The sequence below is a fragment of the Salvelinus namaycush genome, chromosome 32 (assembly GCF_016432855.1).
Source record: "Salvelinus namaycush isolate Seneca chromosome 32, SaNama_1.0, whole genome shotgun sequence".
NCBI lineage: Eukaryota > Metazoa > Chordata > Actinopteri > Salmoniformes > Salmonidae > Salvelinus > Salvelinus namaycush.
The window spans coordinates 11,152,122-11,285,545 of NC_052338.1; the positions used below are offsets into that span (position 1 = coordinate 11,152,122).

The 133,424-nt window shown below is 44.1% G+C and overlaps 4 protein-coding genes across 4 annotated transcripts; 3 read left to right on the forward strand and 1 right to left on the reverse strand.

The window, feature by feature from the left end:
- Positions 1 to 1,029: 1,029 nt before the first annotated feature.
- LOC120026818 (synaptotagmin-11-like) lies at positions 1,030 to 38,237 on the forward strand. The gene is made up of 8 exons (XM_038971532.1): positions 1,030 to 1,131; positions 1,762 to 1,904; positions 2,085 to 2,645; positions 3,045 to 3,328; positions 27,913 to 28,646; positions 28,969 to 29,196; positions 37,719 to 37,839; positions 37,927 to 38,237. Exons 1-8 carry the CDS (start codon positions 1,030 to 1,032, stop codon positions 38,235 to 38,237), a joined length of 2,484 nt encoding a protein of 827 aa, XP_038827460.1.
- Positions 38,238 to 47,918: 9,681 nt separating this feature from the next.
- Positions 47,919 to 58,447, forward strand: LOC120027461 (GTP-binding protein Rit1-like). The gene is made up of 6 exons (XM_038972403.1): positions 47,919 to 48,027; positions 50,007 to 50,093; positions 50,939 to 50,995; positions 54,893 to 54,966; positions 55,988 to 56,179; positions 56,973 to 58,447. The coding sequence occupies exons 2-6, from the start codon at positions 50,012 to 50,014 to the stop codon at positions 57,201 to 57,203; spliced, it is 636 nt and encodes a 211-aa protein (XP_038828331.1). The 5' UTR covers positions 47,919 to 48,027; positions 50,007 to 50,011; the 3' UTR covers positions 57,204 to 58,447.
- A 210-nt stretch (positions 58,448 to 58,657) lies between these two features.
- LOC120027228 (peroxisomal membrane protein 11B-like) lies at positions 58,658 to 63,219 on the forward strand. The gene is made up of 4 exons (XM_038972125.1): positions 58,658 to 59,051; positions 59,620 to 59,735; positions 59,861 to 60,062; positions 61,464 to 63,219. Exons 1-4 carry the CDS (start codon positions 58,996 to 58,998, stop codon positions 61,888 to 61,890), a joined length of 801 nt encoding a protein of 266 aa, XP_038828053.1. The 5' UTR covers positions 58,658 to 58,995; the 3' UTR covers positions 61,891 to 63,219.
- Positions 63,220 to 114,665: 51,446 nt separating this feature from the next.
- On the reverse strand, positions 114,666 to 117,744 carry LOC120026900 (ras-related and estrogen-regulated growth inhibitor-like protein). Its single transcript, XM_038971633.1, has 5 exons — positions 117,716 to 117,744; positions 115,720 to 115,805; positions 115,447 to 115,500; positions 115,255 to 115,331; positions 114,666 to 115,082 (listed from the first exon to the last, which is right to left on the reverse strand). The coding sequence occupies exons 1-5, from the start codon at positions 117,742 to 117,744 to the stop codon at positions 114,666 to 114,668; spliced, it is 663 nt and encodes a 220-aa protein (XP_038827561.1).
- Positions 117,745 to 133,424: the final 15,680 nt, after the last annotated feature.

The following is a 133,424-nucleotide window of genomic DNA, read 5'->3' on the forward strand; positions in this document are numbered from 1 at the left end:
GCTGTCCCCAGTCCACCTGGCCGTGCTGCTGCTCCAGTTTCAACTGTTCTGCCTGCGGCTATGGAACCCTGACCTGTTCACCGGACGTGCTACCTGTTCCAGACCTGCTGTGTTCAACTCTCTAGAGACAGCAGGAGCGGTAGAGATACTCTTAATGATCGGCTATGAAAAGCCAACTGACATTTACTCCTGAGATGCTGACTTGCTGCACCCTCGACAACTACTGTGATTACTATTATTTGACCATGCTGGTCATTTATGAACATTTGAACATCTTGGCCATGTTCTGTTATAATCTCCACCCGGCACAGCCAGAAGAGGACTGGCCACCCCTCATAGCCTGGTTCCTCTCTAGGTTTATTCCTAGGTTTTGGCCTTTCTAGGGAGTTTTTCCTAGCCACCGTGCTTCTACACCTGCATTACTTGCTGTTTGGGGTTTAAGCTGGGTTTCTGTACAGCACTTTGAGATATCAGCTGATGTAAGAAGGGCTATATAAATACATTTGATTTGATTTTGATTTGAACCAGCGAGCCAGCACAACAGCCCATTCAGCAACCTGCTTAGGTCTGCGATGCCCATTTATCCATCCCAGATAAATATGACGCTACGCCATCCAAATGCTGTGTCTTCCTACTTCAGTGCTCCCTCTGCTTTAAACAAGATGGGAGCTCCCACCACGAGAGGTCCAAGGTTGCCATAGTTATTTCTCTGCTGACTGGGCGGGCGTTGGAATGGGCTACGGCCGTCTGGGAGAGAGGAGAGGAGGAGCTAGATTCCAATGAAGGGTTTTTGGCTCTGTTTTAAAGGTATCTTCAATCATCCCCCGGAGGGCAAAGAGGGAGGGGGTCTGCTTCAATTACAGCAGGGGACCAGATGGATGTCGAGTACGCGCTCACCTTCCAGACAGTAGCAGCATCCAGTGGATGGAATGAGCCGGCGCATCGTATGCTTTTCAGAAGAGGTCCTCGCGAGGAGGTCCAGATGGAACTGGCCGAGACAACAACCTCACCTTGGATGCACTCATTGCGATGGCCATCCGTCTGGATAACCTACTTCTGGAGCATCGGTACTCTCATCGCTTCTCTTCCTCCCTCAGCAAACACTCAGGATCAGAGCCTGAACCCATGGGGGTAGGGGTCACATGCCTCCCCGTGGCGGAGCGCCGCAGAAGGATACAGCTGGGGCTCTGTCTGTACTGTGGGCAAGGAGGGCACAAGCTCCAGCGGTGTCCGGCACTTCCAAATCCGCGATCCACAAGAGCAGAGGGATGGTCACGTGATCTTCCACCCCCTGGTGCAGGAGTGAGTATTCCACCTTCATCCCTTTCTGCTTGGCTCTTTTTGGTGTCCATCACACTAGTTGACTGTCACTCATGTACTGTGTCTACAGCATTAGCAGGGAACTTTATTGACCAGACCCTTGCCTCCTCTCTTAACATAATTTCATACCCGCTCTCCTCTCCTTTTCCAGTTCTAGTCCTCGATAGTCGGCCTTTAGGATCCGGAACCATCACACACATCACCCAACCACTCAACCTCACGTGGAGTCCATTCATCAGAAGAACATCCTCTTCTTCATTACCAGTGCCTCCCAGGGCCTCTCTTGGCTTCAATGCCGTAACCCTACCATCTCATGGTCGAGGATGAGAATCACAGACTGGTCACCCGACTGCTGGAGGACCTGCTTCCCTGTACCCTGTGGTTCCACATTGGTTGAGTCCTGTGGTTGCCCTTCAGCCCAACATCCCGGAGGTATAACAGGACCTGCGGAATGTATTCTCCAAGATCCGCGCCACCTGTCTTCCTCCTCATCGCCCCTGGGACTGTGCCATCAACCTGCTTGCAGGTGCAGCACCTCCGCGCAAACGCATCTGCCCTCTGTCGGTGGCTGAGACCCAGACCATGTAGGATTACATCCAAGAGGCGCTCCAACAAGGTTTCCTCTGCACATCCACTTCTCCTGCGTCGGCTGGTTTCTTCTTCATGGCCAAGAAGGATAGAGGGTTACATTGACTACATTGACTACAGAGGACTCAATGAGATTACCACAAAGTATCGGTACCATCTCCCGTTGGTGCCGGCAGCCATCGAACAGGGCTGCGGGGCTGGTTCTTTACCAAACTGGACCTGCGGAGTGCTTACAATCTCATCTGCATCCGGGAGGGGGATGAGTGGAAGATTGCGTTTAGCATGATGTCTGGTCACTACGAGTACTTGGTGGTGCCATTTGGCTTAGCCAATGCTCCGTCAGTGTTCCAGGCATTCGTTAATGAGGTGTTCAGGGACATGCTAGGATGCCAGGTGGTCGTGTATACCGATGACATCTTGATCTTCTCGGCTGCCCCGGAGAATCACATCACTCACGTTCGAGCAGTCCTGGAACGCCTCCCGGCTAACCATCTGTTCGTCAAGGCTGAGAAGTGCCAATTTCATCAGAGGGCTGTCTCCTTAGGCTACCAAATCAGTCCGCAGGGAGTGAGGATGGATGACAAGAAGGTAGATGCAGTCAGGTCATGGCCAGTCCCAACCACCATAAAGGGGTTGCAACGGTTTTTGGGGTTTGCCAACTTCTACCGCCGTTTCATCAGGAACTTCAGCTCTGTCGCCGCTCCTCTCACCTCTCTCCTTAAGGGAGGCCCCCGTAGGTTGGTGTGGAGCCCAGCAGCCGACAAGGCCCTTTGACTACTCAAGGGACGTTTCACCTCCGCCCCATTGCTCAAACATCCAGATCCCACTAAATATTTTGTGATGGAGGTGAATGCTTCAGAGGTAGGCGTGGGGGCAGTTCTGTCTCAACAACAGGGTAACCCACAGAAGTTGTACCCATGTGCTTTTTACTCTAATAAATTATTCCCTGCAAAGAGGAATTACGACGTCGGTGTATGTGAGCTCCTGGCGGTGAATTTGGCATTAGGGCGTGGAGACACTAGCTGGAGGGCGCCAAGGAACAATTCGTCATTCTCACCGACCATCGGAACCTGGAGTACATACGGACAGCGAGGAGGCTGAATCTGCGCCAAGCAAGGTTGGCATGGTTCTTCAAGGTTTGACTTCACGCTGAGCTACCACCCAGGTTCCAAGAACACCAAGGCTGATGCCCTGTCCCGCATCTACGATTCCAGAGAGGGTCCTGTCCAGAATGTGCCTATAATCCCATCCTCCCGAGTCGTAGCTTCTTTGGTCTGGGACATAGATGTGGACATCCGCCAGGCTCTGGAGAGGGAGCCCGCACCCACTAACTGTCCTTCCGAGCGCATTTACGTTCCTACAGGGATAAGGGACCGGCTGCTGACCTGGGAACACCCAGCTGTCGCCACTGGACATCCAGGTATTTTTCGCACTTCCCAATCCATCCCTGGGAAATACTGGTGGCCCACCTTAGTGCAGGATGTCACTTGCTATGTCAACTCCTGTTCCGTATGTGCCCAAACCAAATCCCCCCGGAACACTCCAGCAGGGAAGCTCCTTCCCCTTCCTGTGCCTCAGCATCCCTGGTCCCATCTATCCTTTGACTTTGTTACTGATCTCCCCTCCTCTGACAGTTTCATCATCATTTTGGTGTTTGGGGGTAGATTTTCCAAATCCAATCGTTTAATCTCTCTTTTTTTTCTTCTTTTTTTTACCCCCTTTAATCCCCAATTTTCGTGGTATCCAATCGCTAGTAATTACTATCTTGTCTCATCGCTACAACTCCCGTACGGGCTTGGGAGAGACGAAGGTCGAAAGCCATGCGTCCTCCGAAGCACAACCCAACCAAGCCGCACTGCTTCTTAACACAGCGCGCCTCCAACCCGGAAGCCAGCCGCACCAATGTGTCGGAGGAAACACCGTGCACCTGGCCCCCTTGGTTAGCGCGCACTGTGCCCGGCCTGCCACAGGAGTCGCTGGAGCGCGATGAGACAAGGATATCCCTACCGGCCAAACCCTCCCTAACCCGGACGACGCTAGGCCAATTGTGCGTCGCCCCACGGACCTCCCGGTCGCGGCCGGCTGCGACAGAGCCTGGGCGCGAACCCAGAGACTCTGGTGGCGCAGCTAGCGCTGCGATGCAGTGCCCTAGACCACTGCGCCACCCGGGAGGCCCTTAATCTCTCTTTTTAATCTCTCTTTCTCTCTTTCTGGTCTCCCTACTCCCTACCTGCACTTCTTCAGCAGGTCTTCTGGCATTATGGCTTTCCGGAGGACATTGTCTCCGACCGTGGTCCCCAATTCACATCATGGGTATGGAAAGTGATAAATGAGGTAAAAAAGCATGTGAAATTACTATTGTTTACTTTTGCACTTTTCACAACCAGGACAGGACGATAGAGGGGGGGGGGGGGGGGGGGTAAAAAAGAGACAGCAACAAAGAAGACTAAGAGACAGCAACAGACTATGAAGAGAAAGCAATGGAGAAAGGCAGAGGAGGGGTCAGCACACAGTAGACTGTATCACTTAAAGCTGCTCTATGGATTCTAATTACTGCACATTGTGTGGTGTGTGTGTGTGTGTGTGTGTGTGTGTGTGTGTGTGTGTGTGTGTGTGTGTGTGTGTGTGTGTGTGTGTGTGTGTGTGTGTGTGTGTGTGTGTGTGTGTGTGTGTGTGTGTGTGTGTGTGTGTGTGTGTGAAAGAGAGAGGGTGTTTGGATACTGTTGGATTCCTTAATCCCACAGTAACTCCTGTAATTGGGTACTGGCAGTGTCTGCTTTAGCAGGAAGGTGCAACTTAACTGAAAAATATATCATATCTCAATGTTGTGTAATCTCAATGTTCAACTAAAAGTGCACCAAATTTATGGATTTAGCTGTTGAAATTCCTTATTTTTTGTCCAGGGAAGGAGCCCCTCAGACACCCCTACTGGCTTTGGGCTAAGCCCTGAATGTCTTCAAATCCTGGAAACGCTTTGGTCTTTTGACCAATCACATCAGATCTTTTCACATTAGATCTTTTTCAGAACTGATCTGATTGTCAAAAGACCAATTAGTGAAAAAAATATCAGAATTGGGCTGCCTGTCTAAACACAGCCATGGTGGCGTAGCCGGAAGATCAGAACGCCGTGAACCAAGAGGATGTGGGTGGTACCGGAAGAAAAGATGGCGGAAATGGATGCTGAGTTCGAATCAAGCAGCGCGTCGAGTGAAGTTGGTGAAGACGAATGTTCTGAATGGACAACAGTAGTAGCGAAAGCTGGAACAAAAAGGAATTTGGAGTGGAGGATACGTGTATGAATGATAATGAATCTCTTCTTGTTGGGGTGCGTTTGTTGAGTAAGGATACATATATGGGAAACCCGTTTGAGGTGTCGAAATGGTGAAGTATGCGCTGGGGAAATTGGAGTCTGTCAGAGTGACCAGGAGTGGTCTTATTTAGATTAATTTATATTTCTGAAGAACAGAGGAAGATTGCAGTGAGCCTCAAAAGTATCAGAACAAAATAAGTTTGGTGTTTTGAACTTCGGAGTAGAGCACCCGTCAAAGTAGTCATCTCAGGGGCGACGACGGATTTTCAGGTTGAATACCTGAAGAGATTTCCTGGTGTGGTTGGTGCCCGGTGTCTGACCCGATTGGTGAATGGAGAAAAATAATAAAGTCTGTCAGTCCTGTTGTTTTTTGACAAAGAGCAAATACCTACACAAGAGCTTTCGTCCCCAAACTACTGCAGTGTAAGAACTGTAAAGGATTTGGCCATGTTTCTAATGTGTGCAGACAGACAGAGTATATTGAAGAACGGTGTGTAGAAGGACGACCGTGTTGCAATTATGGTGGGGATCATGATCCCGAGGTCCTGGAGTGCCCTGTAAAGGTGAAGGAGATTGAGGTGGCAAAAATTAGAGCAGTCAATCGAATCTCCTATGCGGAGGCGATTTAAAATAATTTAGGAAACAAGTGATGCTAGTGAAGATATGGTAGTGGACGCACCACAGCCTGTAGTAAATGTTTGCTGCCAGTCAAAAGATACCATGTGTCAAAAAGGTGGGTTTTGTGGCTTTCATTGCCACAGTTATAAACTGTACGGCACAAGTCTCATAGAAGTCTAAGAAACTGAACATTATTGTGGTTGCGGCAGAAAAGTTTTGGGGATTTAAGGATTTTACATCTAAAGACAAGGGGTACTGGCATTGGAAGACCTGCCCTCCAAGGTTCCCCTTGAGCCTGCGTAGGGATCAGATCTTATTTTATATTTAAAAATAGTTGTTTGATTTAGTTTAGTATTGTATTTTGGGGTGGTTTGGTAAATCCTGTTTTCATCTCGCACAGTAGGTGAATAATAATTACTGTATAAATGAACATGCACAATGTAATCATGTATGTCAAAGTGTGTCAACTATGTAAGTTGAAAACACTAATGTTAAAAGCACTGTGTGTCACGCCCTGACCTTAGAGATCCTTTTTATGTCTCTATTTTGGTTTGGTCAGGGTGTGAGTTGGGGTGGGCATTCTATGTTTTGTTTTTCTACGATTTTCTATTTCTATGTTTTGGCCAGGTATGGTTCTCAATCAGGGTCAGCTGTCTATCGTTGTCTCTGATTGGGAACCATACTTAGGTAGCCTTTTTTCCCACCTGTCTTTGTGGGAAGTTGACTTTGTTTAGGGCACATAGCCTTTTGAGCTTCACGTTTTGTATTGTTTATTGTTTTGTGGGCGTCATTTCGAATAAAAGAGAAAATGTATGCTCACCACGCTGCACCTTGGTCCGCTCCTTGACAACAGGCAAAGAGCTGTGAATGGATCAGTGGTTCACCAATTAGGGCCTTGATGGGCTCTGTAACAGTAACAAGGCGTGATGTGTAATGAAACAACAAAAAATTGCGGGAGCGACATTTCTTTGGGACCATCAAATGACGTCCTGACAACTGATACACAGAAATGTTTTGTGTCTAAAGAACATTAATATCTTATGTTCTGAGAACATGGTAACCATGTTCTGTGTATGTTTGGTGTAACATTGATGGAATATTGTCACAGTCGTGTGTATAGGTGGCAGGGAAGTCAGGCGCAGGAGAATCAAAACTTGGTGGAATGGAGTAGTTTAATAACTAAAACACATAACTCCAAAACCATGAAATACAAATGAAACAAAGTGGGTACGAGGACCCGTCGCGCACCAAAATACAAAACACGAAAACTGAACATAAAACAATCTCTGACAAAGACATGAGGGGAAACAAAGGGTTTAAAGACACAACAGGTAATGAATGAGATTGAAACCAGGTGTGTAGGAAGACAAGACAAAACCAATGAAAAATGGATCAATGATGGCTAGAAGACCGGTGACGTCGACCGCCGAGCACCGCCTGAACAAGGAGAGGCTTCGACTTCGGTAGAAGTCGTGACAAATATTCTCCTAACCCTCAGTACCAGTCATAAGTTTGGACACATCTACTCATTCAAGGGTTTTTCTTTATTTTTACAATTTTCTACATTGTAGAATAATAGTAAAGACATCAAAACTATGAAATAACACATATGGAATCATGTCGTAACCAAAAAACAAGTAAAAAGAAAATATATTTTATATTTGAGATTCTTCAAAGTAGCCACCCTTTGCCTTGATGACAGCTTTGCACATTCTTGGCACTCTCTCAACCAGCTTCATGAGGTGTCACGCCCTGACCATAGAGAGCCCTTGGTTCTCTATGGTGTAGTAGGTCAGGGCGTGACTAGGGGGTGATCTAGTATATCTATTTCTATGTTGGTGCTAATGTGGTTCCCAATTAGAGGCAGCTGTCTATCGTTGCCTCTGATTGGGGATCATATTTAGGTAGCTATTTCCCCACCTGTGTTTTGTGGGATATTGATTGTTTGTTAGTGTGTTTGGGCACTATGTCCTCACGGTCTTTGTAAGTTTTGTTATTATGGTGTTGTTAGTTTCACTTAAATAAATATTTGGAACTATACTCACGCTGCGCCTTGGTCCGCTCATTTCCAAGATCGTGACATGAGGAATGCTTTAACAACAGTTTAGAAGGAGTTCCCACATGCTGAGCACTTGTTGGCTGCTTTTCCTTCACTCTGTGGTCCAACCCATCCCAAACCATCTCAATTGGGTTGAGTTCAGGTGATTGTGGAGGCCAGGTCATCTGATGCAGCACTCCATCACTCTCCTTCTTAGTCAAATAGCCCTTACACAGTCTGGAGGTGTGTTGGGTCATTGTCCTGTTGAAAAACAAATGATAGTCCCACTCAGCTGGATGGGGTATCGCTGCAGAATGCTGTGGTAGCCATGTTGGTTAAGTGTGCCTTCAATTCTAAATAAATCACCGTCATCAGCAATGCACCCCAACACCTCCTCCTCCATGCTTCACGGTGGGAACCACACATGCGGAGATCATCCGTTCACCTACTCTGCGTCTCACAAAGACACGGCGGTTGGAACCAAAAATCTCAAATTTCGACTCAGACCAGAAGGAAAGATTTCCACCAGTCTAATGTCCGTTGCTCGTGTTCATGGCCCAAGCAAATCTCTTATTATTGGTGTCCTTTAGTAGGGGTTTCTTTGCAGAAATTCGACCATGAAGGCCTGATTCACACATTTTCCTCTGAACATTTGATGTTGAGATGTGTCTGTTACTTGAACTCTATGAGTTGCAATCTGAGGTGAAGTTATTTGTCGATTTCTGAGGCTGGTAACTCTAATTAACTTTCCTCTGCAGCAGAGGTAACTCTGGGTCTTCCTTTCCTGTGGTGGTCCTCATGAGAGCCAGTTTCATCATAGCACGTTTTTGCGATTGGACTTGAAGAAACTTTCTTGGAAGTTCTTGAAATGTTCTGGATTGACTGACCTTCATGTCTTAAAGTAATGATGAACTGTCTTTTCTCTTTGCTTATTTGAGCTGTTCTTGCCATAATAATGACTTTGAATTTTACCAAATGGGGCTATATTCTGTATACCAGCCTACCTTGTCACAACACAACTGATTGGCTCAAATGCATTAAGAAGGAAATAAATTCTACAAATTAATTGAAATGCATTCCAGGTGACTACCTCATGAAGCTGGTTGAGAGAATGCCAAGAGTGTGCAAAGCTGTCATCAAGGCAAAGGGTGGCTACTTTGAAGAATCTCAAATATAAAATATATTTTTATTTGTTTAACACTTTTTTGGTTACGACATGATTCCATATGTGTTATTTCATAGTTTTGATGTCTTCACTATTATTCTACAATGTAGAAAATAGTAAAAATAAAGAAAAACTCTTGAATGGGTAGGTGTGTCCAAACTTTTAACTGGTACTGTACATACAATGTTCACCTAACTAACAGAAAACTGGACACTCAAACAGGAGAACATTACAGGTAGAATTGTTAGCTGGGAAGATCTCAATTGCATACTCTCTACAGAGAGAGGACGCATGGAGTATGCAATTGAGATCTTCCCCATGTGCCTCTCCCACACCTTTAACCACCTGTACATAATTAACACATGAAAACACACACTACATGATTAAATTGACTTTTTGGGTTGAAACACACATGCACAGCAATACAAACGTGCCTTTGGTGTTGGTAGTAGTCTATGAGGGTAATAGGCAAGAGAGTTCTGGAGAGCAGAATGAATAGAACCAGGTAACGTATTTTTACAGACTTAATGACAACTACACTATCTGTCCATTGAGTCAATAAGTCTTTTTGTTTAAGTATTTGTGACCAACAGATGCATATCTGTATTCCCAGTCATGTGAAATCCATAGATTAGGACCTAATTTATTTATTTAAATTGACTGATTTCCTTATATGAACTCTAACTCAGAAAAATCTTTGAAATTGTTGCGTTTATATTTTTGTTCAGTGTACATCATAAGCGAGAATCGAACCGACAGAGTAGTCCTATATATGCACTTTGAAGGTAGCATCCCTAACTGCTAGACCACCCCAGGCCATGATTGAATTCAATTTTGACTGTTCATAACCTTAGGATACACTCCACACTTGTATGTCGTAGCCTAGTGGAGACAAATATCTATCTTGTGTTATTAAACTATATAAAACGAGGTTGTTGATGTGTATGGCATTTCAGATCCATTTTTGTACATTTGAATGTTGCAGGAATAGGACCTAGGCCTAGCGTTTTGAGCGAGTGAGAGAATATTATTTTGATAGCAGGCCTGATCCCAATGACTCCACTGCCTCCGCATGGAGAAAGAGAACTGCTCATTGTCAGGGAATCAAATCAAATCTAACTTTATTTGTCACATGTGCCGAATACAACAAGTTCAGACCTTACCGTGAAATGCTTACTTACAAGCCCTTAACCAACAGTGCAGTTGAAGAAGAGTAAATAAATAAACGAATGTAAAAAAAATAATAAAAAGTAACACAATAACATGACAATAACGAGGCTATATACAGGGGGTACCGGTACCGAGTCAGTGTGCGGGGGTACATGTTAGAGGTAATATGTACATGTAGGTAGGGGTGAAGTGACTATGCATAGATAATAAACAGCGAGTAGCAGCAGTGTACAAAACAAATGGAGGGGGGTCAATGTAATAGTAGTCCGGGGGTAGAAGCTGTTAAGGAGCCTTTTGGTCCTAGACTTGGCGCTCTGGTACCGCTTGCCGTGCGGTAGCAGAGAAAAGGCTATGACTTAGGTGACTGGAGTCTCTGACAATTTTATGGGCTTTCCTCTGGCACCGCCTATTATATAGGTCCTGGATTGCAGGAAGCTTGGCCACAGTGATGTACTGGGCCGTACGCACTACCCTCCGTAGCGCCTTACTGTACGGTCAGATGCCGAGCAGTTGTCATACCAGGCAGTGATGCAACCGGTAAGGATGCTCTCGATGGTGTAGCTGTTGAACTTTTTGAGGATCTGGGGACATATGCCAAATCTTTTCAGTCTCCTGGGGGGGAAAAGGTTTTGTTGTGCCCTCTTCACAACTGTCTTGGTGTGTTTGGACCATGATAGACCGTTGATGATGTGGACACCAAGGAACTCGAAACTCTCGACCCGCTCCACTACAGCCCCGTTGATGTTAATGGGAGCCTGTTCGACCCGCCTTTTTCTGTAGTCCATGATCAGCTCCTTTGTCTTACTCACATTGAGGGAGAGGTTGTTGTCCTGGCACCACACTGCCAGTTCTCTGACCTCCTTCCTATAGGCTGTCTCATCGTTGTCGGTGATCAGGCCTACCACTGTTGTGTCGTCAGCAAACTTAATGATGGTGTTGGAGTCGTGTTTGGCCACGCAGTCGTGGGTGAACAGGGAGTACAGGAGGGGACTAAGTACACATCCCTGAAGGGCCCCAGGGTTGAGGATCAGCGTGGCAGATGTGTTGTTGCCAACACTTACCACCTGGGGGTGGCCTGTTAGGAAGTCCAGGATCCAGTTGCAGAGGGAGTTGTTTAGTCCCAGGGTCCTTAGCTTAGTGATGAGCTTCGTGGGCACTATGGTGTTGAACGCTGAGCTGTAGTCAACTAATCATGAGGCTCATTTGAATTTCCTGACGCAACAGGACAATTCTCAGTGGCAAAAGAGTAATCAAGTTAAGATCCGACATCTGTAGGGGTTAAAAATAAAAGTACATCAACTTATCAATTAATTTTTTCCAAGTTGGTTACTATGCTGTGAAAAAGTTGTATTTCACTAGTCCAAAAAAAAGTTATAGGACAGATGCTCCTTTTCTGTGTCCTGCCCTAGCCCTATCCCTATCCCCATTGGCCAATACCACTGCTTTGTTCTCATTCGCAAATTCTTGGTAGGGTTGCTGTCTCTGGTTGGTTGGTGAGGGGCAATTATCGGTAACTTAGTGGTAGCGAAGGTTGATATGATTGGATCTCACTACCAGACATTTCCAAGGGAGAATCTCATTTGAGTTTCCTTGATTCCTTAAATCCTATATTTTCGCCTCTTCAACAAAACCCATTGGATAAGAAGGTCAGAGGTCCCGCCCCTCTGACCTTCTCATCCAATGGGTTTTGTTAAAGAGGCGAGAAGAGAGCATGCGAGGAATCAATAAAATTCTCCCTTAAACTCACCGTTGTCAGGGGGGTCCTCAAGGCTGGTTGTTGCGTCTTGCTCAGCAACCGCACCCGACTTGAGCTCGAGACAGGAGTGTGCTGAAGGAAGCGCAATAGCGAGAGCATCCTTGAGAAGCCACTGAATCACAACAATAATTTCGGACTGAGGAAAATACGACGGTCAAACTTCGTCGCCTCCTCGCCCGGCTGATATAGCCTACTGACCAAAAGAAAAAGCGCAGGGACAATATCATTCATGGAAATAAATTAGAAGCCTGCGAGTTTAATTTGTTGTTATTTTTTATTTTTGGGGGACAACAGCCTTTTGAACCACAAAATGGCTGAGATAACCAATTTAAGACCAGCATATGGTAAGACATATTATTAAATGTTTTTCCTCATGATAAATAACATGCCAGACAGCTGTTTTAGGCTAACCGAAAAAAAATGAGTGTTTCTCAGGTGCTCAGATTCTAAGTGGTGTCTCGTTGGCCTAACAAGGCTGGCCAGGGGCTACATTCGTTGTTTAGTCTCGTTTTTTTGTACTATATTCAATTCATTTCATGTTTGAAATTAAATAGCACACGTCGATTTAACATTTAATACGACACGAGTGACGTGTAGCCTACATTGTTGAGTCCCCCTTGTGAGTCTTATCTCCTACAGTGGATGTTATTCTGATAATTAAATACAGTAGCTTTAAACCAATAGCAGGAAGACATCAAAAAGCACCCTAGAATATGGGAAGCCTCTTTAAACTATGTGGATTTAGGGTGCATGTATTTTTTTTATCAACAATGTTCAGAGGGGAGAACACAGACCTATCAAGGCCTCGACAGTGTCAACGATTCTAATCATTTTAAAACTGAGCATAGGCCTGTTGTCTATGTTTAATTTGTTGGGATTACAAATAGGCCTATACATGAAAATGTATGGTCATGCGTGCGTTAGTTTCCGGCAGTAGCCACTATTGCTTCGTCATATTTTGTATTGTAGGAGGAATGTTGGCAGGGGATATGGACTGAATGAAAATGTGCCTTTTGACATTTATATATAAACAAATATATATTGACTTCTGGTTAATGTCGTGCGCGGTACAGGTTTATTGTTAAGGGTGAGACCCGTTTGGACGGCACTTCTCCATCCTTCTCGAATGGCTTTTGACTGTGCGTGTGGGTTAGAGAGGATGATGACGTTCAATCTATTCTTGAGGCTTGGCATCAACTGTGCACGACTGCCCGCTCTTCTATTATTTTAAAGAACATCTATCCGAATTGCTGAACTGGACCCTTTGTCCATAGCGTAACAGAACATTTGGGCAGGGTGGATGGTGGTCTCTCACGTCTGCCCAAAAACCTCACTCGCTGGGCAATCAATTTGCGTGCTCATTGTAATCTAGTTAAGTCACCATGGGATGGTGGGAAGCATTGATGGATGTTTTGCCAATAGCCTAGTGCACCATGCTCCCGTGTCAGAGTTAAAGCATAAACGATGGGGCTTAACTCTGGGCAGAATGTCATTATTTAGAGAATGAGTGGACAAAGATTTCAAAACTAGCTACACCCAGTCACATGCATATATTTAGCTTACTGTATAAATATATGGTTTACACCTGCAATTACTCAACAATCGATTACACAACAACCAGCGCAGACAACTAACAGGACAGGATGAGACATCACATTGACAAAATCAGTAAGAAACATTCAAACTCTCCTCCTCTTTTCCAAACCGAATAGTCTTTGAAAATAAATGACCTCCTGTAGAGATTGTTTTGTGTGTGCAGTGAAGGGTAGAGGTGCTAATGTTGTTTGTTTGTGTCTGGAGTGTTGGAGCAGCTCCTCAGTGAGAGGGCGTGGGGTCTAATTACACCAACAAAAGGACTCTCTGTTATATCTTCTCGTCATTATCAATTTATCTGCATTGTTAAATTCATATTAGCATAATTCCTCTCCTTAACAGATAGCTACACACACACACACACACACACACAGAGAGTACCAGTCAAAAGTTTGGACACACCTACTCATTCAAGTTTTTTTCTATATTTTTACTATTTTCTACATTGTAGAATAATAGTGAAGAAATCAAAACTATGAAATAACACATATGGAATCATGTATTATCCAAAAAAGTGTAAAACAAATCAAAATATATTTTATATTTGAGATTATTCAAAGTAGCCAGCCTTTGTGTTGATGACAGCTTTGTACACTCTTGGTACTCTCTCAACCAGCTTCACCTGGAATGCTTTTCCAACAGCAGTCTTGAAGGAGTTCCCACATATACTGAGCACTTGTTGGCTGCTTTTCCTTCACTCTGCGGGCCAACTCATCCCAAACCATCTCAATTGGGTTGAGGTCGGGTGATTGTGGAGGCCAGGTCATCTGATGCAGCACTCATCACTCTCCTTCTTGGTGAAATAGCTCTTACACAGCCTGGAGGTGTGTTGGGTCATTGCCGTGTTGAAAAACAATTATAGTCCCACTAAGCGAAAACCAGATGGGATGGCATATCACTGCAGAAGGCTGTGGTAGCCATGCTGGTTAAGTGTGCCTTAAATTCTAAATAAATCACTGGCAGTGTCACCAGCAAAGCACCCACACACCATCCCACCTCTTCCTCCATGCTTCACGATGGGAACCACACAGGCGGAGATCATCCGTTCACCTACTCTGCGTCTTACAAAGACACGGCGGTTGGAACCAAAAATATCAATTTGGACTCATCGGACCGAAGGACAGATTTCCACCAGGGTAATGTCCATTGCTTGTATTTATTGGCCCAAGCAAGTCTCTTCTTCTTATTGGTTTCCTTTAGTAGTGGTTTCTTTGCAGCAATTCGACCATGAAGGCCCGATTCACGCAGTCTCTGAACATTTGATGTTGAGATGTGTCTGTTACTTGAACTCTTTGAGTTGCAATCTGAGGTGCAGTTAATTGCCGGTTACTGAGGCTGGTAACTCTAATGAACTTATCCTCTGCAGTAGAGGTAACTATGGGTCTTCCTTTCCTGTGGCGGTCCTCGTGAGAGCCAGTTTCACCATAGCTCTTGATGGTTTTTTCAACTGCACGGATTGACTGACCTTCTTGTCTTAAAGTAATGATGGGCTGTCATTTCTCTTTGCTTGTTTGTGCTGTTCTTGCCATAATATGGACTTGGTATTTTACCAAATAGGTCTATCTTCTGTATACCACCCCTACCTTGTCACAACACAACTGATTGGCTCAAATGCATTAAGAAGGAAATAAATTCCACAAAATGATCTTTTAATAAGGCACACATGATAATTAAAATGCATTCCAGGTGACTACCTCATTAAGCTGGTTGAGAGAATGCCAAGAGTGTGCAAAGCTGTCATCAAAGCAAAGGGTGGCTACTTTGAAGAATCTCAAATTCTTATTGGTGTACTTATTTGGCATTACATTTTTTAAATTTTAACCATTATTTAACTAGGCAAGTCAGTTAAGAACAAATTCGTATTTACAATGACGGCCTACCCCGGCCAAACCCTCCCCTTACACGGACGATGCTGGGCCAATTGTGCCCTATAGGACTCCCGATCACGGCCGGTTGTGATATAGCCCGAGATCGAACCAGGGTCTCTAGTGACGCCTCTGGCACTGAGATGCAGTGCCTTACATGCTGACCAAACCGGATACGTGCATGCGCCATCGTGTGCATGTTGATTTTGTAACCCCACACCAGACACGATCATGACATGCAGGTTGAAATATCAAAACAAACTCTGAACCAATTCTATTAATTTGGGGACTGGTCGAACGAACAGCATTAAACATTTATGGCAATTTAGCTAGCTCGCTTGGTTTTGTCCTGGGATATAAACATTGGGTTGTTATTTTACCTGAAATGCACAAGGTCCTCTACACCGACAATTAATCCACAGATAAAACGGTAAACTGAATTCCTTTCTCTTGTCATCTCTCCTCCTTCCTCAGGCTTCTTTTTCTTTTTTGGACTTTATATGGCGGTTAGCAACCAACTTTACGGTGCATTACTACAACCGACTGGAGTGTAGACGTCAGTTCATCTTTCAATCACCCACGTGGATATATGCTCCTAAACACCAATGAGGAGATGGCACATGCTCTTAAAAACCAATAAGGAGATGGGAGAGGACGGACTTGCAGCGCATTGAGCGTCACAAATAGAACCAATTTCTATTGTGGCGCCTGCCCACGCAGACGCTCCCTAAGGCGAGCGAGCAGTGTGGGTGCAATGATTGACTAGCACGTATGTGTAAAGTTGCGAGCGGTGTGGTCAGCATGTTAGACCGCTGCGCCACTCGGGAGCACAGTTCCCTTATGTTATTGCCTTTCTTTGTCTCTTCGGGGGTACATGTCTTACTGAGGCAGACTAGCCTGGATGAAGGGGTGAGCTGACAGTGACACACAGTCCTACCCTACCCTCCTCACCTCTCTTCCTCTCCCTCCCTCCATCTCTCTCTGTACCTTCTCTCTGCAGTGTGTCCGGCCTAGCCGGAACAGCGCTTGTGATTTAATGCCATAGTGACAAGCCCCTTTCTCACCCAGTGGTGAAATACAGCACAATCCACCTCGGGACAAGATGTCTGTCTGTATTACTCATGTTCACCGAGATTTCAAGATGAAGAAACACACACCGAGAAAGCTAACGTTGTGTGAAAGGTGGTTTAGATAGTCTTTTAGCTTAGTCCTGTGAAGCTGAGCAGCAGTGATTTACCTCAGCGTGTTGATGGCAGTAGGGGAGATGGATGTTTACAGATGTTTCGTCTTTGTTAATGTCTTACTGTGTGACATATGTTGTACATGTAAGAGGGAAAATAGATTGCTTACAAGAACATTTATATGAGTGTTTGGGTTATTTGAAAAATTCTTGAGACACATGACTCTGTGTAGCGGAGGTACTTCAGAATGTAATGTTTCCATGCACCTTGACGTCACCTTTCAGGAAGTTAGCGGTCACTCCTGAACGGGATGGTTTGCCACTTAAAGGGTAGGAAACATGAGTTTTTACTCACCAATGTAACAACACAGTGTGGTCAAAGACTTAGTAACTTAGTTGTAGTCACGACCTGGTTACCTATAAGTACAAACATAGTAATGTTTTTGGGTTATTACTAGAGTTGCAAAATTCGGGGAACTTTCAATAAATTCCCTGGTTTTCCCGAAATCGCGGTTGGAGATTTCTAGAAGAATCAGGAGAGAATAAGCAGAAAATCCCGGAATCCCCCAACCACGAATCCTGGAAAACAAGGGAATTTATTGAAGGTTCCAGGAATTTAACAACCCTAGTAGTTACATATTTATTGACTTACTTCCGGATAACTTCTAAAGTACCCTGAACGTCATATGGAGGATCTACTTTTGTGCTAGCTAGCTCAAGCTGGCTAACGTTAGCCACACCTCATGCTAGTCAGTCTTTGTGGCTGTGTTATCTAGTGGGAACCCTTTAGCACGGCAGGCTCTGGTGCTTTATTTCTGTGGGCTCAACGAAAGCTAAAATCATACCTGCTTGCACTAATGGTGTAGTACCTCGTCTGTTCTCCTTTTTGTTTTGTCAACTTTTGGCATGTTCTCTGTTAAGTAGACTACGGGAGTTTTGTAACTTTTCCCACCTCAGAATCCAGATAGCACACAAGCACTAAGCTATCTATTTTGCAGGTAGCCTAGCGGTTAAGAGCGTTTAAGAGCACTTAACCCTAATTGCTTCTGTAAGTCGCTCTGGATAAGAGCGTCCGCTAAATGACTAAAATTTTAAAATGGCTGACTGATTCAGTGCTAAGGTATCTTTAGCAGGCTGGTAAAGCTAATATTAGCAGGCTAGTTGGCTAGCAACCTTGCAAGTTGATTTGTGACAATGCATTCATAAAGTAAACTCAGCAAAAAAATAAATGTCCTCTCACTTTCAACTGCGTTTATTTTCAGCAAACTAAACATGTGTAAATATTTGTATGAACATAACAAGATTCAACAACTGAGACATGAACTGAATAAATTCCACAGACATGTGACTAACAGAAATTGAATAATGTGTCCCTGAACAAAGGGGGGGTCAAAATCAAAAGTAGCAGTCAGTATCTGGTGTGGCCACCAGCTGCATTAAGTACTGCAGTGCATCTCCTCCTCATGGACTGCACCATATTTGCCAGTTCTTGCTGTGAGATGTTACCCCACTCTTCCACCAAGGCACCTGCAAGTTCCCAGACATTTCTGTGGGGAATGGCCCTAGCCCTCACCCTCCGATCTAACAGGTCCCAGATGTGCTCAATGGGATTGAGATCCGGGCTCTTCGCTGGCCATGGCAGAACACTGACATTCCTGTCTTACAGGAAATCACACACAGAACGAGCAGTATGGCTGGTGGCATTGTCATGCTGGAGGGTCATATCAGGATGAGCCTGCAGGAAGGGTACCACATGAGGGAGGAGGATGTCTTCCCTGTAACGCACAGCATTGAGATTGCCTGCAATGACAACAAGCTCAGTCCGAGGATGCTGTGACACACCGCCCCAGACCATGACGGACCCTCCACCTCCAAATGGATCCCGCTCCAGAGTACAGGCCTCGGTGTAACGCTAATTCCTTCGACGATAAACGCAAATCCGACCATCACCCCCGATGAGACAAAACCGCGACTCGTCAGTGAAGAGCACTTTTTGCCAGTCCTGTCTGGTCCAGCGACGGTGGGTTTGTGCCCATAGGCGACATTGTTGCCGGTGATGTCTGGTGAGGACCTGCCTTACAACAGGCCTACAAGCCCTCAGTCCAGCCTCTCTCAGCCTCTTGCGGACAGTCTGAGCACTGATGGAGGGATTGTGCGTTCCTGGTGTAACTCGGGCAGTTGTTGTTGCCATTCTGTACCTGTCCCGCAGGTGTGATGTTCGGATGTACCGATCCTGTGCAGGTGTTGTTACATGTGGTCTGCACGTCCTGTCTCCCTGTAGCGCTGTCTTAGGCGTCTCACAGTACGGACATTGCAATTTATTCCCCTGGCCACATCTGCAGTCCTTATGCCTCTTTGCAGCATGCCTAAGGCACATTCAAACAGATGAGCAGGGACCCTGGGCATCTTTCTTTTGGTGTTTTGGAGTCAGTAGAAAGGCCTTTTTAGTCTCCTAAGTTTTCATAACTGTGACCTTAATTGCCTACCGTCTGTAAGCTGTTAGTGTCCTAATGACCGTTCCACAGGTGCATGTTCAATAATTGTTTATGGTTCATTGAACAAGCAGGGGAATAGTGTTTAAACCCTTTGCTATCAATATCTGTGAAGTTATTTGGATTTTTACGAATTATCTCTGAAAGACAGGGTCCTGAAAAAGGGACGTTTCTTTTTCTGCTGAGTTTATTTGCTTGTAAATTGGCTGAAAATGTATTTGAAACCAGTAGTCATGAGTGCAAACGATTTGGATTAATTTGAAGTTATACATTTGAGGTTATTTCTGTTTAAGTTTACATTATAGGGAGTAGGCTGGTTTACCGGGTCCTCCATATTACATCGCACCCCTTAATAAAAACGTTTTCCTACATGACTTCAGCATTCTTCGGAATTCTGATCGGTAATACAGTATGTAATAACTCCAACAAGTGAAAAGTGAGTTGTAACTTTTGCATTGGGGCTCTTGATGCGTATACTAATTCAAACCCATATGTTACATGTGGTTATGTTTATGCTACGTATCCTTTAATTTAGGGGTTAGAATGAGTGAATTCAGAGTATAGACTGCTGGTTACATTTACTACTCTTCTGGTAATCTAGGCCCAGACGTCACACACATCCTTAATAATACACTCCTCATTTCCTCCTCTCTTCTGTAACTCCCCAACGCTCCTCTCTCCATCATACCCTCATCCTCCTCTTTCTGCCTTACCGTATTCCTCCACAGTCCCACACTTCCCCGCTTGCCTCCTCGCGTATGAATCAGACAATAGAATCATTGCTCGTGATTAACAATTTACTGCAGTCTATGAATAATGGACGCCTCTTGCGTATGCACAGACACGTGTACACACACTTGTTCATTCACGCATTGTGTTCCTTTTGAAATCCTGTATTTCGCCTTCAGTATTGCTATCGAGATATGAACTCACTCAAGGTTTTATTTAATTTAGACCTTGACCTTTTTGGTCTCTCTCTCCTACTCTGTGTCTGTCTCTCAGCGGATGTCTCTAGGCAACGAGAGCTTCTCAGCTGTGCTTTAAAGACTCTCCAAAAAATGCCCCACTGGGGTCACAATGATCAATGGAGTAGGGGGGGTGGTCGAGTCTTTGTCTAGAGGGGGAGTGAGTGGGTGTGGGCAGCTACTGTAGACACTATGGAGATACAGTGAGTGGATGAGAGGAAGAGAGAGATGAAGAAATTGAGGGTGGGAAAAGGTAAAACATTGCCTCGGGGGGGGGAAAAGGAGAAAGAGAAAAGGAAAGCAGATCTAGATGCCAGTAACTGATTTTAATGACGATAACAAAATGACTAAATGGTGTAGCCGTGAGGTATGCCCTGCGGTACGCAGACAAGTGTCTGCTGTTCTGAATTCCCAAGGAAGTGGAAGTGATGGAAGTGACTGTCACTCTTCAGAAATGTCCCAAAAAGTCTGTTTGTCTGGCACGCTTGCTCTCGACTCTCCGTCTGGGCCCTAGCTATGGATCCTTTGTCTCACTGGTTGTCTCTTCGTTGGCAGCCAACGTCACCACTCATTCATACCGCATTTCCTAACTCTCTCTCTTTCATTCACCATTTCTTCTCCCCTTTCTCTCCTGCCCATTTCCCTCTCTCTTCCTGTTACCTTTGAATTCTACCCCGATTCTCTTTGCAACCTTCATTTCATGGCCATTTTAGTTTTTCTGTCTGGCTTGTCAAGCTGTTAAAATCCTCCTGTCTGTCACACAGCTGGACAAGTGCCTGCTAACCCTGACCCAATTTTTGCCTCCAGCACTGTTGCTAAGCCCCTCCAGCTGACTTCACTGCTGGATATGAATATTGGCCGCTAACACGAAAGCTAAATCCCTGCACATGCAGTTTACTGGTGGCCCGGGGTGTGGCTGGCTGCAACTTCAAGCATCTGGGGTCATCCAGTCCAGTTCTAGCCTGGTCAAACCAGACTGAATGCTGCACTCACTGTTTCCAATGGTAAGAGCTGTGTTCAGTCTGGTTTTACCAGGCTACTAATTTCAGCCAAGGTGCATGAAGGCTAATGAAGGCTGCTATGCTGAAACCTGTTGGTTTTTGATAGTAAAGGAAGAGGACTTAAAATGGTACTATCATTTTCTTCCAAGAGAAAATCTCTCGCAGAATTATTGTAGTTGATAGCTGGGGCCTCTGTCATCTTTGCTCTATAACAGAGTTAGGTAACCTTAAGCAAATGTGACTATGCGTAGTTATTCCTGACCACTGAGGTTGATTTTGGGCCTCGGTCACAGATTTTAACCAAAGAAGGTGGCTTTGCAGACTGCAGTTGTGAATCTGAATCATTAGGATGTCCATTGGTGGGTGTGGCTTCTGGTTTCAGTTTCAGGCCTATACCGCCGCCTTTTACATGACACAGGGTTCGTGTTCAGTAGGGAGAAAACGTCCTGAAACATTTTGAAACTGGGAGATGCTGCCAGAACTTCAAATCAAATCAAATCTTGCCCAACATGAACAACTTTCCCAACATGAACACAGATTTTTGTTTTCCGTGTGTCCTATTGAACACAACTCTGGTGGGCAGAATCTCTTCAGTTGGCAGACATCCCCATATGACACGCATAAATCTGAGCTGCACTTCACTTGAATTTCCAAGTTTGTTGATACCATTGTTAGGAAGACACATCATGTTGAATGAGACATTGACATTCATCTGTATTCATCAGTATCTGTATTCATTCATAGACTCAAGGAGAGGTCAGTGAGATATAGAGGCTGACTTGACTCCATACAGAAGTCAGAATGGCGCTTACCATATAAAATGATTGCCCTTACAGTAAACAAGTGAACAGTCACAAACAACTATTACAAACACTAATATAGTCCCTTTAAACCTATTAGTGAGCAAATTGGTCCGTTTACACAAAAAAAACTAAATTAACTTCCATGACAATTCCCATGACAACGGCATGCATAATTCAGGGATTTTATTTATTTAGTTTATGCATTTGCATCGGTGGCTTTTTGTGAATGCAGCATGTGAGTGTTTTTGTTGTAAGCGCATGAACATTCACTATGTTAAGTGTGTATAGTGTAGTTCACCTACCAATTTTCCTTGCTGCTGAGTTGTTTTACATAGAACTCGCAGGAGAAAAGGAGAAATAATGAGGCTCTTGAGGCCTCATTATAGCTGTGATCAGTGCAGCCATACAGCAGTGTCTGTCAACCGCACACAAGCACGCAATGCACACGCAATCCACACATTCATGATCTCTACAGTCTGGACAATGATTGGCTAAATCAGGTGTGTTATTGCAGGACTGGAGTGATAGCCTGCAGAGTCAGTAGTGCTGGAGATCCCTGCTCTATAGAATGCTCTGATGGTTTGTATGCAGAACCTTACATACGCCCCGGGTCCCTGTCCCACCCCTAATGGAGCAAGACAGCATGATGCATGCTGAATACTACACTCTTCACACCCCTGACCACACACACACACACACACAAGCTTTCTCAGAGGCTTCCATCCCTCACCACATTACCGTACATGACAGTAACAGGTGTCCATTAACTGGAAAACACTCACACTGTATACCAGGCTCCGTGTTTCTTAGTGTGTGTGTGTGTGTGTGTGTGTGTGCCAGCTCTCCCCAACTCTCTCGGTGGCTTCTGGAGTCTGATTATGTGTGGAGACGGTGGAACACACATCCTGTTCTCATCCGCTCCGGGGTGAACTCGGAATTCCAAACAGCTCCGACCGACCAGCTCGACGGGAGAGGGGCCCCCGCTGTTGCCAGGGCCACCCATATGAGAGAGAGAAAGAGGGAGAGGACAGTGAAGGAAAGACAGAATATTATTGGGGAAAATGGCTTAATTTGAATAAAATGGTTTAAATTGAAGGAGAGGGCGAAGGAAACCCAAGTTTTCATGGTAGTAAACATACATACAAAGGTAACATTACATACATAGTTTAAACATTAGCAACAAGACAGAGAACCCACTGCTTTACTCAAAGATAGACATTGTGCCTCTGTCAATCAGTCCCTGAGAAAATGTGACCAGCAACACCAAACCTTAATCTACCTACACCATCAGCAGATGGCTGACAGCACTTACTGTCACGTTCCTGACCTGTTTTCTGTTGTTTTGTATGTGTTTAGTTGGTCAGGGCGTGAGTTGGGGTGGGTAGTCTATGTTATGTGTTTTCTATGTTGGGTTAATGTGTTGCCTGGTATGGTTCTCAATTAGAGGCAGGTGTTTGACGTTTCCTCTGATTGAGAACCATATTAAGGTAGGTTGTTCTCACTGTTTGTTTGTGGGTGATTGTTCCTGTGTCTGTGTTTTCCACATGGGACTGTTTCGTTTGTTCGTTCGTTTTAGGTAGTCTGTTCCTGTTCGTGCGTTCGTCGTCTATATGTAAGTTCGTTTGTTTCAGGTCTGTTGACTTCGTTTATTGTTTTGTAGTTTGTTCTAGTGTTTTGTCAGTGTTTCGTCTTTCATTAAATAAATTAGTATGTATTCATCACCCGCTGCGCCTTGGTCCGTTCATTCACCACAAGACGAAAGTTACAGAATCACCCACCAGTGTGGTTCTGTGGGGGGGGGGGGGGGGGGGGGGGGGGGGGGGCTAAAGGGGAGTGTGGCGAAGTCAGGTAGGAGACCTGCGCCAACTTCCCGGGCTTACCGTGGAGAGCGAGAGTACGGGCAGACACCGTGTTACGCAGTAGAGCGCATGGTGTCTCCTGTACGTGTTCATAGCCCGGTGCGGGTTATTCCACCTCCCCGCACTAGCCGGGCTAGATTGAGCATTGAGCCAAGTGCCATGAAGCCGGCTCTACATATCTGGCCTCCAGTACGTCTCCTCGGGCCGGTGTACATGGCACCAGCCTTACGCATGGTGTCCCCGGTTCGCCAACACAGCCCAGTGCGGGTTATTCCACCTCCCCGCACTGGACGGGCTACGGGGAGCATTCAACCAGGTAAGGTTGGGCAGGCTCAGTGCTCAAGGGAGCCAGTACGCCTGCACGGTCCGGTATATCCGGCGCCACCTTCCCGCCCCAGCCCAGTACCTCCAGTTCCGGCACCACGCACCAAGCTTCCTGTGCGTCTCCAGAGCCCTGTTCCTCCTCCACGCACTAGCCCTATGGTGCGTGTCTCCAGCCCGGTACCACCAGTTCCGGCACCACGCATCAAGCCTCCTGTGCGTCTCCAGAGCCCTGTACGCACTGTTCCTTCTCCCCGCACTCGCCCTGAGGTGCGTGCCCTCAGCGCGGTACCACCAGTGCCGGTACCACGCACCAGGCCTATAGTGCGCATCGAGAGTCCAGTGTGCCCTGTGCCTGCTCCCCGCACTAGCCTTGAGGTGCGTGTCTCCAGTCCGGTACCACCTGTTCCGGCACCACGCACCAGGCCTACTGTGCGCCTCAGCAGGTCAGAGTCGGCCATCTGCCCAACGCCACCTGCACTGCTCGTCTGCCCAGCATCGTCTGAGCCATCCGTCTGCCCAGCGCCGTCTGAGCCATCCGTCTGCCACAAGCCATTAGAGCCGCCCGTCTGTCCCGAGCCATTAGAGCCGTCCGTCAGTCAGGAGCCGCCAGAGCCGTCCGTCAGTCAGGAGCCGCCCGTCAGTCAGGAGCCGCCAGAGCCGCCAGCCAGTCAGGAGCTGCCAGAGCCGCCCTCCAGTCAGGAGCTGCCAGAGCCGCCCTCCAGTCAGGAGCTGCCAGAGCCGCCCTCCAGTCAGGAGCTGCCAGAGCCGCCCTCCAGTCAGGAGCTGCCCTACAGTCATGAGCTGCCCTACAGTCATGAGCTGCCCTACAGTCATGAGCTGCCCTACAGTCCGGAGCTGCCCTACAGTCCGGAGCTGCCACCTCAGTCCGGAGCTGCCACCTCAGTCCGGAGCTGCCACCTCAGTCCGGAGCTGCCACCTCAGTCCGGAGCTGCCACCTCAGTCCGGAGCTGCCACCTCAGTCCGGAGCTGCCACTCAGTCCGGAGCTGCCACTCAGTCCAGAGTTGTCCCTCTGTCCTGAGCTACCACTTTGTCCTGAGCTACCTCTTTGTCCTGAGTTGTCTCCTCTATTTAGGAGGGGCGTTGGTGAAGGTTCCTGGACCATGGTCGGGGGCGAGGGTCGCCACTCAAGGGACGCTAAGGAGGGGGACAAAGACAGTGGTGGAGTGGTGTCCTCGTCCACCGCCGGAGCCGCCACCGCGGACAGATGCCCACCCAGACCCTCCCCTTGAGTTTTAGGGGGTGCGCCCGGCGTTCGCACCTTGAGGGGGGGGTTCTGTCACGTTCCTGACCTGTTTTCTGTTGTTTTGTATGTGTTTAGTTGGTCAGGGCGTGAGTTGGGGTGGGTAGTCTATGTTATGTGTTTTCTATGTTGGGTTAATGTGTTGCCTGGTATGGTTCTCAATTAGAGGCAGGTGTTTGACGTTTCCTCTGATTGAGAACCATATTAAGGTAGGTTGTTCTCACTGTTTGTTTGTGGGTGATTGTTCCTGTGTCTGTGTTTTCCACATGGGACTGTTTCGTTTGTTCGTTCGTTTTAGGTAGTCTGTTCCTGTTCGTGCGTTCGTCGTCTATATGTAAGTTCGTTTGTTTCAGGTCTGTTGACTTCGTTTATTGTTTTGTAATTTGTTCTAGTGTTTTGTCAGTGTTTCGTCTTTCATTAAATAAATTAGTATGTATTCATCACCCGCTGCGCCTTGGTCCGTTCATTCACCACAAGACGAACGTTACACTTACTTGGGCATAAGGGTACCCATATGTGCAGGCTAAATTGCTGTTAAAAGTTTAGGCCAATGATAGTTCTAAGCAAGTCTGTCAAAAAATATTATAGGCTTGTTTTTTTAAACTTTTGACATTTCAGCCTTTACTGAAGTTCAGTTATAACAAGGTAGAGCTGTCACAGGTTAGTATTTGGACTCATTACAACACTAACTATGGTTTGAGTGCGTGTGTGTGTGTGTGGCCACAGGGCTGGTGAAGAGGCTATCGAGTCAGTACTAAAGAGACTGTAAGTAAGCCTTGTCCAAGCCAGAACGACACAAATTATTGTCGCATTCTAATAGATAACTTACAAAGTGGGGTTTTGAAAGAAATCAAATCTAATTTTATGAGTCACATGCGCCGAATACAACAGGTGTAGACCTTACAGTGAAATGCTTACTTACGAGCCCCTAACCAACAATACAGTATAAAAATAAAATACAAATAAGATTAAGAAACAAAAGTAACAAGTAATTAAACAGCAGCAGTAAAATAACAATAGCGAGACTATATACAGGGGTTGAGGACTATATACAGTTGAGGTAATATGTACATGTAGGTAGAGTTATTAAAGTGGCTATGCATAGATAATAACAACAGAGAGTAGCAGTGGTTTAAGAGGGGGGGCATTGAAAATAGTCTGGGTAGCAATTTGATTAGATGTTCAGGAGTCTTATGGCTTGGGGGTAGAAGCTGTTTAGAAGCCTCTTGGACCTAGACTTGGCGCTCCGGTACCACTTGCCGTGCGGTAGCAGAGAGAACATCTGAGGACCCATGCCAAATATTTTCAGTCTCCTGAGGGGGAATAGGTTTTGTCGTGCCCTCTTCACGACTGTCTTGGTGTGCTTGGACCATGTTAGTTTGTTGATGTGGACACCAAGGAACTTGAAGCTCTCAACCTGCTACACTACAGCCCCGTCGATGAGAATGGGGACGTGCCCTGTCCTCTTTTTCCTGTAGTCCACAAGCATCTTTTTTGTCTTGATCACGTTGAGGGAGAGGTTGTTGTCCTGGCACCACACGGCCAGGTCTCTGACCTCCTCCCTATCGGCTGTCTCATCGTTGTCGGTGATTGTCGGTGATTGTGTCATCGGCAAACTTAATGATGGTGTTGGAGTCGTGTCTGGCCGTGCAGTCATGAGTGAACAGGGAGTACAGGAGGGGACTGAGCACGCACCCCTGACGGGCCCCTATGTTGAGGATCAGCGTGGCGGATGTGTTGTTTCCTACCCTTACCACCTGGGGGCGACCTGTCAGGAAGTCCAGGATCCAGTTGCAGAGGGAGGTGTTTAGTCCCAGGGTCCTTAGCTTATTGATGAGCTTTGAAGGCACTATGGTGTTGACCGCTGAGCTGTAGTCAATTAATAGCATTCTCAAATAGGTGTTCCTTTTGTCCAGGTGGGAAAGGGCAGTGTGGAGTGCAATAGAGATTGCATCATCTGTGGATCTGTTAGGGCGGTATGCAAATTGTAGTGGGTCTAGGGTTTCTGGAATAATGGTGTTGATGTGAGCCTTGACCAGCCTTTCAAAGCACTTCATGGCTAAAGACGTGAGTGCTACGGATCGATAGTCAAGTCATTTAGGCAGGTTACCTTAGTGTTCTTGAACCAGGGACTATGGTGGTCTGCTTAAAACATGTTGGTATTACAGACTCAGACAGGGAGAGGTTTGAAAATGTCAGTGAAGACACTTGCCAGTTGGTCAGCGCATGCTCGGAATACACACCCTGGTGAGAGTGTGATCACACAGTCTTCCAGAACAGCTGGTGCTCTCATGCATGTTTCAGTTTTATTTGCCTCGAAGCGAGCATAGAAGTAGTTTAGCTCGTCTGGTAGACTTGTGTCACTGGGCAGCACTCGGCTGTGCTTCCCTTTGTAGTCTGTAATAGTTTGTAAGCCCTGCCACATCCGATGAGCGTCAGAGCCGGTGTAGTATGATTCGATCTTAGTACTGTATTGACGTTTTGCCCATCAGTATTGAAGAAACGGGGTCTATAACGACGGAAAGGAAATGATAAGATCATGAACATGAATAACCTTTCTCTGTTCTCTCCCTGTCCCTCTTTCTCTTCCGCCCCCTTCTCAGACGTGTCCCCGGTGCTGGCGGGCTTCCTGGGCGCCGGGGTCCTGGTGGTCTCAGTCACGGTGGCCGTCTTCCTCTGGACCTGCTGCCAGCGTCGCTACCGCCAGATGACGGGCAGCTACAAGCTCCAATCAGGACCCTGCGACCAGGCCGTGGATCCGCCCTACAAGTTCATCCACATGCTCAAGGGAATCAGCATCTACCCGGAGACACTTAGTAACAAGAAGATAGTCCGTGTGAGTCGACGCCCGGGCTCCTCGCGAAATGGCGGCGGATCCGGTGTTGAGTGGGGTCGTAATGGTGAGCGAGGAAGAGGGGGAGGAGGAAGGGTGATGCTAGTAGACGTCGACCCAGAAACGGGCCTGCTCAACAGCTCCACCAACCTGCAGATGAGCCACCTACTGCCCCCTGCTGGACAGCCTAGGTTAGAGCAGGCACTGCCCATCCGCTCCGACTACTGCTGCCTGGAGAGCAGCTCCAGGGGTAACAGCAGTAGCAGTAGCTGTGACGCCAGCAAGATAGCCTCGCCCTTTACCCCGTGCCAGGGGGAGGGAAACACCATGCCGCCCGCTGCCCTAGGTACCCTCAGCCTGGTCGTGGACTACAACTTCCCCAAGAAGGCGCTGGTGGTGACCATTGTTGGCGCCCAGGGTCTGCCCGCCGTGGATGAGCAGGCGGGTAGCTCGGACCCCTACGTGAAGATGACCATACTGCCAGAAAAGAAGCATCGGGTCAAGGTGAGTCTGGTTCCTCTGGAGGTTTCTTCCTACCTACAGGGTTGTTCCTTTCCACTGTTTAGGTATTTGGGGTTGTGGTCCCAATTAGGCTAATACTGTTATTATTGAATTATTTGAATTATCATTATTACAGATTTAGATCAAAATAAGATGACGCCATATTTTTTCTTTATGGTGCAAACATGAGGCAAGAAAAGTTTGAAGACCCCTGCATTATCCCTGTTATTTTTTATTGTAAAAGATAGTGTTAGTGTTACTGTAACTGTTTAAGTGCTACTGTCACAATAGCAACCAGACTGAAATAAAAGCGATTGCTCTGCAGACCCGCGTTCTGAGGAAGACCCTGGAGCCAGTGTTTGACGAGACGTTTACGTTCTACGGCGTGGCCTACAGCGCACTGCCTGACCTCACGCTGCACTTCCTGGTGCTTAGCTTTGACCGCTTTGCCCGTGATGATGTCATCGGGGAGGCGGCGGTACCCCTGGCAGGGGTGGACCCCAGCACGGGACGAGTCCACATCACCCAACAGATCAGCAAGAGACACATCCAGGTGAGGGATGGGGAGGGGGCGGGGGGGGAGGAATGGATGGAGGGAAGAGAGAAGGCATTACCTTGATTTATTACCTTTATTTAGGTAGGTTATTAAGAACACATTCCTTCTCTTTTACAATAATGGCCTGACAATAGACCCATCCTGGTTAGAGAAGGGAATCCAACACCATCATTAAGGACAGATGAAGAGAGGGGAAAGAGGATGAAAGGGAGGGAGGGAAGGGGTGTGGTAAAAGATAGTAATTCATAGAGAGATGAGTAGACAGAATTTGAGGATAGAGGGAGGAGTTGGAAAGGTGAGGATGGAGAAAGGGAATGGGAGGAAGGAGAGAGAGGAGGTTAGGATGGATAGGTGGAGCAGTTACGGGGCTTTTATGGCCAGCAACACTAGAGGTGAAGGGGGAGGGATAAGGAGAGCGAGGGGAGAGAGAGAAAGAAAGATGGAGAGAGAAGAGACTGACTAATCATAACTGGCTTCTAGCACAGGGTTGGCAGAAGGGTGATACATTTGCTAAATAAATGTCTATAGATTTAAATTTGAAATGGTATAAATAATATAATAATCAATCCTGGCTTGTTTGCTTTTTGGCTATTGCATATGTATTATTGCAAACAACCAATCTTTCTCTCATTTAATCATTGTCACACACGCATGCATTCCCAAACACTCCACACACATGCAGCTGAAACATATCTGGGAGGCTGGTCTGTTTGTGTGTGTGTATTGATTGGAGGCCCATTAGGCCCATAAAAGTGGAGAGAGACTGGTGTTATCTCTGACTGTAGGAAGACATCCATCATAGTCAGCACCGGAAACAAAAGCCTCTTCCCCACATCATTACACATGATCCATATAAGGCAGAGGGAGGGAGGGAGAGGGGGGGGGGGGAGAGAGCAGAGTGAGGGTGGGATAGAGGGAGAGCAGAAAGACAGAAGAGAGGAGGGGGGGCGGACAGACACAGGAAGGGAGGGGTGTGAGAGAGCAGAGAGTGGTGGTATAGAAAGAGGAGAGAGAGAGGGAAATGGAGAGAGAGGGTGATGGAAAGAGAAATAGAGGGGGGAGGCTACGCCAATTGACAAGAAAGGGCCCCACCCATAACACACACACAGAGAGAAGGAGGGAGAGACCGAGAGAGAGAGGCCTGCACTATATGAGAAAGACCTCCGCCCAACACAATCTGCACTGAAAAAAAGATAAATATAAAGAAACCTGCACTGAATGCATACTGCACACAGCCAGACTCACACACAGAGAGAGAGAGAGACCCTGTACAAAGTCTGCACTGATTAGACCATATGGCTGTTAGGACAGACCGTAAATAAGCTACACACCATTACGTTCCCACAGAGACATTAAAACATATTGATATCATCTCTAGAACTCATGCAGTACACACAGCTACTCTTCGAAGACAGCAGACACGCACATGCACTCACATAGTCATGCACACACACGTGTAAACACATTACAGGCATAAGTATCATTCCCAGTGCCACTGTAAGCCTGTCAAGCGAGACAGTACAGATATGTATACACACATGCATAATATCTTCCTCCATTATTTGTACTATTTTCTACATTGTACAACAATAGTGAATCAATCAAAACTATGAAATAACACATAGGAAATCATGTAGTAACCAAAAACGCATTAAACAAAATATATTTTATATTTGAGATTCTTCAAAGTAGCCACCCTTTGCCTTGATGACAGCTTTGTACACTCTTGGCATCTCTCAACTAGCTTAATGAGGTTTTCACCTGGAATGCATTTCAGTTAATAGGTGTGCCTTGTTAAAACTAAATTTGTGGAATTTCTTTCCTTACTGCGTTTGAGTCAATTAGATGTGTTGTGACAAGGTTGGGGTGGTATACAGCAGATAGCCCTATTTAGTAAAAGACCAAGTCCATATTATGGCAAGAACAGCTCAAATAAGCAAATAAGCATTACTTTAAGACACGAAGGTCAGTCAATCCAGAAAATGGCACGAACTTTGAACGTTTCTTCAAGTGCAGCCGCAAAAACCATCAAGCATTATGATAACTGGCTCTCATGAGGACCGCCACAGGAAAGGAAGACCCAGAGTTACCTCTGCTGCAGAGGATAAGTTCATTAGAGTTACCAGCCTCAGATATTCGGCCCAAATAAATGGTTCAGAGTTCAAGTAACAGACACATCAACATCAACTGTTCAGAGGAGACTGCGTGAATCAGGCCTTCATGGTCAAATTGCTGCAAAGAAACCACTACTAAAGGACACCAATAAGAAGAAGAGACTTGCTTGGGCCAAGAAACACGAGCAATGGACATTAGAACGGTGGAAATCTGTCCTTTGGTCTGATGAGTCCAAATTTTATATTTTTGGTTCCAACCGCCGTGTTTTTGTGAGACGCAGAATAGGTGAACGGATGATCTCCGCATGTGTGGTTCCCACTGTGAAGCATGGAGGAGGAGGTGTGATGGTGTGGGGGTGCTATGTGGGTGACACAGTCTGTGATTTTTCAAATTCAAGGCACACTTAACCAGCATGGCTACCACAACATTCTGCAGCGATACATCCCATCTGGTTTGCACTTAGTCCCACTATCATTTGTTTTTCAACATGGCAATGACCCAACACACCTCCAGGCTGTGTAAGGGCTATTTGACCAAGAAGGAGAATGATGGAGTGCTGCATCAGATGACCTGGCCTCGACAATCACCTGACCTCAACCCAATAGAGATGGTTTGTGATGAGTTGGACCGCAGAGCGAAGGAAAAGCAACCGGCTCAGCATATGCGGGAACTCCTTCAAGAAAAGCATTCCAGGTGAAGCTGGTTGAGAGAGTGCCAAGAGTGTGCAAAGCTGTCATCAAGGCAAAGGGTGGCTATTTTAAATAATCTCAAATATAAAACACATTTTTTGGTTACTGCATGATTCTATATGTTTTATTTCATAGTTTTCACTATTATTCTACAATGTAGAAAATAGTAAAAATAAAGAAACCCTTGAATGAGTAGGTGAGTCCAAAATTTTGACTGGTACTGTACACATTTCATCTCCATGCAGTCACACTATTTCACACCCCTCTCCCTCATATGGAGATTTATAAGTGCATACTTCCACCATCTCCTCTCCCTTTGTCCCTCTATTTCCCTTTTTTCCCTCTGTCTCATCTTCCTTTCTCTTCCTCTTTGTTCTCTACCCCCTCATCTCTCGCTCTCCTTCTTATCTCTTATCTAAATTGAATTCCCTCCTATTTTAGTGCAGTTGTGGCCGGACCATAAGTCCAGAGGAGACGTCCATTAAACTTCTATCTGTGGGGGAACTTAAGTGGAGGGGAAAGCTTAAATGATTGAATTGGGGGGCAGTAAAGACGTCACACTCATTACGACAGAAGTAGCTCACACACTTAGCAGTGGTTCATAATAGCTATTATCTGTTTAGAACATAACATTTATATTTTGAGCATGGCCATTGTGATTCTCCATCATTCTACAGTAGCGCTTAAACGCTTCAAAACTCCCATTCAGCACAAGCCGCCCAAAATGTCACATTGGTTTATATGGCGGCATTAGCTCCTAGCGCTGTTATGACTGTGCTTTGCAGCAAGAACCATCCATGAAGAAAAAAAACTGCACCATTTACTTGTACTTTAGATTAAAATGTCAGGGAACTAAACGATGCCAAACATGATGGGTAATTTCTGCATCTCACACTGCAGTGAGTCTTTGGCATGTTCATTTATGTATTCAAAAAGGTCCTTTTAAGTATGAAATGCACCATTTACTACATGAGTACTTTAGAATATAGTCAAAAAGATTAAAATGTTAGGGAACTGAGCTATTGTACACTACAAATGGTTGTGTACAGACCAGTAGTTTCAGACTATTTTTGTGTGTTTTTTTGTAGAGCAGAGCTCCCCTGCCACTAGTGGTGATTCTAAATGAAGTGTGGCATTAAGTCCTGCTCACTAATGAAAAAGCTACCGATACACTGTATTGGAGACAATTAGGAGGCTATCTATGTCCGTCATACTTTGTATGCAGATGGTAGCAGATTTACGAGCACACGCACGCACACACATTACACACAGACACACGTCTCGGCCTCGGTAATTCTCTATTTCTCCGTTCTAAGTTCAAGCTCAGCCTTGGGCCGCCTCCCACAGCGCGTTGCCATGGTGACACCTAGACGTAGTATAGGAATTCACGCTCTGAGAAAGAGAGCGAGACATATGAAAGCAGTTAAAAAGAGTGGGACGGAAAGCCTATTCCCCCTCAGGAAACTAAAAAGATTTGGCATGGGTCCTGAGATCCTCAAAAGCTTCTACAGCTGCAACATCGAGAGCATCCTGATTGGTTGCATCACTGCCTGGTACGGCAATTGCTCGGCCTCTGACCGCAAGGCACTACAGAGGGTAGTGCGTACGGCCCAGTACATCACTGGGGCTAAGCTGCCTGCCATCCACGACCTCTACACCAGGCGGTGTCAGAGGAAGGCCCTAAAAGTTGTCAAAGACCCCAGCCACCCCAGTCATAGACTGTTCTCTCAACTACCGCATGGCAAGCGGTACCAGAGTGCCAAGTCTAGGACAAAAAGGCTTCTCAACAGTTTTTACCCCCAAGCCATAAGACTCCTGAACAGGTAATCAAATGGCTACCCGGACAATTTGCATTGTCCCCACCCCTCTTTTTACGCTGCTGCTACTCTCTGTTTATCATATATGCATAGTCACTTTAACTATACATTCATGTACATCCTATCTCAATTGGGCCGACCGACCAGTGCTCCCGCACATTGGCTAACCGGGCTATCTGCATTGTGTCACACCCACCACCCGCCAACCCCTCTTTTACGCTACTGCTACTCTCTGTTCATCATATAGGCATAGTCACTTTAACCATATCTACATGTACATACTACCTCACTCAACCTGACTAACCGGTGTCTGTATGTAGCCTCGCTAATTTTATAGCCTCGCTACTGTATATAGCCTGTCTTTTTATTGTTGTTTAATTTCTTTACCTACCTATTGTTCACCTAATACCTTTTTTGCACTATTGGTTAGAGCCTGTAAGTAAGCATTTCACTGTAAGGTCTGTTGTATTTGGCGCACGTGACAAATAAACTTTGATTTGAAGGAAAGAAATTCCACAAATTAACTTTTTAAGAAGGCAAACCTGTTAATTGAAATGCATTCCAGGTGACTACCTCATGAAGCAGGTTGAGAGAATGCCAAGAGTGTGCAAAGCTGTCATCAAGGCAAAGAATGGGTGGCTACTTTGCAGAATCTCAAATATATTAGGATTTGTTTAACACTTTTTTGATTACTACATGATTCCATGTGTTATTTCAAATTTTTGATGTCTTCACATTTATTCTAGAATGTAAAACATTTTTTAAATAAAGAAAAACCCTTGAATGAGTAGGTGTGTCCAAACTTTTGGCTGGTACTGTATATTAGTTTGACTGTCATTATGTATGAATTGTGTGCATACCGGAAGTGTAGGTGGATGGGTGGGTTATGGAGGTTTGTCTGCCATATTCTTGTGCAAGGCAGGTTTTGTGTGTATGTGTCTACTTTATGGGTACTTTGTGTGTATATATGTGTGTAATGTACAGTGCCTTCAGAAAGTATTCACACCCCTTGCCTTTTTCCACATTTTGTGTTCCAGCCTGAATTTAAAATGGATTAAATTGAGATTTTGTGTCACTGATCTACACACATACCACATCAAAGTGAAGTTGTGTTTTTAGAAATGTTTATAAATTAATAAAAAATGAAATGTCCTGATTCAATAAGTATTTAACCCTTTTGTTATGGCAAATCTATATAGGTTCAGGAGTAAAAATGTGCTTAACAAGTCACATAATAAGTTGCATGGACTTACTCTGTGTGCAATAATGGTGTTCAACCTTTTTAAATGACTAACCCATCTCTGTACACATACAATAATCTGTAAGGTCAGTTACAGAGTTTAATGGCTGTGATAGGAGATAACTGAAGATTGGTCAACAACATTGAAGTTACTCCACAATACTAACATACAGTTGAAGTCGGAAGTTTACATACACCTTAGCCAAATACATTTAAACTCAGTTTTTCACAATTCCTGACATTTAATTCCTGACATAAAAATTCCCTGTCTTAGGTCAGTTAGGATCACCACTTTATTTTAAGAATGTGAAATGTCAGATTAATAGTAGAGAGAATGATTTTTCAGCTTTTATTTCTTTCATCACATTCCCAGTGGGTCAGAAGTTTACATACACTAAATTAGTATTTGGTAGCATTGCCTTTAAATTGTTTAACTTGGGTCAAACGTTTCGGGTAGCCTTCCACAAGCTTCCCACAATAAATTGGGTGAATTTTGGCCCATTCCTCCTGACAGAGCTGGTGTAACTGAGTCAGGTTTGTAGGCCTCCTTGCTCACACACGCTTTTTCAGTTCTGCCCACAAATTTTCTATGGGATTGAGGTCAGGGCTTTGTGATGGCCACCCCAATACCTTGATTTTGTTGTCCTTAAGCCATTTTGCCACAACTTTGGAAGTATGCTTGGGGTCATCGTCCATTTGGAAGACCCATTTGCAACCAAGCTTCAACTTCCTGGCTGATGTCTTGAGATGTTGCTGTAATATATCCACAGTATTTTCCTACCTCATGATGCCATCTATTTTGTGAAGTGCACCAGTCCCTCCTGCAGAAAAGCACCCCCACAACATGATGCTGCCACCCCCGTGCTTCACGGTTGGGATGGTGTTCTTCGGGCTTGCAAGCTTCCCCCTTTTTCCTCCGAACATAACGATGGTCATTATGGCCAAACAGTTCTATTTTTGTTTCATCAGACCAGAGGACATTTCTCCAAAAAGTGTGATCTTTGTCCCCATGTGCAGTTGCAAACTGTAGTTTGGCTTTTTTATGGCGGTTTTGGAGCAGTGGCTTCTTCCTTGCTGAGTGGCCTTTCAGGTTATGTCGATATAGGACTCATTTTACAGTGGATGTAGATACTTTTGTACCCGTTTCCTCCAGCATCTTCACAAGGTCCTTTGCTGTTGTTCTGGGATTGATTTACACTTTTCGCACCAAAGTACGTTCATCTCTAGGAGACCGAACGCGTCTCCTTCCTGAGTGGTATGACGGCTGCGTGGTCCCATGGTGTTTATACTTGCGTACTATTGTTTGTACAGATGAACGTGGTACCTTCAGGCGTTTGGAAATTGCTCCCAAGGATGAGCCAGACTTGTGGAGGTCTCCAATGAGGTCTTGGCTGATTTCTTTTGATTTTCCCATGATGTCAAGCAAAGAGGCACTGAGTTTGAAGGTAGGCCTTGAAATACATCCACAAGTACACCTCCAATTGACTCAATTGATGTCAATTAGCCTATCAGAAGCTTCTAAATCCATGACATCATTTTCTGGAATTTTCCAAGCTGTTTAAAGACACAGTCAACTTAGTGTATGTAAACTTCTGACCCACTGGAATTGTGATTAAGTGAAATAATCTGTCTGTAAACAATTGTTGGAAAAATGACTTGTGTCATGCACAAAGTAGATGTCCTAACCGACTTGACAAAACTATAGTTTGTTAACAAGAAATTTGTGGAGTGGTTGAAAAACGAGTTTTAATGACTCCAACCTAAGTGTATGTAAACTTCTGACTTCAACTGTAAATGACAGAGTGAAAAGAAGGAAGCCTCTACAGAATAAAAATATTCCAAAACGTGCATCCTGTTTGCAATAAGGCACTAAAGTAATATTTTCAAGCATGTTGGTGGCTGCATCATGTTATGGGTATGCTTGTCACCGGCAAGGACTAGGGAGTTTTTTTTAGGGTAAAAATAAACAGAAGCACTGTGCTATGCACAGGCAAAATCATAGAGGAAAACTTGGTTCAGTCTGCTTTCCAACAGATACTGGGAGACAAAAATCACCTTTCAGCAGTACAATTACCTAAAACACAAAGTGGATTTGCTTACCAAGATGTCATTGAATGTTCCTGAGTGTTCTTAAGTTTTGACTTTAATTGGCTTAAATCTATGGCAAGACTTGAAAATGGCTGTCTAGCAAAAATCAAGAACCAACTTGACGGCTCAGAAAAATATTCTCTCAAACCTATTCGCTTGAAGATTTTTTTTTAAAGATTGGGCAAATATTGTACAATCCATGTGTGCAAAGCTCTTAGAGACTTACCAATAAAGACTCACAGCTGTAATTACTGCCAAAGGTGATTCTAACATGTATTGACTCAGGGGGTTGAATACTTATCTAATTGATATATTAGTGTTTTATTTTCAATTATTTGTCAAAATGTTTTTTGAATTTTTCTTCCACTTTGACATTAAGAGTATTTTGTGTAAATAGTTGATATGAAAATTAAATCCATTCTGATCCCACTTTGTAACTGCAAAATGTGGAAAAGGTCAAGGGGTGTGAATACTTTCTGATGGCACTGTATGTGTCTATGTGTGTGTTCTAACTGTGTTCTCCACGCTGTGTGTGTGCATCTACATTCTAACCCTGTGCTCTCTCTGCAGTGTGTGAGCCGTGGGGAGCTGCTGGTGTCTCTGTCCTACCAGCCTGTCACTCACAGGCTCAATGTGGTGGTGCTGAAGGCCAAACACCTGCCCAAGATGGACATCACTGGCCTATCAGGCAGTAAGTACTACGCACACACAAACACACAAACAAACAAACACACACACACACACCTCACCCACTTTCCCCTCTATCCATCCCTCACAGACCCCTATGTGAAGGTGAACGTGTTCTACGGCTGCAAGCGCATTGCCAAGAAGAAGACGCACGTGAAGAAGTGCACCCTCAACCCCGTTTTCAACGAGTCATTCATCTACGACGTGCCCGCCGAGCTGCTGGCCGACATCTCCGTGGAGTTCCTGGTGGTCGACTTCGACCGTACCACCAAGAACGAGGTGGTGGGCCGCCTGGTGCTGGGCGGCCAGAGCCTCATGCGCACTGGGGTCACCCACTGGAGAGAGGTCTGCGACAACCCCCGCCGGCAGATTGCCAAGTGGCACAACCTGGGCGAGTATTAGGACGGCTCAGAAAAATACCCGAAAATGTTCAAAAATCATGCAATTTCTCAGAGTGGATATTCTGTCGAAAAATCACCACCGCCACTACTGTTTCAAACCTATTCTCTTAGAAAATTAAAGAATGAAATAAACCCTTCCCGCCTGAAGTAAAGAGACTCAACCAGACCACCGGAACCCCACCCAGCATGGACATGTATGGTTGGACCACTCACTTCTATGAAAAATTCCCGCAACCACGGGGGCTGAGAAAAATCTGACCAGACTTTCAGGAATCACTGACGACAAAAGACTTGATTGAAGATTTCAAAACCAAAATCTGAATAATAATAATATATATATATATATATACACACACACACATTTGAATGTATACACAAATATATATCCTTCACATTCATTACTGTTAGCGAGATCCATGTGGTCCTACCGGTTGGGTGGGTGTGTGAAGGGGCTGTGGTTCATCCAATCAGAGTTCACAACAGAGAGTGCATCACAACCCTACCCCTGACCCCCCCTCCTCCAGCCCCCGCCACCCATAGGTATAAACATTCCTTTACTTGCATGCTTGAACAAGTTCAAAATAAAACACACCCGGGAAGGAAGAATACAGTAGGTAATACTCTCTCTTAATCTTAACCTGGGCTGCATTTCAAACTCATAAAAGACACCCTCCTCCACTTACCTTCGCCTTATGCCCTTGGGGGAATCCCCGTGGCCATTTTTGTCTTTGGTCCAAATGATTAGCCAATAAAGGGAAGTTGGCAACGTAAGCCCCTCAGCCCTCGTTTTTGATTGAGTTTGCGAGTGTACAATTATGTTCACTCTGGGCCTGAAACGCCCCATAATTCAATTCGCGATGATTGTACATCCGCTAAGAACAGTCAGCCAAAACTTAAAACCTCAACGTCAATATGGATAAGTCAAAAGAATGTACATAAGTTAGAAATTGTGCTACTAATGCACATGACGGCTCAAACACATATCATAAAAGTAATGATGTTTTTGTTTGGTTAGCTTTTTGGAAACGTTAACTTGCGCACATAACGTTCTCTGACATCACACTTTTACATTGTTATTTTCCATTTACCTGATATAACTTAGTAGGATGGCTAACATTCGATGTCTGCGGGTGCGTTGTCTTAATTGTCTGTAGCGCATATAAGGCACGCACAACAGTTCCATGATGACTGAAAACACAACCGTGGGATGAACGAGTGACACATTTCCGGGAAAGAACGGTCCATTTCAAATGAATTAATACTTCCCTTGTCCTGCAAGTGTCAACTCGTCAGACGTCATGAAACGTCATCAGAAGTGTCCATTTAATTTGAGGGCTGAGGGGAGAGGGTGTGTCTTTTAAGTGTTTGGAATGCAGCCCTGGTGTACCAATTCCCTTTAAATCAGGAAGTATCCCCTGGTACTGCACAGGATTGGGAGGGTTTATGTTAATTAGAGGGTGTGGTTAATTTATATTGCGATGGGTCAGTTTTTTAAGGTAGGGAAATGTTTTTTTTTAATAGTGGTAATATTAGAGGCATGGTTAATTTATGGGACAGGATGGGGTACTATATTTAAGTAATAAGGCACGGGGGGTGTGGTATATGGCCAATTGCCACGGCTAAGGGCTGTGGTATATTGGCTGCGATGCATAGTGCCTAAGAACAGCCCTTAGCCGTGGTATATTGGCCATATACCACAAACCCCCGAGGTGCCTTATTGCTATTATAAACTGGTTACCAATGTAATTAGAGCAGTAAAAATAAAGGTTTTGTCATACCCTTGCTATACAGTCTGACATACCACGGCTGTCAGCCAATCAGCATTCAGGGCTCGAACCACCCAGTTTATAATACAGTATTTACCAGGGATAATACAGCTGTTGCTAAGTGTTTAAGTTATATTCAGGTAAGGCTATGGGGCTGTCTTGATGATATTTATCACTACTTATGTTTCTTTTTTTCTATGTGGATCATATGTTTCATCAGTAAGCTCACATGCAGCAACAATATCCATGAAAGTCAATAGTCAAACTGCATGTGTTAGAGCTTTTGCATGCACAGTGTAACATGGGCTTGAGTTCAAGCCAGCTCTCTTAGAGACAGGTACAAAATGGAGACATTCATTTTGTGGGGCAGATTCATACCAACACTGGCATAACAATCAGACATGATTAACTTTCAGTTCACGTACATGTTGGAAAACCGGTGTTCAGTATATTACAATGTGTCTATGATAAGTGCATTGTGGAGCTAATCAAAACAGTTTCATCTAAATTGAGGGGATGGAATAAAACTGCCACGTCTCAGTGATATCCCTTCACTGAACCCTCCCTCAGTAACAGACAAGGTTAGTGGATTGGGTCTGTCCCATTACAGTAAATGGATGATTTCTGGTTTTACTTTGTGACTGCTGTTGCTCTCACTATCATTTGATTGGTGCATTTATTTTTTAGACCTGATGCGATTGGTTGAGGCGAGGTTGTAGCATGGGTATCTATAATTCACTGGACCTTAATGTACCGAAACCCGTTGTTTATAGTACATCTGTTGTCATAGTGACCAAAGGACCATGAGTGTATCTGTAACTTTGTGTCTGTATCACCAATTTTACCAGTATAACCAATTTTACCAGAGAGAGCTTCGTAGTTTATGTTGTTCCACAGTGGCCACTTGACCCTGTATACACTTGCCTGGCAGTGCATTACTCCTGTTAATTTATGTGAATAAATCATTAATTCGAATTATTAGAATTTATAGCCATGCTACTGGTAACAGCTCAGTATATCCTCGTTTGAACTCTGCATCTTAAGAATTGTACATTCATTTTTTTCAATATATTTTGTGTGTGGTGAATATGTGTGAGAATTTCAAATGTTAGTCTCCTGCAATGTCACAACCACTGAACTCATCAAAGATGTCCGTGCCGTCAGCTCTCGTTCTGGTTGCCTCTCTTCTCCCTGAGATCTCTCTCTCTCTCTGTTTATCACCGCTGTTGCTCCGCGGCACTGTCCCCATTGTCATTATTATTTATTTATTTTACTCTGATAGTCAATAGCAATCAAAGGAAGTCAAGCTGTCACCGCATGCTATGTCTCTTTGCTGTGTCTGTACACTGCTAACCTCTTAGCTTGAATGCTGCATGTCCCTACACTCCCACACAGGTAAACATTGTACACAATCCGCTTCACTGGCCTCTGAGGTGCTCAAACTGCATCCCTACAAACTGGCTTTAATGCGAGTTTGAGCTAACTTGAGCTAGCAAACAAATCAACGTAAGTGTTTGTTATAACAGTATTTGCGTGGCGTAGTCACTCAGTAAGCTTATTTTCCTTACGCTTGGTGTATCACAGCAACTGCCATAGCAGTTATGGCACTGGAAGTGGATAAGTGGGCAGTTGTGTCCTTTCCTATAAAAGTAATCACATCCCATAAGGAACTGAGAGTAGGCAGTACTCACATCTAGGCTGCACACTGAACATTTTGGATATCTGATTGCACTTTGAAAAGCCCAAAGCAACCTTTTAGTTTTTATCACTGGTTGATTTGATCAAACTTTTTTTGCTACGGAACTAGATTTTTTTTTTGCTCTCTTTTGCTACTTTTTGAAGGGGAAAAAATCGATTTGTACAAATTGTAACATAGGAGGCTAATATCTTGTTGTTTTTGCTATCAAATTGCCATATGAATTGGTCTTAGTTAGCCCCTCACACACACTTATTTTAGTAAAAAGGTACACTCTCCCAGTTCAGTTCTTGACATCCTGCACAGTTCATGTCCTTAGTCCTATAGTTTTCCCTCTCACAGCCAATAAGAATTTCATATACTGAACAAAAATAGAAACGCAACATGTAACAAAGATTTTACTGAGTTACAGTTCATATGAGGAAATCAGTTAATTGAAATAAATTAATTTAGCCCTAATCTATGGATTTCAAACGACTGGGAATACAGATGCATCTGTTGGTCACAGATACCTTAAAACAATAGGCCTCTTGGGCCTCAGGATCTCATCACTGTATTTTTGTGGGATTCAAATTTCCATCGATAAAATGCAATTGTGTTCGTTGTCCGTAGTTTATGCCTGCCCATACCATAACCACCGCCACCATGGGGCACTCTGTTCACAACGTTGACATCACCAAATCGCTTGCCACGCGCCATACATGTGGTCTGGGGTTGTGAGGCCAGTTGGACATACTGCCAAGTTCTCTAAAACTATGCTTATGGTAGAGAAATAAACATTCCATTCTCTGGCAACAGCCCTGGTGGACATGAATGCGGTCAGCATGCCAATTGCACGCTCCCTAAAAAGTGTGGCATTGTGTTGTGTGACAGAACTGCACATTTTAGAGTGGCCTTTTATTGTTCCCAGCAGAAGGTGCACCTGTGTAATGATCATGCTGTTTAATCAGCTTCTTGATATGCCACACCAGTCAGGTGGATGGATTATCTTGGCAAAGGAGAAATGCTCACTAACAGGGATGTAAACAAATGTGTGCACAAAATTTGAGAAAAATAAGCTTTTTATGGAACATTTCTGGAATCTTTTATTTCAGCTCATTAAACATGGGACCAACACTTTACATGTGTTTTTATATTTTTGTTCAGTGTAGATACATGCACAGTATCTTCAGTTTCCATCAAAACTAATATATCAAGGCAACTTGTTGAAACAAAATACAATTTTCATTAAGAAGCACTGTGTGTCCCAGGAACCATTTCAGTCTTTTGGTTTCATAATGTTTGGCTGATAAAAATCACAACAGCCACACAGGTTTTGATGAAATAGAGATGATTTTCCAACTGTAGTTTTTTCCAATTCAGAGGAATGTCCTGTGACTATGATTTTGTATTCGTAGGAGGCTTGCAGTCTGGGGCATAATTTAATAATGTGGATATGAGAGCCGTTGGAGTGAGGCAAAAATTGCATTAGCTCTAACACCGTAACCCCAACCTGGTCTTGGCTTGGGCACAGAGGTGCTGGGCAGTAGCCTGGATGTGTGTGTGTGTGTGTGTGTTTGCATTAACCATATGGACCCCTGAAGACAGGCTGCTATGCCCCCCATTTCTAGTGTGAGCACAGACATAAAGCACATCAGTCTCACCACTGAAAGGCCAATGGGTTGTAGTCCACTGTTTGGTCAACTTTGCCCAGGAGGTGCCAACATGGTTGCTGAGGAATGATGTGATGTTATCGTTATTCATTGCTCTGGCAGTGCTGGAGAGTTAAACAATGTATCTAGTGTGGAGTGTTCAGGCTCCTAACTGTAACTGCACTAATAGGGGTTGCGTTCAATATTCTAAAAGTGTTAAAAAGTGGAGCATATTTGAAAGGCGAAAGGAGGATGACAGTAGCTTAGCATTGCGGGCCTAATTCTGTAGAAAAAGATGGCTGTCAATGTGTCGGTTGGTTGGTTGGCAAGGACACCAGTGTTTTTTAGCCTCATGTCTGTGCATGACTGTCACGCCCGTCGTTCAAGGAAGACCAAGGTGCAGCGTGGTGAGCGTACATTTTCTTTTATTAGGAAAATGTCACCAACAAAACAAGAAATAACAAAAACGCCCGTGAAGCTTACAAGGGCTATAGTGCCCCTAACAAAGACAACTTCCCACAATGACAAAAGGGAAAAGGCTGCCTAAGTATGATTCCCAATCATAGACAACGATAGACAGCTGTCTCTGATTGAGAACCATACCCGGCCAACACATAGAAATACAAAAACAAAGAAATCAGAACATAGAATGCCCACCCCAAATCACACCCTGACCAAACCAAATAGAGACATAAAAAGGCTCTCTAAGGTCAGGGCGTGACAATGACAGATAATTACTGTGAGAGGTGAGATGTTTGGCTAACAACATTGTGAGTTCTGTTCATGACAGGAAGGTTTAGTCAAGATCAAATCAAGATGTATCATAATTGCTAATTAACTTATTTTAGAAAACAAACCATGTACATTCTCCCATTTCTTTATGCTTTGAAAGATTTTCTAGTTTCCTATTTCTATGTTCTCACTGTTTCTTTTCTGACTTTGAGACACGGGTTGTGTATATTACAGGTGCCTGTGATCAATATTCAACAGTTTCCTCCTCTTGTGAGCGTTTCCCTTTGTAAATAGCACAGAAAGCACCCTGCAAAGATCAGCAACGATGTCCCATATCACTGAATAATCCCAAACAAAATGATATGCTCCGTCTTTGTTACCCTCTGTTTTGCTGGCCTCACCCTGAAACCACAGCATAAATAAGCCTATTTTATAGATATCTACATTTAAATACCGTATATCCTTGTGTAAATTACTGTTTGTTCCCAAGCACTATCAGGCAGATGCACTGCTGCCTGTCCTTAAAGTATGTGATTGTTCCCCCTGGAATGGCAAAGGGTTCTCCCCTCGCTGTAAATGTGTTCCATTGTTGGGGTGCCCTCCCTCTTCCTATCCTTGGCCCGCACTGAATCCACACTCCTTTTTCTCCTTTCAGCCCCTTCTTTTCCTCCATTGACAACCCATCCCTCTCTTTCACTGTCGTGTGTTGTACAGGCAATTCTGAGGTGTGAATAAATCTGACGGGAGGCAGGTAGCCTAGCGGTTAAGAGCGTTGGGCCAGTAACCGAAAGGTCGCTGGTTCGGATGCCCGAGACGACTAGGTGAAAATATGTTTATGTGCTGTTGAGCAAGGCACTTAACCTTAATTACTCCTGTAAGTCGCTCTGGATAAGAGCATCTGCTAAATGACTGAAATGTCAAATGTAAATAAAAAGAGAACAAGGAATTAATTGGTTGTGAGTATCCCATTGGCTATCATTGATTCACCGCCTCGGTCAGAACTGTATGTTGTGTGGGTGAAATGCAAAATAAGACAAGTACTCTGAACTGGGTTTAAACTGCATAATGCTATGAAGTCTATGCTAAATATATTACACTAATGCTGACTTGTTGAATTTGTTAACACAACGAATGTGCAAATAAAAAAATAACTGATACACTATTTTTGAGTCCTTTTGCTAAGTCACCTGGGTAGACACACGACTAGCTCACTGATGTCTCTCTGGATAAAAGCGGCTGCTAAATTACCAAATTGTAAATGCATCATTTTCTCAGACACAAACTCATGTCTGTGAACACACACACACACACACATATTACACATTTTTTCCAATACGCTACAGATGACAATATTTACAGCATGAGAATATCCAGTAGCCTATAATTGTCTGGTCTAGCTAATTAAGATCAAACAATGCACAGGAAGCACACAGCAAATAGGGACATACAGTTAACTGCCAAAATAAAGGAAACGGTAACATAGTGTCTTAAAAGGGCGTTGGGCCACCACTAGCCAGAACAGCTTCAATGCACCTTGGCATAGATTCTACATGTCTGGAACTCTATTGGAAGGATTCAACACCATTCTTCCATGCCAAATTCCATCATTTGGTGTTTTGTTGATGGTGGTGGAAAACGTTGTCTCAGGCGCCGGTCCAGAATTTCTTATAAGTGCTCAATTGGGATGAGATCTGATGACTGAAACGGCCATGGCATACATCATTTTCAAGCTCATCAAACCATTCAGTGACCACTTGTGCCCTGTGGTTAAGGGCATTGTCATCCTATTGGGGGCATAGCCATGGTATCAAAAATAATGCCCTGCCCAGCATTTTTATATATGACCCTAAGCATGATGGGATGTCATTTTTTTTAAATTAACTCAGAAACCACACCTGTGTGGAAGCACCTGCTTTCAATATAATGTGTATCCTTCATTTACTCAAGCATCTCCATTATTTTGGCAGTTACATGTACATGCCTAGTATACAGTGCATTCGGAAAGTATTCAGACCCCTAGACTTTTTCCACATTTTGTTACGTTACAGCCTTATTCTAAAATGTATTAACACATTTTTTCCCCTCATCAATCTACATACAATACCCCATAATGACAAAGCAAAGTTACATAAGCATTCAGACCCATTACTCAGTACTTTGTTAAAGCACCTTTGGCAGAGATTACAGCCTCAAGTCTTCTTGGGTATGATGCTACAAGCTTGGCACACCTGTATTTGGGGAGTTACTCCCATTCTTCTCTGTAGATCCTCGCTCTGTCAGGTTGGATGGGGAGCGTCGCTGCACAGCTATTTTCATGTCTCTCCAGAGACGTTCGATCGGGTTCAAGGTCCTGAGAGCTCTGGAGCAGGTTTTCATCAAGGATCTCTTTGTGCTTTGCTCCATTCATCTTTCCCTCAATACTGACTGGTTTCCCAGTCCCTGCCACTGAAAAACATCCTCACAGCATGATGCTGCCACCACCATGCTTCACCGTAGGGATGGTGCCAGGTTTCCTCCAGACGTGATGCTTGGCATTCAGGCCAAAGAGTTCAATCTTGGCTTTATCAGACCAGAGAATCTTGTTTCTCATGGTCTGAGAGTCCTTTAGGGGCGTTAGAGCGTTGGACTAGTAACCGAAAGGTTGCAAGATCGAATCCCCGAGCCGACAAGGTACAAATCTGTCGTTCTGCCCCTGAACAAGGCAGTTAACCCACTGTTCCTAGGCCGTCATTGAAAATAAGAATTTGTTCCTAACGGACTTGCCTAGTTAAATAAAGGTAAAATAAATAAATAAATAGGTGCCTTTTGGCAAACGCAAAGCAGGCTGTCATGTGCCTTTTACTGAGGAGTGGCTTCAGTCTGTCCACTCTATCACAAAGGCCTGATTGGTGGAGTGCTGCAGAGATGGTTTTCCCATCTCCACAGAGGAACTCTGGAGTTCTGTCAGAGGGACCATCGGGTTCTTGGTCCCCTCCCTGACCAAGGCCCTTCACCCCGATTGCTCTGTTTGGAAGAGTCTTGGTGGTTCCAAACTTCTTCCATTGAAAAATTGTGGAGGCCACTGTGTTCTTGGGGACCTTCAATGCTGCAGACATTTTTTGGTACCATTCACCAGTCCATTGCCTGGACACATTTCCAAATCATGTCCAATCAATTTAATTTACCACAGGATGATCAATGGAAACAGGATTCACCTGAGCTCAATTTCGAGTCTCATAGCAAAGGGTCTGAATACTTATGTAAATAAGTTATTTGTTTTTATTTGTAGTACATTTGCAAAAAATTCTAAAAACCTGTTTTTGCTTTGTCATTATGGGGTATTGTGTGTAGATTTAATACATTTTAGAATACGGCTGTAACGTAACAAAATGTGGAAAAAGTTAAGGGGTCTGAATACTTTCCGAATGCACTGTACACCACCACCTACGCATGGCACGTAGCCTAGATGTAAGAGAGACAGTTGCTGGTTCAAGACCCAGGCCAGGAGATTACAGAAATGGGAAGTGAACTGGCACCTGGAGGGCTGCTGGTATCTGATCCCAGGTCCTAACCACTGCCTTTGTGCCCTAGAACAAGACTGTTAACCCAAAAGTGCCTCCCATCCAGGGATGCTGCACCGTGACTGACCATGTGCCTCTCAACAACAATATGGTAGTATCTTTATTATATTCTATTACGAGAAACCTTCAAATATATGAAATTGCGTTTTAGTGGGCCTATTCATTCGTTACCAGTGTGTAACAGTACCTAACTGAACTTCAAAGGTACATTTCAAGGCCGTCCAACTCTACTGAAAAGTCACAGCAGCTGAGCAGACGGGCGGTGGGACCCTGTGACGTAGCGTTTACAGACCGCTCGCGCTGTTTACAGTTTGATCATTTGGTGGCATGAATTATCAAACATCAAGCACTAAATGGCCATAGACGTAATTTCGGCAATTATGAGGAAAGAACTTCTGTGACACAGGTGAGTCGCTCATTTCTATTCATGCATGCATAAAGTCAGTTGGCTATTTATGTTTGCAGATGTTCAATCATTTGCTTTCTTCGCAGTCAACAATATTCATGTTAACTCGTTCGTTTGTAATTACACGAAACAATGTTTTCAATGTCTGATTTGAGCACTGATCTGCAAACAGTTAGGCTAACAAATCCCTGCAGCTTGTTTTACATTTAATCGGTTCGTAGGCTACACTCGATTTTAGAAGGATCTTACATGTAAAGTTTACAAAAGTTAGGCTACTTTTTCCCCCCCAAATCCCATGTCACATACAGCCACACAATTCATTTCGCTACTTGAGCAGTCTTTTGAAGGTTCACTATTGCCCTCTAAAATGTTGTTGTTTATCCTGTTAAGTCTAGTTATCCTGTTTCAAAGTAGCCAATAAAGTATATCAAATGGTTGTTCTATTTCAGTGACTGCAACGGATGCAGTTTTCACTGCGATTTTGTCAGAAATCCAATGATTTGAAACAGTGTTAATCTCATTCCTTGTTTAGCAAATATTTTGTATATTTTTGGCAGCTGAAACATTGTAGCCGACTCACTGTTTGTAACATTGTAGTCTATAACAACGTGACAATAGTGCAACAAACTTTTAACTAAACTAAGCGCAATAAAAGTAGTCTCTAAAAATGAAATTCCCTAACTTTGGGCGTTGAATAAGGCTAGTACAGAGAGTATATATTTAATCTGCATTTCAATAACAAACTTCGAGGCCTGAGCCATCTGAAGCCTGGAGACTCCCTTGAATCACGGAGCCCGTGTAGTGATGTTATCAGGGCGAGGGAGAAAACAACAACTCGGCAATATACTACAATACCATCCACTCCTTTGTGTTTTTGGATCAAACGTTAGGCAATGGTGCACGGACATGAGCTCAGTCAGGCGTTATTGAAGTTCAGACCTCATATTTTACATAAAACCGAGTCAAAAAACGTAGCTGCTTCCAAGCGGATATGAACATCTATTTTTAACCTCCCAAATTCTGTCTGTTCAATCTGCCTCTGTCCTGACAACAATGAACCGGCTTTGTAAAATATTTTGTCTCCGCATTCCATCATTGAGATAATGTGATCCCTTCATAGGTCTACCGTTATTAGCCTAGGCCCTAATGATAAGTAAATATGTGCTTATGTAGGCCTATTTATCAATTATAAATATGTAATGAATTTATTCTCACAATTTAAATTAAAGTTTAATATAGCACAAATATAGTATTTTTGGTAAGGGAAAGCTAGGCGATATCGCTATGGAAAATGGCAATAATAGGTATGATGACATTGCCTGGGGTTGTGGTGGTCAATGTCACACATTCGCCTTCCACCGAGAAATCACATGATTGCCCCATCAAGTCGATACGAGTCGGTTCCTCTTTCCGCGTGAGTGCTGCTGGCTGCTGCGTAGACCAATTTAATAAACTGAAGTCATCTGACTCTCATAAGTCAATCTACACACACACCAAATGGATCTGATGAGTTGAATAGTTTTTATTTCTAAGGGTGGCAAAGTAGACTAGACTTGGCTGTATAGCTCCACTTCTGTCCCTGAAAACTCGTTCACCTGTTTCATCGCTATTCAGTAGATCTACTGTATGTTTCAGTGGTTGACTAACTCGACTTTCAACAGTGAATGGATATTGATGTTCAAGTTTGTCAGTGTGTGTGTGTCTCTCTCTCTCTTTCCATCTCCTCCCTCATCTCTTGTCAGTAGCTTTAGTGCTTTACACATGATGGCAAGATTGCACATTGGCATGTGTGTTAGTCACTTTCAACTCTGTACACTCTCTTTTACAGTTCTATTCAATAGTCCTGGGCTTAATAAACTGGGACCAAAAATGGATATGTATGTGTATATTTATGTGAATTATTTGGGTGTCAATATGTGCCGGTTCCTGTGTTTGTAAAGGGTATATGTGTATTAATCACCACCTCTATCTCCTCATAGTGTAAATGGAGTCATCGCGAGGCTCTGGGGGTCTCTCCCGCGAGTACAAGCTGGTGATGCTGGGAGAGGGGGGAGTGGGGAAGAGCGGTGAGTACACACACACACACTCAGAATTACACTTAACTGTACTCTTCACTCTTACTTAGTGCATGTCTTTGTTTCTGTCTTGCTCCTGTTTTTTACGTATTATCTCTGACTTCGACTATTCTTCTTCAACTCGGTCTTGATTTACATTACTTTTCCTAATGTCCTCTTGTTTTTTTTATGAGTGAGATGTGTGGGTGTTTGTATGTGAGAGAGACACACACACACACACACCCTCCAAGTGCAGTCAGGCAGTCAGAGTTCTCGTAAGCATGGGCGTTGGCTGCCTTCTACGGCAGTCTGGGGTGCCTTTTGGGTGCCTGTTGTCAGGAAGACGCATCAGTGCCTAGCAACCGCCTTCCTCTTCTTGGCTACTGTTGCTGTGGAGACTGGCAGAGTTCACCTGGTATAGGTGCACAGCAAAGTAGTCAAAACATCGGAGAGGGAGGATACAGAGGGATGAAGGGAGAGATGGGTCATAAAAACAAGCGTCATTCTGATTTCATCTGTGCAAGTTATCGTCATGGAAACTAGAGTGGGTGTACACTGATGCTGCGGAGGTGTGTGTGTGTCTGTGTGTTATCTATGTGCGTGAACCACTGCATGCCTGGAGGAAGAACAACAACGAGACGAGAGGGAGGGGAAGTGTGTGTGTGATACAACCTGGGAAATGTAATAGTCTCCCATATAGAGGGATTATGACGTCAATAGCACCCTTTCTTTCTCTCTCTCTTTCTTCCACTCTGTTTTCTGATCTTCTGTAGTTTGTTTCTGATTTCTCCTTTTTGGATTATTGATGCAGTGCCTATGAAGCTTGTTAAAACTTAACTCTCTTTCTCTCTCCTCAGCTATTATAATGCAGTTTATCAGCCACAGGTTCCCTGAAGACCATGACCCCACCATAGGTGAGAGTGCTTGGTCTCTGATCAAAATACGGCGACTCCTATTTGCTCAAATTTGGCGTCCTAAACCACACCAAAAATGAGCCACCCTTTGCCTAGAGGACAGCTTTGCACACTCTTGGCATTCTCTCAACCAGCTTCACCTGGAATGCTTTTCCAACAGTCTTGAAGGAGTTCCCACAAATGCTGAGCACTTGTTGGCTGCTTTTCCTTCACTCTGTGGTCCAACTCATCCCAAACCATCTTAATTGGGTTGAGGTCGGGTGATTGTGGAGGCCAGGTCATCTGATGCAGCACTCCATCACTCTCCTTCTTGGTCAAATAGCCCTTACACAGCCTGAAGGTGTGTTGGGTCATTAACCTGCGTCTCACAAAGATGCGATGGTTGGAAACAAAAACCTGAAATTTGGACTCATCAGACCAAAGGACATATATTTCCACCGGTCTAATGTCCATTGCTGGTGTTTCTTGGCCCAAGCAAGACTCTTCTTCTTATTGGTGTCCTTTAGTGGTGGTTTCTTTGCAGAAATTCGACCATGAAGGCCTGATTCACGCAGTCTCCTCTGGACAGTTGATGTTGAGATGTGTCTGTTACTTGAACTCTGAAGCATTAATCTGGGCATAATTTATGAGGCTGGTAACTCTAACAAACTTTTCCTCTATAGCAGAGGTAACTGCTTTGCTATATCTTGGCCAGGTCGCAGTTGTAAATGAGAACTTGTTCTCAACTGGCCTACCTGGTTAAATAAAGGTGAAATAAAAAATAATAATAAAAAAACTCTGGGTCTTCCTTTCCTGTGGCGGTCCTCATGAGAGCCAGTTTCATCATTGCGCTTGATGGTTTTTGCGACTGCATTTGAAGAAACTTTCAAAGTTCTTGAAATTTTCCGTATTGACAGACCTTCATGTCTTAAAGTAACGATGGACTGTCGTTTCTCTTTGCTTATTTGAACTGTTCATTCCATAATATGGACTTGGTCTTTTACCAAATAGAGCTATCTTCTGTATACCACCCCTACCTTGTCACAAGACAACTGATTGGCTCAAACGCATTAAGAAGGAAAGAAATTCCATAAATAAACTTTTAACAAGGCACACCTGTTAATTGAAATGCATTCCAGGTGACTACCTCATTAAGTTGGTTGAGAGAATGCCAAGAGTGTGCAAAGCTGTCATTAAGGGAAAGGGTGGCTACTTTGAAGAATCTAAAATCTAAAATATATTTTGATTTGTTTAACATTTTTTTGGGTTACTACATGATTCCATATGTATTTCATAGTTTTGATGTCCTAACTATTAATCTACAATGTAGAAAATAGTAAAAATGTAAGAAAAACCCTTGAATGAGTAGGTGTGTCCAAACTGTTGACTGGTACTGTATTTACATACACTGAGTGTACAAAACATCAGGAACACCTTCCTAATATTGAGTTTCACCCCCCTTTGCCTTCAGAAAAGCCTCAATTGGACTACATGGTGTCAAAAGTGTTCCTTAGGGATGCTGGCCCATGTTGACTCCAATGTGTTCCACAGTTGTGAATTTGGCTGGATGTCCTTTGGGTGGTGGACCATTCTTGATTCACAGCATGAAAAACTCAGCAGCGTTGCTGTTCTAGATACACTCAAACCGGTGCGCCTGGCACCTACTACCATACCCCGTTCAAAGGCACTTAAATCTTTTGATTTGCCCATTCACCCTCTGAATGGCACACATACAATCCATGTCGCAATTGTCTCAAGGCTTACAAATCCTTCTTTAACCTGTGTTCTCCCCTTCGTCTACACTGATTTGAAGTGGATTGAACAGGTGACATCAGTAAGGCAACACCTTGATTCACCTGGTCAGTCTGTTATTGGAAAGTGCAGGGGTCACGCGGCCGTGGCTTGCTATATAAAGCAAGCAGACAGGCATCGAGGCTTTCAGTTACTGTTCAATTTAACATTAGAATGGGCAAAACTAATGACCTAAGCGACTTTGAGCGTGGTATGATCATCGGGGCCAGGCACGCTGGATCCAGTTCCTCTAAAACCGGCCGCCTTCCTGGGCTTTTCACGCACGGCAGTGTGTAGGGTTTCCCGAGAATGGTGCGACAAACAAAAAATCCAGTCAGTGGAAGTCCTGTGGGCAAAAGAGAATGGCAAGAATCGTGCAAGGACGTCACATTGCTTGCTTAGCGAGTACCACTTCCTCCCGTTTCGGCCCATACCTGGTGCGAACTCGGGACCTCTGACATGTGACTGCCCTACTGAAGCGTCTTACCAGTCGGCGCTATGTGAAAAGCTAGCTATTTGCTGGCGCAATGGGCATACTTCAGGCTGAGGAGTAAGTTTCACACACCCCCATGTGCTACACTAACAGGCAAGCCACGAACAGACAAATAACGGCGCTGTACAACAGTGGTATGCAGAACGGCATCTCGGGACGCACAACTTGTCGATTGTTGTCACGGATGGGCTACTGCAGCAGACGACCACACCGGGTTCCACTCCTATCAGATAAAAACAAGAAGAAGCGGCTTCAGCGGACACGCAATCACCAAAACCGGACAGTTGAGTCTGACAAATCCCGGTTCCTGTTGCATCATTCAATGGCAGAGTCAGGATTTGACATAAGCAGCATGAGTCTATCCTGCCTGGTGTTAATGGTACAGGCTATTGGCGGTGGTGTACCACCGTCCAGTTTGCAGCAACTGTGTGATGCCATCGCGTTAGCGTAGACCAACATCCCTGTGGAACGTGTCTGACTTGTATAATCCATCACCTGAATAATTCAGGCTGTTCTGGAGGCAAAGGAAGGTCCGACCCAGTACTAGATGGGTGTACCTAATAAACTGGCTGGTGAGTAGATAGATGTAACTGCCAGAATAATGGTAACAGTTGAGTAAATGTGGGATACAAAGTATATTGAAAGCAGGTTCTTCCACACAGGTGTGGTTCCTGAGTTAATTAAGAAATGAACATCCCATCATGCTTAGGGTCATATATAAAAATGCTGGGCAGACCATTATTTTGGCTACCATGGCTATGCCCCAATAGGATGACAATGCCTCCATCCACAGGGCTCTGAATGGTTTGATGAGCATGAAAATGTTAACCATATGCTATGACCGTTCTCAGTCACCAGATCTCAACCCAATTGAACACTTATGGAAGATTCTAGAGCAGCGCTTGAGACAGCGTTTTCCACCACCATCAACAAAACTTACTGAAGGAGGGAACGAGGTATAACATACTACGGGGAGTCAACAGCCAATAATATTCACTTGAAAAACTGAAATCACGCCTAACGGGCCAATGGATGCCGAGGCCCACCCTCGGATGCCCCGCCTTCCTGGCTATAATACCAGGGCTCACATCCATTTCCTCAATTCAGAACTGTTTTTCAGCGAGCACAAATCCCCTGACGTGTGTGGCCAAAATATGTTCTACCTCGTTCCATTCTTCAGGGAACATTAGTTATATTAATAACTATGTTCCCTTTCAGTCGGTTACTCTGTATAACATACTATGGGTACATACAATCACTCCCCAAGCCGACTCAGAGGGTACCAAACAAGGAGGCCCACGGCACCCCAAGCACACACAGGTTCCACCGGCTCCAAAAAGGGGTTACAGAAGTCAGAAGTTTCCTCTAATACTTACCTGAGAAGCCTGAACTGTCAGAGCCCCATATAGGGTATAGACCCCATGGTTCCAAGAACAATACTTACCTTGCGAGCATGAAATGTCAGAACTCATACAAGGAACTGCAAGTCCAAAACAAGAGAACACCTGGCGTGACTTGATAAAGCCCACATGCACGCTGCATAGCATCGACCAGAGTCGATGAACCACGGCCTATGACGTAACTACACAATTATCTTGTATAGCCATTAAAATACCACTCAATGTCTCTCCCAGAGGATGCATACAAGACACAGATCCGCATCGATGATGAACCAGCCAACCTAGACATCCTGGATACAGCAGGACAGGTAACTTCCTCACAAAGGGCTTCCATTAAAACGTCACGCCTCCATCTCATTCTCGATAGTCTAATTTGGCTTCCTCGCCTCCTCTCCTTCCTCTACTGATCTGTAAACATAGGATAGGTGAAAGCAATAGGGAAAAAACACCTTGGAAGGACTGGGAATTTGCTTTCATCTGTCTAGTTTTTTCACATTAGATCAGATAGAGGAGGGAAAACCCTCTCCCTCTATCCCGATGCTCACTTTCCTATAAAATTAATAATTTCTGACTGTCTGTTCCTGTCTCTCAATTACATTCAATTCAATCATTCTTATTAGCATGATCACTTATCATTGGCAATGTAAGATAATTATTTATCAAAGCAAACCCAGAAGAACATATCTCCCCTTCATTGTCATGACATCCAAGTCTTTACTCTTCTCAACTTCTATTTAAGCAATGCTCACACAATCTACTCCCTTCTTTTACTTACATAATATGTCTTTCTCACCCACTCCCCGCACCGTGTCTTTGCCTATCTGACTCATGCATAGACTCATGCATGGCTCACTTATGATGTTAGTCATGTTCTATATATGGTCATGTACATGTTCTATAATACATGCCCATGACTGGGTTTGTTAATACCGGACCAAATTCAGGGAAGTGTCCACACACAGGGCATTGTGTTTAGAGAGCTAATGCTTTGAGTGACCTAGACAGTCCACTGTCTCAAGTGACCCTTAACTTCTGAGTAATCTAAATTCAAATATTTTTTATGTTCTTCCTCTAGTAGCTTGTAGGACAGACAGACCGATGTATTGGTGTACACACACCAATACACCGATACACCGATGTACACAGGTGTACACACACACACTCTCGCTCACACTCATACCAGTACATGAATGTGTGGGTGTATGTGCAGCATCTGCATATGTAATGTTATCTAAGTATTTTGCTGTTATCCTTTCTGTACCAGTCCTTAATCACTCGCTCCACTTTTGCCTCTTTCTTTCTCCAACACACACACACGGCCCTCTCCAGGCGGAGTTTACAGCCATGCGGGACCAGTACATGCGGGCGGGCGAGGGCTTCATCATCTCCTACTCCATCACAGATAGGCGGAGCTTACAGGAGGCGCGCCAGTTCAAGCAGCTCATTGACCGTGTGCGCCGCACCGCCAACACACCAGTGGTACTGGTGGGCAACAAGTCTGACCTGACCCATCTCAGACAGGTGAGAATTGTGGGAAGGAAGGAGGGAGGGGGAGAGGGATGCACATTGGTAGTCTTGGCACTAAAGTAGGTTTTGCCCACTATCTGGCGGCATTAAAATCTTACTACTATTCAAAAGGCCTATCTTTACACATTTACTGGGAGATTTACAGATTGCCTGTCTGACTGGTATGATAAATCTATAGATTCCCCGGTAAATGGAGACAGGGAATCTGTAGATATACAAAGGAGACGGGGAATCTGTAGATTTACAAAGGAGACGGGGAATCTAGATTTACAAAGGAGACGGGGAATCTAGATTTACAAAGGAGACGGGGAATCTGTAGATTTACCAAGGAGACGGGGAATCTGTAGATTTACCAAGGAGACGGGGAATCTGTAGATTTACCAAGGAGACGGGGAATCTGTAGATTTACCAAGGAGACGGGGAATCTGTAGATTTACCAAGGAGACGGGGAATCTGTAGATTTACCAAGGAGACGGGGAATCTGTAGATTTACCAAGGAGACGGGGAATCTGTAGATTTACCAAGGAGACGGGGAATCTGTAGATTTACCAAGGAGACGGGGAATCTGTAGATTTACCAAGGAGACGGGGAATCTGTAGATTTACCAAGGAGACGGGGAATCTGTAGATTTACCAAGGAGACGAGGAATCTGTAGATCCACACACTTACCGTAACATATACATCATGACTCTGTTTGGTACATATACTGTATATAACAATTGTCTCATGTCTGTAGGTTTTATCTGTATACTGGCTTTCAACATGGTATTTCCCTCCACTCCACTAGGTGTCAGTAGAGGAGGGGAAGGAGCTGGCCAGGGAGTTCCAGTGCCCCTTTTTCGAGACCTCTGCTGCATTTCGCTACTACATCGACGAGGTTTTCGCCGCCCTGGTCCGCCAGATTCGCCAACGCGAGGCCGAGTCGGTCCGCGGCAGTGAGAGGAAGAACAGGAGGAACCACTCGTTCTGGAGCCGCATGCGATCCACCTTCCACAAGAAACAACACTCCGAGCACTGAGAGAGGGGCACTGTGGGATACGACAGTCCTCCAGTGGTACCCTTACAGCCCCAATTCCTAGTTCCAACTCCCACGAGGAGACTAATGACTCTTGTCCGAGTTAGATTATGAGTGTTTGCAACGGCAACTAAACTAACAATTGTTACTGAAGAGATTAGCCTCTTGTGCGCATTAGAGAAGGCAGGAACCATGCTGATGTACCGTATGCTCATTGTGCTGCAATTTGGGTCTGGCTTTTAACAACAGCCGACGTTAGCATTTTAGTATCCAATGAAACCAATTGACTGTAGTGTTTAATATTTAAAAAATGCTGAGACAGCGTGGGGTTTGCCTGAAGTTACAACATTTATCTTTGATGGAGAGCCAGAGATGAGACGTTTAGGTGAAACTATGTAGGGAGGGAAGGGGTTGCGGTCCTGAAGAGATGGAGGGATGGGCGCTTGAAGAGAGGTAGATATTATGGGGAATTGCAGAGGGGAAGGGAGCAAAGACTAGGCTGAGAAGGTCATACAGTAGGTAAAGTGGCAGGTATTGAGGAGTGAGCTTGAAGTTTGATTTAAAGGCGGTTGGGAAATGCGAAGGGGTATGAGATGTGAGTTTGAAGATTAGAGGGAGAGTCCCAAAGGATGTGGAGTATCTTGCCAGCCAAGGAAATGGAAAGAATGAAAAGATTGTAATATAGAAGATGATGAAAACAAGATGTTCTGATAGCATTGAGGTTCCTCTCCATTTCAACTGAAAAGCCTTCATGGGTTATTGCTTTGTGTTTGTAAGCTGACCAGCCTGTACTCAGGGCTGGTGCCATGTTGCAGTGGGAATACTTTAACAGTTGTGAACTGAGTTGCAGAGGATATTTAATACACAGGTGGTGTTGATGTTGACAAGACATTACTGTGCAGCATTACCTAATATGGTCCACTAGAATGGAATTTGATGGGCGTAGCTGGCATTTTAATTTTGCTCCGCCTACAACAGGTTTGTCATCATACAATGTTTTATAGTGTTTCAGTAAATAGCGATAATGCCAAGTACAGTACCTCTCCAGAGTGTTTCACACTCCTTTATTACCCCCTGACCTGTAGTACAACGGTTGTGCACTTATTATTTCAGCACTCCGTGGATCTGGTAGTGCCACATATGGGAGTATATTATGTTTTGTGTTTGTTTTATTCCTCTTGATCATGATTGTTTTCCTTAATTTATTTTCTATTAACACACTAAAATAAAATGTACTGCCATTTTTTTCCAAATTGGTTGTGTGTTTTGTCTGGCCTCTGTGTGTGTGAGTCACCCCCATGTGGCGGTATGAGGTTCCGCAGCAAATATAATCCACGGTAATGAGTCTTGGTTTGACTGTTGTGTTTGAATAACTACAATCGTTCGTTTTCATTTATGCTATCGCTTATACAATAGCGTGCTGCGCAAAAAAATCACGAATCGACTAATGCCATGAACAATACAATCAATATGCTGTGCACGAACTTCCTATCAGTTAAGTTACGTAGCTAATGATTACCCTGGGAAAGGTCTTTCGCTATTGTGTCCCTCCGCTGTTTCCGTCCATGGGTAAAGGTGATGTGAAGCTAACTCCTTAGCACTTTTAAGTAAAAAATAAATCTACATTTTACAAGCTGTTGGCAGACGTGTGGGGCACATTGTGGACATATTGAACTGTGTATATAGCATTGGGCTGCTCTTGCCAGAAGACGGTATAGAACGTTGCTAGCTAACAAAGCACAGGCCTAATCCACGGTTGCAAGTGAACGGAAGTGGTAGTCTACCTGTCGTGAGAATGGACTCTTGGGTTCGATTCAACTCGCAGAGCCAAGCCAAGGAGCGCGTTTTCAGGTACAGTAGCTAGCAAAAATGTCATATGAGAGTTGAGATTTCTCAAACAGTAGTATGTCATGTCAGAATCAGCTGGTAGGTTTCAAGTTAAATTCATTACACGAATACAGTAGCTAGGGAGTTTAGTCCGCTAATATTAGCTAGCTAGCACGAAAGTTAGCAGTCAATGTAAACTGATATCCATGAGCATACAAAATATGAATGTTAGAGGACGAAAAAATACAAATAACAAAAAATGTATTTATAAAAAAGTCGGTTTTGGGCTGCAGTTGTCACTGCCTGCTTGCCCGTTTTATTGGGTAAATTACTGCGCCACAGCTGATTTTTGGATTCGAATTGAGGGGGTCTCATGCACAATGCTAATGTCCAGCCTTTCCTTATCAAGTGGGCATAGTCCCAATTAAATTTAGTATTATACTGATGGCTAGCTACATGAAAGTACCAGTTGCCCTTGACATGAAAAACATTGTGCCCAAGTTATTCATCACAAGATGTAAACTATGACTAAACTATAGTAAAATAGATATAATCAGATTTTGACACGCATTCATTTTCTGTGTTCACACAGGGCTGCACAGTATGCCTGTACGTTGCTAGGCTACACTCTCCAGAAGGGTGGGTCAGGTGTTGAGCTCCTGAAGATGGTGAAACAACTGGAAACGCATATAAGCCTAACAAGGAAGTGTAAGTCAATGTTTGTAAATCAATGCGGCACATCTGTGTCTCAGGATTATGGCTCAGGCTTACTCTCCATTGGTATTTCACTGTGCCTCAATTCAGTTTCCTGGGTCTCACATCTCTCTCTCCAGTGATGCGTCTGGGGAACTCTGCAGAGGCTGTAGAAGCAGCGAAGCGTGCGGTGCACCTCTCAGACAGCGTGCTACGTCTCTGCCTGACCGTGGCCCACCTTAACAAGGCCATGTACTTCGCCTGTGACAACGTGCTGTGGGCTGGCAAGGCGGGCCTCCTGCCCAAACTGGACCAGGACAAGTGGAGCCAGAGATCCTTCAGGTGACTTATAATTGGGAACCTTAAGCCCTAAACTGTATTGGGAGTCGGTGTATTTGAGTTGTCCTATTATTGGCAGTTGTTACCTACATTCTCTCCCTAGAGCTACACTACGTGATCAAAAGTACGTAGACAGCTGTTCGTCGAAAATCTCATTCCAAAGTCATGTGCATTGATATGGAGTTGGTCCCACCTTTGCTGCTATAACACCCTCCACTCTTCTGGGAAGGTTTTCCACTAGATGTTGGAACATTGCTGCGGGGACTTGCTTCCATTCAGCCACAAGAGCATTAGTGAGGTCGGGCACTGATGTTGGGCAATTAGCCCTGGCTCGCAGTCTGCGGGCCAAAGGTGTTCGATGGAATTGAGGTCAGGACTCTGTGCAGGCCAGTCAAGTTCTTCCACACTATTTCTGCATGGGGGTATTGTCATGCTGAAATAGGAAAGGGTCTTTCTCAAACAAAATCATCTAGAATGTTATTGTTTGCTGTATCGTTAAGATTTCCCTTCACTGGAACTAAGGGGCCTAGCCCAAACCATTATTCCTCCTCCACCAAACTTTACCGTTGGCACTATGCATTGGGGCAGGTAGCGTTCTCCTGGCATCCACCAAACCCAGATTCGTCCGTCTGACTGCCAGATGGTGAAGCGTGATTCATCACTCCAGAGAACGCGTTTCCACTGCTCCAGAGTCCAATGGCGGCGAGCTTTACACCACTCCAACCGACACTTGACATTGCGCATGGTGATCTTAGGTTTGTGTGGCTGCTTTGCCATTGAAACCAATTTCATGAAGCTCCCAACTAACAGTTGTTGTGCTGACTTTGCTTCCAGAGGCAGTTTGGAACTCGGTAGTGAGCATTGCAACCGAGGACAGACGCTTTTTACGCGCTTCAGCACTTGGCGGTCCTGTTTTGTGAGCTTGCGTGGCCTACCACTTCGCGGCTGAGCCGTTGTTGCTCCTAGACGTTTTCCACTTCACAATAATAGCACTTACAGTTGACCGGGTCAGCTCTAGCAGGACAGAAATTTGACGAACTGACTTGTTGGATAGGTGGTATCCTATTACAGAGCTCTTCAGTAAGGCCATTCTACTGCCTATGTTTGTCTATGGAGATTGCATGGCTGTGTGCTCGATTTTATACACCTGTCAGCAACTGGTGTGGCTGAAATAACAGAATCCACTAAATTGAAGGGGTGCCGACTTATTTTTGTTTATATAGTGTATTTTCTATCACTTTCGTTCTCTAATTCTACCTCTAACTCACCCTCTTCTTTTCCCTCTGCCACTTTTTCTTTTGTTTGTCTTCTACATCCTCTCTTCCGGGCATGCACTATCTTTACTGTCTCATGTTTTACATTAATCTCTCTCTCTCACGCTCTTACACATTTCTCTCTCTACAGGTACTACCTCTTTGCCCTCATCCTCAACCTAACCCGGGATGCCTATGAGATCCGCCTGCTTATGGAGCGTGAGGCCCGCTCCTCCCACGGGGGGTCAAATGCTACCTGGACCTCCTCTCCTCCCTCTCCATCCCCCGAGAACGGAGACCTCTCCCACCCCCACCCCTCTTCCTCCTCCTTCCCTGTGGCCATATTACCCCTTCTGTCTGAACGCTTCGGCAGACAGTTCCACCTGCTGGGGACGGTGCTGCGCAGCAACCCACCGCTACTGCTGGACCTGCTGAAGAATGCATGCGACGTGTTTATCCCGCTGGACCGGCTGGGCATCTACCCTACCGGCCAGGGCTTCGTGGGGGCCTGCGGCCTGGCCTCCTCTATTCTCTCCATCCTCACCATCGTCCACCCCTGGCTCAAGCTCAAACCGTGAAGAAGCCAGAATTTTTGGTTGAATGTTCAAGCTCAAGTCGAACATTCCTCAAGCTCGAGCCTGGAAGGAGGCATTTTGGCAGAACGTTTTAGGTCCGCTGGTAGAAGTCTAGAAGTGCTGTTGTGTCTAAGGATGCAGCATGATGGGTCCTGTACACTGTTTGCTTGGAAAGTTTAGCAATTTGAGCAGATCAAGCTCAGATAAAGGTTGGTGGACTGAAACAGTAATATTTCGAATCAAAGAGAGAATTTGCAATTGAGCTTTGTATTGGAATTACATCTTTTGTATCTTGTTCATGCTCTAAAATGTTCAAACACTAAATTCCCCAAAAGCCATTTGGTTTGGTAGTTGAGAAGGACCTTCCCCATGCAAGTGTATAGTACACACACACACACACACAGAGTAGACGCATAAACACGAAGTCAAGTTCATGAAGTTTGTCAGTTGTGACCCAGGCTTTAAAGAAAAACGACCAAAAACTACATTTTGGTATTTGTTTCATTAGTCCATTGTTGATGTAGTCCCAAAATGTTTAAGATTTATAAATACAGAAATACAGCCTGTATGATACATTTATCATGATGCAAAATTCATCATACCGGGTGTATTTCTGTATTTTGAAAGTTAAACATTTTGGGACTATATCAACAATGGACTAATGAAACAAATACCGAAATGTAGTTTTTGGGTGGAGTTTTGTTTTAAAGTCTGGGTAAATCACAACTAACGGGCATTATGAAGTGCTACACAGCACAAAGAAAGCCAGAATGTCATTCAGTGGGTGGATACTCTGGGATTTTGACAATGATGGCCCTTTATCTACTTCCCCAGAGTCATGAACTGGTGGATTCCATTTTAATGAACTCACAAGCTGTTGGGAGCACATGACAAACCCAAGTATGTTGATGATCTATAATATCTTCTCAGATGATTGTGAGGAGCAGCTGTCTTGCATGTCTCAAGTCCAAACTTCTCTGTCAAAGGGGAGAGACCACGTCCACAAATACTACTAACTGTCCTCTTTCATAACTTGCACTTAGTTTATAACCTTAATTAGCATTTGAAATGGATCCTGGTCTCTATTAGGAAAGTGCTTCCACATCCCTATACGTACTGTTTCTGTCCTGTTAGTATTCAAAATGATACCATTGGATAGGATTATCTGTACCTACAGCATTGTTTTGGGAGATAGGCCTATTGTCCAATGTTATCCTTGAGGAACGCCGTACAGCTAGATATGTGGTACATCTTCCTCAGTTAATTAAAGCCATAACATAAGAAAGCTTTATTTCTATGAAGAGGTGCAATAAAATATTTTCTCATACCGGGTGTAAATGTTTAATAATAATGACTTTTGAGGTGAAGGGTCCTTTTATAAGCGGGTAAAGGGGACATTTATTGGCTTGTATAGGGAAGCAAACCAGTCGGCTGTGTTCTTGTGCTGATATGGGTAATATGTCCACATTAGAGTATTTTATTAACATTTATGCATGTGTGAAATGAATTATTGAGTTTACAGAGCCAGTGATTATGACAATTAAGTAAATGATTCAGCCAACTTGGGCATCTACTATTTCAGTCCATTTAACTATATCATTTGTTGAATTCACCCAAAAACAAATGATTTAGTCTACTTGTAAGTACTTTTGTTAAGCTACTTATGTCAATTTGTATAACTCAATTACATCAATATTGTGTATTAATGCCATGCCATTTAAAGCCACTGAACCGGATGCGAATTAAGCTATATTAGGTATTTAAGTTTATTCAGCTGCAATGACACAGCAGTGGGATAAAGCCATGCTATATTATTATTAAAAAAATGTTGTAACCTTTATTTAACTAGGCAAGTCAGTTAACAAATCCTTATTTACAGTGATGGCCTACCCCGGCCAAACCCGGACGACGCTGGGCCAATTGTGCGCCGCCCTATGGGACTCCCAATCACGCCGGATGTGATACAGCCTGGATTCAAACCTCTTGCACTGAGATTTTTTATTTAAACTTTATTTTAAACAAATTCTTATTTACAATGATGGTCTACCAGGGAACAGTGGATAAACTGCCTTGTTCAGGGGCAGAACGACAGATTTTTACCTTGTCAGCTTGGGGATTTGATCTAGCAACCTTTCGGTTACTGGCCCAATGCTCTAACCACTAGGCTACCTGCCACCCCAAATGCAGTGCCTTATACCGCTGCGCCCCTCAGGAGCCCAAAATCTTTCATACGGCTCATTTAAAACATTTTACTTTCTCCTCTATATATATATTCAACTGTTACAGTGCAACGAGAGCACTGTGCTGGAAGTCAAAATATGCCATTTGGTCTCTGGCTAGCTAGCAAAACAATTTCTTAATCGTTGTCCTTGACAGGCTAATTGTGGACATGATTTCTGGTATAATCTCCACTACTTTTGAGTCGAGTCACACTGTAGAGGTGTAACTGTTGATGATTCATAATCAAATAAAACTATAATAATCTATGGCTTTGTAAATAATCCAGTAAATAATATTTTAACTGTTTTGATGCGAATCGGAGCGGTTTGTTACAACCATTTTCCTCAGTGATTGAGAACATTTTTATAGCCATGTTTAACATCTTTGAAATCTTGTCTTGATGCTAATGTACTACCAGTGCTGAGGCTTGGCTGCTGTGTGGAGAAAAAGTTTTCACAAAATAAATGCCTTTGATTTAAGATCTGTTGGCTGAATCTGTATTGTAAGTGTTGACGGTTACTCCAGTGCTGTTGACTGCTATAACTCAAGCATTTTTACATTTCAGACTTTAGTAATTTAACAGACTCTGTTATCCAGAGCAATTTGCACTGAACAAAAATATAAACGCAACATGTAAAGTGTTGATCCCATGTTTCATGGGTTGAAATAAAAGATCCCAGAAATGTTCCATATGTACAAAAAGCTTATTTCTCTCAAATTTGGTGGACAAATTTTTCCTTTGCTAAAATAATCCATCCACCTGACAGGTGTGGCATATCAAGAAGCGGATTAAACAGCACGATCACTACACCGTTGCACCTTGTGCTGGGACAATAAAAGGCCACTAAAATGTGCAGTTTTATCACAAAACACAATGCCACAGATGTCTCAAGTTTTGAGGGAGTGTGCAATTCACGTGCTGACTGCAGCAATGTCCACCAGAGCTGTTGCCAGATAATTAAATGTTAATTTATCTACCATAAGCCGCCTCAACGTCATTTTAGAGAATTTGGTAGTACGTCCAACCGGCCTGACAACCGCAGTCCACATGTATGGCCTCATGTTGTACAAAATTCCTGGAAGCTGAAAATGTCCCAGTTCTTCCTGCATACTCACACCCCTACTTTTTTGAAAGGTATCTGTGACCAACAGATGCATATCTGTATTCCCAGTCATGTGAAATCCATAGATTAGGGCCTAATTCATTTATTTCAATGGATTGATATTAACTGTAATTTTGTAAAATCTTTGAAATTGTTGCATGTTGCGTTTAGATTTTTGTTTAGTATATAATCAGTGAGGACTTTGTATTGAGCCCTGGGGGACACCAGTAGCGAGACCATCCTTCAGCTTACTGATCTTCAGTAAAATTAAACGAAAACAACGTGGTGGATATTAACCAAGGTTTGAAATATCAACTGTCCAGTTACTTCACCTGTCCTGTTAATTTTCACATCAGTGCAGATAAAGGAAAATAGATGAGGAAAGGATGCCATTTTTATATTATTGACCTGCCCCTAATGGCAGACTTGAGTGTGGAGGAGGTGTGTGTAGGGTAGGCCATTCTTTAGCTCTATTTGGACAGGATACGTTTTACTGCGGGAGGTCAGGTAATGTAATTATGTGCACGAGCACAAATCAACACATCCGTAATTTTAGTCCTGTCCGAATCTGCCATGTCATACATTTTTACCAGGCAGGAATGTCATTAGCCCAGTCCTAAAGACCTACTGTTTTTCGGCAAACTCCAAGGTCCTCTGATAATACTTATCCCGAGCGAATCGTCATCCCTGTGTTTTGAGGGATATTACAGCGTTTAACAGGCGCTGCACCCAGTTTGGGTAAGAACATGGGGAAAAATGGATGCTTAAAACAAAGTGCTATGCACGTAGCCTACAGATTGATGATCTGTTTTGTCATATAATCAACTTTCCTAGTGCCATACTTCTCTTTTAAAAGACGAAGTGGACGATATTGTGCCAATGAATTGATAATTGATAAATTGCCAAATACGTCAGGTAATTACATGTCTGCGTAGGTTACAGTTCCTGGTTCTTACTGATATGCATTATTTTGACTTTCTCCAAACTGAAGGTCGTTAGGCTATCCCTAGACATTTGAAATATCTTCACGCCTAGAAGAGGCTCCAGGCTTCCATCATAACGGTCCATTGTGAATGAGGAAAAATGCTGGGGTAATAATTACATAACCGACATTCTATAGTAATACAAATCTGGTGCGAGCAGGGCTTAAATGAGAGTCCTTGATCTGAAACAGCAGTCTGAAAATGTTATCCCTGTTACCTTGAATGGAACATGTTGTGACTGGCCCCTCAGCACCACAGTGAAATAACCGTTAGGGTCCAACATGTATTGTATTCAGGAGATTATTGAGGAGCGTTCTATGTAGAGTAACGAATCATGCTAGCTCTATACATGAGAGTCAGGAGCAGTCATGGAAGCTCCATCATTCCACACTGTAGTTCTACCAATCTGTTTTATAGCCTCTGCATACGATACATAATGACTGATCCTATTTCTCTGAACAGGCCTCGAAACCACGCCAGGACCATCAGAAGCACCAACCCCGACAGTAGGTCCACCTAGTACAGGAGCAGTCATGGAAGCTTCATCAGTCTGACAGTAGGTCCACATAGTACAGGAGCAGTCATGGAAGCTTCATCAGTCTGACAGTAGGTCCACCTAGTACAGGAGCAGTCATGGAAGCTTCATCAGTCTGACAGTAGGTCCACCTAGTACAGGAGCAGTCATGGAAGCTTCATCAGTCTGACAGTAGGTCCACCTAGTACAGGAGCCGTCATGGAAGCTTCATCAGTCTGACAGTAGGTCCACCTAGTACAGGAGCAGTCATGGAAGCTCCATCATTCCACACTGTAGTTCTACCAATCTGTTTTATAGCCTCTGCATACGATACATCATGACTGATCCTATTTCTCTGAGCCTCTCTAGCCCCTCTCTGAACCTGGCATTCACCAAATTCTGTTTTCCCCCACAATTACACCCCCACAAGTTTTCCCCCACAATTACAGCACGTAACCTTCACATTGCTTCCACATTCATCGTAGTCATATTTCCCTCCGCACTTGGCACATATTTTCTTTCCTTTACACTGAGCAGCTACATCTCCCATTCTTTGGCATTTAAAACACTGCAGTGCATATGGTACAAATTCTTTAACATTGAAACTAAGGAATCTTATCTGTACTTTTCCCAGCAAGACTTTCTCAAATCTCAGCAACACTGATAAGCTTTCGCTTCTTTGACCCTCTTTCCTACTGATCAACCTTTTGGCCTCAATCACTCTTCCTCCCTTCACATGTTCTTTAATATCATCTGTGGACATATATATTGGGACCCCAGTGATGACTCCCCTCAATCTAGCGTAAACACCAGGGACATGGCTTTTAATCTTCTTCCCATTAAGCTTTACCATTTTCACAATCTTCTATTGCTGAGCCTGGCTACCACAAAATATGAACAATATACCATTTCCAATGAACCGAGCTAATTTCACTTCACGTACCCCTTTCTTTACGGCATTGGTTAGTCAGATAGGATGTAAATGAGGCCCTGTGGTCTCATCAAACACTATCACCACTTTCCACTCCAACACACCATTACTCTTGCTTCCTACCTTGGCTCCCTTTATGCTTTCTTTACTAGATGCTCCATTGCTTTCTGTATCATGATCTTTCTTCTTCTTATGTCTTTCCACTACCGACCATTCCGGTCCTTGACCCTCATCCTCCCGCTCCATATCATCAGAACTGACACCCATATTGTTTGCACTCCAGCACAGCTGTTGCTTCACCATCTTTTTCTCAATTTCCTCCATTTTGTCCGCACTACTCCCGGCCATTTCTGGCCTGTTCGTTCCTGTTGCTATCGCTGCCTCTCATTGGCCGACAGGACCCCAAAAATCCTTCTTTAACCTGTCTCCTCCCCTTCATCCACACTGATTGATGATCCCTTATTGACATCAATCAGTGTAGATGACACAGCTTTCACCTGGATTCACCTGCTCAGAGCAGGTGTTCCTACTGTTTTGTGCACAGTGTATACCCTACTGAAACAGTCTCCTTCATGCAGTCCCTCTTATCAACACAAGAGGACAGCCTTGTTCAGTTAATGCATGAAGGACAAACGACACAATTGGTTATTGTATAATGTTGCATATCTACTGTTATTTCAAATGTTTGACAATCAGATAAGTAATGTTAAGAATGGAGTGACATCCAACTCATCAGAATAGTATGCGGTCATAGTCCAATAGTGGTTCGGTCAGAGCAATGACTGCGAGCAATGTTGGGTTTAAAGAATAGCATATCAAATCAAATCAAATTTTGTTAGTCACATGCGCCGAATACAACAGGTGTAGACCTTACAGTGAAATGCTTACTTACGAGCCCCTAACCAACAATGAAGTTTAAAAAACCCCAGATAAGAATAAATAAATAAAAGCAACAAGTAATTAAAGTAATCAATGCGTGCATAGGTGCATGCATGTGGAAAAGTGTGTGAGTTTTTCCCAGGAATGATCAGACTATTATAGGTGAAAGGTAACTGTCAATATATGGTGATAAGCACTGCATTGGCCTGTATTTAACCTCGTAACTGTAACCCTCCCAGTAGACAAGAGTTCGGTGATGTCTGCAGATAACAGGTTAAAGGTCATATATATTAATTATGTAACTATTGGCCTATCTGTGTGCCAGAAATAGGGCTGAAGATCTTTTTTGTGAAATCACTGTCAGTATACTATATACAGTGTTGACTGCACAGTCAATCAATCATTTTTGAATGAATGTATTTTTAAAATGTATTAGGGCAAGTCTAAGGTAAAGCTTACAGGGTAAGTACAAGCTGAAACATGGCTGTATGTAGTAACAAGTAGTCACCAATTGTGTTGAATTATTTGAAGCAAGTACCATAAAAATTTCATTATTATCCCCATCATTTTTGCTTAAATAAAATATCCATTATAATCCCTGTATATTATAAAGTAGCAGCTGAAACAGTGTTACTACTTCTATGTAATAATGTGGATGAGATTATTGAGGTTGTTTTTTGGGGGGGGGGGGGGGGGTTGACTGAAGTTATCATGACAGTCTTTTACCTGCACTATCCTAAAGTTATTTGAAAGAGTTAGCAGGTACAGTGAGTGGCAGGTATTTACCCAAGGTCAAATAGAATGCATTACTGAGTACTGTATGCACATTTGTGATGATTACTGAGTGTCTGTAGACTTTACTGTGTGTGTATGCATGTGTGTTTTGTCACGTGTGTACAGTTTGTACAAACTTTTGTGATATTAAAACTGAATGCCTTGACAACATAATGGAAGGAACCAAATTGCGAACAATTCTGTGTGTCTTTGGTCACATGTTAGCAGAGTGTTTATGTACTGTATAAATCCATGTTTAGTGTGTTTGGACGAAGACCTTGAACAACACACTGCAAACATGAGAGTAGCTCATGTTTTTGTATGGCTATAATGTCAATTATAAACTGGGTGGTTGTGTCACGCCCTGACCTTGGAGATCTTTTTTTATGTCTCTATTTTGGTTGGTCAGGGCGTGAGTTTAGGTGAGCATTCTATGTCTGGTGTTCTATGTTGTTCTTTGTTTTGTATTTCTATGTGTTTGGCCTGGTATGGTTCCCAATCAGAGGCAGCTGTCTATCGTTGTCTCTGATTGAGAACCATACTTAGGTAATCTGTTCCCACCTGTGTTTGTGGGTAGTTGTTTTCTGTCTCTGTACCAGACAGAACTGTTTCGTGTTGGTCTATTTTTGTTATTTTGTCTTAGTGTTCTGAGTTAAAATAAATATTAACATGGACACTTACCACGCTGCACCTTGGTCCTCACCTTCTTCCACCAACAGTCGTTACAGGTTGGAGCACTGAATGCTGATTGGCTGACAGCCGTGATATATCAGACCGTATACCACGTTTATGCCAAAACATTTATTTTTACTGCTCTAATCACATTGGTAACCAGTTTATAATAGCAATAAGGCACCTCAGGGGTTTGTGGTATATGGACAATATACCACGGCTAAGTGCTGTGTCCAGGCACTCCTTGCTGCGTTGTGCGTAAGAACAGCCCTTAGCCGTGGTATATTGGCCATATACCACACCCCCTCGGGCCTTATTGCTTAAGTATATAAAATGTGTGTGATGTTCTGCGGGGACCTTGAATGACATAAGGACAGATGATGGCTGGCTAAATGGTTTTGTGTTGGCCTTTTTGTGTTTTTGTGCCTGTGCTCGTGTCTGTGGTTTATGTGTGTTTTTGTGCCTGTGCACGTGTCTGTGGTTCGGTGCATTATGTGTGTTTTTGTGCCTGTGCTCGTGTCTGTGGTTCGGTGCATTATGTGTGTTTTTGTGCCTGTGCACGTGTCTGTGGTTCGGTGCATTATGTGTGTTTTTGTGCCTGTGCACGTGTCTGTGGTTCGGTGCATTATGTGTGTTTTTGTGCCTGTGCTCGTGTCTGTGGTTCGGTGCATTATGTGTGTTTTTGTGCCTGTGCTCGTGTCTGTGGTTCGGTGCATTATGTGTGTTTTTGTGCCTGTGCACGTGTCTGTGGTTGGGTGCATTATGTGTGTTTTTGTGCCTGTGCACGTGTCTGTGGTTCGGTGCATTATGTGTGTTTTTGTGCCTGTGCACGTGTCTGTGGTTCGGTGCATTATGTGTGTTTTTGTGCCTGTGCACGTGTCTGTGGTTCGGTGCATTATGTGTGTTTTTGTGCCTGTGCACGTGTCTGTGGTTCGGTGCATTATGTGTGTTTTTGTGCCTGTGCACGTGTCTGTGGTTCGGTGCATTATGTGTGTTTTTGTGCCTGTGCTCGTGTCTGTGGTTCGGTGCATTATGTGTGTTTTTGTGCCTGTGCTCGTGTCTGTGGTTCAGTGCATTATGTGTGTTTTTGTGTCTGTGGTTCGGTGCATTATGTGTGTGTGGGGGTCTGAGTTGTCATGTCTATGTCTGCATGTGCGTCATACAGATGTACTGTATGTGTAGCTACCAACCAGCATCTGTTGTGTTTTGCATGTGATCATGTATGAGAGTTTGTAATTCTGTGAATCATAGTATAGGTGATATACAGTAGACGGAGATCATTAGTGTTCCTATGAAGTGCTAGTTTTCCCTCATGTGTACATGCAGTGGCTGTGTGTTTGTGCTTGTGTGAATGAGTACTTGCTAGGTGTGAGTGTGAGTCATTCCCCCTTCTGCTCTCTTACTTGTTTACATCAGTCTGAATCAGCAGCTGTTGATTACTCCTACGTTCGTTCATATTTTTAATTCCTTTCTCTCCGGTTCTTTCTCTCGCCCCCTCTCACTCTCCCTCTCTACTCCTGGCTCCCACTGTGTTATAATTATGTGCACATAGTTAAAGTACAAGGGAAAATAAATAAACATAAATATGGGTTCAAATCAAACTTTATTTGTCACCACCGCCGAATACAACAAGTGTCGACTTTACCGTGAAATGCGGGTTGGGTTGAATTTACACTGGTGTTTGTTCTTCACTGGTTGCCCTTTTTCTTCGCAGGTCACAAATATTGCTGCTGTGAGGGCACACTGTGGTATTTCACCCAATAAATATGTGAGTTTATCAAAATTGGATTTGTTTTGGAATAATTTGTGGGTCTATGTAATCTGAGTCTCTCTCTCTCTCTCTCTCTCTCTCTCTCTCTCTCTCTCTCTCTCTCTCTCTCTCTCTCTCTCTCTCTCTCTCTCTCTCTCTCTCTCTCTCTCTCTCTCTCTCTCTCTCTCTCTCTCATTCCTTTTAGAAAGTGCTAATCAGATGGCAGCCCTATTGTGTGTGTTCATGGATTCACTTTAGGGAGAAATGCAATAGCCCACTGTTTTTTACTGTAGCCATGTGTTGGACTTTTTATTTGGAATTCACCTGTGAAGTTGTCTCGGACTTTATTATTATTTCTTTGTTGTAGAGGAAGAACAGGAAACCATGTCATTGTCACAGAGCAGGGTGGGACAGGCTTGAACCTGGCACTGCCAGGCATAATATATAAAACAATACTTTAAGCTATAACTGTGAGTGTATTTGTACAGGTGTGTGTGTGTGCGTGTGCTAATTTACCCCCAATACCTCTTAAGTGTTCAAGTGAGTTCCCATGCCTTTGCATCCCTCAAGTGTGTATTTGCACCCACGTGCCATGATGGTGTGTGTGTGCATGTCTGTGTGTGTGTTTATTGTGTCCAAATGCATTTTTTTGTATGCTATATCCTATTTTACTTGTATATTTGTGTGTGAGTAAATATGTGTACGCCCATATCCTTATGCCACCTGTGAGTGTCTTTGTAATGCATTTCACCACTGCTGTGAGAGTTTTAGGGCCTAATTGACTTTTTACCCAATGGGATGATTCTAGCTGAAATTAATTGAATCCCAAAGACAATCAGATATGTGGCATGAGGACAAAGACAGTTCACCAAAAATGTAAATGGTTTCCATTCCTTAGAAGTGTTTATATTCCACAATACATCTCCCATGGATCCAATTAGCACCATGGTAGTTATTGTCCGTGCTAGCCTCCTGGGTTACACATAATGCAGTGCTATGCAGGGCTTGAACCAGCAACCTTGTAGCTAATTTCCCCCTAACATCGGACACCCCCTGACTTCGGACACTCTCTAGCGGTTGGAGGATTAAATTAACTAGAATGGCCTGGAAAATAACGGTACATTTTGCGACTAAAGACACCCTTCTAGCTAGCTGGCCACTGATTTTCATTACAGTTTATATAAATTCAGTTATATTTTGAGAGTTTTCAAAAAAAGTTATATATATTCACATTTTGTGGGACACGCTGTATTTTGTAAAACTTGACTGCGAGACAGACCACACATTTAATATCCAACTTTTTACCTAAATTATTCATACTCATTTATATGTTAGTATGAAACTGTCATCTACCTTCTCAAAACATAAGATTAATCTGTAAAACAAATGAGACATTATTTGGTTACAACACTGAAGATGTTGGTGAAGAACCATTTTTAAGAGTCTACAGGAGGGCGCAACAGGCTACGCAGTGAAAAGTTGACAGACAAGGCAAAACATTTTTACTGGAACGCTAGCCAACTAGTCAACTATCTAGTAAACACTTCGGATACGAGGTTGGTGTCTTTTTTTAAAACAAAATTAAACGGATATATCTTGTAAATGAACAAAATAGTAAGGTGGCCAGTAACTGGGGACCGTATGCCAAATCGCTTATCTGTCACACCCTGATCTGTTTCACTGTCTTTGTGATTGTCTCCACCCCCCTCCAGGTGTCACCCGTCTTCCCCATTATCCCCTGTGTATTTATACCTGCGTTTTCGGTTTGTCTTTTGCCAGTTCGTCAAGTCCTACCAGTGTGTTTCCTGTGCTCTAGTTTTTGTTTCTTAGGCCTTTGTGGTAGAGTGGCCAGACAGAAGCCACTCCTCAGTAAAAGGCACATGACAGCCCGCTTGGAGTTTGCCAAAAGGCACCTAAAGACTCTGACCATGAGAAACAAGATTCTCTGGTCTGATGAAACCAAGATTGAACTCTTTGGCCTGAATGCCAAGCGTCACGTCTGGAGGAAACCTGGCACCATCCCTACAGTGAAGCATGGTGGTGGCAGCATCATGCTGTCGGGATGTTTTTCAGCGACAGGGACTGGGAGAGTAGTCATGATCGAGGCAAAGATGAATGGAGCAAAATACAGAGATCCTTGATGAAAACCTGCTCCAAAGCGCTCAGGACCTCAGACTGGGGCGAAGTTGCACCTTGCAATAGGACAATGACCCTAAGCACACATCAAAGACCAATGCTGGAGTGGCTTCGGGGAAAGTCTCAATGTCTTTGAGTGGCCCAGCCAGAGCCCGAACTTGAACCCAATCGAACATCTCTGGAGAGACCTGTAAATAGCTGTGCAGCAACGCTCCCCATCCAACCTGACAAAGCTTGAGAGGATCTGCAGAGAAGAATGGGAGAAACTACCCAAATACAGGTGTGCCAAGCTTGTAGCGTCATTCCCAAGAAGACCAGAGGCTGTAATCACTGTCAAAGGTGCTTCAACAAAGTACTGAGTAAATGGTCTGAACCTGTTTTTGCTTTGTCATCATGGGGTATTGCGTGTAGATTGATGAGGGAAAATATTAATTTAATAAATGTTAGAATAAGTCTGTAACCTAACAAATGTGGGAAAAGTCAAGGGGTCTGAATACTTTACCGAAGGCACTGTACATGTAGGATCCTCACAAGACTCGTCTGAAGGTAGCCTGGTTGTAATGGCTGTCTTCAGGTGAAAGAGAGGAGGACCAAACTGCAGCGTGATGCTAATCCATATTTTAATAGGCTACTTAAACAACGAACAAAAACAACAAACTGACAGAAGACGCTACAGTCCCGAACTAGTGAACACAGACCAGATGAACAGGAACAATCACCCACAAAACACACTACAAAACAGGATACCTAAATATGGTTCCCAATCAGAGACAATGACTAACACCTGCCTCTGATTGAGCACCATATCAGGCCAAACAAGAAACCCCACATAGAAACAAACAACATAGATAATACCCACCCAGCTCACGTCCTGACCAACTAAATAAAGACTAAACAAAGGAAATAAGGTCAGAAACGTGACACTGGTGCAAGTTTGAAAAAATGAATGGAAGTATATATGGAACAGTTTAGTGCAAAAAAAAAAAAGGGGGTTAAATATGTGTCAAAATGTTTTATACATTTTTCCTGATCTTTCTTTTGCCTCTCAAATATAGGACAGACACTTTAAAACAAACTTAATTTAGAGTTTTTTTATTATTATCTGTTTTTCCATGTATGAATCTGTTATTCAATACGTTTCTATGGGCTAATGATCCTTGGTATGACCATCTTAGCTTAGTAGAACCCCAGCGAAGACCATTCATCAGACACTGTTTCAATTTCAAACCTTTCACCGGCAATCTGATCTTCAAAACATCACCTGCAGTCCCAGACATGTGAAAGTTAACATGATGCTTACTGTTGATACATAATCCTCAATGCACCATGTAAATCACTAGCCATGGTTTGGCATGCCTGACTGACTCCTTTTCTAGAACTCTGTGTCAGCTGTTCTGCAGGTTGCTGCACACTCAACAGCATGATGTTGTGGATGAACTCCTGAATGAAAGTGTTTCAGCACCGGGATCCTGTTGCTTCTTCACTATCTAATCGCTGGGTGACAGATCAACAGAGGAGAGAATGCCCTGGCCCATGCATGGCAGCCTGCCAGGCAGCACATCTTTTCAGATTGGCACTGCCTCTTTAATTGACAGGGAAGATGACTGTCTGAGAGTGAGCGTGTGTAATTGAGCGAGTGAGCCATTTGAGTTACATAACTCTCCGGACAGGCCGGGGTTGACCTGAAGCTGTCACGAGCTGTCGCTGAGCCACAAGGCCTTCCAATTGGACCAGTCATGTCACGATAGCCTGTAACCATGACGACCAGATCTCCATGGGCAGGGCCTAGAATGGATCACCTTAATAACTACCCTAGTCGTCTCAGCGGCAGTCCTCGAGTAAATCTGGCATACATGCTCCACAGCATTCCCCACTGCTGTGTCCCTGTGTGTTCTTTTCATTGATACTATCATCCCTTGTTCTCTCTGCCTCATTTCCCCTCAGAGTAAAAATTGTGCATTGAGACTGAGAGCACACCTGGCAATGTGACTGCATGATGGTTGCAGGATCAGGGTGGTGTGTACAATTATGGAGAAGTGGGGGCAGTCTACATCTGAGAGGCCAGACCCCAAATGGGTTCTGAATGCTAGCCAAAACATCTTCGGGCCATACAAGTCTTTCTGTTGTTGAAGAGTTCAAAATAAGGCAGCTACGTGCCTCACAACGGGCTGTCTCTCCTCAGAGGGGTGTGGACATCCTGCCCCAGTTAGGGCTGTGTGTGGGGATGTGGGGTCCGTCCTCACGAAGCATTTAGTGATCCCAGGTAGCCAAGGTAGCCATAATGACAGAGTAGCAACAGAAGTCCAGATCTTACCTATTGAGGAAGTTTAGGCCTCCATGATTATATTGACATTTCTGTTGGAGAGATCTCTTGCTCTGTATCCAAGCAGCTGAGCTCTATCTGTGTATTAGAGAGACAAGTCCATGGTAATTCAGTTAGGGCAGATCCTAGTTCGATTACTATGAAATCAATTGGCCCTGGGATTTTCCCACAGGTATATTATTCAAGACGGTTAGGATTTTTCATTCACCAGCAACGCACAGTCCATAACAACCCCCCCGGAAGAAGCATAACAATAGAGAAAAATGTGCAGTCATGATATCAAGTGTCCACTGTTGTCATGATGTCAACCTATGCACTTTCATATTTTATATTTGTCACACCCTGATCTGTTTCACCTGTCTTTGTGCTTGTGGGACACCAGGTGTATCCCATCTCCCCTCATTATCCCCTGTGTATTTATACCTGCGTTTTCTGTTTGTCTGTTGCCATTTTGTCAAGTCCTACCAGCGTGTTCCCTGTGCTCTGGTGTTTGTTTCTTAGTCTTCCCAGTTCTGACCGTTCTGCTTGTCCTGTACCTGCTTGACTCTGATTTGGATTACGAGCCTTTGCCTTCCTTGACATACCTTTCACCTGCCCCTTGAACTACAATAAACTCTAAGACTCATACTACCTACCTCCTGTGTCTGCATCTGGGTCTTAGCCTGAGCCGTGACAGTAAAACAAAAACTAGACCACGCTGGTAGGACTTGACGGGACAAGACGAACTGGCAACAGACAAACAGAAAAACGCTGGTATAAATACATAGGGTATAATGAGGGGAGATGGGAGACACCTGGTGGGGGCTGGAGACAAGCACATAGACAGGTGAAACAGATCAGGGTGTGACAATATTGAAATGAAATAGAATAACCCATGTGTAGTAGGCGGTGGGGGATGTGTCTTCTCTCAATCCCAAGCAGATGGAGGGGGTTAGTTGACGAGTGATGGTCTGGGTAGATAAGGGTTGCCATGTTGTGCCTACGTGAGGCGTGGATCTCCCTGTCAAGACCCGATGACACTGAAATATAAATAGAGGGTTAGATGGGGAGTGGAGGCGGTTGTTTCTTTTTTCACATGCCAATCATAGGGCTCTGCCTCCCCTCGCCCAAACTGTGGTGGTAAAACACATCCAACTTGCACTAATAGGGATCAAAATATGGTGTAGAGCCATTCTCAGACACAAATTGCCTGCTCTCGCCGTCTTTCTCTTTCTTCATTTGTGACTGTATGCCGATTCTCAAACTCTGTCTCGATCTGACTTTCACTCTCCTTTTATCCTCTGGTCCTCGCTTCCGGACTCTCTGCGTATCTCTCTCTCTACCTCCTTTTCTTTCTGTCGGACCCTTCGCCTCTTCACACCACCTTCCCCCAGTGGCGACCTGTCATTCAGGGCAGGTGGGGCTTGCCTGTTTTGCATGCTATTTTGGCATTAATACATGTCACATATCAGTTTGCAAACAATGTAAAAAAATATATATATATCATTGAGTTAATAAAGCCGCATACAGACATGGTCTCTTTTTTGTTTTCTTGAGTAAGGCAGCTCCAAAATACAGGTGTTTCAGCTTAGCTCAGTGCTTTCTGTGGTGGTGGGGCAAGCCAGCAGAAAATACGGAGAGTTGCGCCGTGATTGGCTCAGTGTTCTGTCACTCATGGGGACACTACGTCACCACCAAGTCAAAGGGTAGAGATAGAACATTTTATCCCGTTGGGCGCTGCCATAAAGTTACATTAGAAGTGCCCATCCAAGAAGGCTCAAGGTCATTGGCCACAGATAAAATTACGTCAAATCACATTATATGTACAGTATCTTTGATTGGACTGATCATGTCAACATAGAACAGCACGGCAAGGGGACATCAGCTGCCAGAGAACAATCGATCAGCCAGCCAGGCCTCTCGCCTCTCAGAGACCTTGATGGCTAATTGATGCAGTAAACCCAGTCATTAAGCCCTGGGAGGAGTGCCTGGGAGGGCAAATGCAGAAGACACATTTCAGTTGAAGGCATTCGGTTATACAACTGACCCCTTTCCCTTCCCTTACTTTCAAAATCTTAGCTAGCAGTCATCATGAATCAAGTCAACAATCTACTGGCAAATACTACGACCTGAAGATCAATGATGTCATCATGATTCAAGCTTTTTTTTTTCAGAGTTCCCAGTTGTTTTGAAAGCACCATAAGTACAGATATTTTTTATTTACCCTTTATTTAACTAGGGATATCAGTTAAGAAGAAATTCTTATTTACAATGACAGCCTACCGGGGAACAGTGTTCAGGGGCAGAACAACAGATTTTTACCTTGTCAGCTCAGGTATTCGATCCAACAACCTTTCGATTACTGGCCCAGCACTCAAAACACTAGGCTACCTGCCACCCCAACAAATGCCAGACTTTGATGACAAAATTTGCCCACAAAGGACCGTCGCGCCCCCTTCCTGTTTAAGTGAGCACAGCACAACAAGGTGAGTCCAAAAATGTCTTGTTTGCTGCTGCATAAATTATGTAATATGCCAGGGAGATATGTATACTGTAGCTAAGAAAGTAATACTAAGTGTATGTTGTGTAGTAAGATGTTATTAGCCCATGTGCCTCACCCTAATAATTTGTTCTATTTACCCCTCTTAATTTCGCCTACTATTTTGACTTGGTGGTGCACATGTAGCCTATAACCTGTTTTAGAGATCTGCCCCCTTTATTTATCCTACGGTTCTGACTTGGTGTACAGGGAGAACCCTGTAAGAACGGCCCATGTTCTGAATTCTGTCGCTGTACATTTCAAAAGTGCTAAACAAATAGTTATATTGACTATGTCCGTCCCAGCTCGCTCATTAATGTCTTAATTGAAATTACGGATTGCCTCTTATCAAATCAAATGTATTTGTATAGCCCTTCTTACATCAGCTGATATCTCAAAGTGCTGTACAGAAACCCAGCCTAAAACCCCAAACAGCAAGCAATGCAGGTGTAGAAGCACATTCCTGCAGTCAGCATGCCAATTGCATGCTCCCTCAACTTGAGACATCTGTGGCATTGTGTTGTGTGACAAAACTGCACATTTTAGAGTAGCTTTTTATTGTCCCCCAGCACAAGGTGCACCTGTAATAATCATGCTGTTAATTAAGCTTCTTGATATGCCACACCTGTCAGGTGGATGGATTATCTTGGCAAAGGAGAAATGCTCACTAACAGGGATGTAAAAAATGTGTACACACATTTTGGAAGAAACAAGCTTTTTGTGAGTATGGAAGATTTCTGAGATCTTTTATTTCGGCTCATGAAACATGGGACTCTACAAGTTGTGTTTGTATTTTTGTTCGGTGTAAATTTTGCATGAACTATCCCTTTAATATTTGCACTGACACGTCAGCCTCTCTTAGAGTCCTCGGCTAGCTTAACTCTTCTTGATTTCAATTCCAGGCTGGATTTCTTACAACTAATTGCCTTGTCATATCATTCTGGCTGATTTCAAGCTTCTACAGACCAACCTAACAGAAATGCATGCTTCCCATGCACTTTGGGAGCCGTGCTTGGCATCTTCACTGTTTTACTAGGACCGTAGCCCTGGTTCTCCTCATTGTTGAGCGATGACTTGATGGTGCATACGTGGGTCATGGAGGCTGCTGACTGCTCTTAAGCGCCAGATCCACAGCCATTATAAAGGAACTGAAGCTGAAGGTGGCCCAACTTAGCTTCAATGGCCCATTGAAGTCTGCAGACTAAAACAACATGTTGTTGCTACGCCCTGGAGACATTGTTTTAGAGATTTCCTAATCTACACATATCTGAATTGAGTTGTGGTAATATTCATCTCTGGGGAACAATCAACAATGTGTGCATGCACTGTACAGTCCAAAAAAGTCACTCTATCGTTACACTCTTCTGTAGCCTAATGTCCTACCACGTCTAGGGATGCATGTCCCGGTGCATTTTGTATCAAGAAATCAGAACTATCTGCCAGAATCTCTGACCATAAAATAACAAATGGAAACTCTGGACAACCTCTAGCCTACTTTCTCCACAACACCAGGGACAACTCAAGTGTCAGCATTTGGACTCATTTAAATATGTAGGAGAAATAACCTTAAAACCACCCTTCTATCCTGTCGTAGGAGAATATACATTTTGATGTCTCTTGCAATTTTCACACTATTGTGCTGTTGAACAAATGGTCATATTCTTTTCACGTTGTCCTTTTAAGCAGGTTCCAGCAACTGGTTGATGCATAACCAGGTCAGCTCAGTGCAGCTGGTTTGGCTCAGCTAGGATTGGCTCCTGTGTGCCACTTCTGGAACAGAAACCTTTCAAGTAGGTCCCGTGTGGCTCAGTTGGTAGAGCATGGCGCTTGCAACGCCAGGGTTGTGGGTTCAATTCCCATGGGGGGACCAGGGTTCAATTCCCACAGGGGGACCAGGATGAATATGTATAAACTTTCCAATTTGTAAGTCGCTCTGGATAAGAGCGTCTGCTAAATGACTTAAATGTAAAATGTAAATGTAAGTAGTTTACCCACCACCTACGCTCCTAGACCAAATCCTAAAGGGCACATACGCACTGCATTTCAAACTTATTTGATCAAGAATCATGACCCCTCTCGCTCCAAAAAGAGCAACACAAGGGTAACTTGAGGCCTCGCTCTGCCCAAATGAGCTGAGATTCCTGAGCTTTAGAATTGTTGTTATTTTGACCCGTTGACCCCTATTTTTCTATCTGCTACTGTGTCAAGTATCTTGGGCACTCTGGACAAAATGTTTCTGCCTCGTCAAAAGCTCGATCGACATCAATCTTACTTAATGGCACCGGGGCAGTGCCAATTAGGTTGTGAGAAATAGTAATATGGTCATGAGTCGAGATTAAACGTGTTGGAGAGACGATTATAAATTGTCTCACAAAGTCTTTGCAACCATTTTTCCAGGTCAATATTGTAGTAAAGTCAGGTAAACCCCATGGACAACTTCTCAGACACAGAGTAATCTATTCCCAACCGGAAGTAGGAACTATGGAATTTTCATTCCAAATGATTCCACTCACTCTTTAACAGCGACATTACGGCCCCTCGATTCAGGGTTAACTATAGAGGTAGAATGATGTTAACACCCATTTGATTCTGCCTCTTTAATCAAAATATCTTTGTCGCAAACACAGCCGTATGCTAGTGAACTAATATGGATCAGTTATTAACATTCTTTAAATATGTGTAGTTTGTGATTTTCAGAGTGCTTCATAATAACATTGTACTCGTAGGTTCAATTGTGTTCTTGTCCAGCATCAAACGTTTTGTCAGTTAGTGTTTCAAAGTAGTGGTGCTAGTTCCCATATATCTTTCCCGAATCCATACACATTCACCTCCTCACAAATGTTTAAGGCTAATAGGAAAGTCATGAATCCGGTAGATGGGTATCAGGCACAGTGAAGTGGAGAGCTACTCTACTGGATACATTTGAGACAGGCACAGTGACGTGGAGAGCTACTGTACTGGATACATTTGAGACAGGCACAGTGAAGTGGAGAGCTACTCTACTGGATACATTTGAGACAGGCACAGTGAAGTGGAGAGCTACTGTACTGGATACATTTGAGACAGGCACAGTGACGTGGAGAGCTACTGTACTGGATACATTTGAGACAGGCACAGTGACGTGGAGAGCTACTCTACTGGATACATTTGAGACAGGCACAGTGACGTGGAGAGCTACTGTACTGGATACATTTGAGACAGGCACAGTGACGTGGAGAGCTACTGTACTGGATACATTTGAGACAGGCACAGTGACGTGGAGAGCTACTCTACTGGATACATTTGAGACAGGCACAGTGACGTGGAGAGCTACTGTACTGGATACATTTGAGACAGGCACAGTGAAGTGGAGAGCTACTCTACTGGATACATTTGAGACAGGCACAGTGACGTGGAGAGCTACTGTACTGGATACATTTGAGACAGGCACAGTGAAGTGGAGAGCTACTCTACTGGATACATTTGAGACAGGCACAGTGACGTGGAGAGCTACTGTACTGGATACATTTGAGACAGGCACAGTGACGTGGAGAGCTACTCTACTGGATACATTTGAGACAGGCACAGTGACGTGGAGAGCTACTGTACTGGATACATTTGAGACAGGCACAGTGACGTGGAGAGCTACTGTACTGGATACATTTGAGACAGGCACAGTGACGTGGAGAGCTACTGTACTGGATACATTTGAGACAGGCACAGTGACGTGGAGAGCTACTCTACTGGATACATTTGAGACAGGCACAGTGACGTGGAGAGCTACTGTACTGGATACATTTGAGACAGGCACAGTGACGTGGAGAGCTACTCTACTGGATACATTTGAGACAGGCACAGTGACGTGGAGAGCTACTCTACTGGATACATTTGAGACAGGCACAGTGACGTGGAGAGCTACTGTACTGGATACATTTGAGACAGGCACAGTGACGTGGAGAGCTACTGTACTGGATACATTTGAGACAGGCACAGTGACGTGGAGAGCTACTCTACTGGATACATTTGAGACAGGCACAGTGACGTGGAGAGCTACTGTACTGGATACATTTGAGACAGGCACAGTGACGTGGAGAGCTACTGTACTGGATACATTTGAGACAGGCACAGTGACGTGGAGAGCTACTGTACTGGATACATTTGAGACAGGCACAGTGACGTAGAGAGCTACTGTACTGGATACATTTGAGACAGGCACAGTGACGTGGAGAGCTACTCTACTGGATACATTTGAGACAGGCACAGTGACGTGGAGAGCTACTGTACTGGATACATTTGAGACAGGCACAGTGACGTGGAGAGCTACTGTACTGGATACATTTGAGACAGGCACAGTGACGTGGAGAGCTACTGGACTGGATACATTTGAGACAGGCACAGTGAAGTGGAGAGCTACTGTACTGGATACATTTGAGACAGGCACAGTGAAGTGGAGAGCTACTGTACTGGATACATTTGAGACAGGCACAGTGACGTAGAGAGCTACTGTACTGGATACATTTGAGACAGGCACAGTGACGTGGAGAGCTACTGTACTGGATACATTTGAGACAGGCACAGTGACGTGGAGAGCTACTCTACTGGATACATTTGAGACAGGCACAGTGACGTGGAGAGCTACTGTACTGGATACATTTGAGACAGGCACAGTGACGTGGAGAGCTACTGTACTGGATACATTTGAGACAGGCACAGTGACGTGGAGAGCTACTGTACTGGATACATTTGAGACAGGCACAGTGACGTGGAGAGCTACTCTACTGGATACATTTGAGACAGGCACAGTGACGTGGAGAGCTACTGTACTGGATACATTTGAGACAGGCACAGTGACGTGGAGAGCTACTCTACTGGATACATTTGAGACAGGCACAGTGACGTGGAGAGCTACTCTACTGGATACATTTGAGACAGGCACAGTGACGTGGAGAGCTACTGTACTGGATACATTTGAGACAGGCACAGTGACGTGGAGAGCTACTGTACTGGATACATTTGAGACAGGCACAGTGACGTGGAGAGCTACTCTACTGGATACATTTGAGACAGGCACAGTGACGTGGAGAGCTACTGTACTGGATACATTTGAGACAGGCACAGTGACGTGGAGAGCTACTGTACTGGATACATTTGAGACAGGCACAGTGACGTGGAGAGCTACTGTACTGGATACATTTGAGACAGGCACAGTGACGTAGAGAGCTACTGTACTGGATACATTTGAGACAGGCACAGTGACGTGGAGAGCTACTCTACTGGATACATTTGAGACAGGCACAGTGACGTGGAGAGCTACTGTACTGGATACATTTGAGACAGGCACAGTGACGTGGAGAGCTACTGTACTGGATACATTTGAGACAGGCACAGTGACGTGGAGAGCTACTGGACTGGATACATTTGAGACAGGCACAGTGAAGTGGAGAGCTACTGTACTGGATACATTTGAGACAGGCACAGTGAAGTGGAGAGCTACTGTACTGGATACATTTGAGACAGGCACAGTGACGTAGAGAGCTACTGTACTGGATACATTTGAGACAGGCACAGTGACGTGGAGAGCTACTGTACTGGATACATTTGAGACAGGCACAGTGACGTAGAGAGCTACTCTACTGGATACATTTGAGACAGGCACAGTGACGTGGAGAGCTACTGTACTGGATACATTTGAGACAGGCACAGTGACGTAGAGAGCTACTGTACTGGAAGTCCAGTAACCGGAGGGCATTTTTAACAAAATAGGATAGCTGTCCAAGATATAGAACAAAGATAGTGGTAATGCAGAGTAGAATAGGGAAAAGCCAACCTTTTCTGATCGTGAAGAAATGCATTTTGTGGATAGTTTTACTTTGGGGTTGCAGACACATTTGTTGGGTGTTTCTAATGCAGGTTGCGTCCCGATGATTCTCAACACTTTTCCCAAAGTGCGCACCAGCAAACTCCCCACCACGGATCTAACAATGTTGGAAACTCCACCTAAACAATGCTTACACCAATCCAATGCTTTTAAATCCATGACGGGGAGTGTGCAAGTGCACACCACCAGGAGGAGACCCACCATACGCAAATATGACTGACCGCCTTCGAGTTGGTCTTATGTAGCGAAATTTGAAATTGTGTTTTTTACATTGGATAATGTAACGTAATTCTGCTTTGAAAGTTGATAAACCCCACTTTTGAGAAAATGGCTCTTGAATGTTTTTGTACACCTACTGGAGAGCTATTCTTTGTCCACATCCATTCAGCAGCGTTCACGCCCTCTTAAGCCTTAGCCCCACCCATTTCTTTAAGGATTCACATGTGAGGCCATGTGGTAAACCCAACGCTATATCAAATCAAATCTGTTTATTTGTCACATGCACAGGATACAGAAGGTGTAAACAGTACAGTGAAGTGGTTACTTGCATAGTAGCAATATCAAAAGCAATGTGTCCAGATACAAATATTTTATCATTATTAGATGACACTTACCCAACACACTTGTCTAAATTGATTGGTCGTGTGAAGGAAATGCTATAACCACCCCCCAGCCACATCTAGCTAAATGGATGGGTCACTATTGTCTAGACATTTACATATGTTCATGAAATACAATAGATGGCCGTAATCACCCCCACACCTGGCTAATTTGATGGGTCATGTAATAATCTGGCCGAAGTGGAGTCTTTTGTTTAGACATCTAGTTAGCTAGCTAGATAAACAATGAACCGGCATAATCCCAACTCGTACTACTACCAATACAAACATTGTCAGAGCTGTAGTATGAATCTGCAGGTAGCTAAAGCTAACAAACTAGGTTCAATGTTAGCTAGCTAACATTAGGCTATAACTAGTAATGCAAATGGATTTCTGATTTTAACAATATTACTACACAGATCATACACATAATGTTAGCTAGCAAGCTAGCATTTGCCAGCTAACTAACAGTACGCTTTAACTTGCAATAAAAACGACTTTCTGACACAATTAAAAACGACTTTCTGACACAATTAAAAACTTTTATCTGAAAATGTAACTAGACTCTTACCCGTATACATGGATGAATGCTTCACGGCAGACTGGAACCATTTAACTCCATTTTGTTTGTAGCTACATCTTGTTTGGCCAGTGTTGTCAAGTCACTCCGGTTCACACTGACCGTGGCATGTACAGAAAGTAGCCCATCACTTTTTCCAACTGATCTGTCGATAGTGCTTGCTAAATTCAGGGCATCAAATTTATTTATATAGCCCTTCTTACATCAGCTGATATCTCAAAGTGCTGTACAGAAACCCAGCCTAAAACCCCAAACAGCAAGCAATGCAGGTGTAGAAGTACGGTGGCTAGGAAAAACTCCCTAGAAAGGCCAAAACCTAGGAAGAAACCTAGAGAGGAACCAGGCTATGAGGGGTGGCCAATCTTCTTCTGGCTGTGCCGGGTGGAGATAACAGAACATGGCCAAGATGTTCAAATGTTCATAAATGACCAGCATGGTCAAATAATAATAATCACAGTAGTTGTCGAGGGTGCAGCAAGTCAGCACCTCAGGAGTAAATGTCAGTTGGCTTTTCATAGCCGATCATTAAGAGTATCTCTACCACTCCTGCTGTCTCTAGAGAGTTGAAAACAGCAGGTCTGGGACAGGAAACACGGAATCAATGTTATTGAGAAAAGTAGCTAAACTTTTGTAGTTCTGGATGGCTAACGTTATATCTTTCAAAAACTGTCAACTGTCAACACATACAGTAGATCTGTACAGTAGATCTGTCTTTTTCTGTGGCAAAACCAACAAAGCTCGTAATTTAACAATCTTATTCGTATTTATGGATGGAATATACGTTTGTTATTAAGGCACATGAAAGTTGACATGTTCCAGAAAGCATTTCTGCCAAAAAACGCATTTTGATTTTAAAAAATAGTTTACGTTCAAATGCCGCTCCTGTGAAGTAGTGACATGCGACATACGCCTAGTTTCCTGAAACGAGTCACATGTATACAATGGATCTCAACCACAATCAATCAATCAATCAAACAATCAATATGAATTGTACAGCTACCAAATAAACTCATAACAAAAGTTTCAGAGATAACTTCTCTCCCGTTGGTTATAAAGTCCAAATAAAATTTGAATGAATCCTTTGCATCTTTCCCACTAAACATGTGCAACTAGTTACACTGAGCAGCAGTTTGGCTGCAGCTTTCACTGATACATTTGACTGATCAAATTCAGTGATTCCACTCACGGTGGTTCTCTAGAGCTCTTGACAATGATCTGGTGGTCCCCGGAAAAGGAAAAAGTTGGGAACCACTGGTCTAGCAGATCTCCAGCAACAAAGTTGTTAGTCGAATTCAGTTGTCTAATTTCAAAGAGTACAAGTGTGGTTACTTCTCGCCCACGCTCAACCAAGTTGCCTAATACTGAAGTGATTGGCTGTGGTTACCCCTCCCTACCAGTTGCTACAAGTGGGTGGAAGGTGACGCCCACAATTAATAACTTTGCATCTTCGTACATCTACTCATACAAGTCCATTCTTTTTTTCAAGTCAAACTCAGGAAGCAGTGTGGCTTGCTTAAACCAGAACCTGTGCCCACAGGCTTAGCTTGCTTCCATACTCTTAATCTCTTCTTCAGGCTTAGTAGGGTTACTCAATAAAAACGGCAGAATGGACGTTACAAACAGCTGAAATCTCCATGTTGCATCAGACGGGGTAGAGGTAGAGATGACGGGATTCATAAATGTTTGAAGCTTTGGTCATCTAGAACTTGCGAGCATTGGGAGAGATGACAATGACGCCTAAAAAGCTATAGTGGTGCTGTTTTACAGAATCTTGCCACCGTGAAGCTAGCAACTTGAAATAACTCTCTACGGAGTTAACTTCTACTGACATGAAGAGAACAACGGTACCCCACTTTCAGGTGGCAAAGGCCCCATAAACGTGATGTTCGATCGGAGTCACGTTACTCTCCTCGGAAAACAGGCTTTTAGGGTCTGCCTAATGTCCAAAACACCCACTTAACCACATAAGAGGATTAGCGAAACCCCTCTTTTCCCCCTGCATATCCACCTCTTTAAGGGTTTAACATGGAAAATAATTCCCCTAATCTGTCTGCCTCTGTTTTCTTTGGCTACCTGTGGCATGAGCTTGGGACAAGGCTATTTTTACAATAGCCCTGAACGACCATCTTAAGGCTGTTGAATCGGGGTAATGAGTCCATTCAACCATTTGTATGGTCCCACATCCACAGTTTTCAGACATCACGTACGTTAATGACATGTTATGTTGTGGCGGGATTGTTGTCACCAAGCAACGGAATTACCTATAATTACCTCACTGCCCTGAGCTGGTATGTTTCTCACTGTGGGTGAACATGTCATTTCCACAGGGGTAGCGTTGTTATGTCTTGTGGTCAACACATTCAAGTCTCTCTCCAGGGAAAGGTTGTATGCAGGGCCCTGAATCACCTCATTAACCCAACAACTAATTGAAGGACAAATTATAATGCCTATAAAACTCTGGCAACCCTGCTGGAAAAAAACGGTATATACCAGCATTTGCTGGTGACCCGCCTTCGCTGTGTAGTTGGTGGTGACCAGCCTTCACTGTTTTGGTCACCAGAAAAACCATCATTATGTCACATTATGCTGGCTTGCACAGTGATGTTTAATTCCTATTTATATCCCAGTAAGAGTGGGGCTATCCAACAATTGGAAGTTCTATTCACCCACAATCTGCAGTCAGAATGATTGCTAGGGTCAGAAATGTGAGTAATTGAGACTACCTAACCAATCTAAACTGGAACAACCATTTCAGTAACGGGCACAAATAACAGGTGCAATAGAAAAATCTATGTTATTTATCTTTGTGTAGCATACAATGAATTAATCAATGTACTTGTACATGTGCAAAAACACAACAAACAAAAAGACATTGAAACAAACCATTTAAAAAATCTAACTACAATAGAGCATGCTGGGAAATAAGATAATGATGGGTGTGGTTTTGTAGACCAGCTTGACCAGCATAGACCAGCTTGGTTGCCAGCATCACCAGCATAAGATGGTCACCAGCATCACCAGCTTTACCAGCTAGTCTGCCAGCCTAACCAGCTAGACCATGCTGGTAAAACCAGATTGACCAGATAGACCAGGCTGGTCAACCAGCATAACCATGCTGGTCAGACCAACTTGACCAGCATCCAACCAGCACTAGCCAGCATAGACCAGCACAGACCAGCATGGACCAGCTTGAAAAAAATGATGCTGGTCTTTACTGGGGGTTTTTTAGGCAGGGAAATAAAGTGGTCAACCTAATGAGACCCATGTGTCACAGGATTCTGGCTCATACTTTGTTTAGATCATGTGCTTATGATGTGGTATGTGTGTACGTGCAAATCAATGTGTGTATATTGTGACAGGTGGTTTCTTTCCCCTGTCCAATAACACCCTGTCAGGTGTTCTGCTCTTAGCTAATCACTTTGGGCAAGGTGGTGCTTCCCCATGTGTCACGTTATTTCAACATCCTGTTAAAATAGCTTGCGAGAGCCCTGAAACTCTGTTTGGTCTCTCTGGCATACTATAGTTTCAGCTGAAGAGGTAGTTTAAACAAACATTTCTTTGTCTCAGTGTTAATTTATTGCCTTTGGATGAATTGTATACTACCTTTGCATATGCTTAGTAAATCTAAACCTTACTCTAGGCTTCACAAGGGCCCTCCGATGAGTTTGATTGGTTGGCCTGGTAGAATACCATTACAGGGCTACTTATGGCCAATGTTGGAGAACTGAATAGTAACTTATGACCACGAGCCTCCAATAACCTGTCATAGTCCTGTAGGCATGGAAGGTTCCCTTTTCATATTGATGTAGATGCTCAATGATTAAGTTGTGCCAGTGTGTGTAATCTGTGTATGTTAATGTCTGTATGAGTGAGTATATCCATGTATGGCGTGTATGCACAATGTTTGTTTTGTTCCAAATATGTAATTATACAACAATGTAATACACTTTTTTTATCAGTGTGTCTATTTTTTGCAGTATCTAGATTTAGTTGCTTATTTAAGTGAATATGTGCCTTTGTGTACTGTGTGAGTATGGAGACGTTTGTGTGACATTGACTGTTGCGAGACTGCCATTCTATCTTATTTTCATGTTATCAGCATGTCTTGTTATTTTTCCATCATCCCCTATTGACGAGGGCCTTCACTCAAGTGTGTTATTGACAATGATTGCATTCACCTCACTTCTGACATCCTCACGTGTAAAACTGTTTTTAAAAAACAGATGAAGCAACACCTCACGGCACGACTCCTCTCCCCTATTTGACCCAGATAGTTTCTGTGTATGCATTGATATGTAGGCTACGTGTGCCTTTTTTTAAATTGCAAGTAAGTTCTGTCCTTGAGCTGTTCTTGTCTATTGATGTTCTGTATTATGTAATGTTTCATGTGGACCCCAGGAAGTGTAGCTGCTGCTTTTGCAACAACTAACGGGGATCCTAATAAAATACCAAAAATACAAAAATTGCATTAACTATTTGTTTGCTTGCATGGTGTGCTGTGATTCCCCAGATTGAAATAGACTACATTGACTTGAAATAACTCTTGCCAATTCAATATCACCGCCTCCCTGCCCAAACTAACTACTAAATGCCCCCAGAACTAGTTAAACGGAACTGAACCTTACTTTCAGAGCGCAGATGACATCAATGGTAAGTTAGGGTTTTGCAGAGAGGATCAGCCGGGAGCGGAAATGGCGACTGTGCTTGAATCTGAAAGTGCGGCAAGTGAAGTGTGTGATAATGAATAGAAAATAGTGAAATCAAAGAATGGAACTAAATTATCAAAAGTTGAAGACAAGGACCGGTCCAATAATACATTTCTTATTGGACTGTGATTTTTGGACAAGGACAGCTGAACCTGCGGTTTGTGGGGCCGTTTAAAGTCCTGATTAGAGTCAATGAGGTGAAGTATTGATTACAGCTCCCCGTCAATTACCGTATCTCACCCTTGTTTCATGTATCTCTCCTCAGGCCGGTGGCAGCTGGCCCCTTGGCTGGTGCTGGACCCCACAACGCACCTCCCCCTCCCTTGGACGTCGAGGGGGCCCCGGTGTACTCCGTCCGCAGCCTGTTGGACTCCCAGTGTCGTGGGGGGTCTCTCCAGTACCTGGTCGACTGGGAGGGGTACGGTCCCGAAGAGTGGTGCTGGGTTCCGGAGCTGGACGTCCTGGACTGTTCTCTCATTCGGGACTTCCTGAGGCGTCGTCCCGACCGACCCACAACGCGTCTCTGGGGTCGTCCCCAAGGTCTCTCACACCAGCCTTCGCTTTGGCTCCCCCTCCTGTCCAGCTCAGGCGTTTGGCGTCGCCGGCCTTCTAGCTGCTGCCGAACCTGCTGCTGGCGAACGCCCTTCACTCATCAACCCCGGACTTGTCCCGTCATCCTTACACACACCTAGTTCCAATCCCCAATCTATCACTGTATATATACTCCCTCTGTCATTTGTCTTTGTCGGTCATTGTAAGTGTTGCTTGTTTTCCTGAGAGGAATCTCTCCTACAGTTTCCTGAGTACTTTATTATTTTTAGCAATTTGGGTTTCGTCCCACTTTTATTTATTTATATATATATATTAGTGCTTTAATAAATTCAGTAGTTCTAAACCTGCGACAGCTTCCTGCCTACTCCTCTCCTCTCTACACTTGTGACAGTCCCACAATTGACAGTGCTTGTCAGAGCAAAAACCAAGCGATGAGTTCGAAAGAAGTGTGCATAGATCTCCGAGACAGGATTGTATCGAGGCACAGATCTGGGGATGGTCACTCTGACAGCGTTCCAGAGTTCCTCTGGAGATGGGAGAACCTTCCAGAATAACAACCATCTCTGCAGCACTCCACCAATCAGGCCTTTATGGTAGAGTGACCAGATGGAAGCCACTCCTCAGTAAAAGGCACATGACATCCCGCTTGGAGAGGCACCTACAGACTCTCAGACCATGAGAAACAAGATTCACTGGTCTGATTAAACCAAGCTTGAACACATTGGACTAAATGCTAAGCATCACGTCTGGAGGAAACCTGGCACCATCCCTATGGTGAAGTATGATGGTGGCAGCATCATGCTGTGGGGATGTTTTACAGCGACAGGGACTGGGAGACTAGTCGGGATTGAGGAAAAGATGAACGGAGCAAAGTACAGAGAGATCCTTGATGAAAACCTGCTCCAAAGCGCTCAGGACCTCAGACTGGGGCGAAGGTTCACCTTCAGGACAACGACCCACAGCCAAGTCAACGGCAGGAGTGGCTTCGGGACAAGTCTTTGAATTTCCTTGAGTGGCCCAGCCAGAGCCCGGACTTCAACCCGACCAAACATTTCTGGAGAGACCTGAAAATAGCTGTGCAGCGATGCTCCCCATCCAACCTGACAGAGCTTGAGAGGATCTGCAGAGAAGAATGGGAAAAACTCCCCAAATACAGCTGTGCCAAGCTTGTAGCGTCATATATATATATATATAAATATAAATATATAAACTTCCAGTGATTTATTGGGTGTTTAACAACGTTTTCGGCATCCCCGTGCCTTCTTCAGGGAGGCTCTGCCATGTGTCTCTTTTCTCTGAGGTGAAGGCTCTTTGACTGTTTGTGACTGAGCTAAATTAGTTTGGAGTTACTGATGTACTTCTGATAGCTGTTGATGGGATCTTGAGGGGACGGTTGTATGTCTGTAGTGGTCCCCGACTGTATTCAATAGCACAATCCAAATGTAGAAGAAATCTCATTGGTATACAACCTGACCATGGTGTCATAAAAGATGTCATGATGACGTCATAGCAACTGGTTTTGCCCTCTGGGAAATTAACCAACAAAGTTTCACTTTCCCCCAATGTTTCCCCTAAATCATCAGCGCAACCGAAAATTCGGCTGGGCCATCAAATATGGATTTAGTAAATCCAATAACAGTCCACAATAACTGAACTCTAAATGGGTTTGCTCCTGTCCTGCTATCGCAAATAACTCCATCTGTGCTGTAGCTGGCTTGACTGTCACTCTGGCCATCACACAGAAAATACACCTCAGACAAGGTCTAAAGGTGAGAAACTGTCAAGCCCCTCTTATAAGAAATGGCAGAGGGTCAGACATCTCGGCACGTGGTTTTAATTTAGTTTCCAGCGTTAACGATCAGTCGATCTGCGGCACAGGTGTGCGAAGCGACGCTAGCGACCCGCGCCGATTGAGCCGCTCACCCTTTGGCAGCCCAGGTGCGCTGGGAGTGAGAGGAGGGCTCTGTGTTCCCCTCGTGCACCCTGTGTGGCATGAGGAACCTGCTATGTGTGGAATGCAGGACCGGAGGGGGCCGAGCTGCCCACTGGAATGCCAGGAATGGCTGTCCTTCTCCATCATTCCGGAGACATTCAGAGGAGCGACCTGACCTCAGGGCTGTTTATTTGCAAACAGCGTGAAGTGGTCGGTTTCAACCAAGTTGTTTTTCTAAGAGTCCTTCTCCCACTTAGAGTCTCTGCCAAGAGGTCACTCGGGTTAATCTTTAGCCAATCTGCTCCTTGGTTGTCTTCTGCTGCTGTCCAGGGGGGCGACTTGGAGCAAGGTTCAAGTTGATTGTGAAGTTGAACTACTTATGATGATACATTTTTAAACTGTTGGCTTTCAGTGGCCTGGAGCCAATAGGTGGTAACTTCAGAGTTCAACCAGGACAGATATGCAGGCTGGAGTTTGGCATTAAGTGCTGGGTCAAAGCAATGGATGTTTTTAGCCCCTACTAGCTAAGGCAGGGGAGCAAAGTCTTAAACTGAGCAGAACCGCTGAAGCATGTAGTCTGCTATACCTGCTTTATAACGAAAAGGAGTGATGAGAATTTTGTCACTCAGTATTGCGCAACAGGAAGGGGAATGGATGGAATGTGCATGACTAAATGTTTTATTTTATCCCTCGTTTAATAGGTTGTTCCTCGTTTAACTGGCCCTCCATAGTGATAAAACAACAAATCGTATGCAGTTAAATTTATGTAACCAACTGATGGAATTTGTGTTTACCTTGAGCCAAGAACATAAATGTACAAAAAATTGTAACATTTTTGAATCCAATGGTTGAATCACCTTCCATATTACGAGGCAGTTCACGAAGAACTTTTCACAACACGCAAGTTCCCAGCTGTTCCTATCATGTCCGAAAGGGTTGTTTTAAAACGAGAAGATGTAGTAAGACAGACTTAAGTTTCTCCATAACACAGTAATTTATTGTGCCCCCCACCCCCCTTTTTTGGACCCCTTTTATGATCTGTTTTGGACTAATAAAGAGAGAGATAGGGGGAGAGAGCAAGTCATGCATGAGAGGCCACACTCCGCAGGGGGTTAAGAGGAGGGTGGGTTTGTCTGTGGTGACACAGACAGGTGGGGGGGGTCCTGTTCATCCTGGTAGATGACTTTGACCTTTCTCTTTAAATGCTCTCAACCAAATAACTCTGTCCTTTGTGTGTGTGTGTGTGTATTTAAACTTAAGGTTCAAAGTGTAAATGTGACATTTCAGTATGGTAAATGCCTCTATGGTGGGCGTAGCCATGCCTGTTGTGAATGGTTTAACTATAGAGTGATCAACGGATTGACTGTTCTCCCCTCCAACATCATTAAGTTTGCTGAAGACATGACGGTGGTAGGCCTGATCACCGACGACGATGAGACAGCCTATAGGGAGGTCAGTGACCTGGCAGTGTGGTGCCAGGATAACAACCTCTCTCTCTCAACATTAGCAAGACAAAGGAGCTGATCGTGGACTACAGGTAACAACCTCCCCCATCCACATCGATGGGGCTGTAGTGGAGTGGGTTGAGAGCTTGAAGTTCCTCGGTGTCCACATCACTAAGGAATTAACATGGTCCCCACATACCAACAGTCATGAAGGAGGCACTACAGAGGGTAGTGCATACGGCCTAGTACATCGCTGGGGCTGAGCTCCAGGCCACCCAGGACCTCTATACAAGGCGGTGTCAGAGGAAGGTCCTAAAAATTGTCAAAGGCTCCAGCCACCCTAGTCATACTGTTCTCTCTGATACCGCATGGCAAGAGGTATCGATGCACCAAGTCTGGAATTAACAGGACCCTGATCAGTTTCTACCCCCAAGCCATAAGACTGGTAAATAGTTAGTCTGGGTAGCGATTTAGTTATCTGCATTGACCCTTTTTGCACCAACTTTGACTCATCACATACACTGCTGCTAATGTTTATCTATCCTGTTGCCTACTTTACCCCTACCTGTATGTACATATCTACCTTAATTACCACATACTCCTGCACATCAACTCGGTACCCCGTGTATATAGCCAAGCTATCATTACACATTGTGTATTTATTATTCTCTGCATTGTTGGGTAAGACCCTTATGTAAGCATTTCACAGTTAGTCTAGACTCGCTGTTTATGACGCATGTGACAAATACTATGTGACAAATATCAACAGCATGTCAAAAACCAAGGTTCTTTCAAGCCAATAACACAGGCATGAGGCAGACAGTCAGTCTCTAGAGTCGGTATTAAAAGAGGGTTACAGGATAAAAGCCACACAGAACAAAACACAAGGACAGCATACTCCCACGACATACACGCTAGAGTCCATTGTCGTTTAGCATCTCATCTCACCTCATGGGTTTCCGATGTGGTAGTCGTGGCCTCGGCAGTCTCGTCGTAGCAGGCCACGTCTGGAGGGCGGAGAAAGCCTCATAAGTAACGTCATCACACTGGAAACTATTGGTACTCACTCACACGTCGTTCGGCTCTTCATCCCAAAGCAGGATTGTTCCGTTCGGCTCTTCCCGAGCAGGGTCACACTCATCTGGTCCCCTCTCCCCAGACGCCGGTCGGTCTATAGAGAGAGATTGTGTGCGTGTGGCTGAACACAGCCTGTGGCACCTACAGTGCCTCGGAAAGTATTCAGACCCCTTGACTTTTTCCACATTTTGTTACGCTACAGCCTTATTCTAAAATGGATGAAATTAATCAAAATCCTCAGCAATCTATACGCAATACCCCATAATGACAAAATGAAAACTGTTTTTTAGAATTTTTGCAAATGTATGAAAAAAACACAAACAGAAATTGCTTCTTTACATAAGTATTCAGACCCTTTGCTATGAGACTCGAAATTGAGCTCAGGTGCATCCTGTTTCCATTGATCATCATGTAAAGGCACGGGGATGAAGACCAAACAAACACAATACAAAAACATAGGGTTGAAACCCAAACAAAAGAGCGAGGAGTACCTCGAATAAATAACACATGCGCACAATGATTAACACACGGGATGAGACCCGTAATCATCTGCGCAATCCATAAGGGCATGAAAGCCAAAACACACAGCACAGGTACTCACACGCACCAATGGACCACCCAATGGAAACCAAAGGGCACACTGATACAAGTACTAATCAATGGGAATAGGGGCCAGGTGTGCGCAATGAAAGTTCAAGAGGGATCCGTGACAGTCCCACAGTTGACAGAGCAAAAACCAAGGAACGAGGTCGAAGGAAATGTCCGTAGGGTTCCGAGACAGGATTGTGTCGAGGCACAGATTGTCAGGGAGGTGACCAAGAACCTGATGGTTACTCTGACAGAGCTCTAGAGTTCCTCTGTGGAGATGGGAGAACCTTCCAGAAGGACAACAATCTCTGCAGCACTCCACCAATCAGGCCTTTATGGTAGAGTTGCCAGACAGAAGCCACTCCTCAGTAAAAGGCACACGACATCCCGCTTGGAGTTTGCCAAAAGGCACCTACAGACTCTCAGACCATGAGAAACAAGATTCTCTGGTTTGATAAAACACAGATTCAACTATTTGGCCTGAATGCCAAGCTTCACGTCTGGAGGACACCTGGCACCATCCCTACGGTGAAGCATGGTGGTGGTAGCATCATGCTGTGAGGGTGTTTTTCAGCGGCAGAGACTGGAAGACTAGTCAGGTTCGAGACAAAGGTGAACGGTGCAAAGTACAGAGAGATCCTAGATGAAAACCTGTTCCAGAGCGCTCGGACCTCAGACTGGGGCAAAGGTTCACCTTCTAACAGGGCAACGACCCTAAGCATTCAGCCAAGTCAACGCAGGAGTGGCTTCGGGACAAGTCTCTGAATGTCCTTGATTGGCCCGGACTTCAACCCGATCGAACATCTCTGGAGAGGCCTGAAAATAGCTGTGCAGCGACGCTCCCCATTCAACCTGACAGAGCTTGAGAGGGTCTGCAGAGAAGAATGGGAGAAACTCCCCAAACACAGATGTGCCAAGCTTGTAGCGTCATACCCAAGAAGACTCAAGGCTGTAATCGCTGCCAAGGTTCTTCAACAAAGTACTGAGTAATGGGTCTGAAAACTAATGTACATGTGATATTCCAAAAATTCTAAAAAACTGTTTTTGTCTTTGTCATTATCGGGTATTGTATGTAGATTGTTTGTGAAAAAAAATATTTTATCAATTTTAGAATAAGTCTGTAACCTAACAAAATGTGGAAAAATTCAAGGGGTCTGAATACTTTCCGAAGGCACTGTATCCTCTACCGTTGCTGGCTTGAATCACCTGAACAATATCTGAGAGCTACCTTTGTGCAGGGACAGCTCGTTAGCCCCAATGCTCCTCAGGTGTGGGTGGCGTGGCTATGGTCCCTAATTAACACACTCATTGCCGTGAGACAAGTCAAATCAAATCAAATTGTATTTGTCACATGAGCCGAATACAACCTTATAGTGAAATGCTTATTTACAAGACCTTAACCAACAATGCAGTTTAAAAAAGTGTTAAGTAAAAAGAAAAATAACAAATAATTCAAGAGCAACAGTAAAATAACAGTAGCGAGGCTACCTATAACACAGGTTAATCAAGGTAATTGAGGTAAGATGTACATGTAGGTAGAGTTAAAGTGACTATGCATAGATAATAAACAGAGTAGCAGCAGCGCAAAAGAGAATGCAAATAGTCTGGGTAGCCAGAGAGAACAGTCTATAAGTAGGTTGGCTGGAGTCTTTGACAATTTTTAAGGCCTTCCTCTGACATCACCTGTTATAGAGGTCCTGGATGCCAGGAAGCTTGGCCCCAGTGATGTACTGGGCTGTACGCACTACCCTCTGTAGTGCTTTGCGGTCGGAGGCCAAGCAGTTGCCATACCAGTCAGTGATGCAACCAGTCAGGATGCTCTCGATGGTGCAGCTGCAGAACCTATTGAAGATCTGAGGACCCATGCCAAATCTTTTCAGTCTCTTGATGGGGAATAGGTTTTGTCGTGCCCTCTTCACGACTGTCTTGGTGTATTTGGACCATGTTAGTTCGTTGGTGATATGGACACCAAGGAACTTGAAGCTCTCAACCTGCTCCACTACAGCCCTGTCGATGAGAATGGGGGCATGCTTGGTCCTCCTTTTCCTGTAGTCCACAATCATCTCCTTTGTCTTGATCACGTTGAGGGAGATGTTGTTATCCTGGCACCACACGGCCAGGTCTCTGACCATCTCTCTATAAGCTGTCTCATCGTGTTGTAGTAGGCAAACTAAATGATGGTGTTGGAGTTGTGCCTGGCCAAGCAGTCATGAGTGAACAGGGAGTACAAGAGGGGACTTAGCACGCACCTCTGAGGGGCCCCCGTGTTGAGGATCAGCGTGGCAGATATGCTGCTACCTAGTTGTTTAGTCCCAGGGTCCTTAGCTTAGTGATGAGCTTACTGATGAGTGTTGAACGCTGAGCTGTAGTCAATGAATAGCATTCTCACGTAGGTGTTCCTTTTGTCCCGGTGGGAAAGGGCAGTGTGGAGTGCAATGGAGATTGCATCATCTGTGGACCTGTTGGGGCAGTATGCAAATTGGAGTGGGTCTAGGGTTTCTGGGATAATGCGTTGATGTGAGCCATGAACAGCTACAGACGTGAGTGCTTTAGTCGGTATTCATTTAGGCTGGTTACCTTAGTGTTCATTGGGCACAGGGACTATGGTGGTCTGCTTGAAACATGTTGGTATTACAGACTCAGTCAGGGACAGGTTGAAAATGTCAGTGAAGATACTTACAAGTTGGTCAGCGCATGCTCTGAGTACACGTCCTGGTAATCCATCTGGCCCTGCGGCCTTGTGAATGTTGACCTGTTTAAAGGTCTTACTCACATCAGCTACGGAGAGCGTGATCACACAGTCGTCTGGAACAGCTGATGCTCTCATACATGCTTCAGTGTTGCTTGCCTCGAAGCGAGCATAGAAGTAATTTAGCTTGTCTGGTAGGCTCGTGTCACTGGGCAGTTCACAGCTGTGCTTCCCTTTGTAGTCTGTAATAGTTTGCAAGCCCTGCCACATCTGATGAGCGTCGGAGGCAGTGTGGTACGATTTAATCTTAGTCCTGCATTGACACTTTGCCTGTTTGATGATTTGTCGGAGGGCATAGCGGGATTTCTTATAGGTGTCCATGTTAGAGTCCCGCTCCTTGAAAGCGGCAGCTCAATGCGGCTGTTGCCTGTAATCCATTGCTTCTGGTTTGGGTATGTACGTACCATCACTGTGGGGACGATGTCATCGATGCACTTTTTGATGAAGCCAGTGACTGATGTGGTGTACTCCTCAATGCCATCGGAAGAATCCCGGAACATATTCCAGTCTGCTAGCAAAACAGTCCTGTAGCTTAGCATCTGCGTCATCTGACCAATTCTTTATTGACCGAGTAACTGGTGCTTCCTGCTTTAGTTTTTGCTTGTAAGCATGAATCGGGAGGATAGAATTATGGTCAGATTTGCCAAATGGAGGGCGAGGGAGAGCTTTGTATGCGATTATGTGTGTGGAGTAACGGTGGTGCTCTGGTTGCACATTTAACATGCTGGTAAAAATGAGGTAAAACGGATTTAAGTTTCCCTGCTTTAAAGTCCCTGGCCACTAGGAGTGCCGCCGTGGTCTTAGTGCCAGCATTGGTTTGTGATGGTAAATAGACAGCTATGAAAAGTATAGATGAAAACTCTCTTGGTAAATATTGTGGTCTACAGCTTATCGTGAGATACTCTACCTCAGGCGAGAAAAACCTTGAGACTTCCTTAATATTAGATTTTGTGCACCAGCTGTTGTTGACAAATATACACAGACTGCAACCCCTTGTCTTACCAGAGGCGGCTGTTCTATCTTGCCGATGCAGCGTAAATCCCGCCAGCTGTATGTTATTCAGTCGTCGTTCAGCCATGACTCGGTTTTTAATGCACTGTTGGTAGGATATTCGTGAACGTAGCTCATCAATTTTGTTATCCAATGATTATACGTTGGCTAATAGGACTGAAGGTAGAGGCAGATTACCCGCTCACCGTCGGATCCTTACAAGGCACCCCAACCTACGTCCCTGATATCTCCGTCTCCGTCTCATGCAAATCCCAGGGATTTGAGCCTTGTCGAGTGTCTGAAGTAAATCCTTTGCATCTGACTCATTAAAGAAAAAAATCTTCATCCAGTACGAGGTGAGTAATCGCTGTCCTGATATCTAGAAGCTCTTTTCGGTCAGAAGAGACGGTGGCAGAAACATTATTTACAAAATAAGTTACAAATAACGCGAAAAATCACAGACAAAAGCACAACTGGTTAGGAGTCCGTAAAACGGCAGCCATCTCCTCCGGCGTCATTCTGTTACAAACACTCAAAATGAGGTTAACCAATTCAAATTAAAGGAAGTCCCTCAAATCAGTAAATAAGACATTTACCAAAACTCAGCACACAATAGAATAAATATTTAAAGCACCTCTAGGTTATTAACCTACCTACTCACTGCCACAGTCATACTCTGGACCTAGTTTTGTCCCATGGAATAAATGTTGTAGATCTTAATGTTTTTCCTCATAATCCTGGACTACCGGACCACCATTTTATTACGTTTGAAATCGCAACAAATAATCTGCTCAGACTCCAACCAAGGAGCATCAAAAGTCGTGCTATAAATTCTCAGACAACACAAAAATTCCTTGATGCCCTTCCAGACTCCTTCTGCCTACCCAAGGACGTCAGAGGACAAAAATCAGTTAACCACCTAACTGAGGAACTCAATTTAACCTTGCGCAATACCCTAGATGCAGTTGCACCCCTAAAAACGAAAAACATTTGTCATAAGAAACTCTCTCCCTGGTATACAAAAAATACCCGAGCTCTGAAGCAAGCTTCCAGAAAATTGGAACGGAAATGGCGCCACACCAAACTGGAAGTCTTCCGACTAGCTTGGAAAGACAGTACCGTGCAGTATCGAAGAGCCCTCACTGCTGCTCGATCATCCTACTTTTCCAACTTAATTGAGGAAAATAAGAACAATCCAAAATTTATTTTTGATACTGTTGCAAAGCTAACTAAAAAGCAGCATTCCCCAAGAGAGGATGGCTTTCACTTCAGCAGTAATAAATTCATGAACTTCTTTGAGGAAAAGATCATGATCATTAGAAAGCAAATTACGGACTCCTCTTTAAATCTGCGTATTCCTCCAGGGCTTAGCTGTCCTGGATCTGCACAGCTCTGCCAGGGCCTGGGATCGGGAGAGACACTTAAGTGTTTTAGTACTATATCTCTTGACACAATGATGAAAATAATCATGGCCTCTAAACCTTCAAGCTGCATACTGGATCCTATTCCTACTAAACTACTGAAAGAGCTGCTTCCTGTGCTTGGCCCTCCTATGTTGAACATAATAAACGTCTCTCTATCCACCGGATGTGTACCAAACTCACTAAAAGTGGCAGTAATAAAGCCTCTCTTGAAAAAGCCAAACCTTGACCCAGGAAAATATAAAAAACTATCGGCCTATATCGAATCTTCCATTCCTCTCAAAAATTTTTGAAAAAGCTGTTGCGCAGCAACTCACTGCCTTCCTGAAGACAAACAATGTATACGAAATGCTTCAGTCTGGTTTTAGACCCCATCATAGCACTGAGACTGCACTTGTGAAGGTGGTAAATGACCTTTTAATGGCGTCAGACCGAGGCTCTGCATCTGTCCTCGTGCTACTAGACCTTAGTGCTGCCTTTGACACCATCGATCACCACATTCTTTTGGAGAGACTGGAAACCCAAATTGGTCTACACGGACAAGTTCTGGCCTGGTTTAGATCTTATCTGTCGGAAAGATATCAGTTTGTCTCTGTGAATGGTTTGTCCTCTGACAAATCAACTGTACATTTCGGTGTTCCTCAAGGTTCCGTTTTAGGACCACTATTGTTTTCACTATATATTTTACCTCTTGGGGATGTTATTCGAAAACATAATGTTAACTTTCACTGCTATGCGGATGACACACAGCTGTACATTTCAATGAAACATGGTGAAGCCCCAAAATTGCCCTCGCTAGAAGCCTTTGTTTCAGACATAAGGAAGTGGATGGCTGAAAACTTTCTACTTTTAAACTCGGACAAAACAGAGATGCTTGTTCTAGGTCCCAAGAAACGAAGAGATCTTCTGTTAAATCTGACAATTAATCTTGATGGTTGTAAAGTCGTCTCAAATAAAACTGTGAAGGACCTCGGCGTTACTCTTGACCCTGATCTCTCTTTTGACGAACATATCAAGACTGTTTCAAGGACAGCTTTTTTCCATCTACGTAACATTGCAAAAATCAGAAATTTTCTGTCCAAAAATGATGCAGAAAAATTAATCCATGCATTTGTTACTTCTAGGCTAGACTACTGCAATGCTCTACTTTCTGGTTACCCGGATAAAGCACTAAATAAACTTCAGTTAGTGCTAAATACGGCTGCTAGAATCCTGACTAGAACCAAGAAATTTGATCATATTACTCCAGTGCTAGCTTCCCTACACTGGCTTCCTGTTAAGGCAAGGGCTGATTTCAAGGTTTTACTGTTAACCTATAAAGCGTTACATGGGCTTGCTCCTACCTATCTTTCCGAGTTGGTCCTGCCGTACATACCTACACGTACGCTACGGTCACAAGACGCAGGCCTCCTAATTGTCCCTAGAATTTCTAAGCAAACAGCTGGAGGCAGGGCTTTCTCCTATAGATCTCCATTTTTATGGAATGGTCTGCCTACCCATGTGAGAGACGCAGACTCGGTCTCAACCTTTAAGTCTTTACTGAAGACTTATCTCTTCAGTAGGTCATATGATTGAGTGTAGTCTGGCCCAGGAGTGTGAAGGTGAACGGAAAGGCTCTGGAGCAACGAACCGCCCTTGCTGTCTTTGCCTGGCCGGTTCCCCTCCACTGGGATTCTCTACCTCTAACCCTATTACAGGGGCTGAGTCACTGGCTTACTGGTGCTCTTTCATGCCGTCCCTAGGAGGGGTGCGTCACTTGAGTGGGTTGAGTTACTGACGTGATCTTCCTGTCTGGGTTGGCGCCCCCCCTTGGTTTGTGCTGTGGTGGAGATCTTTGTGGGCTATACTCGGCCTTGTCTCAGGATTGTAAGTTGGTGGCTGAAGATATCCCTCTAGTGGTGCGGGGGCTGTGCTTTGGCAAAGTGGGTGGGGTTATATCCTTCCTGTTTGGCCCTGTCCGGGGGTATCATCGGATAGGGCCACAGTGTCTCCTGACCCCTCCTGTCTCAGCCTCCAGTATTTATGCTGCAGTAGTTTGTGTCGGGGGGCTAGGGCCAGTTGGTTATATCTGGAGTACTTCTCCTGTCTTATCCAGTGTCCTGTGGGAATTTAAGTATGCTCTCTCTAATTCTCTCCTTCTCTCTTTCTTTCTCTCTCTCGGAGGACCTGAGCCCTAGGACCATACGTCAGGACTACTGGGCATGATGACTCCTTGCTGTCCCCAGTCCACCTGGCCTTGCTGCTGTCCCAGCTTCAACTGTTCTGCCTGCAGTTATGGAACCCCTACCTATCCCAAACCTGCTGTTTTCAACTCTTAATGATCGGCTATGAAAAGCCAACTGACATTTATTCCTGATTATTATTTGACCATGCTTGTCATTTATGAACATTTTGAACATCTTGGCCATGTTCTGTTATAATCTCCACCCAGCACAGCCAGAAGAGGACTGGCCACCCCTCATAGCCTGGTTCCTCTCTAGGTTTCTTCCTAGGTTTTGGCCTTTCTAGGGAGTTTTTCCTAGCCACCGTGCTTCTACACCTGCATTGCTTGCTGTTTGGGGTTTTAGGCTGGGTTTCTGTACAGCACTTCGAGATATTAGCTGATGTACGAAGGGCTATATAAAATAAACTTGATTGATTGATTAATACATTCAAAATAAAGCACACATGAGGGAATAAAGAAAAAGGACTAAACAGAGCCGTAACACACACGTGACACATACTCACATGCCAATAAGACACTAGCTGTGTTCGAATACTCATACTGACCGCACTAACCTACTATTTGTGTTGTAAATTGAGTGTGTAGTATGTTTATTGGTCATAGTGTGGATATAGTTAGTATGCCAAAAGTCATACTACATTTGCCAAAATACGAATGCAATTCTTCAGAAAATGGGCGTGGCTCCACAGCATTTTCAGATTTGAAGAAGATGGCAGAAAATATACAGCCGAAGTCTGACGAGAGCGGATACAAATTCATCACTTTATCTAATTATGACAAATGTTAAGAAAATGTTGAGCAAAGTAATAAAGTAATGGCTTTTCAAATAAGTTACGTTACACGTTATTTTGGCTGACAATTTGTTAACTACGCTAGCCACATTGCATATCATTACACCAGTTGCTTGTATGTACAGGTATGTTAGCTAGCTACCTAACGTTAGTTGGCTACTAATGAATCGAACTTGCTAGTATATCAACTATATGCTATCTAACTAACTACCCAACATGCATTGACTTGATTATTCACGTCATTCTTAGCTTAGCTAAGTGGTATAGTCATTGTGCGTTCTCAATGGACATTGTTAATTAAGTCGTAAGATGTCTAGCTAGTAATTTGTTATGCTAACAAACTAGCAAGAAGTTGCATAGCAACAGCATCAATTTCTGGTAGACAGGCGAAGCGCTAGTACACTCAACTGAAAGGATACCGTTCGTTTACAGTATACTTAAATTAACTAATATTATATAGTATGTAGTATATACTCATTAAGTATGTAGTATACAGTATGTTATTATGGATATTCGAACACAGCTACTGTCTGTGTGTGTGTGTGTGTGTGTGTGTGTGTGTGTGTGTGTGTGTGTGTGTGTGTGTGTGTGTGTGTGTGTGTGTGTGTGTGTGTGTGTGTGTTGTATAGGTAGAAGTATGTGGTAATTGTGCACATCCTGCGATCCCTGTAGTCTTCTCTAATGGGGGGAAGATTAAAAAAGATACCTGTATTCAGCAGTAGTACTCAAATAAGAGTGTGCACTGAATGTCAGCAGTAGTACTCATTCACGTGTGCACTGAATGTCCATACTTAACGGACTATGGCAGTAAAAATGTACAGATCTGTCTACAAAGTGCCTGTTTTTTGGGCCTGCATATCCTTCCAGCGAGAACGTACATACAGTAGTTATATTTGTTTGTTTCTCGCTGAGTAGTGCATGGAGCTTTTGGCAGGGTGCGAGTGGTACCAAGCACATTCCAGGGTATTTAATATGGAGTTTAATGATTAACTGACTCTGCTTGTGGTCCACCACTCTCCATGGGAGGATAGCTATTGGGCTGAGTCATCGTCTACCAAACACAAGAGCTTTCTAATATCTCAGCCAGGGAGCACTGAAACAAGGCACCTTACTGCTGAAATGTACATTCTAACACTCAATAATCTGGATTCACAGCATAAAAGAACGCATGTAAAATGGCGGTTTGCGGAGTACAAATGTACATTTTGACAGTCGATATCTTGACATAGGCACAATGGATGCCAAGGTGTAGTCTGGGGGTTGGGTTCAGAGTTTACACTGGAGTGCGCTCCTTCATTGAAGAAAGTGAGATCAGCAAACTTGAAGGCCAATCTTACCAGATAATGCAGATGCTTGCTACCTGAAACCACTTACTTACGATTATGGGTTTTACACATTCAGCTTTGCTTCACAATAAAAATCACTCCTGCTTGACAAAAGTTTTAAAAAATAACTGCGCTGAGGTTACGTATACAGAGCTACACTACACGCTGCTGAAATGCACATTTAGACATTATGGCCTATATGACCGGCAATCCAATGGATCATGGTTTACTTATTTATTTGTAAAATGCAGCACTACCACTAGACCAGCCTCCAACACGGGACTTCTTTAGCATTTGATAGGGACAGAACATTTTCTGAAATTATGACCTCTGACATTTTGGTACTGTCACCTGCCCTCAGCTAGTCAATAGAGTCAGTATCATACAATGTACACTGTCCCCTGGTTGACTCAGGCTACATGTAACAAAGTTCCTGTGTAGGTCACAGGTCAAGGGTCATCCCAGAACAGAGGAGGCTGGTGGGAGGAGCTATAGGAGGATGGGTTCGTTGTAAAGACTAGAATGGAAGTAATGGAATGGTATCAAACACATCAAACATATGGAAACCACATTTGACTCCGTTCCATTTATTCCATTGCAGCCATTACAAGGAGCATGTCCTCCTATAGCGCCTCCCACCAGCCTCCCCTGGCCCAGTTGCAGATCAGGCAGCTCAATAGTAACTGAGGTGTCCTGATTATATCTCAGGAGTCAGACACTTATCCAACAAATACATTTCAAGGAGCCAATCCCTAAAGGTGAGAGGTCAAGTCCTGTGAAAACCATGGGAGTGGAGATAAGGTGTGTTTGAGCAGGGAGTTACCTAACAGGAGGAAGTCAAATAATAGATTCATAGTAACAGACACACTCCCTCTCAATGGACCTCTCTCTTTCACACACACACACACACACACACACACACACACACACACACACACACACACACACACACACACACACACACACACACACACACACACACACACACACACACACACACACACACACACACACACACACACACACACACACACACACACACACACACACGCACACACACAGGTAGTTCATCTTCTCCGTGCATCAGAGGCAGACCGTTAGGAACCTAATCAATAATATCCTGTCTTCTACTTCACCGTCTTCCACTCACCTAGGGAGTGGGTTTGTGTTTATGTTTGAGAGAGAGAGAGGCTTTATTTTCCCTTGTGTACTTTAACCATTTGTACATTGTTACAACACTGTATATATATATATAATATGACATTTGTAATGTCTTTATTGTTTTGAAACTTCTGTATGTGTAATGTTTACTGTTTAATTTTTATTGTTTATTTCACTTTTGTATATCATCTACCTCACTTGCTTTGGCAATGTTAACACATGTTTCCCATGCCAATAAAGCCCCTTGAATTGAATTGAATTGAATTGAATTGAATTGAGAGGCAGGGTTATTTGGAGGTGCACTACAATCTGTTCATGTGTCTGGAGAGAGGCCCTCAGGTACACTGGGAGAGAGTGTTTGGAGTGATCCGTTTACTCCACTGTGTGTGTGTGTGTGTGTGTGTGTGTGTGTGTGTGTGTGTGTGTGTGTGTGCGCCTGTGTGTAAGTGTACCTTCCACTTGTGCTGCAAATAGGCTTAGTCAACATCCTGTTGTCATTCCTTTTCAGAGTTTCCTTTTGTCATTACAGGGGAAAGTGATCTCAGATACCCATTTCCCATGTGGTATATTACCAAGACAAAAAAAAACAAAAGACAATGTTTATATGACCCCCTTTCAAACAGCCCCTTATTTACCACTTTCTTGCAAATCAGTAAGTAACTGGCAAATTGGGAGGGGCCGGGTTGAGGGGTGTTTGCATTTCAAATTAGGGAGGTGTTAAACAATGGAAGTGTGAATGGCTTTACCTGTATAAAAAGCAGAGTACCATTCACACAGATCCGATTCCTGTATTTTGGTTACAGGGTCTGTGAAAATGCAGGAATCATGACTAGGTCTTTAGGTGGGTTTTAATTGTCCATGTTTTTTGCCCCCCTACCCCTTTCAGATGTACAACAAAGCAGGTATAAAGAAGCAAGCATAGTAAAATAGTGGGAATTTGGCCTGTCTATTAAAGGGATACTAACTGATCAAGGTTTAGGGACACAAGTTACCAAACAGCCCGTACATATCGATCAATCAATCTGTATTGTCTATTAATATAGACAGCAGGGTTGACAAGGTCACAACAATACTACGTGCACAACTCAGAGGTAAAAGGCTGTGCGGTAGATGGCTTGTTTCATCTTGTTCTTGCTACCATCTTTTGTTTTGAAGTGTTTGACTGTTGTCACATCTATGCTAAAATGGCTAAAATTAGCTAGCTAGCAAACCAACAACTGTAACCATGTATTTGAGAGACAACAAGTGCTTATTGGGCAAATGTACGCTTTCAATAAACATTTGAAGATGAACTATTGCTTACAGTACATGTTGTGAATAATCCTTAGATGGTAAGCCAACCCCGTCTGTTTTAGCTTCGTAGTTGTACACACATTGGTTTTGTTGGTAAACACCCCACCCATCTCTATAGCACTGTTTGCAAACACATTTGTTACATGTTTAAAACAGGAACCCAGACTTAAAGCACCAACGAACAAGCAGTGACATCCCACTGGGCACACACTGGTTGAATCAACGTTGTTTCTCCCTTCCCACTGGGCACACACTGGTTGAATCAACGTTGTTTCTCCCTTCCCACTGGGCACACACTGGTTGAATCAACGTTGTTTCCACATTTCAATTCAATTCAGTTGAACCAACGTGGAATTGATGTTGAATTGACATCTGTGGCCAGTGGGAAGGAAAATCTCCTTTGGAAGGAAGCTATCCTCCTCGGCTGGCTGGGTAGAAGTTCAGAGTGCGGATGGCCATTCTTATGCATCCCTAAAACAGTTTATTTTGTGTGATTGCAAGAACTTTCTAAATGGATTTCACCCATTGACATGTGAGGGGCATGACTGGACATTGCTCTGTTTTACTACGTGTCCAATGGTACTGACATGGATGTCATCCATGTTGTTGATGCCTGCCTGCTGTCTGGTCATTATTGATTGGTCCCAGTTGCACAATGCAGTTGGCCTGGGTCATGTTCATTGGGCACCAACGGGAACAAGCAAAAATGAAACTGGGAGGGACTACCTGGGCTGGTCCAATAAGAAACAATAATTTAGGTTTTCCTTTGCTTTCCCTAACCCACACACTCACTCTCTCTCCAGGGTCACTGGTGATGGTAAAGACAGGCCAATATCTTCTGTGTTAGCCTCCTCTTCCCTAGGGCCTTATTAGATAACAGCCAGTAATCAAATTTCTGTGCTCTCTAAATCCCACTTTCTCTCCATCCAACCGGAGGTCTACTGGTAATGTGAACATCTGCTGCCCCTCAATCCCAGACATATCCAAGACCCCTCGCCCTCCTCCACCCCCCAGTAGCTGGGGATGTAAGCCTCTGGCTGGTCCTGGACACATGCATGACTCAGGCAGCTGGTACTCCACATCCTGTCTGTGAATGAAAAGCAATGTCTACTACAGACAAACTGGTCTCTCCGGCCTTGTGTGCCAGCGTCATTGACTGAGAGGAGGCCGTGGTGTGTGTGTGTGTGAGGGGGGGGGGGTCCTCTGTGTGTCTGTGTGTTATCGACGTGCCTGAAAGAAGCTGCGAGGTGTGTTTCTGTGCTCCTTGTTCGTTGGCATAGGTCAAACCCCCGGAGCTTCCGGAGAATCCTTGCTGTGTTTCAGAAAAAAAGACGCCCACTATCTCTCGCCAACGTGCCCCTAACCTCCCAACCCCCCACTGTTGATCGGAAGTAGAGTTCATTTTGTGGGATCTTCCCGGCGGTGCTTGCTTTCTCGATGGCGTGGGCGCTTTTGCGTGGGCGAGAGACCGTTGGCAACAGTGACGGCCCTGGTTGCCATGGACACTGAGTTTCCCTTTGCCATTCCGTCCCACAACGATGACATCGTGGCAGCTCTCACTCTGTGTGGCACACCAACCTGTACTCCAACCGACACGATCCCTCCCACTCATTACAGATAAGTGTCAACGATGGTGTTGTTGCCATGAGCCTCTACGTTCATATTCATTAGTACTGATGGAAGCACTGAACAGACAAATATTTGTTGTTGCTTGCGTCACGTGTCCGGGGGTGGCACGGAGTGGATTTCATAACAGGAGACAATGCTCTAAACTAATATTCCTCACAAAACGTAATTTGCGCATCGGCTCAGAACCCTTAACCCAATAGCCACATTTGCCCTACCCCCTCCCCCAGATACATTACCTCGCATACTGTATGGATGCACTGTACATGTAAGTATTATCACGTTTGTATGCAACAGGCAAACGCCTCAGGAAAAGAATAATAAAAATAATAAAAAAGGAAATCCCGCAATCCCACCCTGCCAGGGCTGTATATTCCCCGAATCACGGCAGGTGGTTAGAGCATTGTACTAGTGTTGTACTAGTAACCGAAAGGTTGCAAGATCGAATCCCCGAGCTGACAAGGTAGAAATCTGTCATTCTGCCCCTGAACAAGGCAGTTAACCCCCTGTTCCTAGGCTGTCATTGAAAATAAGAATTTGTTCTTAACTGACTTGCCTAGTTAAATAAAGGTAAAATAAAATAAAAATCACTGTTGGCCTCCATGGACAATGTTAATGGGATGGCAGAAGCTGTGGTAGCGACATGCAGTATGACATACTCATAGTACTTCATTCTACATACCGACCTATTTGTTCAGGCGAGAGACACCCACTATAACCCTGGTGTAGGTTGCACAAATACAAGTACTTGAGCTGTACACTGAATATACAAAACATTAAGAACACCTGCTCTTTCCATGACATAGACTATCCAGGTGAAAGCTATCCCTTATTGATGCCACTTGTTAAATCCACTTCAATCAGTGTAGATGGAGGGGAGGAGACAGGTTAAAGAAGGATTTATAAGCCTTGAGACAATTGAGACATGGATTGTGTACGTGTGCCATTCAGAGGGTGAATGGGCGACAAAATATTTAGGTGCCATTGAAAGGAGTATGGTAGTAGGTGCCAGGCGCACCAGTTTGTCAAGTACAGCAATGCTGCTGAGTTTCTCACGCTCAACAGTTTCCTGTGTGTATCAAGAAGGTGTTCCTACTGTTTGGTAAACTCAGTGTACTGTATATGACGTGCATTATACAAGTGTGGTCCTCCCTCCTGGGATAGTTACAAAATGACACATTGGTTTCCTTACCCTGTGAGAGTCTATGGACAACATATGACTGCAATCCAAATATCGGTCACACGCTAATATCGGTCACATGACTTGAATGTGATTCGTGCCACAAATGCAAAAATATTTGTGGCAGGGAAACTAAACCAATGCATGGATCGCTGTCATACCTTGTCCATAGACTTCTTACAGGGTAAGGAAACCAATATGCCTTTTTGTAATTTGGGTGAAGTATCCCTGTAGTTAATCCTTATCTCCATTGACATGTATTCGTAATCTATTACAGTATTATTTGCATGGGATGTGGTTGAGATGTGTATGATACTTCTGGTCATGTACTGTATGTGGACAGCTGCTCGTCGAACATCTCATTCCAAAATCATTGGCATTAATATAGAGTTGGGTTCCCCTTTGCTGCTATAACAGCCTCCACTCTTCTGGGAAGGCTTTCCACTAGATGTTGGAACATTGCTGCGGGGACTTGCTTCCATTCAGCCACAAGAGCATTAGTGAGGTCAGGCACTGATGTTGGGCGATTAGGCCTCGCTCGCAGTCGGTGTTACAATTCATCACAAAGGTATTCGATTGAGTTGAGGTCAGGTCAGGTCAGGTCAGCTCTGTGCAGGCCAGTCAAGTTCTTCCACACCGATCTCGACAAACCATTTCTGTATAGACCTTGCTTTGTGCACGGGGGCATTGTCATGCTGAAACAGCAAAGGGCCTTCCCCAAACTGTTGCCACAAAGTTGGAAGCACAGAGTCATCTAGAATGTTATTGTTTGCTGTAGAGTTAAGCTTTCCTTTCACTGGAACTAAGGGGCCTAGCCCGAACCATGAAAAACAGCCCCAGACCATTATCCCTCCTCCACCAAACTTTACAGTTGACACTTGCATTCGGGCAGGTTGAGTTCTGCTGGCATCCACCAAACCCAGATTAGTCCAATGGCAGCGAGCTTTACACTACTCCGGCTGACGCTTGGCATTGCGCATGGTGATCTTAGGCTTGTGTGCGGCTGCTCAGCCATTGAAACCCATTTCATGAAGCTCTCAACTAACAGTTAATTATGTTTACTTTGCTTCCAGAGGCAGTTTGGAACTCGGTAGTGAGTTTTGCAAATGAGGACAGATGATTTTTATGTGCTACGTACTTCAGCACTCGGAGGTTCCGTTCTGTGAGCTTCTGTAGTCTACCACTTCGCGGCTGAGCTGTTGTTGCTCTTAGAAGTTTCCACTTCACAATAACAGCACTTACAGTTGACCGGTGCAGCTCTAGCAGGGCAGAAATTTGACAAACTGACTTGTTGTATAAGGTGGCATCCTATGACGGTGCCACTTTGAAATTCACTGAGGTCTTCAGTAAGTCCATTCTACTGCCAATGTTTGTCTATGGAGATTGCATGGCTGTGTGCTCGATTGTATACACCTTTAAGCAACAGGTGAGGCTGAAATAGCATCCACATACTTTTGTATATATAGTGTATCTATAGTATTTTCATACAGCATTATTGTGTGTCCACAAGGAGAGAAGGACGCTCATTTAGACAGTTGAGAGTCCCCCTTCCTTCTCTCTTTTAAATACATTTATTGGAAAGGTTAAGGAGAGCCTGGAGGAGACCCGGTGATCCCAATGTGGTTACGCCTGAGGAGTGGGACCTGAACAAGGATTGTCAGTGAAGAATAGGCCTCTTGGCAGGGGACAGACAGGCAGCGATACGCTGTGAACCTGTGGCAAACAGCGGTGATAAAGACGAGAACACATGGAGAAGCATGAAAGTGTTGTTGTGTAAGGTGGGCATGGACGTTTTGCTTCTTCAGCCACGTTTACACCTGGTAGAAACATGCATCCTTTATCCTGATCCACATTCTGATTGAGTCCAAATTTTACGACGGGTGTAGACGATTAAAAGACACATTGTGATCTGAATGTGATCAGATCTTCATGCCCACCTCCAGAGGTAGTCAGGCACTCATTGTCACTGGATATGTAGACGGATCTGGAAAGTAAAACCATTTAAATTATCCTTATCCCATTCTAAAATCCTTGACAGCTGGCACCATTGACTTATGGCACCAATATTTCTTAAAGTAAATAAATATAGATAAAAAAAAAAAAAGAATATCTGTCAAATCATTTGCATCGAGGGAGGTACCAGGAAATCTGGTCACAATGAGTATACAGTGGACATATAAAAGTCACATTTTAAAACACCACGCACAATCAGAATGTGGACAAAATCAGGACACAGGACCATGTTTAAACAAAGCTTTTGAGCAGTAAGTGATAAAGATGAAGTACCTGTGGGGACTGCCTGAAGCCTCGTTTTGTTAACGAGGATGTTAGTTTTTATCGGTTTCATTTGGTCTGTGAAATCGAATGCAGTTGAGGAAATGGCTTTGAAGTGCAGAGTTTAAGTGCACAGACTTCAGGGTGATTGACTGCATTTCCCTTGTAGTTGACCTTGGTTAGGAAGTCAACATTGATGGGAGCTAGATTGGCTACTTTCGCCATAGGGATTCTATGGGATTAGGCTTGGAAATCTCAGTTCAGCAATCTTGGAGCTACATTGACAGAATTCTTTGAGAGATTTCTGATTTGTGAGAGGGCACGATAAGGGATAACTTTTTGGAATGTCAAATGTTTGTGTTTTCAAAATGGTTTTGCATTACGTTTGGTGTGTTTCACCCTTCACATAATGGAATTGAATGGATTTCTGTCCAAATAACCTTGGAAACCTTAGTTGAGATGATCTGTTGACAGCTCAATGACAATCCATTTTCAGGTCATTCGTGAAGTATCTGGGGAGAGGAGTGAGATGTGGTTTGGTTCATCTTTACCTCTAGCTAGAATGGGTGAGAAGATGTTCCCTTAAAGTGAATTTTATTTTTTTTAATCTCCATCATGGCTTGACAAATAGAGCTTGAAAAAATATAGATTGTACTTAAGCATTTGTTTGACATTTTATTAGGAAATCGTAGGACAAAGTTCTGTAGTGTGTACACTTTGTACACTTAAAGTCTAATGACTTGTATAACAAACATGACTTCAGTTCTCATTCATGAAAAGTTCCCAAACATTTTTTATAGAATCAGTACTAAATGAAATAGACAAGACGTTTGTCCAGTGCATGAACAACCCTATGAAAAAGTAAAGTGGGCCTCTGCATTCTTAGAACACATCAAATGTACAGTACACAAATGGACGGTATTGACATTATTTAACATCATAAAGATGAACAGAGAATGGTCCCCCAATACCTGGCCTTTCAAGATGCCTTGAAGTGTGATGTTGGTGGCATATATGGAAACACAACAAAGCTACATGTATACTAACTGAGGCAGCAAGTTTAATGATCAGACCATTATAATGAGTGAAACAGCTACACATTCTCATGTTTCTTGCATAGATTGTCAACAGTCCAAAAAAGGATTGTGCCAATGACAAGGCCAAGCTGGCCTGACCCTTAGAACGTTCTGCATACTGATACAGTTTAGTAAAGAGAAAGAAATTGTCTATTGCGCATAATTTTTCCACAATACTTCTTCCAGGCATTTAAACACGATACCCTTTGCTTTACAGTTGGCAATTCATTGTACGGCAATGTAATATAATTGGACATTTAAGGGCATGTAATGCTACTTTAGTCCAGCTGACCTCAGACACTCAAGAGTATTTATTTTGCAGTAAGTAGACTGTCCAAAGGCCCGTTCGACAGGATTTGATTGTCAATCTTCTCATTTGAGTAAGAATCCAAGCAGCGTGAATTCAGTTAGGCCGCACTGACCTATTCCAATATGGAAACGTAACGATCCACTTCACGCACGGACAAGTCCCGGACCGTTTAGATGCAGAACTATCATCTCAGTGTCTCTCATATTAGGCTATTGGAACTACTCAGTTCTCTTCCTCCCGAAAACGGCGGACATGCTTCTCACGATACCTTTGATCCCAGCTGCCCCCTTCTTGAGCGCCCTCGCCTCTCGGATAAGGTCGAGCAGTTCGTGAAATACCAGCTGTACCCCGTGGTATGTCTCCGCTGCAGAGATCTCGAAAAAGCCACAGTTGGTGGAAAGAGTGAGGAGGCGTCCTTCCTCGCTGGAGACGGTGCGGCGATGCTGGAGGTCGCGTTTATTCCCTACGATGACGATGGGAGGTGAGCCGGGGAATTTGCTTTTGGCTTGCCGGATGCGCTTCACCTGTTGCCGCACCACGTTGAAGCTGGCACGGTCACATATGCTGTAAACCAGGATGAAACCGTCCGCCCACTGGAGTTGTCTGTCGCTGATGTGTCCCGCGCCCTCATCATTCTAAAACACATGAAGACATAATACATTCCTTTAGTAAACCCTTTAACCTCCTTGTTTAATAAAACACCTCAAGAATGCCCTGACTGCTGGAGTATCCACTAGTCAAAGTCTTTTTTTACCATTATAACGTTATTATAATGTAGCCCAAATGATATACAATGTTTTGCCTCACCTGAGGGCAAAGTGAGTCCCAGATATTAAAGCAGATATCCCGTCCGTCTATTCTGTCAGTATGACTGTAGATGGATTCTGTAAAGGCAAAAATAACGGACCATTTAGATACTTGGTTTGATCCACTGTAACCTTTTGATTTGAATGCAATTATATCATTATCAATGGATCAAGTCAAAAGACCGGCACTTACCAATATCGCCGTATTCGCCAATAAACCTTCTAGTGAGAAACCGCACCGTGAGAGCTGAGGGCAGAAAATAGAAAATAGCGCAATTGATGAGACATGTTGATCAGTAAATGTATTATCCCTACACAAGGAAAGACATTCTACGTTGCATTTGGCCATCATAACTCGTCTACTTTCAATGATCACAAATATATGCTCTTCATGGTGCACAAAGACTGTCAATGTCATGAATAAAAGTGCAAAAACATTTCAAGGATTCATTAAAATTATTCTCACCAGATTTACCGACGCTTTCAGCTCCAAGTAGTAAGAAATTAGCCTCCACTTTTTGCTGACTTCCTTCCATTGTTTTGTTGTAGTGGCGTGTGCGGATTTAGTTAAACAACCATTTGTTAAAAGGGTGCAACGTTTTCCGTGTCTGTTCAACGTGGAGGATACACTAAGTGTAAAATATATTGGATTGTGCCGTCTGTCAATTTATAAGGAGTAGGCGGGCCCGGTTCTCTGATGGATAAAACCTACGGGCCAATGAGAGGACTGTGCGCTTGTCAGAGACCAATGCGCTTAATATAGAACTTCGTGCCCAGCGATTAACAATACAGAATCATAGCTGCGGTAAGTAGTTTGCTGCGTTTTTATTTTTGATTGTATTTAAGTGTGTGTGTGTGTGTGGGGGGGGGGGGGGTGCTGAAAAAAATGTGTTTGCCTGCACTACATACGCTATATTGGTCCGCTAATACAGCACTATTAAAGGCCCAGTGCACTACTATTTGTGATAAATACAAATTCAGATTTTTCAGGTGTACTGCAGCCCCACTACACTCCGCTGCTATGTACAGAATAGCATAATTCTCTAAACCTTCAAATGTATCAGTTTGATATTCACAGATGTTGGAGTTCAGTTAAATGGACACAAATTCATATGAAACCATCATCTTGGGAGGTAACAGAACACAATTTATAGTCTACAAAAAAAACAAGTAGACGCTAAAATAACTTGCAATTAAGTTACCCCACTCTGTACAGTCATAAGATCAAAGACAGGAGGACCTATATGATGGGTAACCAATGTTTAGCATTGTCAATTTACTGATGACCAATGCCACCCAGTGGTGGTAATATTATGGACATTTTAACTTACCATGGTCCTGTTTGAATAGCGCCCAGTAAGATTTTCACTGAGTTTAGACGTATACAAAAGATGCACACAAAAATGTTTATTGTAAATAGATACGAAATATAAAGATGCACACACACAAAAACACTTGAAACACTTTATCCCCAGTGTTTGTAACCAACTACAGTTGCGGTCAAATAAACCCATTTTCAAAAAATGAAATGTTATTTTAGAAACCACATTTTTAAAGACGAGTGTGGTTCCATTATATTTGGAGGCAACTGTATGTACAAACATGTTCAGCAAGCAATTCAGATCAATACATACAAATACAGGCTTCTTTTCCCTTTCATTGAGTCCTGCGTGAAATGTCTTCGCCTGCACGCTCTACCTCGAGAGGTCTCGGATTCTTCCTCATGGTCACTTTCTCCTTGTCCCCCTCTTGTTCCGCATTCCTCCCCGCCTCCCCTTGGTGGGGATTGACGAGCAGCGAAGGGTGCAGGGTCCCCTCAAACGTTTTGCCCAGCTCCTTCCCAAAAAATGCCTGAAGTCGGTCCACTGACTTGGAATAGTGTGCGAGAGAGAGGGGAAAGAGCAACATAACCAGATCACTATTGAGGACTAAAGAGAGCAATAGAGTACGGCTTTCCAAATGCAAAGCTCTGACAAATTGTCTCATAATGTAAAGTAAAAGGTAGGAGTTAAGGGATTGACAAAGAAAACAGTCATTTGGAAATGAGGGCCTACATATGGAACTGTAGCCATCATATGCATTTCTCTATAGGAAATCAGGGTGAGCTGAGACATGGACACAGCCATTGTGAGTCTCCTCACCTTCACGCTCTTCAACAGTGTGTGGAGGAGAAGCCAGATATCGGACACAAATTCCGACGGGGTGCAGTAAGGGGGGACCAGTTTCCGTAGCAACCGTCCCCGTATCATGGTGATGTCAATGTAGTGAGAAGACCGGGAAGAGAGCTAAGGAGAGGAAGATATTCAATACTATTTTTCTCTAGAGTCAAAGCAATACAACTGACTAACATCAAACTGCAATTGTATACAGTATATTCAACACACACAGTTGAAAAACAATCATACTTCATTAAAAGGACTCATTTGTCAGCAACCTACATGGTAATAAACATGAAAAGTCTGTGTTGTGACATTTTAATAGATAACACCATGACAATACTAAGAGGGATGTTGAGGATGTGAAGGTAAATGCAGTAAGTTGCACTTGTCGATTACCTTGGCTGGTCTGTAGAGGACAACGCTGCACTGTCTGCATAAAAGGACGAGTAGTAAGCGCTCACATCTCTGTAGGGTTAACCCCAAAGGGTAAGAGATGGTTTACACACACGGTCCAGCAAATCCACACTGTAGACCAGTGTTACCCAACTCCAGTCCTCCTGTAGCCCCAACAACACACATTTTTTGCTGTAGCCCCAGACAAGCACACCGGATTCAACTTGTCAACTAATCATCAAGCCCTCAATGAGTTGAATCAGGTGAGTTTGTCTGGGGCCACAACAAAAATATGTACTGTTGGGTAACACTGCTTTACAGTACAATAGACAAAACACCTTGAGTGGGCAAACAGAAGCAATAGTGATTTAAGAGCCAGACTAAAAAAAGCTGGGTTGGATGAGTCTGGGTTAAAATAACCAATTAAGACCTAGTCATATCAGAAATACATGGTTGACATTTTTACTCTACCCTTGTTTCTTTCAATGAAAAATTATTTCCTGGATCTAAAAATCAGATCATTTCCATTAAAATAGGGTCACGGTCAATAAGTATTAGAAGCAGACACAGTAAACAATACCAGACCTGCGTAGACATGCTGAAACAAAGAACTGGGCATGCACAGTCATGTGTGTACACAGATGCACATATTCAAGTGAAAGATAGCAGACGTGCCCAGACATGCTCTACAAAGTAAAAAGGCTCACCATTTGGTCAGGAGGGCTCATACACAGTTCCCCGTCGGTCCCACTGTAGTCCTGCAGCAACGCCAGATCAGAGAGGTCCCGGCACAGCATACACTGCCAACTCTCACTGGGAGAGCAGCATCACATACATCAGGCCAATACAGAGAGAGAAATCTCAATGCTTTATTTGGGCCCCACAGTGAAACCTCTAATACAGATTCTAATAAGAAACCAATTATTGAAGTAATAAAGAAGTAAAAATATATAAATATACACTGAACAAAAATATAAAAAAACACAACATGTAAAGTGTTGGTTCCATGTTTCATGAGCTGAAATTTTAAAAAAGATCCCAGAAATGTTCCATAAAGCCAATAAGCTTATTTCTCTCAAATTATGGGCACAAATTTGTTTAACATCCCGTTTAGTGAGCATTTCTCCATTACCAAGATAATCCATCCACCTGCCAGGTGTGGCATATCAAGAAGCTGATTAAACAGCATGGTCATTACACAGGTGCACCTTGTGCTGGGGACAAAAGGCCACTAAAATGTGCAGTTTTGTCAGAACACAATGCTACCGATGTCTCAAGTTGATGGAGCATGCAATTGGCATGCTGGCTGCAGGAATGTCCACCAGAGCTGTTGCCAGATAATTTAATGTTTATGAGGCCGATACGTAAACTTAATAAAGAGCAGTGATACTAGCAAGAGCAGTGTGCGGGTTTCTTTCTTTTTCTCATAATGTTCATTTTTCTACCATAAGCCGCCTCCGTCGTTTTAGAGAAATTGGCAGTAGGTCCAACCGGTCTCACAAATGCAGACCATGTATAATCTGATGAAACGGGTTTGCACAACCGAAGAATTTCTGCACAGAAACCATCGCAGGAAGCTAATCTGTATGCACGTCATCCTCACCAAGGTCTTGAACTGACTGCAGTTTGGAGTCGTAACCGACTTCACTGGGCAAATGCTCACTTTCGATGGCCATTGACACGCTGGAGAAGTATGCTCTTTACGAATAAATCCTGGTTTCAACTGTACCGGCCAGATGGCAGACAGCATCATGTGGGCAAGCAGTTTGCTGATGTCAACATTGTGAACAGTGCCCCATGGTGGCGGTGGGGTTATGGCATCCAAAGAAAAGTATTAAATATAAAATATATATTGATTTGTTTGAGATTCTTCAAAGTAACCACTCTTTGCCTTTGACAGCTTTGCATACTCTTGGCATTCTCTCAACCAGCTTCATGAGGTAGTCACCTGGAATGCAATTCAATTAACAGGTGTGCCTTGTTCAAAGTCAATTTGTGGAATTTCTTTCCCTCTTAATGCGTTTGAGCCAATCAGTTGTGGTATATAGAAGATAGCCCTATTTGGTAAAAGACCAAGTCCATATTATGGCAAGAATAGCTCAAATAAGCAAATAAGCATTACTTTAAGACATGAAGGTCAGTCAATCCAGAAATTGTCCAGAACTTTGAAGTGCAGCCGCACAAACCATCAAGTATGATGATGAAACTGGCTCTCATGAGGACCGCCACAGGAAAGGAAGACCCAGAGTTACCTCTGCTGCAGAGGATAAGTTCACTAGAGTTACCAGCCTCAGAAATTGCAGCCCAAATAAATGCTTCACAGAGTTCAAGTAACAGACACATCTCAACAACTGTTCAGAGGAGAATGCGTGAATCAGGCCTTCATGGTCGAATTGCTGCAAATAACTAACTACTAAAGGACACCAATAAGAAGAAGAGACTTGTTTGGGCCAAGAAACACGAGCAATAGACATTAGACCGGTGGAAATCTGTCCTTTGGTCTGATGAGTCAAAATGTGACATTTTTGGTTCCAACTGCCGTGTCTTTGTGAAACACAGAGTAGGTGAACGGATGATCTCCGCATGTGTGGTTCCCAACATGAAGCATGGAGGTGGTGAGATGGTGTGGGGGTACTTTGCTGGTGACACTGTCTGATTTATTTAGAATTTAAGGCACACAACCAGCATGGCTACCACAGCATTCTGCAGCGATACGCCATCCCATCTGGTTTGGGCTTAATGGGACTATAATTTGTTTTTCAACAGGACAATGACCCAAAACACACCTCCAGGCTGTGTAAGGGCTATTTGACAAAGGAGAGTGATGGAGTGCTGCATCACATGACCTGGCCTCCACAATCACACAACCTCAACCCAATTGAGATGGTTAGGGATGAGTTGGACCGCAGAGTGAAGGAAAAGCAGCCAACACGTGCTCAGCATATGTGGGAACTCCAAGACGGTTGGAAAAGCATTCCTCGTGAAGCTGGTTGAGAGAATGCCAAGAGTGTGTAAAGCCGTCATCAAGGCAAAGGGTGGCTACTTTGAAGAAAGTAAAATGTAAAATATTTTTTTGATTTGTTTAACACTTTTTTGGTTACGATATGATTCCATGTGTTATTCCATAGCTTCAATGTGTTCACCATTATTCTACAATGTATAAAATAGTAAAAATAAAGAAAAACCCTTGAATGAGTAGGTATCCAAACTTGACTGGTTTTTAAATCACTGCTCATTCAGAATGCAATTAAGTTGTTTAATTAAACAAGCTTACGTTGATAAGGAATAGATGGGTGGAATGTGACACTCCCTGTGGAAGCGCCGTCCACACACGACACACAGGGTGAGATTCCCTGACATCCTACATGCTGTGCAGTGTTTCCTCCTGGCCAGGAGGGGGCGTAGCTGGTGGGTGCTCCTCAGACTGTCTGGGCTCGACATGGAGGAGCAAGGAGACTCTGGTTGCTGGAAGATGTGTAAACCAGTGTCAGCAAGAAAATGTGATATTAAAACACATTCAAACCAACACTGTGAAAGTTGGCCTTACCGGCGCATCCGTCTGGATCACCTGAACGACCGTTTGCTGCCCTTTGACCCCTGGGAGGAGGCGGAAGCGGGCTGGCGGGACGCTAACATGGGCGTCAAGGATGGGCATCCAAAGCAAAGACACCTGCGGAAATCTACAGAGAGCCATGCACTGAGGTTAAACCCACAATATGATATATGCATGCATGTACAAACTCCATTAAGCTACACACCATCACACTGAAATAATTCATGCCCAAAATAATGATTTGTGCTGTTTTTCTGGTTGACAAATGTTACAATAAGGATAGAAAGATTGTCACCTGCTATTAAGCCCAACAGACGCCTGGCACCCAGTCTCTTCAATACTGTCAGCAGCACTGACATCAAAATCAGCCATATTGTCATCTTCCTCCTGTATGACAGCAAGAGAAATGGTTTACATTTTACTGTTGTGTTGGGACAGAGTGAGACAGCCATAGCGCTCAGATGAAATAAAAAGAAATCATATTAGCCATTAAAATGCTTCAAATGAAATTGTTTAAATACACTCCGACACCATTACACTCTACACCAACAAGAGTTTATACGAAAATAAATGGATAACAAATATTTCCAATTTTGTTTGGTATGAAGGGCAAGAGACTGCAGAAAGACTGTACAGGCTGGAGTTAGTTATGATTCAGGGCATTAACTAGGTAGATCTGGACTAAAAGCAAAACACTTACCACTATCGGAGAGCAGAAATCATTGCTGAGGTCAAGGGTGAGGTCAAGTTCAACTTCCTGAGTGCAGCTGGGGACACTGACCACATTGACAGTGTCATTTGTGGATACCTCATTGGTGGTTGACATGTCTGTCTGAATAATCTCTGTGCTGTCAGTTAGGGCTAGGTACCTCTGCAGAGTCGCAGTCTGCACAATGCCGGTAAGGACAGTTTCACTGTGGACTGGTTCCATCTGCACAGTGTCTGTCTGGACTGCATAAACTGGTTCAGTCAGGACAGGGTCCGTCTGCACAGTTTCAGTCTCATTGAAGTTTGACTGGACAATTTCATTCTGCAAGGTTTCTGCCCTGGCAGAATCCGTCTGCACCGTTCCAATGAAGGCAGAATCCGTCTGCACCGTTCCAATGAAGGCAGAGTCCGTCTGCACCGTTCCAATGAAGGCAGAATCCGTCTGCACCGTTCCAATGAAGGCAGAGTCCGTCTGCACCGTTCCAATGAAGGCAGAGTCCGTCTGCACCGTTCCAATGAAGGCAGAGTCCGTCTGCACCGTTCCAATGAAGGCAGAGTCCGTCTGCACCGTTCCAATGAAGGCAGAGTCCGTCTGCACCGTTCCAATGAAGGCAGAGTCCGTCTGCACCGTTCCAATGAAGGCAGAGTCCGTCTGCACCGTTCCAATGAAGGCAGAGTCCGTCTGCACCGTTCCAATGAAGGCAGAGTCCATCTGCACCGTTTCAGGCTGGTTTCCAGTCCGGGAAAAATCCCTTTGCACAATTTCAGTCACATTAACACTTTTTGTGTGGACAGGGTCAGTCTCAGTAGGTAGTGTGTCAGGCATAATCACTCTGATGGGTTCCATTAGCCCTGTAACTGATAAGCTGTCTGTGGCTGGCGGTTCTTCCTTGATCGTGATCCCAGATACTTGTGTGCTTACGTTGACAAAGTAGGTCTGGTCAGTTTCAGTATGCACAATGTCGCTTTGGACAGTGTTAGAATGCACAAGGTTAATCTGGACAGGCACAGTTTGGGCAGGGTTAAGCATGTCTGTCGTCACAGACTCCATTGGGCCTGTAACTGTCCGTAATGTTTGTTCCTCCTTGATTCCAACTACTTGAGCAGGAACAACTTCCATCTGGGCTGTTTTATTCTGGAAAAGTACTGTCTGGTCAGATGCAGTCTGGACAAGTTCGGCCTGGTTGGTCTCATTCTGGACAAAGTCTGGCTGGGCAGTTTTATTATGGACAATGTCTGTCTCCGTGGATTCTTCCATGACAAAGACTGTCGGATTTGGGTCTGCCTGGATGAGGTCAACGTCTGTCTCGGCAATTTCCATTTGTACAGAGCTGACAAATTCCTTTCTGCACAATCCTGACTGAGCAGTGCCATTCTGGGCGGGCTGCTTGGTGTCCTGGACTGTTGAAATATGATTCTTTACCCGTTGTAAAATTCTGATTGGATATTTTTGACCAGTGGACTGGGACTGAGGAGCTTCCTGTTGAGAGGGTGTGATAGTGCTTTATTAATGAGATTAAGACTATCAAAGGCCAGAGGTGTGATCTTAATTAAATTAATAAATACATGCTTTCAAAAACGTTCCAATTACATTACAAAATGCAGATATGATAATGAATTATTCACAGCTGATCTACAATTTTTATACTTCAGATAAAGTAGCACTACAGAAGTCATTCTAAAGTTTCCCAAATTGTGATTTAGCAAAACGTTTAAACTTTCCATTATTTACTCAACTACACAAGACCTAACTGAGGATACAAAACAGGACAATCGACAAACTAGCATATAATGAGATTTGGGAGACCAACAGACAGAAGATGGATTTGAGAGGAAGTAAATAGATGGGAGGCAAAATAACACACAAACTACTATGGGATATGAACTACTAGGAGATACTATAGATAAGAGAGAAATTAACAGTAAAGACCTTTCTTCACAACTAACCATAGGGCTCTTTGGAGAGGTGGGGTCTGGCAGACATGGTGGGCGGAGTCCTCCTGGGACAGAACCAGCTAGCACTTGGTTTTGACCTCCTCTAACATGGCTCAAGATGTTGAAAAAGGGCACGTCATTACGAATGAAGACCAGGCTTCCATTGTCAAGCCTGCCCACAGCGCCAGTGGGACCAGAAACTGGAGCGCTGTTGGACAAAACCAAGTATGGGGGGACAGCCCTTACATATCCAAAGCTGGGGGGAGTGTTCACAGTACCAGGAAAAAGAGTGGCATTAGCTGGTGACATGCCCCAAGTGACAGAGTTCCCGGTGACAGGGAGTGTGAAGGGAGCTAAAACCACCTGATTGGCCGTCTTGACACTCCTGCCAACAACCAAATGTGATTGACGGCTGCCTGAAGCCTTAGTAGCTTCTTGTCTGTACACTGGAGCCGTTGCATTCTGGTCCGTAATGTTGGGTGTAGCTTCTCTTTCTATGACAACGGTAGCAGCCACGTCCCCAGCCTGCTTTTCAGCACCTATAGGGGGAACCCTCTCACAGGAGGAGTCCGCTGGTACCTTCAAGGGCTGCAAACAACTTCGTTTAATTTGAGGACCCACATTTTCATCCCCTGCTTTCCTTTTGACACGAAAGGCCCGGGAAACAAGTTCCCCCATCAGGTCAGACTTTGAGGAGCCACCCTGATACCCGTGATATGGGACAGGGGTGTCCAGTGCAATCCCTGATAATGACGAGCAGTCATTGTTTTCCGTGTTTACAGCACATCGCTGGGGACCTGTTGCATTCACAGCAGACGTAGAGAACAAGGACAGAGGGCTGTCAGAGCGGGAAGAGGATAGTGCCTGTAAAGAGGGTCCGCGAGAGTCAGGGGAAAAGTGGTAAAATGACAGTCTCTCTGGTTCATGTGGATAGGGGGAGGACCGGGGGCAAGAAAGCGAGCGCATTAGTGTTGGTTGACATTGGGAGAGGGGAGCATTTCCCGCTGACATACTGGAGGTTTCCTGGGATGAAGGTGACAATGTTGAGGATGCTCTGCCGTTTCTCTGCTGTTCCAGAGAAAATTTGGGAGGCTTGATTTGAATGGGACAAACCAGAGTCTTTCTCAGGTTTAGCCGAGCAAACGGAACCTCCTTAGTCACAATTTCCCCTGAACGAAAACAGAATGACATACACATTAATTAAGAGTGCAACTTCCACCATCTTCTACTATTTTTCTCTAAGCTGTAACAAAATCTTTCTGGCATCAAGCCAACAAAAAAGTAATATCACTGCATAGAGATGTCATTATTCATAAGTCCGACAAATCTAGACGCATCAAAAATCACATTGCTTTGATACGTACCAAAACATCCAAGGGTTTGGTGGATGTCCTGGCCACAGTGGAGCTTCAGCTCCTTCATTGTAGACACTGTGCTGGGGTTTTTGCCTAGAACGCCTTGCAGCTCAGAGTGGATCTAAAAGGGGAAAGAGGATGGTAGGAAACAAGATGGTGAGACAACTTGAGCACTGGTGGGTCAAGAAAGGCAAGATTCATTTTTATGTACCGTAAAAACTTCAACTGAACGCAGTCTCCCTTTTAATAGCCGGCATCGGCACACATTTCGGCAAATAAACACCCGTTTCAAATAAACACCCGTTTCAAATAAACCGTTTTTTTTTTTTTTTTTTTTTTTTACAAGGTTGCCACAGACACAGCTGATATTCCCAGTCATGTGCATTAAAACTTGTTTTTTTATTTCTGTCATCGTTGCTAGCCATGGCGCCATGAAGCCCAAAACTGAGGGTGTATGATAGGCAGCCTAGTCTTTGCAAGTCTGATTCGCGATGGATTTGTAATTAGAATGTTTATACTGGTCACAATAGACAGTATGGTTGTCTTTTCCATATTTTATTGAGCAAAAGCTGTGTGCATTAAAGAAATAGACGCCTGGCTCAAATACTGAAGATGCCCGTCTTTAATAATCTAATAATGTTCAGTGAAGCAAATAAATGCTGGGCTATTAATTGAAGTTTTACGGTAACAGATCAGGGCAGTAGCATGTATTCGCTCTAATGTTACCTATATATTTACCAGAGTGTTTCTTCAGTGTAATTCTAAGTTACATTTGATCTTAGATTGGACTTTTTATCTACCCATCTTTTGCAGGATAGCAGGGAGGTGCGATCCTCACTCTTCAGGGCTTTCTCCGTGAAGGCCAGCACATATGTCTGCCTCTCTCCCAGCTTCCTAAGATGGGCCTGTCTCTCTGTGACACACTCACTCTCCTTCCAACAGTGATCCTAGGCAACAAACAATGAGACAATTCCCAATCATTCAAATATAGAGTGCAGCATCAAGTTATCTACACAGCTGGCTGGACTCTGTGGACAAAACATCGATTTTTCATTGGCAGGACTGGGTTGACTCAGGGAATTAAGTTGACTTGCAAGTTGCATGAGCAGTAACCTCATCTGAGACCTGAAGATACCTGGGCTTTAGCTCAGCAGTCTAAACATCATCTTCAGTCCCTCAGACTAATTTGGTCTACAACTTGGTTGGTTCAGCAGTGAGAAAGTATGAACAAAATACAAACTGGTAAAAAAAAGTGCTTTACTGGTAAAGCATGTGGGTAAGGTTGCTATCTCCATACTAAAGCTAATTCGGCTTTGAGGTTTATAATTAACACCTAATTCTGAATTGTTGTCGAATGGACAAAAATGTTTAGAATATTTCTCCTATAGCTGCCGTTTCCATTACACGTCAGTTTTTTTGGGGGCGACGTTGCTTTTGTCGAATTAACCTGCATCAATGGAAACATGCCTACTGACAAGAGAAATTATGTCCAATGCACAGCCTAACATGGTGAGGCCCCACAAGAGAAATTAGCAAAGCAAATGGTCCATCACAATGCATTGCATTATTGACATCTGTGATTTACATAACATTTACATTTTAGTCATGCTGGGAGGTGCTGTGGGATTATTTAAGATACTCTTTGAAAATGTAGGGTTTCAGATGTTTTCGGAAGATGGGCAGGGAATCTGCTGTCCTAGCTTCAGGGAGAAGCTGGTTCCACTATTGGAGTATGAGTACAGAAGAGTTTTGACTGGGCTGAGCGTGAACCACCCTTCCGTATGGGTGGAAGGGCCAAGAGACCAGATTCCGCCAATCTGATGTGTGTGAAATGTTACCTGCATTTCCCTGGAAAGCTGCATGGCCCTCTTCACTAGGACACTCCAGATGCCCTTGAGGATATCCTTGACCTCTGTCCTCACACTCTCCTGCAGATCCTCCAAGTCAGACAGCCTGGGGGCAAAGTTGACACAGCTAGCTATGACATTTATTCATTATTTCATGAGACTAAATGACCACAAATGAACCGATCAACAATGACAGACCCAGTGAGACTTGGATACTGTCTTTGATACAGCAGACTCCTGAACAATTGGTGTGCCGCCATCATCATTTTCATTCACGCACACCCAGACACAAACGCGTTAACTGACCGTCCATCCAGGTCCTGTAGGTTCTGTTGCACAGTCCCTCTCTGCATCCTCACAGTCTCGATTAGATACTGTAAGCATTTCCTCTGCTCTTGTAAAGCGTCCTGGGCAAACTGGTACCTAGAGGAAATAAACAGAAATGACAGAAAGAGAGAACATCAAGTAGTAAGTAGTAAGGTAAGGCATGAGGGAACTGATGACATCTATGGTCTCCATATGTATATTTAGACTGCCGCAGGAAGAGCAGGCTGACGTTTTACGGGCTCCTAACCAATTGTGCGACTTGTTTTGTACATAATGTTTTTGCCACCGTCTCTTATGACCGAAAAGAGCTTCTGGATAGAAGGACAGCGATTACTCACCTCACACTGGAAGATTTTTTCTTTAATGAGTCAGACGCAAATAATTTTATTCTGACAAGGCCCAAATCCCCGTCAATCGCATGAAGAAGAGACGAGATAACGGGGACGTCGGTCGGGGTGCCTTGTAAGGATCCGACGGTGAGTGGGTAATCCGCCTATATCATCAGTCCTATTAGGCAACGTGAAATCATTGAATAAAAAACTGGATGAGCTCCGATCAAGACTATCCTACCAAACGGTCATTCAAAACTGTAATATCTTATGTTTCACCGAGTCGTGGCTGAACGACGACATGGACAACATACAGCAGGCAGGGTTTTCTGTGCATCGGCAAGATAGAACAGCCACCTCTGGTAAGACAAGGGGTGGCGGTCTGTGTATATTTGTAAACAGCAGCCGGTGCACGAAATCTAATATTAAGGAAGTTTCAAGGTTTTGCTCGCCTGAGGTAGAGTACCTTATGATAAGCTGTAGACCACACTATCTACCAAGAGAGTTTATCTATATTTTTCGTAGCCCTCTATTTACCACCACGAACCGATGCTAGCACTAAGACCGCACTCAACCAACCTTAAGGCCATAAGCAAACAAGAAAATGCTCATCTAGAGGCGGCGCTCCTAGTGGCCGGGGACTTTAATACAGGGAAACTTAAATCCATTTCTACCAGCATGTGCAACCAGAGGGGGGGATAAAAAAAATACAAAAATAAAAACTCTTGACCACCTTTACTCCACACACAGAGACATACAAAGCTCTCCCTCACTCCCAATTTGGAAAATTAATTCATAATTCTATCCTCCTGATTCCTGCTTACAAGTAAAAACTAAAGCAGGAAGTACCAGTGACTCAATCAATACTGAACTGATTAGATAACGCAGATGCTAAGCTACAGGACTGTTTCGCTAGCAGACTGGAATATGTTCCGGGATTCTTCCGATGGCTTTGAGGAGTACACCACATCAGTCACTGGCTTCAACAATAAGTGCATCGATGACGTCGTCCTCACAGTGACCGTACGTACATACCCCAACCAGAAGCCATGGATTACAGGTAACATCCGCACTGAGCTAAAGGCTAGAGCTTCCTGCTATGCCCTCCGATGAACCATCAAACAGGCAAAGTGTCAATACAGGACTTACATTGAATCGTACCACACAGGCTCCGATGATCATGTGGCAGGGCTTCCAAACTATTATGTGCTACAAAGGGAAGCACAGCTGCAAGCTGCCCAGTGACACGAGCCTACCAGATGAGCTAAATGACTTCTATGCTCGCTTCGAGGCAAGCAACATTGAAGCATGGATGAGAGCACCAGCTGTTCCGGACAAATGTGTGATCACGCTCTCCATAGCTGATGTGAGTAAGACCTTTAAACAGGTCAACAATCACAAGGCTGCGGGGCCAGACGGATTACCAGGACGTGTAGTCCGAGCATGCACTAACCACCTGGCAAGTGTCTTCAGACATTTTCAACCTGTCCCTGACGAAGTCTGTAATACCAACATGTTTCAAGCAGACCACCATAGTGCCTGTGCACAAGAACACTAAGGTAACCTGCCTAAATTACTTCCGACCCGTAGCACTCACGTCTGTAGCCATGAAGTGCTTTGAAAGGCTGGTCATGGCTCACAACACCATTATCCCAAAAACCCTAGACGCACTCCAATTTGCATACCACCCCAACAGATCCACACATGACGCAATCTCTATTGCATTCCACACTGCCCTTTCTCACCTGGACAAAAGGAACACCTACGTGAGTATGCTATTCATTGACTACAGCTCAGCGTTCAACACTATAGTGCCTTCAAAGCTAAACACTACGCTAAGGACCCTGGGACTAAACACCTCCCTCTGCAACTGGATCCTGGACTTTGACGGGCCGCCTCCAGGTGGTAAGAGTAGGTAACAACAAATCTGCCACGCCGATCCTCAACACAGGGGCCACTCAGGGGTGCGTGCTCAGTCCCCTCCTGTACTCCCTGTTCACATATGACTGCATGGCAAAGCACGACTCCAACACCATCATTAAGTTTGCCGACGATACAACAGTGTTAGGCCTGATCACCGACACTGATGAGACAGCCTATAGGGAGGAGGTCAGAGACCTGGCAGTGTGGTTCCAGGATAATAACCTCTCCTGTTATCAAGACAAAGGAGATGATCATGGACTACAGGAAAAGGAGGGCCGAGTACGTCCCATTCTCATCGACGGGGCTGTAGTGGAGCAGGTTGAGAGCTTCAAGTTCCTTGGAGTCCACATCACCAACGAACTATCATGGTCCAAACACACCAAGACATTCGTGAAGAGGGCACGACAACACCTATTCCCCCTCTGGAGACTGAAAAGATTTGGCATGGTTCTTCAGATCCTCGAAAAGTTCTATAGCTGCATGGCAGCTGCATGGCAACTGCTCGGCAACTGCTCGGCAACTGCTCGGCAACTGCTCGCACTCCGACCGCAAGGCACTAGAGAGTAGTGCGTACAGCCCAGTACATCACTGGGGCCAAGCTTCCTGGCATCCAGGACCTCTATAACAGGCGTTGTCAGCGTTGTCTGGAGGAAATCTGGCACCATCCCTTCGGTGAAGCATGGCAGTGGTAGCATCGTGCTGTGGGGATGTTTTTCAGCAGCAGGGACTGGGAAACTAGTCAGGATCGAGGGAAAGATGAACAGAGCAAAGTACAGAGAGATCCTTGATGAAAACCTGCGCCAGACCGCTCAGGACATCAGACTGGGGAAAAGGTTCACCTTCCAACAGGACAACAACCCTAAACACACAGCCAAGACAACGCAGGAGTGGCTTCGGGATAATGTCCTTGAGTGGCCTAGCCAGAGCCCGAACTTGAACCCAATCAAACATCTCTAAAGAGATCTGAAAATAGCTGTGCAGCGATGCTCCCCATTCAACCTGAAAGAGCGTGAGAGGATCTGCAGAGAAGATTGGGAGAAACTCCCCAAATACAGGTGTGCCAAGCTTGTAGCGTCATACCCAAGAAGACGAGGTTGTAATCGCTGCCAAAGGTGCTTCAACAAAGTTCTGAATACTTATGTAAATGTGATTAGTTTGATTTTTATTACATTTGCAAAAATTTCTAAACCTGTTTTTGCTTTGTCATTATGGGGTATTGTGAGTAGATTGAGGGGGGAAAAAATACGTTATCCATTTTAGAATAAGGCTGTAACAAAATTAGGAAAAGGTCAGGGGGTCTGAATACATTGTGAATGCACTGTAGCTCCATTCCCTGTATATAGCTCCATTCCTGTGTATTTTACTGTTGGGAAGGGCTCGTAAGCAAGCATTTCATGATAAAGTCTACACCTGTTGTATTCGGCGCATGTGACAAATACAATTTTATTTGGAGATGCTTGAGGGAAATCTTACTTGTGCTCCTTGTGGAAGGTTAGCTGACAATCACGGCAAGTCAGCTGATCACAAGTCACACAGAAAAGCTTCATCTGCTCTCTCTTATGGATGGGACACAACGCCGTCCTGCTGAAACCTGGAGATCGAACATTTCACGCCATCACTGACAGCTAATAAATATCCAACTGCAGGCGTTAACACTGCTTTGAATAAGGTGTTCCATTGGATTAAAAAGTTTAATTGGCCAGTGCTAAATGTTTGTGGTCATAGCCTGGTCTGACATAATGGCAGAAGGTTGTACCTGGAGGTAATTGGGGTAGGACATTATGGTTGCGTGTTAACTTCACCCTCTTGTGGGCTGCCACACAGTCAGAGCAGAGCGGTTCGCCACATTCTACACACCAGCCACAGACCACAGGCTCATCACAACCCCCACACTGAAAGAGAGGGGTATCATATCAGCTTTCATTCCATTCATAGCCAACAATACATTGAGTGATAAATATTATTTTGTTCACTGTCATTCACAGCAGCACCCATCCATTACCTACCCAGGGTTTTGAATCAGTGGTGAAGCTAGGGAGGAAAGGATTGTCAATGATTTCGGAAGAAGTGTACTGCCTTCCACAGACCGGACATTCTAGGAGAAAATGGAAGTGATATTCAATTCACAGGATGGACAGGAATGCTTGTCTGCAATCACTTTTTCATGTCTTGAACAGACTTACACTTTTACCACAGAAATGGTTTGATTAGTCCATGTGTGGCATATTTTAATTATTGGACAGACTGTGAATCAGACTGGTCAGAGACTGAATCTGATCCGTGGTCAAGTCTCTTCAGCCTAGTTATACTAAATGCAACCTAATCACTCAAATTCTTAATAGTTTCTAAATAGTGTGACATCTTTCAACATGGCTCACCGGTCTTGAAATCACTTAGGGGAACACACTCCTGACACACAGAATGTAGGCATGGTAGGAGTTGAGGATTTCTGTCAGGCTTCAATTCCATACAACACAAACCACAAACATCGAGGGGCCACAGTGGTCGCACGGTTACAGGCGCGGTTGTCCCCCTGTCAGCTCTCGGAGATACCATTTCACCAAACGATTATAAACCGTCTACCCGGGTAATCACCATGAAACAAAAAGGTGGGTTATTAAAAGTGAAATGCGTACAATGACACAAAGCATTCACCTGGGGTCATACTGGCACAGTTCGTTTACTTTTAGCATATTGAGCTAACGTTAAATGGTTTATGGCCACGTCTTATGACTTGAGATAGTGAGACTAGCTAGTAACGTTTGTAGCAAGGACGTCAAATCAATTTCCACGCGACACTTGGCTAGTTAATGACGAGCAACTTAAAGTCTAGTCATTCGGCTTTAACTTACATTAAAACGATTGTATTAAAATTAGCCAGCGGTAACCAGCTTACCTCAGACTCAAACAAACATGTTATGTGTCGCGAAGGCAGAAAAATAAAAACGTGTGTTCTTTCTGGGGCGTTCTTGCGACTCTCAATTACCGAATCCCAAATCGAAGGGGCAATCTGCAGTTCAAACAATAACGAATCAACCCCGCCACTATTTCGGTAAACAACTGCGGGATGGGGCTGAACAAAATTCATAGACAGAACTGTGTATGCAAGGACTGACCATCTATTATATACAATTTTATTTTAAACCATGTTTTGAGGCTATACAGTGTTCGTTTACAATTACAAAGGAGTACAACAAGTGTATACTTTGGGTACTGATGGGGTTGGACAGTTGAACTAAGATCATGAGGAACAATGGCTATATATCATGAAATTAAAAGTCCATAAATGTACATAGCAATCACAGATTTCCCCTTTAAAGACAGAGCAACAACATGAGAGGGTTGTGTGGAAAGGCACCAGGCAGGCTACATCTAGGGACTTTTTCCATCCTCTCTCCTCCATGACCCGAAAACCGATAAAAGGTCAATGCGTTAGTAGGCAAACGGAAGTGTCTATTCCTCCGATAGCCACATTTCGAGGATGAATCTGACACAGACCCTTTGCATCAGCATTTTTTTGTCGGAGGAGATAAGCATGCACACATTTAAAAACATTATGCAACTTATCGTTTTATCTGTCATGTTTTTTCACAACAAACTTCATTTATGCATTTATTTTGGGATCCACCCATATAAATGTCA

Coding starts and splice junctions, on each gene's coding strand:
- LOC120026900 (XM_038971633.1), bottom strand. CDS start 117,744: ATGGTGTTATCTATTAAAATGTCACAACA. Junction 115,806..117,715: donor TCTATTAAAATGTCACAACA/CAGACTTTTCAT, acceptor AATCCGCACACG/CCACTACAACAAAACAATGG. Junction 115,501..115,719: donor TGAAAGCGTCGGTAAATCTG/GTGAGAATAATT, acceptor TTCTGCCCTCAG/CTCTCACGGTGCGGTTTCTC.
- LOC120027228 (XM_038972125.1), top strand. CDS start 58,996: ATGGACTCTTGGGTTCGATTCAACTCGCAGAGCCAAGCCAAGGAGCGC. Junction 59,052..59,619: donor GCCAAGGAGCGCGTTTTCAG/GTACAGTAGCTA, acceptor GTGTTCACACAG/GGCTGCACAGTATGCCTGTA. Junction 60,063..61,463: donor TGGAGCCAGAGATCCTTCAG/GTGACTTATAAT, acceptor CTCTCTCTACAG/GTACTACCTCTTTGCCCTCA.
- LOC120027461 (XM_038972403.1), top strand. CDS start 50,012: ATGGAGTCATCGCGAGGCTCTGGGGGTCTCTCCCGCGAGTACAAGCTG. Junction 50,996..54,892: donor AGACCATGACCCCACCATAG/GTGAGAGTGCTT, acceptor TGTCTCTCCCAG/AGGATGCATACAAGACACAG. Junction 54,967..55,987: donor TCCTGGATACAGCAGGACAG/GTAACTTCCTCA, acceptor GGCCCTCTCCAG/GCGGAGTTTACAGCCATGCG.
- LOC120026818 (XM_038971532.1), top strand. CDS start 1,030: ATGGCCATCCGTCTGGATAACCTACTTCTGGAGCATCGGTACTCTCAT. Junction 1,905..2,084: donor GTGGCTGAGACCCAGACCAT/GTAGGATTACAT, acceptor TGGTGCCGGCAG/CCATCGAACAGGGCTGCGGG. Junction 29,197..37,718: donor TCAGCAAGAGACACATCCAG/GTGAGGGATGGG, acceptor CTCTCTCTGCAG/TGTGTGAGCCGTGGGGAGCT.